Here is a 144,179-nt window from a genome sequence, read left to right on the forward strand (position 1 = left end):
GAGGCCCCGTCCTATTCTATTTTCCTAAACCTTGTCTGATCTGGCCCCACAGGGAGCTTGAGATGTATGTTGCTAGGGCCTGGAGAGGTTGTACTATCTGTCAGGCATAGTGCTCATGTTCTCCAATAGTTTTCACTACCCTTTATACATCAACATCCCCCCTCCTGCACCCTCTGAATCTGTGCTATTGACTAACTGGAAGGCTCCATATTTTCTCCAGCATCTGATTTTTTTTTTCATCTATTAGCTGATCTTTGGTGATACACTGATAGTTCTGGTGTGGAGTCCTCTCTAAGAAATGAAGTGGATAAAATTTCAGTCTAATCTGGGGTCATGCCTGTTGTTGTATTTCAAAGAGGGTCTCTTAGGAGATTTTTCTTTTTAACCACTTTCTCTGAGTAAATATGACAGAAAGAACAAGAGAGTAAGTAATTATTATAAAACTATGGTATTTTACAAAGTTAAGCAAAGCCTTTTCAAATTTCTAGAACCTTGTGGTCAATACCATCTGACACTAAATGGTTCAGGGAAGTTGCTGCAATTATATTTACATCTCAACTTTTAAGGCTAGATTAATCACTCATCTAATCTCAGAGCTTCAACATGAAGTAAAACCCTTGGGCAGTGTTCCGGTTTGCTAATGCTGCCAGAATGCAAAATACCAGAAATGGATTGGCTTTTATAAAGGGGGTTTATTTGGTTACAAAACTACAGTCTTAAGGCCTTGAAGTGTCCAAGGTAAGGCATCAACTATAGGGTACCTTCACTGGAGAAAGGCCATTGGAATCTGGAAAACCTCTGTTAGCTGGAAAGTCACGTGGGTGGCATCTGCTTGCTCCCAGGTTGCATTTCAATATGGCGTTCTCCAAAATGTCAGTGTCAGCTTCTGATGGCCGTCTTCAAAATGCCTCTCTCATTTGTTCTCCAAAATGTCACTCACAGCTGCTCTGAGTTCCTTCTGTTTGTCAGCTCTTTTGTATGGCTCCAGTGACTTAATTCAGACCTACCCTGAATGGGTGGGGTAACACCTCCATGGAAATTATCCAATCAAAGGTCTTGCCATTATTGATTGAGTCACATCTCCATGGAAACACTCAATCAGTAAGTTCCAACCTATTCAACACTAATATGTTTGCCCCCCACAAGATTGCATCAAAGAACATGGCATTTTGGGAGACACAATACATCCAAACCAGCACAGGCAGCATGGACTAATCAAAGAATAATAAAGGATCCTAAAATTTAATATGCATACTAATTACCTTTTGTGCTAGTTTGAAGCTGTTATGTACCCCAGAAAAGGCCATGTTCTTTTAATCCATTCTTATGGGTGCAGACTTGTTATGGGTGGGAACTGTTGGCTAGGTTATTTCAATTTGAGATGTAACCCATCCCATTCAAGATGGGTATTAATCCTTTTACTGGATTCCTTTATGAGAGGGTAAAGGACAGAAAAGGCTGAGAGAGCTTAGAGAGAAAAGGCCCCAGAGAAGCAAGCAAGGATCCACAGAAACTGAAAAAGTCGCTGAAGCCACAAGCTGAAAGCAATGGAACCTGGGGAGAAGGCTTAGCAGATGTTGTTCATGTGCCTTCCAGGTGACAGAGGTGTCCCAGATGCCTGCAGCCTTTCTTCAGAGATGGTATCGTCCTGTTGATGCCTTAATTTAGACATTTTCAATGCCTTAGAACTGTAATTTGTAAACTAATAAATCCCCATTGTAAAAGCCAATCCATTTCTGGTGTATTGCATTCCTACAGCTTTAGCAAAAGGAAAAACCTGGGGTACTTATCAATAAGACAGATTACAAGATCCAGCTCAGAGATTCTGATCCAGAAGATTGGGATGGGACCCAGGAGTCTGCCTATTTCATAAGCACCTCTAGAGATTTGATGTAGGAGGTTCTGGAACCTCACTTAGAGAAACTATGACCAATAGGATATGGATGGCTGATGAAGGAAGTAAGACAATCCTTGCTCTGGGACAGGGGATTTGGAAGGGAGTGGGGTGTTTGGAGGGGTTGACTTTCTGTCCAGCTCCCATGTTCTCTGGTCAAAGTCCTTGGGAAAGTGGAAATGCAAGATGAAACAGAAAGCGTCACTTCATATACACTATTTGGAGAGAATTTCCGTGAATCTTAATGTTTGGCATAACCATGACAGAATTAGGTACAGAGTCATTTAAAGGGTGAAGAGGAAGTGATTCTCCCCCTGTCAGTAGGTTATCTTCCATGCCTCATGGCACTGGCACAGTGTGATTTGGGCACTGATGAGGTGGCTGGACTGAGGCCACATTCCCTTATTTTGATGTTTGTTGGGATTGCAGGTGTCAGAGCAGAAAGAGGAGGAAAGGGTCAGATGCCAAGTGGATTAAATATTTTAATGACTTCTAGAAGTATTGTGTAGATTTCTTTGATGGGGAAACAGGGAGCATGAATTCAAGGTCCTGCAACTGTATGAGTTAAAGCTGGAAAAATATTATGCACATAATATTAAGCATTGTGTTTCCTAAGACTATGTCACTTGTACAAGGAGATATTTTTACACAAATTCAAACTAGGGCAGCATATATCTGAAGCTGTGAGAATGTAAGCATTTTTTAAACACATTGTGTGAAAATTTCTATATACAAGGTGATTTTCTCACCTAACTTAGGTGATTTCTACAGGTACATTAAAAGGATTTGATGTAACTGTTTGGGAAATTCAAATCACTTTACACCTTTACATAATTCATTCAGATATTTATATGTTTCTAATATTGAATGATCCTGAAGCTATCTATCTATTCTGCAAATCTGGTTGGAAGTTTGGTCTGTTACAAATAATTGGCACAGGTCTATGTGAGGACATTGTTTTATTGCCCTCCTTGCCATGTTCTCACCCTATGTTTCTTCTGTCAGAATGTGGTGGAAGGTGCTTTCCTAAAACTAAAGCTGTGTTTCTCAGAGTGCTCTGTAGATTACTTTTGTTACAATCCCCTGAGAAGCTTGTTAAGCATGTGAGTTCCTGGGCTCTACCCCAGCCTTTGGGAATCTGGGAGTAAGGGGTAGGTTTCTGATTTTTACTATGCTCCAATTTGGCTAATGCAGCCTACAAAGGAGTCACTGACTGGACTCCACAATGATCTCAATTGAAAATGAGATAGATTTGAAATAATAACAATCCTTCCCTAATGCTTTTATATTATCTTTCGTTTCCCAAACTACCTTCACATATATATATATATATATATATACACATTTAATATTCAGAGTATATCAGTGAGATAGGTAATACTATCGCCATTTTACTGATGATGAAATTTGGTTTCTGTTTGGGGGACTGCTTAGCCCAAGGTGGTAATCAAATTTTCTCTGATTAGGGGAAAACCACTTATTTATTTATTGCTTTTTTTATTTGTTTATTATTTATTCCTCCTTCCTTACATCTGTCCATCCATCCACTCTTCCATCCATCCATCCATCCATTCGACAAATATTCACTGAAGACATACAGTAGCCAGGTAATAAGTCAGGGTCTACAGATACAAGGATAGATAAGATCGAAGTCTCATTCTCAAGGGATTTATAGTCTAGTGAGTGGTAGAGTAACGTGAGAAAGGTAGAGTTGAAAACAACCAAACACTAAAAAGTCTCAAGTCTATTTTGCTTGCGATGTTGAGAGTGTCTTGCTTTGTTGAGAATGTACACTTTGTGGATAGTGTAATGGAGTTTGTTTTTCACCACTTACTCTCCCTGGCCCCCCCACCATGTATAAGTGGTAGCAACTTCCCCTTTCACTCCACCATCACCTCTTTTGTATCTGGAGCATATGCCCAACAGCAGAGGCCTTAGGAATATATCCTGGGCTTTGAATTATCAAATGTGGCTAAGCACAGAAGTGGGTTACTATTGCTGGATGATTATTAGGCAGTTTTGTGGTGGCTATCCTTTTGGATGACAGTGACAAGGTCAACAAACATTGCTTCTTAGCATAGATGACACACAGAAACTGCTTAAATGGCCACTGGGTGTTCTGTAGGTCTGGAATTAACTACCACATGGTTTACTTGGGCTGACAGCAGCGGGTGCTCACCAGGCAGAGGGTTGGCAGTCTCTCCATCACAACTCTTCTGCCTCCTTCATTCATTCTCTGTCTTTTGGACCCATTGCATCTCCTCTACAAGGAGGAAGTCCAAGTCCTCTTCTGTTTGTTCCCAGTCTATTAAAAGAGGCCAGATCATGGAGACCTGCTAATGTTTGAGGGTGGGTATTTTACCTTCCTAGTTTGTTCAAAGCAAATATCATGAAATGGGTTGGGTTAAACAATAGGGATTTATTCAGTCTTGGTTTTGAGGCCAGGAAAAAGTGCAAATCAAGGCATCGTTAAGGTGATACTTTCTTACCCACGAATGACTGCCGGCAAACCTTGGCTCCTCTGTCATATGGCAAGGCACACAGCAGTATCTGCTGGTCTGACTCTTTTCTGGGTTTTATTGATTTCAGCTTCTTGTTTCCATGGCTTTTTCTCTTTCTCTGTGAATTTTATTGTTTTATAAATGACTCCAGTAATAGGGTTAAGACCCACCCTGTTTGAGATGGGTCAAACCTTAACTGAAGTAGCCTCATCAAAAGGTCCTACTTACAATGGGGCCACAGGATGGATTAACTTTAAGGACATGTTTTTCTGGGGTACATAGAGTTTCAAACCACTGCAGTGGACAATAATATTGCCTACTTGGTATATTCTTGAAGTAGCAAATAAGTAAGCCAATTTTAAATTTATAAATCAACATTATTAGCTTAATTAGAAAAGTAAAATTCTGTACTATTTATTTATTTTAATTAATAATTTTTTGTTAAGAGAAGTGGTAGGTTTTAAGAAATATCATGCATAAAATATGTAAAATACAGCACTCCCATTTACCAACCTATTCATGAAGGAATAGGGTGATATAATTTATGAAAGAACATTTTTATAATTGTACTATTAACTGCAGTCCATTGTCCACAACAAGGTTCACTATGTTATACAGTTCCATGTTTAATCCTCTAGCTTTCCTTCTGGTGACATACATAACACTAAACTTCTCCTTTATATATTCATTGCCACGATCAATATTAGAACATTGTCATTACTCCAAAAAGAAAATCCCATACCCTTTATACTCCCTTATTATTGACACTTAGCATTGGTGTGGTACCTTTGTTACAACCTGTAGAAGAATATTAAAATATTGCTGTTAACTATAGTCCAGAGTTTGTGTTGGGTGTATTTTTCCCATATATACCTCCCTTTTGTTAACACCTTGTAATAGTGATGTACACTTGTTCTAATTCATGAAAGAACATTCTTATATCTGCACTATTAGCAATAGGCATCATCCACATCCAGGTTTACTATGTGATACAGTTCCATGTTTTATCCTCTAGCTTTCCTTCTAGTGACATACGTAACACTTAACTTCTTCTTTCAACCACATTCACATGCATAATTCAGCACTGTTAAATATACTCACAAGAAAGTGTTACCATCACCTCTAGCCATCTCCAAACATGTACAATCAACCTAATTAAAATTTCTGCACAAATTAAGCATCAGGTCCCCATTGTCCAAACTCATTCTATCTCCTGGTATCCTACATTCTAGATTTTAACTCTATGAGTCTGCTTATTAAAATTAGATCATATTAGTAAGACCGTACAACATTTATCCTTTTGTTTCTGGCTTATTTCACTCAACGTAATGTCCTCAAGGTTTATCCATGTTGTCGCATGCATCAGGCTTCATTTCTTCTTATAGCTGAATAACCTATCATACGTATATACCACATTTTGTTTATCTGTTCATTGGTTGATGGACACTTGGGTTGCTTCCATCCTTTGGTAATTGTGAATAGTGCTGCTAGGAACATCAGTGTGTAAATGTCAGTTCAAGTCCCTGCTTTCTGTTCTTCTGGGTATATGCCTAGTAGCAGGATTGCTGGATCGTATGGCTATTCTATAATTAGCTTCCTGAAAAACTGCCAAACTGTCTACTACAGCAGCTGCACTATTTGCATTCCCTCCAGCAATGAATGGATTTTCCTATTTCTCCACATTCTCTCCAACACTTTTAGTTTTCTGTTTTTGTAAAAATTACAGTCTAGTAGGTACGAAATAATATCTCATTGTGGTTTTGATTTGCATCTTTCTAAAAGCTGGTGATGTTATCGATATTTTCATGTGCTTTTTTAGCTATCTGTATTTCCTCTTTGGAAAAATGTCTTACCAAGCAGTTTGCCCATGTTTTTAATTGGGTTGTCTTTTAAGTATTGATTTGTAAGATTTCTTTATGTATTCTAGACAGTAAACTCTTACTGGATATGTGATTTCCAAATATTTCCTCCCATTGAGTAGGTTGTATTTTCACTCTTGTGATAACATTCTTTGATGCTCAAAATTTTTAATTTTGATGAAGTCTCATTTATCTATTTTTTTTCTTTTGTTGCTTGTGCTTTGTGTCAAGTCTATGAAACTATTGTGCAATATGAGATCCTGAAGATGCTTCCCTATGTTTTCTTCTAGGAGTTTTACCATCCTGGTTTATATTTAGGACTTCAATCCATTTTGAGTAAATTTGAATATATGGTATCAGCTAGGGGTCCTCCTTCGTTCTTTTGCTTATGGATATCCAGTTCTACCAGTACCATTTGTTGAAGAGATTGAGTGGGTTTAGCAGCCTTGTCAAAAATCAACTGGACATAAATGTGATGGTCTATTTTTGAACTCTCAATTCTATTCCATTAGTCCATATATCTTTCCTTGTGCCAGTACCATACTGTTGTTTCTCCCCCAGTGCTTGTAGTTTTCTGTTTATTTTTTAAACAGTTTTATTCACACTCTATACATCCATCCTGAGCATACAATCAATGGCTCCTGGTATAATCACACAGTTATGCATTCACCACCACAATCTATATGAGAACATTCCCATTTCTTCCAAAAATAAAGAACAAAACAAAACAAAACAACCCTCTCTTATATCCCCCTTTTATTGACATTTAGCTTTGGTTTATTGCCTTTGTTACAATTAATGAAAGAATATTACAATGTTGCTGTTCACTATAGACCTTAGTTTGCATTAATTGTATTTTTTCCATATATTACCCCATTTTAACACCTTGTAATAGTGACATATATTTGTTCTCGTTCATGTAAAATCTTTCTTATGTTTATACAATTAACCACCATCATTTCCACTCTAGGTTTTGCTAAGTTATACAATCCCAGTTTTTATGCTCTAGCTTACCTTCTGGTGACATACATGACTCTAGCCTTCTTTTCTCAACCATACTCACACCCAGCTTTGTTAATTACACTTACAGTATTGTGTTACAGTCACACAGTATTGTGCTAACAATTTCTGAACCTTTACTTTCAACCTTATTGAACGTTCTGTACTCCTTAAGCATCAATTTCCCAATCTCTGCCCTCTTTCTAACTCCTGATGACCTGTACTCTCAACTTTAACTCTCAGAGTTTGCTCATTATATTTACTTCATATTAGTGAGACCATACAGTATTTATCCTTTTGTTTCTGACTTATTTTGCTCGACATAATGTCGTCAAGGTTCATTCATATTATTGCATGCATCATGACTTTATTCTGTTTTACAGCTGAGTAATAATCCATGTTTATCCATTCATCAGTTGATTTACATTTGGACTGTTTCCTCTATTGGTAATCATGAATAATGCCTCTATAAACATCGGTGTGCAAGTGTCTATTCATGTCCCTGCTTTCAGTTCTGAGTGTATACCTATTAATGGGATTGCTGAGTCATATGGCAATTTTATACTTAGCTTCCCGAGGAACCACCAAACTGCCTTACAGAGTGGCTGCACCATTCTACATTCCCACCAATAGTAAATAAGTGCAACTATTTCTCCACAACATCTCTAGCATTTATAGTTTTCTGTTTTTTTTTTTTTTTTTATAATGGCCATTCTAGTAGGTGTGAGATCGTGTCTCGTGATTTTGATTTGAATTTCCCTAATGACTAGTGAAGTTGAGCACATTTTCATATGCTTTTGTGTCATTTGTATTTCCTCTTTGGAAAAGTGTTTATCCATGTCTTTTGCTCAGTTTTTGATTTGGTTGTTTGTCTTTTTGTTGTTGAGTTGTAGGTTCTCTTTACATATTCTGAATCCCTTATCAGATATGTGGTTTCCAAATACTGTCTCCCACTAAGTAGGCTGCCTTTTTATTTTCTTGACAAAGTCCTTTGATGCACAAAAGATGCCATTTATCTATTTCTTCTTTCATTGCTTGCACTTTGGGAGTAAGGTCTAGGAAACTACCTCCTATCACAAGAGCTTTAAGATATTTCCCTACATTTTCTGCTAAGAGTTTTATGGTCTTAGCTCTAATGTTTACGTCTTTGATCCATTCTGATGGATACACAGTTCTCTAAGAACCATTTGTTAAAGAGGCTGTTCTGATCCAGTTGAGTGGACTTTGCCGCCATATCGAAAACCAATTGTCTGTAGGTGAGAGGGTCTATTTTTGAAATCTAAATTTGATTCTATTGGTCAGTATATCTATCTGTATGCCAGAACCATGCTGTTTTGCCCACTGTAGCTTTGTAATATGCTTTAAAGTCTGGTAGTGTGAAACCTCTAGCTTCATTTTTCTTTCTCAAGATGCTTTTATATATTCAGGGCACCCTGCCCTTCCAAATAATTGATTATTTGTTTTTCTATTTCTGCAAAGTAAGTTGTTGGGATTTTGATTGTTATTGCATTGAACCTATAAATAATTTTAGGTAGAATTGACATCTTGACTATATTTAATCTTCCAATCCATGAACATGTTATGTCCTTCCATTTATTTAGATCTTCCTTGATTTCTTTTAGCAATGTTTTGCAGTTTTCAGTGTATAGGCCTTTTATGTCTTTGGTTAAATTTATTTCTAGATATTTGATTCTTTTGATTACTACTGTAAATGGAATTTTTAAAATTTCCTCCTCAGATTACTCATTACTAGTGTATAGAAACACTATTGATTTTTGTGTGTTGATCTTCTATCCTGTCACTTTGCTGAGCTCCTTTATTAGCTGAAGTAGCTTTATTGTAGATTTTTTGGGACTTTCTACATATAGGATCATATCATCTGCAAACAATGAAAATTTCACTTCTTCCTTTCCAATTTGGGTGGCTTTTATTTCTTTTCCTTGCTTAATTGCTCTAACTAGAACTTTCTGCACAGTGTTGAATAACTGGTGACAGTGGGCATCCTGTCTTGTTCCTGATCTTAGAGGGAAAACTTTCAGTCTTACACCATTGAGTATGATGTTAGCTGTGGGTTTTTCATATATGTCCTTTATCATGTTGAAGAAGTTTCCTTCTATTCCTGTCTTTTGAAGTGTTTTTATCAAGAAAGGATGCTGAATTTTGTCAGATGCCTTTTCTGCATCAATCAAGATGATCATGTGGTTTTTCCCCTTTGATTTGTAGGTATGATGCTACATTAATTTATTTTATTCTTTTGAGCCACCCATGCATCCCTGGAATTAAACCTCTTGGCCATGGTGTATAATTCTTTCAATATTTTGTTGGATTAGATTAACTAGTATTTTGTTGAGGATTTTTGCCTCTATATTAATTAGAGAGATTGGTCTATAATTTTCTTTTCTTGTAGCATCTTTGTCTGGCTTTAGTATTGGGGGATGTTGGCTTCATAGAAGGAGTTAGGTAGTTTTCCCTTCTTTTCAATTTTTTTGATGTGTTTGAGCAGGATGGGTAAATTCTTTCTTGAATGCTTAGTAGAATTCACATGTGAAGCCATCTGGTCCTGGACTTTTTCTTGGGAGGTGTTTGATGACTAATTCACTCTACTTGTAACTGGTTTGTTGAGGTCTTCTATTTCTTCTAGAGTCAATGTAGGTTGATCGTGTGTTTTTAGGAAGTTGTCCATTTTGTTAAAGTTGTCTAGTTTGTTGCCATACAGTTGCTCATAGTATCTTCTCATTATCATTTTTTTTTTTTTTTCTGCTGGGTCAGTCGTAATGCCCTCCCTCCCATTTCTTATTTTATTTGCACCCTCTTTTTTTCTTTGTCAATCTAGCTAAGGGTCCATCAATTTTACTGATTTTTTTAAAGAACCAACTTCTGGTTTGTTGATTCTATTGTTTTTATGTTCTCAATTTCATTTATTTTGACTCTAAGCTTTGTTATTTCTTTTCTTGTATTTGCTTTGCAGTTAGTTTGCTGTTATTTTTCTAGTTCCTCCATGTGTGCTTTTGAAGTCCTCAATTTTTGCTTTTTCATTTTTTTAATGTAAGCATTTAGGGCAATACATTTCCCTCTCAGCACTGCCTTCACTGCATCCCATAATTTTTGATTTGTTGTGTTCTCTTTTTCATTTGCCTGGAGATATTTACTGATTGCTTGTAATTTCTTTGTTAACCAACTTGTTGTTTAAGAATGTGCTGTTTAGTCTCCATATGTTTGTGAATTTTCCAGCCCTACACCTCTTATTGATTTCCACCTTCATCCCATTATATCCAAGAAAGTGCTTTATATAATTTCAATATTTTTGAATTTATTGAGCCCTGTATGTGACCCAACATGTGGTCTATTCTGAAGAATGATCCGTGAGCACTTGAAGAATGTATATTCTGCTGTTGTGGTTGCAATATTTTGTAAATGTCTGCTAGGTCGAGTTCATTTATCATATTATTCATGTTCACTGATTTGTTATTGATCCTCTGTCTAGATGTTCTATCTATTGATGAGAGTGGTATATTGATGTGTCCAAATATTATTATAGAGGTGTCTGTTTCTCCCTCCAGTGTTGCCAGTGTTTGCCTCATATATTTTGTTGTACTCTGGCTAAGTGTATAAATATTTATGATTGTTATTTCTTCTTGATGAATTGTCCCTTTTATTAATACATAGTGTCCTTCTTTGCCTCTTTTAACTGTTTTACATTTAAAGTCTAATTTGTCTGACATTAGTATAGCTACCTCTACTCTTTTCTGGTTGCTGTTTGTTTGGAATACCTTTTTCCATTCTTTCATATTCAACCTACTTCTTTCCTTGGGTCTAAAGTTAGTCAATTGTTGACATCATATAGATGGATCTTCTGTTTTTTTTAAAATCCATTCTGCTAGTCTATGTCTTTTGATTGGGGAGCTTAATCCATTAACATTCATTGTTATTACTGGAAAGGCAGTACTTTCTTAATTCATTTTGTCCTTTGGATTTCATATGTCATATCTTATTTTTTCTCTCTTTTTACCATTTTAATTATCCTGACTGATATTCTTTATTTTTACACTGTCCTCCAAACCTCTGTCTCCTGTCTTTTCATAACAGCCTGCAGCACTTCTTTTAGTTTTATTTTTTAATTTTTTTAATTTTTTATTTTTTAGAGAAGGTCTTTTATTCACAAACTCTTTCAGTGTGTTTATCTGGAAATATTTTAAACTCCCCCTCAGTTTTGAAGGATAGTTTTGCCAGATACATAATTCTTGGTTGGTAGCTTTTCTCTTTCAGTATCATAAATATATCATACCATTGCCTTCTAGCCTCCATGGATTCTGCTGAGAAATCTGCACTCAGTCTTATCAATCATCTCTTGATGGATTGTTTTCCTCTTGCTGCTTTCAGAATTCTCTCTTTGTTTTTAGCATTTAACAATCTGATTAGTACGTGTCTTGGAGTAGGTCTATTTGGCTGTATTCTGTTTGGGGTATGTTGGACCTGTAATTTCGTGGGAATTGGGAAGTTTTTGGTGATTATTTCCTCAGTTATTCTTTCTGTCCCCTTACCCTTCTCTTCTCCTTCTGGGATACCCATGACATGCATATTTGTGTGCTTCATGTTGTCATTCAGTTCCCTGAGATTCTGCTTCTATTTTTCCATTCTTTTCACAGTCTATTCTTTTGTGTGTAATATTTCAGGCAGTTTGTCCTCTAGTTCACTAATCCCTTTTTGCCTCTTCAAATTGGGTGTTTTATGTCTTCATTGTATTTTTCATCTCTTGTATTGTGCCTTTCATTTCCGTAAGTTCTCTTATTATTTTTGCAAGCTTTGGAATTCTCTTTATGGTCACCCACTGTGTTCTTTATATCCTTCGTCTCTTTTGCCACATTTTCCTTCCAACTTGTTGAATTGATTTAGAAGCTTTTTTGAACATCCTTAATTAGTTGTTTCAACTCCTGTATCTCATCTGAAGTTTTAGTTTGTTTCTATGACTAGGCCATATTTTCATGCTTCCTAGTGTGACTCATATTTTGCTTGTGTCTAGGCATCTGATTTTCTTGGTTAGTTTTTTCCAGAGGTCATATTCTCTCTTTTATCTAGGGTTTTCTTCTTTATTGTATTTGTGCTCTAATTGTTCTTTGGCAGTGGGTTCAACTTATTCTAGACCTCTAGCACAGCTTCTGTTTAACTGATGAGAATTTTTTCAGTTCTTATTTTTCTGATTCTTTTCTTGCATATATGGAATGATTTTTAAGATTGCCCTTTTTGTGCAGTTCTTTCACTTCTAGGAAAAATCTTTCTCCTCCCTCTTCCTCCTTAGGGAATGATGATCTGCTGGGTTTTTTCTTTTCCTTTTTTTAAAACTCTATATGTTTTTAATACTCCTTTCAATACCTCTAGCAACTTTTACATGAAGAGCTGATTCTGAGAAGAGGGTCCCCCCAGGGAGGATCTACCCCATCCCTTTTTTTCCCCAGACAAGGCAGTTCCAGGACTCATGAAAGGGGTGTAGTTCAGTAGCAACATTCCCTGGGGATGAGACCAGCAGGGTCCTGTGCTTTTCCTATCCTGCATAGTAGATGCTACCTGCAGGCCTAATTCTCAACTAACCGCACTCCTGCTGGGGGCATGGTTGGGACAAAGGCTGTGAGAGAAGCTATTTGAAACTGTTCCTGGTTTACTGGCTTCTGTGGTTTGAATTCTCTAAATTACAGCTGCTGCTTGTGCTGGGCCTTGACCCCCAACCCCTTATCTTGGATGGGAGCTGCTCTTTAGCCTCCTGTTCCCTACAGGCTAGAAAAGTTACAGTGACTCTCAAGCAGTCCCACTTCTGCCCCTGCCAGGGCATTTTATTTTTTTCTTGACGAAGGCTGGGCTCTGTTTTTAGTAGGCTGAAATTTTTGCTGCTATCTCAGTCCCTGGAATCTAAATTCTTTGAATGATAGCTGCCACTTGTGCTGGGCTCTGCCTTCCCCTTTTCTTGGGGAAGATTGCCCTTTAGGGAACTATCTCCACCACCTGATTAGTTACTTTGTCTCTTAGTCACCCCTACTTGTGCCTCTGACTGGAGCAGGGCTTTCTTTAAAGGGCTTTTTTTAAAAAAAAACAACAACAACTGTTTTCAGAACTGGTTCCCAGATCCCCAGGGTTGCTAATGAAGAACTGGAGTTTGTGCCTGGCTCTGTGGGCTCCTTTTCTTGGGACACAGTACTCTTCCAGCAATCTGAGCTCAGACAACCCCAGAAGCCTCTGCTTTTTATCTGTCAGCCCTGCTTCCTCTCTGGGAGCAGAGCTGGACCAGAAATCCCAATTTTTTTCTTGATTGTATTGTAAATTTATCTGTGCTCAGAGCTAGTATCCAGCAGTCCAAATTCATTAATCAGATTTGCAATTTGTGCCTGTTCGAGTTCCCCTTCTTTGCTACTGGGAGAAGGGGCTTCTGTTTTCCACCAGGGAGTAACTTCTGAGTCAGTCTGCCATTCCAATGGGGGAGGGGCACCAGCCTCCTCAGCATGGAAGGATTTATTTGCTACTCTTTACTGTAATTTATCAATCTTACACTTCCACTAGTTTCTGGCTGGTGTATGATGTGCATCTGTGCTCCAAAGTCTGCCAGACAATTGTTTCAGACAGTTCCTGAGTGTGTACTAGCTGCCCTGGAGGACAGACTAAATCCTATAACTCCCTACACTGCCATCTTCCTTCCTCTCTCCTACCATATTGTTTAGACCCTTGTAAATTTGCAATAAGTTCTAAAGTCAGGAATTGTGAGTCCTCCAACTTTGTTCTTTTTCAAAATAGTTCTGTTTTTTGGGGGGCTCCTTACCCTTCCAAATAAATTTGATAACTGACTCTGCCATTTATGCAAAGTAGGCTGTTGGGATTTTGATTTGGATTACCTTGTATCTGTAAATATTTTGGGTAAAATTAACAACTTGATGATATGTAGTCTTCAAATCCATGGGCATGGAATTTTGTCCCATTCATTTAGATCTTCTTTGATTTCTTTTACCAAAATTTCATAGTTTTCTGTGCATAAGTTCAATCTATCCTTGGCTGAATTTATTCCTAGTTATTTGATTCTTTTAGTTGTTATTGTACATGGATTTTTTTCTTTATTTCCTCCTCAGATTACTTATTATAGTGTATAGAAACACTGCAGATATTTGCCTGTTTATCTTGTACCCTTCCACTTTGCTGAATTCATTTATTAGTTCTAATAACTTTGCTGTAGATTTTTGAGAGCTCTCTTTATGAAGAATCATGTCATCTGCAAATAGTGAAAGGTGTACTTCTTCCATTCCAATTTTGGTTCCTTATATTTATTTTTCTTTCCTAACTGCTCTGGCTAGAAATTGCATTACAATGTTGAATAACAATGGTGACAGTGTGTGTGCTGGTTTGGATCTCTTACGTACCCCAGAAAAAGTCTATGTTCTTATAATCCAAACATGTGGGTACAGACTTCTTGTAGGTGTGATCTTTCGATTAGGTTCTTTCAATGAAGATGTGACCCTGCCAATTCAAGGTGGGTCTTAGTTTACTGACATCCTTTATGACATGGTAAAAGGCAAAGACATTTTTGAGGAGAGTCTCAGACACTTAGAGAGAAAACACCCAGAGACATTTTCTAGATAGCCATTGAAACCAGGACCATGAGAGAGCCAAGGGAAATTAAGAGATGAAATCCAGAGTTTGCTCTGGAGAAGTTGTGAGAACCTACAAATGCTTAAGGAGAAAGCAACTGGAATCAGAAGCTGAAAGCAATGCAACCTGGGAGCAAAGCACCAGGAGATGCCAGCCACGTGCCTTCACAGCTAACAGAAATGTTTTGGACACCACTGGCCTTTCTTCAGTGAAGGTTTCCTCTTGTTGATGCCTTAGTTTGGACACTTTTATGACCTTAGAACTGTAAATTTGCAACCTAATAAATCCCCTTTATAAAAGGCAATCCATTTCTGGTATTTTGCATTCTGGCAGCTTTAGCAAACCAGAACAGTGGGCATCCTTGTCTTTTCCCAGATCTTAGAGGGAAAGTTTCCAGTCTTTCACCATTAAGCAGGATGCTAGCATTGGGTTTTTTCATATATGTCCTTTATCATGTTGAGGGAGTATCCTTCTATTCCACTTTTACTAAGTGTTTTTTATCAAGAAAGGATGCTGGATTATGTAAAATGCCTTTCCTGCATCAATTGAGATAATCATGTGTTTTTTTCCCCATTATTTTAAAAATATGGCAAATTACATTAATTGATTTTCTTATATTGAACCACCTTGCATACCAGGGATGCATCCTACTTGATTATGGTGTATGATTCTTTCAATGTTTTGTTGAATTTGTTAGTATTTTGTTGAGGATTTTTGCATCTATGTTCATAATAGATATTGGTCAGTAATTTTCATTTCTTCTAGTGTCTTTATCTGGCTTTGGTATTAGGGTGATTTTGGTCTCATAGAATGAGTTAGTGTTTCCTCCTCTTCAATTTTTGGAATAGTTTATGCAGTATTAATTCTTCTTGCAATGTGTGGTAGAATTCTCCTGTGAAGCCATGTGGTCCTGGGCTTTCCTCTATTGGGAGGTTTTTGATAACTGGTTCAAACTATTTACTTGTAATTGGTGTATCGAGATCTATTATTTCTTCTAGAGTCAGTGTTCATTATTCCTATGTTTCTAGGGATTAGTCCATTTCCTCTAGTTTGTCTAACTTTTTACAGTTGTTCATAATATCCTCTTTATTTCTGTGGCATAAGTAGTAATGTCCCCTCTCTCATTTTTGATGTTTTTTATTTGCATCTTCTCTCTCTTTTGCTTTTTGCCCATTGAACTAAAGGTTTATTAATTTATTCATCTTTTGAAAGAACCTACTTTCGGTTTTGTTAATGTTCTCAATTGTTTTCAATTTTCAATTTTCATTTCAGCTCTAATATTTTGTTCTTTCTTTCTGTTTGATTTAAGTTTTGTTTGCTTTCATTTTTCTAGTTCCTCCTGGTGTGCAGTTATGTTTTTGATTTAAACTCTTTCTTCTTTTTTAATGTAACCATTTAGGGCTATAAATTTCTCTCTAAGGAATGCCTTCACTGCATCCCATAAGTGTTGGTATATTGTTTGTTCATTTTCATTCCTCTCAAGATATTTACTGAACTCACTTGTAATTTCTTCTTTGATGCACTGATTGTTTAAGAGTGTGTCAACCTCCATACATTTATGAATTTTCCAGCTCTCTACCTGTTATTGATTTCCAGCTTCAATCTATTATGGTCAAAGAATGTGCTTTTTCAATCTTTTTAAATTTATTGCAAACTTCTTTTTGTTTGTTTGTTTTTGATCCAATATGTGGTCTATCCACGTAACAGCAGAGTGTATATCCTGTTGTTTTTTGATGCAATGTTCTATATATGTCTATTAGGTACAGTTCATTTAACATATTTTTCAAGTTGTGTGTTTCCTTATTGATCTTCTGTCTAGATGTCTTATCTATTGCTGAGAAGCTCAACTATTATTGCAGAGGTGTTTATTTCTTCCTTCAGTTTTGTCAGTGTTGCATCATGTTTTCTGGGGTACCGTGGTTAGGTGAATACATATGTATAATTATGTTTTCTTCTTGGTGGATTAACCCTTTTATTAATATATAGTATCCTTCTTTGTCTCATATAATAGTTTTTGACTTACAGTTGATTTTTTCCAATATTTGTACAGCTACTTCTATTTGCATGGAATATATTTTTCCATCCTTTCACTTTCAACTTATTTGTGTCTTTTAGTATAAGGTGAGTCTCTTTTAAAGAACATAGAGTTGGATCATGCTTTCTTATCCATTCTGACAATCTGTATCTTTTGATTGGGGAGTTTAATCCATTAACAGTCAGTGTTATTACTCTGAAGGCAGTACTTACTTCAGCCATTTTGTCCTTTGGTTTTATATTTCATATCTTTTTTTTGTCTCTCTTTTCATTTTTTGTAGCCTCCTTTTCTGTATATTTCATCTTTTGTGATGTAGCCATCTGATTACTTTCTCATTTCCATTTCTGGATATTTTTATATTTCCTATGTGGTTGCTCTGGGGTTTGTGTTACACAGCCTAGGTCTGTAAATGGCTAATTTGAAAAGATATCAGTTAAGCTTCAATGGCATATATATTCTCTGCTGTCATATCCCTCCATTTTTCCCTCTTTATGTTATTTTTCTCCTACATTACCTCTTTATATTTTTTTAATCTTCATTTTATTGAGATATATTCACATACCACGCAGTCATACAAAACAAATTGTACTTTCGATTGTTTACAGTACCATTACATAGTTGTACATTCATCACCTAAATCAATCCCTGACACCTTCATTAGCATACACACAAAAATAACAAGAATAATAATTAGAGTGAAAAAGAGCAATTGGAGTAAAAAAGAACACTGGGTACCTTTGTCTGTTTGTTTCCTTCCCCTACTTTTCTACACATCCATCCATAAACTAGACAAAGTGGAGTTTGGTCCTTATGGCTTTCCCAATCCCATTGTCACCCCTCATAAGCTACATTTTTATACAACTGTCTTCGAGATTCATGGGTTCTGGGTTGTAGTTTGATGGTTTCAGGTATCTACCACCAGCTACCCCAATTCTTTAGAACCTAAAAAGGGTTGTCAAAGTGTGCGTAAGAGTGCCCACCAGAGTGATCTCTCGGCTCGTTTTGGAATCTCTCTGCCACTGAAGCTTATTTCATTTCCTTTCACATCCCCCTTTTGGTCAAGAAGATGTTCTCCGTCCCACGATGCCGGGTCTACATTCCTCCCCGGGAGTCATATTCCACGTTGCCAGGGAGATTCACTCCCCTGGGTGTCTGATCCCACATAGCGGGGAGGGCAGTGATTTCACCTTTCAAGTTGGCTTAGCCAGAGAGAGAGGGCCACATCTGAGCAACAAAGAGGCATTCAGGAGGAGACTCTTAGGCACAAATATAGGGAGGCCTAGCCTCTCCTTTGCAGCAACCGTCTTCCCAAGGGTAAAACTTATGGTAGAGGGCTCAACCCATCAAACCACCAGTCCCCTATGTCTGTGGTCATGTTAGCAACCATGGAGGTGGGGTAGGCGAATACCCCTGCATTCTCCACAGACTCCTCAAGGGGGCACCACATCTTTTTTTTTTCCTTGTTTTTCTTTTTTTTTTTTTAAATTTCCCTTCTTTTTTAAATCAACTGTATGAAAAAAAAAAGTTAAAAAGAAAACAAACATACAATAAAAGAACATTTCAAAGAGACCATATCAAGGGGGTAAGAAAAAGACAACTAACCTAAGATAACTGCTTAACTTCCAACATGTTCCTACTTTACCCCAAGAAAGTCACATAATGTAGCAACATTTCTGTGAACTTGTTCCTACTATATCCATCAGAAATTAACAGACCATAGTCATTTCTGGGCATCCCCATAACATTAAATAGCTTATCTGTTCTTCTTGGATTATTGTTCCCCCTTCCTTAATTGCTCTCTACTGCTAGTTCCCCTACATTCTACATTATAAACCATTTGTTTTACATTTTTCAAAGTTCACATTAGTGGTAGCATATAATATTTCTCTTTTTGTGCCTGGCTTATTTCGCTTAGCATTATGTCTTCAGGGTTCATCCATGTTGTCATATGTTTCACGAGATCGTTCCTTCTTACTGCCGCGTAGTATTCCATCGTGTGTATATACCACATTTTATTTATCCACTCATCTGTTGAAGGACATTTGGGTTGTTTCCATCTCTTGGCAATTGTGAATAATGCTGCTATGAACATTGGCGTGCAGATATCTGTTCATGTCTCTGCTTTCCGATCTTCCGGGTATATACCGAGAAGAGCAATCGCTGGATCGAATGGTAGCTCTATATCTAGTTTTCTAAGGAACTGCCAGACTGACTTCCAGAGTGGCTGAACCATTATACAGTCCCACCAACAATGAATAAGAGTTCCAATTTCTCCACATCCCCTCCAGCATTTGTAGTTTCCTGTTTGTTTAATGGCAGCCATTCTAACCGGTGTTAGATGGTATCTCATTGTGGTCTTAATTTGCATCTCTCTAATAGCTAGTGAAGCTGAACATTTTTTCATGTGTTTCTTGGCCATTTGTATTTCCTCTTCAGAGAACTGTCTTTTCATATCTTTTGCCCATTTTATAATTGGGCTGTCTGTACTATTGTCATTGAGTTGTAGGATTTCTTTGTATATGCAAGATATCAGTCTTTTGTCAGATACATGGTTTCCAAAAATTTTTTCCCATTGAGTTGGCTGCCTCTTTACCTTTTTGAGAAATTCCTTTGAGGTGCAGAAACTTCTAAGCTTGAGGAGTTCCCATTTATCTATTTTCTCTTTTGTTGCTTGTGCTTTGGGTGTAAAGTCTAGGAAGTGGCTGCCTAATACAAGGTCTTGAAGATGTTTTCCTACATTATCTTCTAGGAGTTTTATGGTACTTTCTTTTATATTGAGATCTTTGGTCCATTTTGAGTTAATTTTTGTGTAGGGGGTGAGGTAGGGGTCCTCTTTCATTCTTTTGGATATGGTATCCAACTCTCCCAGACCCATTTGTTGAAAAGACCATTATGACCCAGTTCAGTGACATTGGGGACCTTATCAAAGATCAGTCGGCCATAGATCTGGGGGTCTATCTCCGAATTATCAATCCGATTCCATTGATCTATATGTCTATCTTTGTGCCAGTACCATGCTATTTTGACAACTGCGGCTTTATAATAAGCTTCAAAGTCAGGGAGTGTAAGTCCTCCCACTTCATTTTTCTTTTTTAGAGTGTCTTTAGCAATTTGAGGCATCTTCCCTTTCCAAATAAATTTGATAACTAGCTTTTCCAAGTCTGCAAAGTAGGTTGTTGGAATTTTGATTGGGATTGCATTGAATCTGTAGATGAGTTTGGGTAGAATTGACATCTTAATGACATTTAGCCTTCCTATCCATGAACATGGAATATTTTTCCATCTTTTAAGGTCCCCTTCTATTTCTTTCAGTAGAGTTATGTAGTTTTCTTTGTATAGGTCTTTTACATCTTTGGTTAAGTTTATTCCTAGGTACTTGATTTTTTTAGTTGCTATTGAAAATGGTATCTTTTTCTTGAGTGTCTCTTCAGTTTGTTCATTTCTAGCATATAGAAACATTAGTGACTTATGTGCATTAATCTTATATCCTGCTACTTTGCTAAACTTGTTTACTAGCTCTAGTAGCTGTATTGTCGATTTCTCAGGGTTTTCCAGATATAAGATCATATCATCTGCAAACAATGACAGTTTTACTTCTTCTTTTCCAATTTGGATGCCTTTTATTTCTTTGTCTTGCCGGATTGCCCTGGCTAGCACTTCCAGCACAATGTTGAATAACAGTGGTGACAGCGGGCATCCTTGTCTTGTTCCTGATCTTAGAGGGAAGGCTTTCAGTCTCTCACCATTGAGTACTATGCTGGCTGTGGGTTTTTCATATATGCTCTTTATCATGTTGAGGAAGTTTCCTTCAATTCCTACCTTTTGAAGTGTTTTTATCAAAAAGGGATGTTGGATTTTGTCAAATGCTTTTTCAGCATCTATTGAGATGATCAATTGATTTTTCCCTTTTGACTTGTTAATGTGTTGTAATACATTGATTGATTTTCTTACGTTGAACCATCCTTGCATGCCTGGAATAAACCCCACTTGGTCATGGTGTATGATTTTTCTAATGTGTCTTTGGATTCGATTTGCAAGTATTTTGTTGAGGATTTTTGCATCTATATTCATTAGGGAGATTGGCCGGTAGTTTTCCTTTTTTGTAGCAACTTTGCCTGGTTTTGGTATTAGATTGATGTTAGCTTCATAAAATGAGTTAGGTAGTGTTCCATTTTTTTCAATGTTTTGAAAGAGTTTGAGTAAGATTGGTGTCAGTTCTTTCTGGAAAGTTTGGTAGAATTCCCCTGTGAAGCCATCTGGCCCTGGGCATTTATTTGTGGGAAGATTTTGATGACTGATTGGATCTCTTTGCTTGTGATGGGTTGGTTGAGGTCTTCTATTTCTTCTCTGGTCAGTCTAGGTTGTTCATATGTTTCCAGGAAATTGTCCATTTCTTCTACATTATCCAGTTTGTTGCCATACAGTTGTTCATAATATCCTCTTATAATTTTTTAAATTTCTTCAGGATCTGCAGTTATGTCACCTTTTTCATTCATTATTTTGTTTATATGGGTCTTCTCTCTTTTTGATTTTGTCAGTCTAGCTAGGGGCTTGTCAATCTTGTTGATCTTCTCAAAGAACCAACTTTTGGTGATATTTATCCTCTCTATTGTTTTTTTGTTCTCTATGTCATTTATTTCTGCTTTAATCCTTGTTATTTCTTTTCTTGTACTTGGTTTAGGATTGGTTTGCTGTTCATTTTCTAGCTTCTTCAGTTGATCCATTAGTTCTTTGATTTTGGCTCTTTCTTCCTTTTTAATATATGCGTTTAGTGCTATAAATTTCCCCCTTAGCACTGCTTTTGCTGCATCCCATAGGTTTTGGTATGTTGTGTTCTCATTTTCATTCGTCTCTATATATTTAGCAATTTCTCTTGCTATTTCTTCTTTGACCCACTGATTGTTTAGGAGTGTGTTGTTTAACCTCCAGGTATTTGTGAATTTTCTAAGTCTCTGATGGTTATTGACTTCTAATTGTATTCCATTGTGGTCAGAGAATGTGCTTTGAATAATTTCAATCTTTTTAAATTTATTGAGGCTTGTTTTATGTCCCAGCATATGATCTATTCTGGAGAAAGTTCCGTGAGCACTAGAAAAGTATGTGTATCCTGGTGATTTGGGATGTAATGTCCTGTATATGTCTGTTAAATCTAATTCATTTATCAGATGGTTTACATTTTCAATTTCCTTATTGGTCTTCTGTCTGGTTGATCTACCTGTAGGAGAGAGTGATGTGTTGAAGTCTCCCACAATTATTGTGGAAACATCAATTGCTTCCTTTAGTTTTGCCAGTGTTTCTCTCATGTATTTTGTGGCACCTTGATTGGGTGCATAGACATTACGATTGTTATTTCTTCTTGTTGAATTGCCCCTTTTATTAGTACGTAGTGGCCTTCTTTGTCTCTCAAAACATCCCTGCATTTGAAGTCTATTTTATCTGAGATTAATATTGCTACACCTGCTTTCTTTTGGCTGTAGCTTGCATGAAATATTTTTTTCCATCCTTTCACTTTCAGTTTCTTTGTGTCCCTGTGTCTAAGATGAGTCTCTTGTATGCAACATATTGATGGTTCATTTTTTTTGATCCATTCTGCGAATCTATATCTTTTAATTGGGGAGTTTAATCCATTTACATTCAACGTTAAAACCGTGAAGGCATTTCTTTAATCGGCCATCTTATCCTTTGGTTTATGTTTGCCATATTTTTCCCTCTCTCTATTAATATCCTTTATTGTACCCATACCGAATCTCTTTAGTACTGAACCTTTCTCCAAGTCTCTCTGTCCTGTCTTTGTTTCTCTGTCTGTAGGGCTCCCTTTAGTATCTCCAGTAGGGCAGGTCTCTTGTTAGCAAATTCTCTCAGCATTTGTTTGTCTGTGAAAAATTTAAGCTCTCCCTCAAATTTGAAGGAGAGCTTTGCTGGATAAAGTATTCTTGGCTGGAAATTTTTCTCACTTAGAATTTTAAATATATCGTGCCACTGCCTTCTCGCCTCCATGGTGGCTGCTGAGTAGTCACTACTTAGTTTTATGCTGTTTCCTTTGTATGTGGTGAATTGCTTTTCTCTTGCTGCTTTCAGAACTTGCTCCTTCTCTTCTGTGTTTGACAGTGTGATCAGTATATGTCTCGGAGTGGGTTTATTTGGATTTATTCTATTTGGAGTTCACTGAGCATTTATGATTTGTATATTTATGTTGTTTTGAAGATTTGGGAAGTTTTCCCCAACAATTTCTTTGAATACTCTTCCTAGACCTTTACCCTTTTCTTCCCCTTCTGGGACACCAATGAGTCTTATATTTGGACGTTTCATATTATCTATCATATCCCTGAGTTCCATTTCGATTTTTTCAATTTTTTTTCCCCATTCTTTTTTTTTTTTTTTTTTTTTTTTTTTTTTTTTTTTTTTTTCATTTTTATTGAGATTGTTCAGATACCATACAATTATCCAAAGATCCAAAGTGTACAATCACTTGCCCCTGGGTACCCTCATACAGCTGTGCATCCATCACACTTAATTTTTGCTCAACTTTTAGAAACTTTTCATTACTCCAGACAAGAAATAAAGTGAAAGATGGAAAAAAAAAAAAAAGAAAAGAAAAGGAAACTCTAATCCTCCCCTATCCCTAACCAACCCCCCTCAATTGTTGACTCCTAGTATTGATACAGTACATTTGCTACTGTTTATGAAAAAATGTTGAAATACTACTAACTGTAGTATATAGTTTGTAACAGGTATATAGTTCTTCCCTATATACCCCTCCATTATTAACTTCTAATTGTATTGTCATACATTTGTTCTGGTTCATGGAAGCGATTTCTAGTATTTGTACAGTTGATTATGGACATTGCCCACCATAGGATTCAGTTTTATACATTCCCATCTTTTGACCTCCAACTTTCCTTCTGGTAACATATATGACTCTGAGCTTCCCCTTTCCACCTCATTCACACACCATTCGGTGCTGTTAGTTATTCTCACATCTTGCTACCAACACCCCTGTTCATTTCCAAACATTTAAGTTCATCCTAATTGAACATTCTGCTCATACTAAGCAACCACTCCCCATTCTTAAGCCTCGTCCTGTATCTCGGTACCTTATATTTCATGTCTATGAGTTTACATATTATAATTAGTTCCTATCAGTGAGACCCTGCAATAATTGTCCTAATGTGTCTGGCTTATTTCACTCAGTATATTGCCCTCGAGGTTTTGTCATCAACCCATTTTTTTTTTAATATGGTTTTGTTCACTCACCATACATTCCATCCCAAGTAAATAATTGATGGTTTTCTGCATGGTCATACATTTATGTGTTCACCACCTTCACCATTATCTATATAAGAGCATCTACATTTCTTCCACAAGGCAGGAGGGAGAGTCAAAGAAGGTAGAGAGGCAAAAGAAAGAGGAAAAAAAATGACAGCTAGGAAGCAGCAAAAGGAAAGATAACCTTAAATCAAAGTAGAATAAAGAATCAGACAATACCACCAATGTCAAGTGTCTAACATGCCTCCCCTATCCCCCCCTCTTATCTGCATTCACCTTGGTATATCATCTTTGTTACATTAAAGAAAGCATAATACAATGATTCTATTAGTTACAATCTCTAGTTTATGCTGATTGCATCCCTCCCCCAGTGCCTCCCCATTTTTAACACCTTGCAAGGTAGACATTTGCTTGTTCTCCCTCGTAAAAGAACATATTTGTACATTTTATCACAATTGTTGAATACTCTAGATTTCACCAAGTTACACAGTCCCAGTCTTTATCTTTCCTCCTTTCTTGTGGTGCCTCACATGCTCCCCACCTTCCTCTCTCAACCATATTCCTAGTTACCTTTGTTCAGTGTACTTACATTGTTGTGCTACCATCTCCCAAAATTGTGTTCCAAGCCACGCACTCCTGTCTTCTATCACCCTGTAGTGCTCCCTTTAGTATTTCCTGTAGGACAGGTGTCTTGTTCACAAAGTCTCTCATTATCTGTTTGTCAGAAAATATTTTGAGCTCTCCCTCATATTTGAAGGACAGCTTTGCTGGATACAGGATTCTTGGTTGGCAGTTTTTCTCTTTCAGTATCTTAAATACATCACACAACTTCCTTCTTGCCTCCATGGTTTCTGCTGAGAGATCCACACATAGTCTTATTAAGCTTCCTTTGTATGTAATGGATCACTTTTCTCTTGCTGCTTTCAGGATTCTCTCTTTGTCTTTGACATTTGATAATCTGATTATTAAGTGTCTTGGCGTAGGCCTATTCATATCTCTTCTGTTTGGAGTATGCTGCGCTTCTTGGATCTGTAATTTTATGTCTTTCATAACAGATGGGAAATTTTCATTAATTATTTACTCTATTATAGCTTCTGCCCCCTTTCCCTTCTCTTCTCCTTCTGGGACACCAATGATACGTACATTATTGTACTTTGTTTCATCCTTGAGTTTCCGGAGACGTTGCTCATATTTTTTCATTCTTTTCTCCATCTGCTCCTTTGCGTGTAGGCTTTCAGGTGTTTTGTTCTCCAGTTCCTGAGTGTCTTCTTCTGCCTCTTGAGATCTGCTGTTGTATGTTTCCATTGTGTCTTTCATCTCTTGTGTTGTGCCTTTCATTTCCATAGATTCTACTAGTTGTTTTTTTGAACTTTTGATTTCTGCCGTATACATGTCCAGTGCTTCCTTTACAGCCTCTATCTCTTTTGCAATACTTCTCTAAACTTTTTGATTTGATTTAGCATTAGTTGTTTAAATTCCTGTATCTCAGTTGAAGGGTACATTTGTTCCTTTGACTGGGCCATAAGTGTTTTTCTTAGTGTAGGTTGTAATTTTCTGTTGTCTAGGCATGGTTTCCTTGGTTATCCAAATCAGGTTTTCCCAGACCAGAACAGGCTCAGGTCCCAGAGGGAAGAAATATTCAGTATCTGGTTTCCCTGCGGGTGTGTCTTAGAAAATTTCTCCACCCTTTGATGCCTCGGGTCACTGTGCTTTTCTGCCCAGCAGGTGATGCCTGTTAGCCTATAATTCTTGACTGGTGTGAGGAGGTATGGCCGTGTTCCCCCAGGCTATGGGGTCTGGTTCTGAATGGAAAGGGCCCCACCCCTTTCCTCCTAGAGAAGACAGACCCCCCAGGTGGAGGTCATTAGCATTTCAATGGTCTTGCTCTCTGCTTGTGCTGTCTCCACCCTTCTCCGCTTCACAGCCCTGGAAACTGAAAATGACTGGGGCTTTCTCCACTGAGCCAAAAAAGAAACAGATAGTCCCCTTCATACCCAGTCCAAGGCGACCCTCCGGCTCTCCCAGGTCAGTCGTCACCCAAAGCCTCTGTCTGTTTTTTGGGGATGCATACCAGTTGTGAGCAGTTCACACTCGCTACTTAAAACCCCAGTTGGAGCTCAGCTGAGCTATATTCGCTTGCTGGGAGATAGCTTCTCTCTGGCACCAAGAGGCTTTGCAGCTCGGGCTATGGGGGAGGGGGTCCCACGACTTGGTTCCGCAGGTTTTACTTACAGATTTTATGCTGTGTTCTTGGGCATTCCTCCCAATTCAGATTGGTGCATGATGAGTGGATGGTCTCGTTTGTCCCCTTGCAGTTATTCTGGATTATTTACTAGTTGTTTCTGGTTTTTTGTAGTTGTTCCAGGGGGACTACTTAGCTTCCACTCCTCTCTATGCCACCATCTTGCCCCTCCTCCTCCCATTCTTTCTTTTATGCTTTCATTTTCCATTCTGTCATCTTCCAGGTCACTGATTCGTTGTTCAGCTTCCTCTAGTCTTGTACTATTAGTGTCCAGAATCTTTTTAATTTGGTCAACAGTTTCTTTAATTTCCATAAGATCATCCATTTTTTTTATTTAGTCTTGCAATGTCTTCTTTATGCTCTTCTAGAGTCTTCTTGATTTCCTTCATATCCCGTACTATGGTCTCATTGTTCATCTTTAGTTCTTTGAGTAGCTGCTCTAGGTGCTGTGTCTCTTCTGGTCTTTTGATTTGGGTGCTCGGGCTTGGGTTATCCATATCATCTGGTTTTTTCATATGCTTTATAATTTTCTGTTGTTTTTGGCCTCGTGGCATTTGCTGAACTTGATAGGGTTCTTTTAGGGTTTGTAGAACTATTGAAGTCCTTATCTCTAATTTATCAGATCTACAGCTTCGTGGAGTACACTTTCTCTAACCAGCAGGTGGCGTCCACGAGCCACCTGTTCTCCACAAGCCAGTTCTCCCCTGCTTAGCCTTTTTGGTGAGTGGGGGAGTGAGTCTTGTGGGGCCCAATTGGTGTACCAAGCTTGCGTGTGTAGTTGGTGTTGCCTGCCCTGTATGTGGGGCGTGTTTCTGGGCAGTCGGGGAGGGGGGGGTGGCCCTAACAATCAAATGTCCCTGATGATCCTAGAGTTTTAAAGCTGCTGCAATAGTCTAATCCTTCAGTTCAGTCCTGCCACAGATTGTCTCTGCCACTGACCCACAAGTCCTTGGTATTGGCGTATGGCTCCTGAGACTTGCAAGTGGGCCTCTCTTCCAGGCTGTGAACCCTGGGTCCTCTGTTCAGGGATGACTTTGCTATGTCACAGGTGAGTGCCATCCCCCCAGGGCAGTTCTGGGCTGCTGGGCTGTGTAGGGAGGCTCCCAATCTGCTGAAATGATGGCTGAATGGGGCTTTGTTAATTCACACTGCTCCACCTTCCCAGCTCTGGGACAATCAGCTGAGGTTGCAGGGAAGGCTAATGTCCACACCCAGTTTTGTGGTGTGTGCCTGTTATTTGAAGCACTTCCGTCACACTGGGTTGTCTGGGGCAGCTCTGGGCTATTGGGCTGGCGATGGGCAGGAGTGTTTCCTGTCCACCAGGATGGTGGCTGTGAGCGGACACCCCCCTTCTCTTGGGAAGTTGTGGTGTTTAGTGAATTTTCTCAGCCACTGGATTATTGCCTTTTGTCTCAGAGCTCTCTTAGTTCTGCTCTTGACTTGACGTGCCCAAATCGCAATTGTTTGAAGCTTTCTGTATTGGGCTTCTTAGAGTAATTGTTTTAGAAAAGGAAAAAAGGATTAAAAAAAAAAAAAAAAAAAAAAGGGCCCTCCTCAGAGATCTAATGGGTTATTGAAATGCTACTAGACAAAGCAACCAGGGCCATTAAGGAAAGGTCCACAGGGCAGAGAGATCAGCTTTTCTTCAGGATTTGCATATGCGCCTCAAGGCCTGAGCTCCGCCCTTCCCCTTTCTGTGTTCACCAGAACTCCAGAAATCCTCTGCTTTTATTTGGAGTTTTTCGTGTTATTTTTTTTTTTCTATGCCTGTCTCCTCTCTGCTGGGCTGGCAGCTCTCAGATTCTCTGGTGTCTGGTCTCAGTCTATCTATGGTTGGAGTCTGGATCAGTAGAATGAGTTTCCGAGAAGGGCTACCACTGCAGTTCTCCCTTCTCCTTCCCGGAGCTGGCAGCCCCTCCTCCCACGGGACTGAGCCTGGCAGGGAGGGGCACGGGTCCCCTGGCCGCAAAAACTTACAGATTTCGCTGATCTCACCAGTTTGACATTTTCATGAGTGTTGTATGAAGTATGCCCAAAGACAGATTGCTCTGTGGTGTCCAGTCCACTCAGTTCCTGGCTTTTTACCTACTTTCCTGGAGGAGTAACTAAAACTTACAGCTCACCAGTCTGCCATCTTGCCCCGCCTCTCAGCTCCTTTTGGAATCTTTCTGCCACTGAAACTTATTTCATTTCCTTTCACATCCCCCTTTTGGTCAAGAAGATGTTCTCCGTCCCACGATGCCGGGCCTACATTCCTCCCCGGGAGTCATATTCCACGTTGCCAGGGAGATTCACTCCCCTGGGTGTCTGATCCCACGTAGGGGGGAGGGCAGTGATTTCACCTTTCAAGTTGGCTTAGCCAGAGAGAGAGGCCCACATCTGAGCAACAAAGAGGCATTCGGGAGGAGGCTCTTAGGCACAACCATAGGGAGGCCTAGCCTCTCCTTTGCAGCAACCATCTTCCCAAGGGTACAACCTATGGTAGAGGGCTCCACCCACCAAACCACCAGTCCCCTATGTCTGTGGTCATGTTAGCAACCATGGAGGTGGGGTAGGCGAATACCCCTGCATTCTCCAGAGGCTCCTCAAGGGGGCACTACATCTTTTCTTTTCCTTGTTTTCCTTTTTTTTTTTTAACTTTACCTTCTTTTTTAAATCAACTGTATGAAAAAAAAAGTTAAAAAGAAAACAAACATACAATAAAAGAACATTTCAAAGAGACCATAACAAGGGAGTAAGAAAAAGACAACTAACCTAAGATAACTGCTTAACTTTCAACATGTTCCTACTTTACCCCAAAAAAGTTACATAATATAGCGACATTTCTGTGAACTTGTTCCTACTATATCCATCAGAAATTAACAGACCATAGTCATTCCTGGGCATCCCCAGAACGTTAAATAGCTTATCTGTTCTTCTTGGATTATTGTTCCCCCTTCCTTAATTGTTCTCTACTGCTAGTTCCCCTACATTCTACATTATAAACCATTTGTTTTACATTTTTCAAAGTTCACATTAGTGGTAGCATATAATATTTCTCTTTTTGTGCCTGGCTTATTTCGCTCAGCATTATGTCTTCAAGGTTCATCCATGTTGTCATATGTTTCACCAGATCGTTCCTTCTTACTGCCGCGTAGTATTCCATCGTGTGTATATACCACATTTTATTTATCCACTCATCTGTTGAAGGACATTTCGGTTGTTTCCATCTCTTGGCAATTGTGAATAATGCTGCTATGAACATTGGCGTGCAGATATCTGTTCGTGTCACTGCTTTCCGACCTTCCGGGTATATACCGAGAAGTGCAATCGCTGGATCGAATGGTAACTCTATATCTAGTTTTCTAAGGAACTGCCAGACTGACTTCCAGAGTGGCTGAACCATTATACAGTCCCACCAACAATGAATAAGAGTTCCAATTTCTCCACATCCCCTCCAGCATTTGTAGTTTCCTGTTTGTTTAATGGCAGCCATTCTAACCGGTGTTAGATGGTATCTCATTGTGGTCTTAATTTGCATCTCTCTAATAGCTAGTGAAGCTGAACATTTTTTCATGTGTTTCTTGGCCATTTGTATTTCCTCTTCAGAGAACTGTCTTTTCATATCTTTTGCCCATTTTATAATTGGGCCGACTGTACTATTGTCATTGAGTTGTAGGATTTCTTTGTATATGCAAGATATCAGTCTTTTGTCAGATACATGGTTTCCAAAAATTTTTTCCCATTGAGTTGGCTGCCTCTTTACCTTTTTGAGAAATTCCTTTGAGGTGCAGAAACTTCTAAGCTTGAGGAGTTCCCATTTATCTATTATCTCTTTTGTTGCTTGTGCTTTGGGTGTAAAGTCTAGGAAGTGGCCGCCTAATACAAGGTCTTGAAGATGTTTTCCTACATTATCTTCTAGGAGTTTTATGGTACTTTCTTTTATATTGAGATCTTTGGTGCATTTTGAGTTAATTTTTGTGTAGGGGGTGAGGTAGGGGTCCTCTTTCATTCTTTTGGATATGGATATCCAACTCTCCCAGCCCCATTTGTTGAAAAGAGCATTATGACTCAGTTCAGTGACTTTGGGGGCCTTATCTAAGATCAGTCGGCCATAGATCTGAGGGTCTATCTCTGAATTCTCAGTTCGATTCCATTGATCTATATGTCTATCTTTGTGCCAGTACCATGCTGTTTTGGCAACTGTGGCTTTATAGTAAGCCTCAAAGTCAGGGAGTGTAAGTCCTCCCACTTCGTTTTTCTTTTTTAGAGTGTCTTTAGCAATTTGAGGCATCTTCCCTTTCCAAATAAATTTGATAACTAGTTTTTCCAAGTCTTCAAAGTAGGTTGTTGGAATTTTGATTGGGATTGCATTGAATCTGTAGATGAGTTTGGGTAGAATTGACATCTTAATGACATTTAGCCTTCCTATCCATGAACATGGAATATTTTTCCATCTTTTAAGGTCCCCTTCTATTTCTTTTAGTAGAGTTATGTAGTTTTCTTTGTATAGGTCTTTTACATCTTTGGTTAAGTTTATTCCTAGGTACTTGATTTTTTTAGTTGCTATTGAAAATGGTATCTTTTTCTTTAGCGTCTCTTCAGTTTGTTCATTTCTAGCATATAGAAACATTACTGACTTATGTGCATTAATCTTGTATCCCGCTACTTTGCGAAATTTGTTTATTAGCTCTAGTAGCTGTATCATCGATTTCTCAGGGTTTTCTAGATATAAGATCATATCATCTGCAAACAATGACAGTTTTACTTCTTCTTTTCCAATTTGGATGCCTTTTATTTCTTTGTCTTGCCGGATTGCCCTGGCTAGCACTTCCAGCACAATGTTGAATAACAGTGGTGACAGCGGGCATCCTTGTCTTGTTCCTGATCTTAGAGGGAAGGCTTTTAGTCTCTCACCATTGAGTACTATGCTGGCTGTGGGTTTTTCATATATGCTCTTTATCATGTTGAGGAAGTTTCCTTCAATTCCTACCTTTTGAAGTGTTTTTATCAAAAAGGGATGTTGGATTTTGTCAAATGCTTTTTCAGCATCTATTGAGATGATCAATTGATTTTTCCCTTTCGAGTTTTTAATGTGTTGTAATACATTGATTGTTTTTCTTATGTTGAACCATCCTTGCATGCCTGGAATGAACCCCACTTGGTCATGGTGTATGATTTTTTTAATGTGTCTTTGGGTTCGATTTGCAAGTATTTTGTTGAGGATTTTTGCATCTATATTCATTAGGGAGATTGGCCGGTAGTTTTCCTTTTTTGTAGCATCTTTGCCTGGTTTTGGTATTAGATTGATGTTAGCTTCATAAAATGAGTTAGGTAGTGTTCCATTTTCTTCAATGTTTTGAAAGAGTTTGAGTAAGATTGGTGTCAGTTCTTTCTGGAAAGTTTGGTAGAATTCCCCTGTGAAGCCATCTGGCCCTGGGCATTTATTTGTGGGAAGATTTTTGATGACTGATTGGATCTCTTTGCTTGTGATGGGTTGGTTGAGGTCTTCTATTTCTTCTCTGGTCAGTCTAGGTTGTTCATATGTTTCCAGGAAATTGTCCATTTCTTCTACATTATCCAGTTTGTTGCCATACAGTTGTTCATAATATCCTCTTATAATTTTTTAAATTTCTTCAGGATCTGCAGTTATGTCACCTTTTTCATTCATTATTTTGTTTATATGGGTCTTCTCTCTTTTTGATTTTGTCAGTCTAGCTAGGGGCTTGTCAATCTTGTTGATCTTCTCAAAGAACCAACTTTTGGTGATATTTATCCTCTCTATTGTTTTTTTGTTCTCTATGTCATTTATTTCTGCTTTAATCCTTGTTATTTCTTTTCTTGTACTTGGTTTAGGATTGGTTTGCTGTTCATTTTCTAGCTTCTTCAGTTGATCCATTAGTTCTTTGATTTTGGCTCTTTCTTCCTTTTTAATATATGCGTTTAGTGCTATAAATTTCCCCCTTAGCACTGCTTTTGCTGCATCCCATAGGTTTTGGTATGTTGTGTTCTCATTTTCATTCGTCTCTATATATTTAGCAATTTCTCTTGCTATTTCTTCTTTGACCCACTGATTGTTTAGGAGTGTGTTGTTTAACCTCCAGGTATTTGTGAATTTTCTAAGTCTCTGATGGTTATTGACTTCTAATTGTATTCCATTGTGGTCAGAGAATGTGCTTTGAATAATTTCAATCTTTTTAAATTTATTGAGGCTTGTTTTATGTCCCAGCATATGATCTATTCTGGAGAAAGTTCCGTGAGCACTAGAAAAGTATGTGTATCCTGGTGATTTGGGATGTAATGTCCTGTATATGTCTGTTAAATCTAATTCATTTATCAGATGGTTTACATTTTCAATTTCCTTATTGGTCTTCTGTCTGGTTGATCTACCTGTAGGAGAGAGTGATGTGTTGAAGTCTCCCACAATTATTGTGGAAACATCAATTGCTTCCTTTAGTTTTGCCAGTGTTTCTCTCATGTATTTTGTGGCACCTTGATTGGGTGCATAGACATTACGATTGTTATTTCTTCTTGTTGAATTGCCCCTTTTATTAGTACGTAGTGGCCTTCTTTGTCTCTCAAAACATCCCTGCATTTGAAGTCTATTTTATCTGAGATTAATATTGCTACACCTGCTTTCTTTTGGCTGTAGCTTGCATGAAATATTTTTTTCCATCCTTTCACTTTCAGTTTCTTTGTGTCCCTGTGTCTAAGATGAGTCTCTTGTATGCAACATATTGATGGTTCATTTTTTTTGATCCATTCTGCGAATCTATATCTTTTAATTGGGGAGTTTAATCCATTTACATTCAATGTTATAACCGTGAAGGCATTTCTTGAATCAGCCATCTTATCCTTTGGTTTATGTTTGTCATATTTTTCCCCTCTCTCTATTAATATCCTTTATTGTACCCATACCGAATCTCTTTAGTACTGAACCTTTCTCCAAGTCTCTCTGTCCTGTCTTTGTTTCTCTGTCTGTAGGGCTCCCTTTAGTATCTCCAGTAGGGAGGTCTCTTGTTAGCAAATTCTCTCAGCATTTGTTTGTCTGTGAAAAATTTAAGCTCTCCCTCAAATTTGAAGGAGAGCTTTGCTGGATAAAGTATTCTTGGCTGGAAATTTTTCTCACTCAAAATTTTAAATATATCGTGCCACTGCATTCTTGCCTCCATGGTGGCTGCTGAGTAGTCACTACTTAGTCTCATGCTGTTTCCTTTGTATATGGTGAATTGCTTTTCTCTTGCTGCTTTCAGAACTTTCTCCTTCTCTTCTGTGTTTGACAGTGTGATCAGTATATGTCTCGGAGTGGGTTTATTTGGATTTATTCTATTTGGAGTTCGCTGAGCATTTATGATTTGTGTATTTTGTTGTTTAGAAGATTTGGGAAGTTTTCCCCAACAATTTCTTTGAATACTCTTCCTAGACCTTTACCCTTTTCTTCCCCTTCTGGGACACCAATGAGTCTTATATTTGGACGTTTCATATTATCTATCATATCCCTTAGTTCCATTTCGATTTTTTCAATTTTTTTCCCCATTCTTTCTTTTCTGCTTTCATTTTCCATTCTGTCATCTTCCAGGTCACTGATTCGTTGTTCAACTTCCTGTAGTCTTGTACTATGAGTGTCCAGAATCTTTTTAATTTGGTCAGCAGTTTCTTTAATTTCCATAAGATCATCCATTTTTTTATTTAGTCTTGCAATGTCTTCTTTATGCTCTTCTAGGGTCTTCTTGATTTCCTTTGTCTCCCGTACTATGGTCTCATTGTTCATCTTTAGTTCTTTGAGTAGCTGCTTTGGGTGATGTGTCTCTTCTGATCTTTTGATTTGGGTGCTTGGGCTTGGATTATCCATATCGTCTTTTTTTTTTTCATATGCTTTACAATTTTCTAGTTGTTTTTGGCCTCGTGGCATTTGCTGAACTTGATAGGGTTCTTTTAGGATTTGTAGACCAATTGAAGTCCTTGTCTCTAATTTATCAGATGTAGAGCTTCGTGGAGTACACTTTCTCTAACTAACCAGCAGGTGGCGTCCACGAGCCACCTGTTCTCCACAAGCCAGTTCTCCCCTGCTTAGCCTTTTTGGTGAGTGGGGGAGTGAGTCTTGTGGGGTCCAATTGGTGTACCAAGCTTGCGTGTGTACTTGGTGTTGCTCGCCCTGTATATGAGGCGTGTTTCTGGGCAGTTAGGGAGGGAGGTGGCCCTAACAATCAAATCTCCCTGGTGATCCTAGAGTTTTAAAGCTGCTGCAATAGTCTAATCCTTCAGTTCAGTCCTGCCACAGTTTGTCTCTGCCACTGCCCCACAAGTCCTTGGTATTGGTGTATGGCTCCTGAGACTTGCAAGTGGGCCCCTCTTCCAGGCTGTGCACCCTGGGTCCTCTGTTGAGGGATGACTGTGCTATGTCACAGGTGAGTGCCATCCCCCCAGGGCAGTTCTGGGCTTCTGGGCTGTGTAGGGAGGCTCCCAGTCTGCCGAAATGATGGCTGAATGGGGCTTTGTTAATTCACACTGCTCCACCTTCCCAACTCTGGGACAATCAGCTGAGGTTGCAGGGAAGGCTAATGTCCACGCCCTGTTTTGTGGTGTGTGCCTGTTATTTGAAGCACTTCCGTCACACTGGGTTGTCTGGGGCAGCTCTGGGCTATGGGGCTGGCAATGGGCAGGAGTGTTTCCTGTCCACCAGGATGATGGCTGTGAGCGGACCCCCCCCCTTTTTTGTGAAGTTGTGGTGTTTAGTGAATTTTCTCAGCCACTGGATTATTGCCTTTTGTCTCAGAGCTCTCTTAGTTCTGCTCTTGACTTGACCTGCCCAAATTGCAAGTCTTTGAAGCTTTCTGTATTGGGCTTCTTAGAGTAATTGTTTTAGAGAAAGAAAAAAGGATTAAAAAAAAAAAAAAAGGGCCCTCCTCACAGATCTAATGGGTTATTGAAATGTTAAGAGACAAAGCAACCAGGGCCATTAAGGAAAGGTCCACAGGGCAGAGAGATCAGCTTTTCTTCGGGATTTGCATATGCGCCTCAGGGCCTGAGCTCTGCCCTTCCCCTTTCTGTGTTCACCAGAACTCTAAAAATCCTCCGCTTTTATTTTGGAGTTTTTCGTGTTGTTTTTTTTCTATGCCTGTCTCCTCTCTGCTGGGCTGGCTGCTCTTAGATTCTCTGTTGTCTGGTCTCAGTCTATCTATGGTTGGAGTTTGGATCAGTAGAATGAGTTTCCAATAAGGGCTGCCACTGCAGTTCTCCCTTCTCCTTCCCGGATCTGACAGCCCCTCCTCCCATGGGACTGAGCCTGGCAGGGAGGGGCGCGGGTCCCCTGGCCGCAGAAACTTACAGATTTCGCTGATCTCAGCAGTTCCACGTTTTCATGAGTGTTGTATAAAGTATGCCCAAAATGAGATTGCTCTGCGGTGTCCAGTTCACGCAGTTCCTGGCTTTCTACCTACTTTCCTGGAGGAGTAACTACAAGCTACAGCTCACCAGTCTGCCATCTTGCCCCGCCTCCCTCTTTATATTTTTTATGCCCATTATCCAAAAACATGACTTCTTCCTGTTCAATTATATTCTGACTCTTATAGGTATTAAAGCATAGAGTTATATTTGAAGATACAGTACTATTGTATTTGGCATTTCACCTTTACCTACCTTTACTGAAAATATTCACTTGTTTACACTGCTCCAAGCCGCTGTGTTCTCTCTTTTCCTTTCAATCTGCAGAACTGCCTTTAGTAATTCTTGTAGGGCAGGTCTTTTGTTAATGAGCTCTCAGTTTCTGTTCATCTGTGATATTTTAAAACTGTTCCTCATTTTTTGAAGGGTAGTTTTGTTGGATAAAGAGTTTTTGACTTGTAATTTTTTTTCAGTACCTTAAATATATCACGCCAGTGCCTTATTGCTTCCATGGTATCTAATCAGAAATCAGCCCTTAATCTTATTGAGGATTCCTTGTATGTAATGAATAGCTTTTCTCTTACAGCTTTCAGAATTCTCTCTTTTTTTCTTTGGCATTTAACATTCTGATCAATGTTTCAGAGTAGGTCTATTAAGGTTCATGTTATTTGGAATATGTTGCACTTCTTGGATATTGCATGCTTATGTTTTCATGAAAGTTGGGAAATTTTTGGCCATTATTTCCTCAAATATGGTTTTTGCTTCTTTTCTCTTCTCTTCTCTTGGGACACCCATGATGTGTATGTTTGTATGCTTCATGCTGACACTTGAGTCCCTGAGACCCTGATCAATTTGTTCTATTCTTTTCTCTATCTTGACTGTATTATTTTGATTGTCCAATCTTCTAGTTTACTGATTGTTTCTTCTGCTTGTTCATATCTACTGTTGTTTGCCTCTAATGTATTTTAATCCCCATTATTGTGCCTTTCATCCTTATAATTTCTGTCATGCTTCTTTTTTAAGCCTTTGAATTCTTCCTTATGCTCACACATTGTCTTTTTTTAAACATTGTATTCTTAATATCCTTTAGCTGTATATCTACCATTAGTTTATTTCCCTCCATATTTTCCTTCATCTCCTTGAATTGATTTGAGAGATCTGTTTGAACTACTTTGATTAGTTGTTACAATTTCTCAGTCTCTTCTGAAGTTTTCATTTGTTCCCTTGACTGAGCTATATCTTCCTGTTTCTTGTATAGTTTGTAATTTTTTGCTTTTGTCTGGCATCTGATTATGTTGATGTGTTAACTCTGAAGTTCAGTTTCTCCCTCTTGCCTAGGATTTTATTGTTGGTTTCTTCTTGTTAAGGCTATTCGTTGACACTTTCTCCAACTTTTTCTAGACTTTTAGAGTTGCCTGAATTTAACTATTTAGATTTTCTCAACTTTACTGCGCATGATTCTTGCTCTGGATAGGCAGTTCAGTTTTTAACATTGCCCTTTTTGCATGCAATTGTATTACCTCCAGCAGAATGCTCCCTTTCCTCTGTTCTTTCTCCAGGACTCTTGTTCTGTTCTCTTTGTTTTTGTACAAAATCACCCTTCATCCCCCACCCAGTTCCTATGATTTATTTAAATTCTCTCCCTCCCTCAAATTTCCCTTTTCATTACATTTTTCAATTCTGGAACCCATCTTGTCTTACAGCAGTTCATTCTTCCCTCCCTGTTTTTTTCCTGTGAAGCATTTCTGCCTTCAGTTTCTTCCCTGTTGGTATATCCAGACCTAGGGATCCAGATTGGGTCATTCCAGAAAGGCCTGGTTTGTGTTTAGGTGGTGCATCAGAGACTGGATTGAGTATGTACACCTGTTGCCAACAGTTCTACCACATTCCCTTTTTGCCCTGGGTGTTCTTTTGTAGGTGGCACTCCACAGCCATTTGTGTTCTTCCCTGAGTCTCTGTGGACTTGGGTCACTGTCTGTTGGTATGCACTGTGTTCTGAATTGCTGCTGTGATTGGCTCTATGTTCTACATCCACAACAGGAGAGACCTGGGCTGTGCTGCCTCTGTGTTACTCCCAAGGTGCGCAGAACCAAGTGAGGGAGAGGAGTCCACACTGCTGGGACCAGAATGTAAATCTCCTACCTGATTTTGGTATTTTGTTTTCTTTTTCTTCTTTCCTTCCATTCAGCATTTGTGGGGTCCTTCTACTGTCTCTATTGTCCTCCAGAGATCCAAGCAAGTATGTTTTGTCCTTTCATTTGTTGATTCTAAGGAGAAACTTTGCTAGAGGTTGTCTTATGTTTTCATGATGATAGCATCACTTGTACTATTTATTTTTAACCATTATTTACCTGTAGTCAAAGAAGTGCCTCTAGATGTCTTTTTCAGCAAAGATTAACTTTTTCTGAATTGTGGTACATGTATTCAACCAAATTATGATGATGGAAGTAATTTCAAAGAAATAAAGCCCACAAGAATTTTATACTATTTTTGTGTGGGAGTATGACCTCATATTGAGTTTACCTTTGTAACTAAATTTAATGGTGAAGTGCTAAAACACTGTGTGTTATATGTAGAGTTGTACTGGCTACTGAAGCAATGAAACTTCTGGCATTAAGTGGCATTTACATATAAAACAGAGAAATAAGTTGAAAACCAAAGTAATTCTGTGAAAGAAAAAGAGAATTAAAAAGTCAACAGAAGCATGTTCTGTATCTCACATGTCTACATTAGTGATTTGTGGGCTTCTTATAAAGTAGCACTTTGTATTTATTATGTAAGTCATCTATACATTAGTGAAAGATGTTTGTTTGAAAATGTTGTTGAATTTGCGTCAGAGAAGGAAGCTCTAGTACTACTTTACAATGATATCATAGTTTTATGCTGTCAAGAATTGGCTAATGCTATGGAAGACCAAGTCATAGAATAATTACAACTAACAACATGTGTTTATCATCACTTGACAATTGCATGTAATATTAATATGGTAATTCTTTTTCCATATGTGTAAATTAAGATTATGTTGATATGAAGGAAGAATTCTTTTTTTCTGCTCTATTGCTGATAACACAGCCAATTCTGAAATATATAAAAAAGTTGAATTGTCAATAAATGTATTTTGATGTTTAAATTTTGTATGGGAATGTGTTCTGATGGCACACACGAAATTGCAAGTGAACATACTGGAGTAGTTTTACCAAGACTCTTGTGCTAGAATATAAATCAACACCATGCTTCCTTCATCAAGAACGTCATGCTATGAAATAGAAATGACAGCCTATCTAAACAATGCATTTAGTGATATAATAAAAATTGTGGATTTATAATAGCTAATGCATTAAATTTAAGATTATTGCCTTTATTATGTCTTATAAGTGTTGTCCATAACCAACCACTATTTCATGCTGAAGTATAATGGTAATTGAGGGGAAAGTTATTTCAAGAATGTGTAACTATAGAATCAACTCTTTGTGATTCTACAAGATAAGAAAACAGTTTGGTCTCAATGCTTTAAAGATTTGAATTGAACAAATGGGCTTGCTTATTTGTCTGATATATTTGGTAATTTTAATCATCTTAATATTTCCTTCCAAGGAAAAAATACATCTTTTTAATGTCAGATAAGGCAAAATATTTAATTTATAAGCTTAGAAGAACATAGTTTCTAGAGATTGTTATACATATACCATAATAAAAGACAATTTTCAGCGAAGTGGGTAATGATTTTGGTATTGCACATCTACTAACGGTTATCACTGAAAACCTTACAAATTTGATAGAACATCTTAAACTTCATTTTCCATAAAACAAAGAGCCACATATAGAAAATTATGGACCTGGAATCCAATTCTTCCACTGAAGAATAATTTATAGTTTAACAGGATAAATAGTTGGAATTGGCTACTGTTGCAAGACTGGTGATGAATTTTGTAAATATAACACTATTTTGTTCTGAGTAAAAGTCAAAGATCATCTGATTTTCAAAATTGCTTTAAAATCTCTTCTTTCATTCTCTCAACATACTTCTGTGGAATCCAATTCTTTCACTGAAGAATAACTTATAATTTAACAGGATAAATAGTTGGAATTGCCTACTTGGTTATAAATTTTATAAACATAACATTATATTATTCTGAGTAAAAGTTAAAGATCATCTGATTTTCAGAACTGTTTTAAAATCTCTTCTTCTAGTCTCTCAACATACCTCAATGATGCTGGGTTCTTTACTATGGGAGTTAGTAAAACAAATCATAGAAACCATTTAGAAATACATTATTCTCTACAATAGCATCGACATTAGTCCAATTTGTATAAGATAAATTAACATACAAGAATAAAGAAACTCTGAAGATTTATATGCAATGCGTTTGCCCAAATTATGCACATAGGCATTTAATGTTGGAGATTGCTGTTTCACACTTGTCTTCATATAGTTACATTGTGAGATGCAGAATTGCCAAGTGTAATAGCAATCCTCTACATTTGCCTAAATACACACCTCCAGTCAATACCTACATTTTTATATTCCCTGTGTTGTTTGTTCTGATTATACTGATTGGTATTTAATATATCAGTTGATTTTAATAATAAAGAAAATACAATAGTTTTTTTGAATGTCTTTTTAATTTTATTTTTATAATTTATTGATATTTTGTTTTATAAATTTATTGGTATGTGACTGATTGGAAGTTAAAAAGAAAATACCACATCAGATAGTTTGAAAAGCAGTGATCTAGAATAAAAGGAAGCAAGGAAAACTAGCACAAAAAAGGACGACTGTCCCATTAGAAAATCAGGCAAAAGTTACAAGTGGCAATTTACAGAAGAAACCCCAGATTCTAACATGCATGTGAATAAATGTTCCATCTCACTGATAATCAGAGAAATACAAATTAATGTAGTGATGGAATATATGCTTTCTATCTATTAAGCAGTTAAAAAGTCAAAACTTAGATCATATCAATCGTTGGCAAGGATGCTTCTGGTGGGGGTGTGGCTTGGTATAACTTTTCTGGACAGTAATTGGTACCACTTAGTGAAATGGAATATTTACACACCCTATGACCCAGCAATTCTGTTCCCAGGTATTTGTCTCAAAGAAATTGATGTACAGATTCATAAGGAGGTGTATCAGACACCTCCTATGTGCTGTATTTTTAAAATGCAATTTTATTGAGATATTCACATACCATATAATACATCCAAAGTATACAATCAGTGGCTCACAGTATCATCATATAGTTGTACATTCATTGACACAATCAATCTTAGGACATTTTCACTACTCCAAAATAAAGAAAAAAATAAAAATCAAAAAGAACACCCAAAGCATCCCATACCCCATATCCCTTCCCCATTATTTATATGTATTTTTGTCTTTATTTTATTACTCATCTGCCCATACACTGGATAAAGGGAGTGTCAGTCACAGGGTTTTCACAATCACATGGTCACATGATAACAGCTATATAGTTATACAATCATCAGGAATCAAGTCTACTGTATTACAGTTCAACGGATTTAGATGTTTCCTTCTAGCTATTTTAATACATTAGAAGCTAAAAAGGAATATCTGTATAATGCACAATAATAACCTCCAGAATGACCTCTCAACTCTATTTGAAATCTCTCAGCTACTAAAACTTTATTTTATTTCATTTATTTTCTCCCTTTTTGTCAAGAAGGTTTTCTCAATCTCATGATGCCAGAGCCAGGCTCATCACTGGGAGTCATGCCCCACATTGCCAGGGAGACTTACACCCCTGGGAATCATGTCCCATGTAGGGGGGTGGGAGGGTACTGAGTTTACCTGCAGAGTTGGTGGAGAGAGAGGCCGCATCTGAGCAACAAAAGAGGTTCTCTGGGGGTGACTCTTAGGCATAGTTACAAGTAGGCTTAGCTTCTCCTTTGCAGGAATAAATTTCATAAGGGCAAGCCCCGAGACTGCGGGCTTGACTTATTAAATTGGGAGTCCCTGATGCTTGTGAGAATATCAGGAATTCCCCAGGTGGGGAAGTTTAATATTTCCACATTTTTCCTCAATCCCGGAAGTGGACTTTGCATGTATATATTTTTTTATTTTCTGCCTCAAATACTCTGGGATGTATTGGGCTATTACATTAACATGTACAGAATTACAAGATCTTATTCCCTATTCTAGGTTACCTGTGATTATGTTGTTTAAATAAACTGACCTTACAGGTTAAATTAAATAGTGTGCTGCCAAGAATATAAACTTTGTACCAAACAAACGTCTCAAATAACAGTTAAAACTCAGAAATAGTTGTGACTGCTATAAGAGCTTACAATCTAGTAACCTTTACAATAAGCCTCATTAAGCATTCTGTACACCTGCATCATCGATTGCCTAATATCTGCCCACGTTCTATCCCTTGATAACTTATGCCCTCAAATTCAATTCTTAGCATTTGCTCATTATAGTTACTTTATATTAGTGAGACCTTACAATAATTGTCCTTTCATTTCTGGCTTATTTCATTCAACATAATGTCCTCAAGTTTCATTCACCCAGTCACCTGACTCACAACTTCATTCCTTCTTGCAGTCACTCAAGATTCCATTGTATGTATACACCACAGTTCCTCTTCCATTCACCCTTCGATGTACCCTTAGGCCACCTGTGCCGGTTTGAGTGTATTGTGTCCCCCAAATGCCATTATCTTTGTGGTCTTGTGTGGGGCAGAAGTTTTGGTGCTGGTTGGATTTGCTTGGAATGTGCCCCACCCAGCTGTGGGAGATGATTCTGATGAGATGTTCCCATGGAGGTGTGGCCCCGCCCATTTGGGGTGGGCCTTGATCGGTGGAGCCATATAAATGAGCTGACTCGGGGGGAGAAAACGGAGTGCAGCTGGGAGTGATGTTTTGAAGAGAAGCAAGCTTGCTAGAGAGGAACGTCCTGGGAGAAAGCCGTTTTGAGGCTGGAGCTTTGGAGCAGATGCCAGCTGCCTTCCTAGCTAGCAGAGGTTTTCCAGACGCCATTGGCCATCCTCCGGTGAAGGTACCCGATTGCTGAGGTGTTACCTTGGACGTTTTGTGGCCTTAAGACTGTAACTGTGTAGTGAAATAAACCCCCATTTTATAAAAGCCTATCCATCTCTGGTGTCTTGCATTCCGCAGCATTAGCAAACTAGAACAGATTTTGGTACCAGGAGTGGGGTGCTTTTGCTGCTGAGTTTGCAAATACCAAACATGTTGGAACAGCTTTTTAAATGGATAATGGGGAGTTTCTGGAAGAATTGTGAGGAGCTTGATAGAAAAGGCCAAAACTGCTTTACAGAGACTGTTTGTGGAAATATGGACTCTAAAGATACTTCTGACGAGGTCTTGAACAGAGATGATCAATGTGTTGTTGTGAACTGGAAGAAAGGCGATCCTTGTTTTAAAGTGGCAGAGAATTTGGCAAAATTGAGTCCTGGTGTCATATGGAAGGAAGAATCTGGAAGCAACAACCTGGAATACTTAGCTGAGGAGATCTCCAGACTACATGTGGAGGATGTATCCTGGCTTCTCCTTGCAGCTTATAGTAAAATGCGAGCAGAGAGAGATAAACTTAGAACTGAACTCTTGGGTTCCAAGAAACCAGAAGCTGATGGCTTGGAAAATTACAAGCTTCCAGGGGGCGGAATCCCAGAAGCTACAGCCCAACGTGAGGATGTAACCAAACATGGAACCCAGCCGCCATTTCAGTACAAGCCAAGATTGGAGATGGAATTATCCAGAAAGGATTTGTGGAAACTCCTATTGTCTGATGGCTTTGACCCCTGTATGCTTCATGCGAAGCCAACAGAATTTTTGCGAGATCTTTACAGACAGAGCCGCTGCCAGTCGGGACTGGAGGAGAAAGACAAGGAACAAATTGAAGGAAAAGTTTCTTCAAAGACAGAGCCATGGAGGTTGAGGTCTGGAGTCAAGAGGCCTTGGGCTGGGAGAGTGGAGCAGGCCACATGCATGGAAAGGGTGAGTTTGCCCCGGAGGTCGAGGGTGGGCATTCCACCTCGATGCTCTGGAAGAGTTTTGCCACCCGAGGTCCCAAAGAGGGTGGAGCACATTCCCAGGGAATTGGGGAGAGCCTGGCTGCCACCACACTGTTCTGAAGGGGTTGAGCGTGTGCCCCGGAGATGGAAGGGAATCCGGGAGCAGCCCAGATGTTTGAGGAGGGTGGGGCCGAGAAGGTGGTCTCCCCAATGTGTGGGTATGTTGGAGCACTCACCTAAGCGTTTGGAGAGGAAAGGGCTGCTGAAAAGGCCCTTAGGAAGGGTTAGGCTTCCACTCTCTCAAGCCCCAAGGATGCAACGTCGTTCTGTAAATGACTCTCAGACTTTGAAATCTAATGGAGTTTGTCCTGCAGGTTTTAGGAACTGTTTTGCTCCTGTTAACCCTGTTTTCCTTACTATTTATCCTTATGGCAATGGAAATGTTTATCCTATGAATGTCTCTCCTTTGTATATTGGGAGCACATAACTTGTTCTAAGTCCATAGATCCAAGGCTAAAGGAGAATTGTGCCTTAGGACCCACCATGCCTAAATTGATTTTGATGGGATTTTGTGCTTAACTTTTGTTACTGAAATGATTTGAGTTTTTGTGGTATTGTGATGGAATGAATGTATTTTGTATTTGGAAAGATAATGTCATTTTGGGTTCCAGGGGGTGGAATGTGCCGGTTTGAGTGTATTGTGTCCCCCAAATGCCATTATCTTTGTGGTCTTGTGTGGGGCAGAAGTTTTGGTGCTGGTTGGATTTGCTTGGAATGTGCCCCACCCAGCTGTGGGAGATGATTCTGATGAGATGTTCCCATGGAGGTGTGGCCCCGCCCATTTGGGGTGGGCCTTGATCGGTGGAGCCATATAAATGAGCTGACTCGGGGGGAGAAAACGGAGTGCAGCTGGGAGTGATGTTTTGAAGAGAAGCAAGCTTGCTAGAGAGGAACGTCCTGGGAGAAAGCCGTTTTGAGGCTGGAGCTTTGGAGCAGATGCCAGCTGCCTTCCTAGCTAGCAGAGGTTTTCCAGACGCCATTGGCCATCCTCCGGTGAAGGTACCCGATTGCTGAGGTGTTACCTTGGACGTTTTGTGGCCTTAAGACTGTAACTGTGTAGTGAAATAAACCCCCATTTTATAAAAGCCTATCCATCTCTGGTGTTTTGCATTCTGCAGCATTAGCAAACTAAAACACCACCTCTATCCATTGCAAATCATGAATACTGCTACAACAGTGTGCAAATACCTATTCATGTCCCTGTTTTCAGTTCTTCCAAGTATATGGCAAATAACAGGTTGCAGGATCATATGGCAACACTATACTCAGCCTCCTGTGGAACCACCACATGCCCTCCAGAAGGGCTGCACCTTTCTTCTTCCCCACCAATAGTGAATAGATGTATCTCTCTATATCTTCTCCAGCACTTGTAGTTTTTTATTTTTAAACAGATTAGTTCACACACCATACAATCCATCCTAAGTTAACAATCAATAACTCTTGGTGTAGTCACATAGTTATGCATTCACCAGTCTATGAGAACATTTCTGTTTCTTCTGCAAAGAAAGAAGAGGAAAAAAATAAAAGAATAAACAATAAAGAAATAAAAAGGAGAAACAAGAACAACAAGAACCCCATACCCCTCTCTCCCCCCTTATATCCCCCTTTATTGAAATTTAGCTCCTATGTGCTGTCTTAAATACTCTTGTCCTCTTTGGTCTCCAGGGCCCAAGAAGCCCCTGGAAACCCACACTATGTGAAATCTGTAGCTGCTACAGTAGCACGGGATTCTGTAGGCCTGCTGAGGTTACCCAGATTTCTGAGTCTCCCAGCACTGCAGGGCTCAGAGGGATGCCCCTTTTCAGTGAATTTTATCCCCAATGCCCATTTTCTTTCCCCTTTTCCCCATAGAAACCATTCCCATTGGTTTAATACACATCCATTATTGATGTCTATTTATGTTCCTGCTTGTGGTAGATTGAATTAGGTATCCCAACAAAGCAAATTCTTAATCTTAATCCTGAGGTGTGAAGTCTTGTATATAGGACCTTTTGAAGATGTTATTTTTAGTTAAGGTATTGTTCAACTGGACCAGGGTGGGTCTTGACCCTAGATTATGGGAGGCCTTATAAAGAGAAGTCAGAGAAAGCCACATGGGAGGAGGCAAAAGTCAGATAATTGTTAGAGTAGACTCCAAGGAGAGAGAGATCACCATGTGATGGGACCCAGAGATGCTACCCAAGGAGTCCCAAGGATTATGGCTAACCAAGCCAATCCAATGCAGTACAAGCCAATACAATTCAAGGATTGTGGCCAAGCCACTGCTACACACTTTAGGGAGAGAACATGCCTTATTGACACCTTGATTTTTGGCTTCTAGCTTCTGAAACCATGGGCTAATAAATGCTTGTTGTTTAAGCCAACCCATTGTGTGGCATTTGTTAAAGCAGTCTGGCAGACTAAGACACTGTAACATCTATTCTTCTACATAACTTAAATTAAATAGCAAATTACAAATCCAGGGGTTCTCAAAGCATTTCTCTGAGTCTCAGGCAGCTCTCAGGCTGTAACGAGTACCCTTGGTTTCTCAATCTTGCCAAGTTATTTCCTATACTTGGCTTCCAATATTGGTTTCCAATCTCCGATCTTAATTAAGTAATTCACTACTTGGTAATTTAATCCGTGATTTTCTCTCATTTGTTCACATACCTCTGCTACTTAATTTTTCCTTTCATGTTTATACCAATTTCTATAAACTGGTGTCCATTCTGACAAATACTACCATTTTCAAGTATCTATGCTACATTAACATGTATCAAATAGCAATTGTCCTTTGCCAAAAGTAGCATAGTTAATGCATGCATAACTAGAGTGAGAGCTATGTCATAATATCTTGTAATCTGTATAGAGGTGGGAAATACATGGAACAAGAAGGTGGATTGGAAAACCAAAATTTAGCTTTACTATGCCTTTTATCTAATGTATCTTAGCTGCTCCTTGTTCCTATGAAGTCATTTGTGCTCTGTGCTACTCATCCTATGGTGTTTTTATTTCTCAGTGATATTTCCTCTTATTTTGGTGGAATATGGTTTAGAACACACAAAAGAGGATTAGAGGCGTTTTAAATCCCTCTCTACCCCAAGATTCTATGAGTCTGTGATTTCCACGGATCAGTGAGAAACCACTGGAATAAAGCTGGGCTACAAGAAAAACAACTTGGAGTACTTAGCAGATAAAGAAAGCTCTTTCATGCACAGCTGACTGTTCTCTAAGTCACCAGAAACTGTAGCAAACCATTTTGGGGAAAAGGGAAAAAGCAGAAAAGATAGGAGAATTTTTCAGTTTTCAATAAAAAAGTATTCAGTTTTTAAGTGTTTAGTTAATAAAATTAGTGCAGGAGCTCACATCTGAATAAATAATAAAATGTCTCATCTACCTCTTCTTTTCTATACTTCCTTCCATTTCTTTGTTTCACTGTGAAATTATCTTTTTCATTAAATGAGTCTGTGAAATGGGGTTGCTAAATTTTCTGAGTAGATCTCATTATACCTAATGTATCTCATGAAAAAGAATATAATTCTCTGTACAAGCATGTACCATCACAGAAAAATCACTTGCATTCATATTAAGTACTTTTCATTTGGTGATAAATTCTTAAAATGGAAGTAATTTCCTTTCTCCTATACTTTGTTTCTCTGCCACTCTTTCCTTTTTTTTCTCTTTGAAAAGTGAGTATCTTTTCCCTAAATGGACTCCAATAACATGTCAGTGTGGAGCAGTCTATATCCTGGTGATGGAAAGTTTATTCTTATCCAAGTCCACTGGGAAATACCCTCTGACCTGTCACTGTTCTCTGTAAAACTGAGACTAATTTAAAGATAAATTGTCCAGAGCTACTGTGAAGCAGAAGCAAAGATAAAGTTAATGGGATTGTGATTCAATTTATAAAAATCTGATTTAAGCACAACTTTTCAGTGGCACATTTATAACATCAAATGAGAAGCATCTGTAGTAAAGGAAACAACAGATTCCTTGAGCTCTCATTATGAAAAGAAATCAGATTGTGAGGAAATACAAGATATATAGGCAATTACTCAATATCAACATTCAACATGGCTGACAAGTTCAGCTATAGCTAGTTAGAAAGAAATAACTAAACTCTGTGAACCATGTTCTCTTTTTTATCTCAAGTCTGACTGGGAGAGGTGGGGGAGAAAATAGTGATTGGTGTATTGTGCAGCCAAGACAGTCTTTTGTTGCTAGTAACTTCATACCTTTTAGAAAAGCTGTGATGATGAGAATTACACTTGACTATGTGATGAAAGCAGCCCTTTAGGAGAGACATTGACTGTTCAAAAACTATGCTGTCCTCACTCACATTTTCTGGCCCCCTTCCAGTGACATGCAAGCGTGTGGTTTTCTGGCCAACAGGTTGGGATGGAAGTGACCTTGAGCCTTCTGCCCTGAGGCATTTAAGAACAGGTGTAAGCTCTCCACTCTTTTTCTCTATCATGGTGAACTCCAACGTGTAATCTCCATCTGCTTGGATACCTGAATGAGTATAGGGTAGAGAATCTTTTTCTGACCTGTGTTGGCCATGCAGCATGAATCAGAAATAAACCTTTGTTGTATTGAGTTGTTTTTATTTGGGGGTTAATTTGTTACAGTGGCATAGCTCAGTGTATCTTGACTAATACAATTCCATAAATGTTGCTAATCCAGTCTTTGGACTAATTTTATTTCTCTGTATCATCTTTTCAAGTATTTCATTTTACTTTTTAAAAACAAATATTTGAACAAAGTAAGGGGAACAGAAGACAAATTATCAAAGTTTTTAAACTTTTCAACAAACTTCACTTTAAAGCTTTTGTTTTGTGTTTAATAGGATGTTATTTGATGCATCTAGATACATGTAAAATGTGAACTCTTCTGCCAAGGTATTACTTTTACCAGTAATTTCATCAACTGAGTAGTTTATTTCTTTAGGTAGAAGTACCTTTCAATCAAATCAGTGCATATGTCCCAGGGTTGATGTTAAACTTTTGTGGAAAAGTTATGAACAAAAATTTTTTAAAAGAGCTGACATATTATAAACACTAGATTGCCATCTTCAAGCCAAGTGAAAGAATAATAGTCCTCCTAAATTTATATTTCAAATGTTCTAGTAAACATACATACTGTTCAGATGTGAATTTTTATTCTGATTGTGATAGAACCTAGAATTTAGGAGATGAATTTTAACACAAAATTCAAATAAACAGCAGAATTTTTATGCAATAATTTCAAATAGGAATGCAATGTACAGCATTTATAATGTTAGATTGCAAACTGTGCAAGCAATTAATTAGTTAACAAGTATTTATTGATATCCTGAAAGGCAGTAGTTGTTTGGATTAATCATCATCATATTATCATCAGGGTTTTATGTGCAGTGATTCTTTCAATTCCACAACAACCCTTTGAGTGATTTACTGTTGTTATCCCTATTTTCAAATGAAGAACTTGAACAGTGAAAGGTATAGTAACTTACCCAAGTTTACACTGCTAGTAAGTAATGTAGTCAGGCTTTGAATCTAGGATACCTTGTTCTAGAGCCTTCACTCTTAATCACTGCACTTTACAAAATCTATTGCTACTTGTCAGGCAATGTGCTAACCATGTCATAGATAATAATTCATTTATTTCACCATATTTAGGTTGAATGTATCAATCTCTAGTTTTTACTATCAAGAAGACTGAGGGATAGAAATATTAAATAACTGGACCAAAATCACATAGCAAGCAAGTATGGTGCTAAGAGTGGACTCCAAACCATGCTCAAAGAGGAATCACTTTGATTTCCAAATGTTGGAATATACAAAAGATATACACTTAAATATATACACATGATACCTTGCAAGGTGCTGTGCAAATGGTAGATGTGGCAGTTGTGGTGGCTCTCTAAGACATGACAATGTAGTTCTCATTTAGTTTTCAAATAAGGTTTTCAGATTTAGCAAAAAGCAAACACAAGACTCCCATTCAAATTTGAATTTAGGATAAACAAGTTTTTAGCATAAATATGCTCCATGAAATATTTGAGACATACTTATACTAAAATTTTTTTTTTTCAAATCTGAAGCCTCTTGTGTTCAGGGCACAACTCTCTTTAATTATATCTTTTTCATAAACAACCTATAGTCCATTGTCGCTATTTATTTACCTTGAACCAGGAAGGAAGATGGGATGAGAAAGTTTCTAATACTTCTTCTGGTGTCTGGGATACATACACATGGACATAAATACAATTTTTTTTCTGCATCATTCTCTAGCAATAGCATCAGCACCTCCTCCTCTTTTTACTCATAAAATGTAGACATATATGCTCATAGAGTGAAAAACCACATACTTATTAATATTTCACACACATGAACTTGAAAGATAATACAAACCTCCTTGAAGTCAGACTTATAATAGCAATATATATTATTGGATTAAGCTCTTGATAGACTCAGTGTGGTTTTGTGAACATCACTCAAATTTTGTTCATAAATCAGATTTTGAGACCATCTCTTAGTTTGAATATAAATTTCCTCTGTAAATCTTAACTGTCATCATTGTATGCTCTTCCTTCATCTACAGCAAATCATAAAATAGTTTGAATATGAAAATGCTTCAAAACAAAGGTTTGATTGCAAGTGGTAAATTATCATTGTTTTGACATTTTTCTTCATTTCAAAATCTATTTATGATTCCTTTTTTTTCTTCGGTTGGGTTCTGTGGAAAGCATTAACTGCTGTGTTACAGCACAAAAGGCCAATATGTCTGTCAAAGGAACCCTAAGTAAGATTGGAGATTTGCAGTTTGTTCAAAATTTTTTTTCTAAGATTTGCTCCATCCACCCTTCTCTGTTAATTATTAAAATCAGTGGACTGACCACATGATGAGAGTGACTCATTTCCAATTTTCATTTGTTCTGCCTCATATTTTTGTCTGAAGTTCCATGTTAACATGTGAAAAATAACTTGCAACATTTTTCACCTTCAGGGGAATGATTAAACTCACTGTTTGTACCGATGCAACATTTGTAAAAAAGAACACATTGTGCTATACAAATGTGAATTTTATGATCAAAAGTATATAGGGGAAATAGAAAACCCCTAAACCTTTCATTGTAGAAATAAGAAGCGGAGAGAGTGGAGTAATAATATTAAATCTCAATGAGTCACATCTTAATCCTTTCATCCTCTTGCCTCCATTCACGAGGTCTTGGGGCTGGGAGAAACTAATAGAGTTGTTCTTGCTTTTTTACATAGTATCAAGAATTTGTAAGTTTTGATTGTGGTAATTCCCCTTCACCTCCTTTTTTTTTTTTCCTGGAGTTTTCATGATGAACTTTGAGATGACTGAACTGAAATCAGAACCAAGGAACACTGATTAAGGAAAACATCTGCAAAGAAGATTCCTTTTCTTACAAAGTTCCATATGAAGTGTATTAACTATATATATTTTTCTATAACTTGAACATTACAACATTGCAATTTTTCTCTACATTGTATCCCTCTAACAATGACTGCCTTTGTTAAGAAAAGTTTCATGATGATGTCTGTCCTGCTTAATTCAGAGAAAGAGGCCCCAGACAGTGTTGAGAGCATTTCTGTACAAAATGGGAGAAATTCTTGTTAGATGCAATGTTTAGTTATCTTCTGTGGAGAGGTGTGTCCATGGTTATTCTCTTCACTGATTCTAGGGAAATGGTTCTGAAAGGAGGTTAAATTGCATGGCTATGTATCTATACAGCTATATTATCTGTATCTATATTTCACAGTAACTCAGTGTAGGTTTGCACAAACATTTTAAGCTCTGAAAAATTCTTAACATAAAGAGGGGAGTTCAATAAGTCATTCTCATTATTGCTTAGGGGAGCTTCTTTTGCATGACAATGACCCAGTTAGTGGGTTTCATCATAGCACACTAGACAATGACAGGATTCAGGAAATTCACTTCCAGATGCAGGGACTCAGAGTAATCGTTTCATGTCAGGGTTCACTGGTACCTGGGGAAACATCACATGAAATCATGTGCACTGGATAGCTGTTACAGAGCTCATTACCAAATGGGAACATTAGGCAGGAATCTGGCACAGAAAATGTAATCAGGATTTATAATTGAGAACAGAATTTATAAACTTGATTATAATTGTAGGGTTTCTAGGCCCCTTTCCAAATATCAACCAACGGCATTGCAAATATAAAATAAGAATATGTATAGTAAGAATTCTTTATTATGATTTCAGTGGCAGTTCTAAGACCTTTGATACTTTTAATCTCAAACTGATGAAGTTGCAATCTTTTCCACGAATGTTTGGTCAATGGATATTTCTGGTAGATTCAGACTAGAAGTATTTAAAATAATCGACGTAACTCAAAATAACTACTCAAACTAAATTTCATTGCTGTTCTTAAGAATGTTAGTACTCCCTTCTTTAGACGAAAAGGTAAAAGTGCATATTTTACAGGTCCCACTTGGTAGAACTGAAGGCAGCGCCTCCCCTTTCTTTCATCTGTTTTATTGCTAGTCCTCCTAGGAGTTTGGAAATAACAATGCAGTTTTCTGGAACTGGCTGTCAGGAGGACAGGGGCCATGAGAACAACAGAGAAGCATTAGAGTGTCTAGTAGCTATAGCAGCAAGGGCTTCGAATTAGGGTGACTCATTACTCAATTACAGAAACTCAATACTGAGAGCATATAATGTATACAGCATCTAGCCCTCAAGATGAAAGAAAAGTGTGTTGGTTTGGATGTCTTGTGTCCCCAAAACTCCATGTTCTTTGATGCAATCTTGTAGGGGCAGACGTATTAGTGTTGATTAGGTTGGAATCTTTGGATTAGGTTGTTTCCATGGAGATGTGACCCACCCAACTGTGAGTAATATCTTTGATTAAATTATTTCTGTGGAGGTATGGCCCCACCCATTCAGTGTGGGTCTTGATTTACTGGAGCCCTATTAAAGCACAAAAACAGAAGGACCTCAGGGCTGCTGCAGCTGAGAGACACATTTTGAAGACAGCCATTGAAAGCTGACACTGACATTTTGGAGAATGCCATTTTGAAACACAACCTGGGAGCAAGCACCCCAGCAGCTTGCTAACAGAGGTTTTCTGGATGCCATTGGTCATCTTTCAGTGAAGGTACCCTATTGTTTATGACTTACCTTGGACACTTTATGGCCTTAAGACTGTAACCAAATAAACCCCCTTTATAAAAGCCAATTCATTTCTGGTATTTTGCATAATGGCAGCATCAGCAAACTGGAACAGAAAGCATAATGGTTCAGAGTTGATTTTTATAACCCGACTGACCTGCTTATAAAACCTGACCGTGTTACTCACTGGAACATGAATGTTGTTAAACCTAAGACACAGTTCACTCATCTATAAAATGGAACTAATAAAGTCAATTTTTTATGATTTTTGCAAAGTTTAAAATTAATAATATACATAAAAATATATGCCTGATACATAGTAAATGCTCAACTAATGGTACCTATTTTCATTTATATTATTTCACTAAAAAGTTCTTAGCTGAGTTTTCAGTCAACTAGATGCATTTATTCTTTCGAAGGATATAGCATGTATGTGTGCTTACTTGTTTAGCTTACAATAAGAACTAGTGTTTTATAATGGGGGCAGACCAATAGGTACAGATGTTACTTATGGCCTTATCTTTAGTTTGAATATAGGAAACACCTTGTAAACTTAAGATTCCTGATTTTGATTGCAAATAATATCAAAGTTATCAATCACCACAAAGTACTCTGACTTCAAGGGCCTTAAAATCTGTTTGGTGAGGCAGAAGGTCTGAACTCATGAAAAGGTAAATAAGAGACAGGAAAAGACTGTTTATTACTGATAGCCAAAGGACTGGTGTGGAAAGAGGAGGTAGCATGGCTGAAGAGGAAACCTGTGTTGAGCATCCTTATACTCAGATCTGCTGGGGAGTGTGTGTGAGCATGTGGACATCAGGCATGGGGGAGCTTGCACGGAGAGGCAGTTGCCCATGACAGTGAAATCAGTGGGGCATTCATTGTATAAACCAATAATGTGACTGATAGGGGAAATCTAAATATATGTAACTGCAAATTATCTAAAATTACACCAGGCCTCCCTCTAAAAAGGAATGTGGATTCATGCATTAAAAAACATAATAAAGCTTCCTTTGAAAATTTGATACTAAAATAGAATAACTATAGAGGGAGAGGTGGTAGGCTGAATTATTGTACTCTAATTTTGACATGCTCTTAATCCACATTCCTGTGGGTTTTCACCCACTGTAAATAGGGCCTCTTGAAGATGTTATTTTTAGTTAAGGTGTAGTCAACTGAATCTAGGTGGGCTTTAATCCGGATTACTGGAGGCCTCATAAAGAGAAGAAACCTTAACCATCGTCAGAGAAGCCAGAGGGAAAAGGAGGAAGTCAGTGGGAACCTGGAAGTGAGAGGAAAGACATGGCCATGTGATTGATGGGACCAGAGATACAAGCCAAGGAACCCCAAGGATTGTCTGCAGCCAGCACAAGAACACTACATTCTTCCTGGAGAAAGCAAGTCTTGCTGATACCTAGATTTTGGACATCTCCTGCCTTCAAAACCGTAAACCAATAAATTCCCATTGTTTTAGCCAAAGCATTGTGTGGCATTTGTGATGGAAGTTCTGGCAAACTAAGAGAGGAGAGTACTGGCTGCTCCTTCTGCAGCTGAAGCATACCGTAATTGTGATTCCTGGGTGTGGCCGCCAGAGTTGTGATGGCAGCAGGGAGACTCTCGCAGGCATAGAACTGTGGGGTTTGCTCTTTGCTGTCTGTCACACTTCACCGATGTGATTCTTTTTACTAAACAGAGAAATTTTCACAGCCCATGTCTTTTTTGTTTGTTTAGTTTGACTATCAGGAATTTAATGTTAAGTTATATTAAGCACGTCGACTGTGGTTGTTGTCTTCCCTTCCTATACCTTTAGGGTTGTAATGATCTTTCCATTATAATAGTCTCTCTGTCACTCACATGTATCATATATATTTTAAAATAAAAAGTTAGATATGTGAATGTGAGGTTGGCAGGCATAATAAAGAAGTGTCCTCATTTTGGTTGGTCTGTGTCTGAGTCTGTGGGAATCTGTCCTGTCAGTTTTTTCAAGCAAGTTCTGGGTCCCATTCAACATTGTATCCCAGCACTTAGCACAGGGTTTCACATGGCCAGTACCCAATTTGTAGTAACAATGATAGAGATACATTTTACCATAGTGAATGTTCTAGTTTGCTAATGCCGCTGGAATGCAAAACACCAGAGATGGATTGGCTTTTATAAAAGGGGGTTTATTTGGTTACACAGTTACAGTCTTAAGGCCATAAAGTGTCCAAGGTAACACATCAGTAATTGGGTACCTTTACTGGAGGATGGCCAACGGTGTCTGGAAAACCTCTGTTGGCTGGGAAGACATGTGGCCGGCATCTGCTTTCAAGTTCTGGTTTCAAAATGGCTTTCTCCCAGGATGTTCCTCTCTAGGCTGCAGTTCCTCAAAAATGCACTCTTAGTTGTACTTGGGGTATTTGTCCTCTCTTAGCTTCTCTGGAGCAAGAGTCTGCTTTCAAGGCCATCTTCAAACTGTCTCTCATCTGCAGCTCCTGTGCTTTCTTCAAAGTGTCCCTCTTGGCTGTAGCTCCTCTTCAAAACATCACTCAGAGCTGCACTGAGTTCCTTCCGTTTGTCAGCCCATTTATATGGCTCCACTGATCAAGGCCCACCCTGAATGAGTGGGGCCACACCTCCATGGGACTATCTCATCAGAGTTATCACCCACAGTTGGGTGGGGCGCAGTCCATGGAAACACTCAAAGAATTACAATCTAATTAACACTGATAGGTCTGCCCACACAAGATTACATCAAAGATAATGGCTTTTGGGGGACATAATACATTCAAACTGGCACAGTGAACTACCAGTGAGTAAACAATAAAATAATAATAATTAACATTTACCAAATAGTTACTATGTGTTGCCTACTATATAAAATAACAGACATATGCTATTTCATTTAATCAAAAAAAAAAAAAAATTCTATGAGGTGCTCAGTTGTTCTGACCAAACTTTAATGATTAAACAATTGGGGCACAGAGCAGTTAATTAACTTGTCTATGGAAACATAATTAGGAAGTGCCAGAGGAAGGCTGAGGCTCAGCCAGACCCATTAGCAAGGCCTGGGCATGTAGAGATTGCATTAGCCAATCTATGGAAACAGAGGAAGGGTCTGTTCTTACAGCTGCAGCGTCTCTGAATTAAAACCAGATAAGAATCCAAATATAAAAATGACAATTTCTTTTTAGCACATATCTTTCTTTTATGAAACAGAGTTATGTTTGCCGTTGTTACTTAAAAGTCAAGTTTTAAGCACTTTGCTTAAATAAACTCTTTTATGTTGGCTAGTTATTCTTTAAACTAAAATGACTTTTGCTTAAATCTGACCTGAAATTTATGTATGCATGTTAGCACTAATTTTTCCTGCTTTTACATACAGATATACATATGTATATTAGTTTCCCAGGGCTGATGTAACAAATCATCACAGGATGATCTCATCTTGAGATCATTAAATAATTACATCTGTGAAGATCCTGTTTCCCAATATGGTCATATTCTGAGGTCTGGGTTGACATGAATTTTGGGGGAAACACTATTCAACCTCTACAACACATAAACACATATTTGCAAGTGTGTATAATATATGTGTGCAGGCAGGTGAGTGTAAGTTGATGTGTGTATAAATGTACGTCTATTTGTGTGAATGTTCTCCCTAAAAGATACTAACCATTTCCTCTTTAGGTGACATTAAATTTAGAGGAACAATGAGACAAGAAATTTGTAGATAAGAATTTTTGCCTGTTTTCCCTCTTTGGTTGCTGTCTCTTTGGTTAAATCTTTGGAGATACAGATAGATACAGTACGTATGCATATAATTACTCTTTTCCCTGTGAACTGTGTCAACAGTGGTGAAATTGTGAGGTTTATTGTGGTCTCCAAACAGAGGAACCTGAATATGATCTAGGAGGGATTACATAATTCTTCCATTGATTAGATGATTGTTCATAACATTTTTCCTGTCATATAGTCTCACACCTAAACTGGCCCCATGCCAGTTTACTGATGGCTCACTCTGCTTGGCACAATGACTTGAAATTGATGCCAGACTTTCTCTCTCTACTCATTTCACATGGCTTCATGTTAACATTTCTTATATGGCATGAACAATTCCACATTGTATTATGTGTGCATCTTGCTCATTCCCTCTGGCCTGCCATTTGAAAACTTTCTTTTCTGTAGTGATTGGCTAATATTAGATTAGCACTTCAAGGAATAAATGTATTTTTTTTAACTGGGAAAATAAGAGAACTGCAATACTGTACAGCACAGGGTTTTCAATTCTCCTATGAAGATTACTTTTGCCTGTAGCTTCAAAGTCAAATATTGCCTACTTGGAAAGTTTCGTCCATTTCTCTTTTTCAATGGGATGGATCTTTGCCAAAGTATCTAAAAGGAAATTCTCCCATTCTGGCTTTTTCTCTAGCTACTAACCCATTTATTTGCTTCCCTTCGCAGTGCAACTTTGGGAAATACCTGTTTGTGTTCCCTGACTCTACTTCCTCACCTCACATTCTCTCCCCCAACCACTCCAAGTGGGTTTTTACCCCTGCACTCCACTGATTCTGCCCTGCTCAATGATACCCCTGACTTCTCAGCAACCTCCCACATAATCAACTGCTCACCCCTTCTTAGAACATTTTCTTTTCTTGGATTCTGGACCACTCTGTTCTCTGTGTTGTTTTTTGTCTCATTAGACACTTATGTAAGTTGCCTTTGCTGGCTCAGCCTCCTGAGCTTGTTCTCTCAGATCGGTGCAGGAATCTGTGCTCAACCCCATCCTCCCCCTTTATCTTCTGTATCTGTGCTCTCCTCTGGGTGGGCTTAGGAATCCTGTAGCTTTAAATGTCATCTACATCCTTAAAATCAGAATCTCCAGTTTTTGCCCCTCACACCTCTACTTTAAAAAATATTTTCAGTTGTATTTGATATTCATAGATACATTTATAGTAAAGCTGTCAATCAGAACTTTTGATTTTCTTCCAGACCTGCTCTTCTCTCAGTCTTTTCCTTCTCTGTTATCAGCACCACAATGTACTCAGATAGTTGCTCAAAGCACAAACCTAAGAATTGTTATTAATTATTCTAAGGTTCCTCCCCTTTCATTCCAACCCAACAGCACATCCTCAGTAAATCCCATTTTCTTTCTCTCAAAAAGTATCATTAATCGTCCTTTGATTTCTACCACTGCATCCTTAATCCAACCAACATCACCTCTTTTCTGGGTTACTACAATACACTTCTAATTGCTTTCTCTGCCTCCATTTTTCCTCACTATCATTCATTAAGCATCAGATGTAATCCTTAAATTTTTTTTTTTAAATATTTCTATTTCAAAATAATTTCAAACTTGCAGGTCATTTGCAAAAATAATACAAATCCCCATACAGAGAATTCCAACATGCCCCCACATCCCCCTGATACACATATTCACCAGTTTTAACATTTTGCCACTTTTGCCATGTCATTCTATTTTTCATCTGTCTGTCTATCTATCTATCTATCCATCTATCTACTTACTGATTTTATGAACATTTGAGAACAGGATACACACATCACACTTCTTAAACATGTAATACTTCCATGTACACTTCCTATGAGCAAGTATATTCACTTTTGTAATCACCTTAAGTGCAGTTATCAAATTCAAGAAATTTAACATTGATATAAAGCTTACAATCCAAAGGAGTAATCTTTTAAAATGAGCAATCTTCTCACATCACTCCCCTATCCAAAACATACCAAAAGTTTCTCATCAATCAGAATAAACTCCAAACGCATTTCCTGCCATGGTTTACTATACCCTATAAGACCTGACTCCTGTCTTCCTTGCTCACCCCCCAGCCCATTATGCTCTTGCCACACTGGTCTTTCCGTTCTTCGAACATGCCAGGTCTCTGCCTGCCTTTGGGCATTTAAACCAACTATTCTTTATGTCTGGAATGCTCTTTCACCTGACCTTTGCTTGCCCTGCTTCTTCTTGTCATTTAGATGTCATCTCAAATGTCATTGATTTTGAGAGGCCTTCCATGACCACCCAAACTAAGATATGCACTCTGTAACTCTCTCTTACATAACCCTTTTAAAATTCTCTCCATAATACTTAGCACATTCTGATATCTTTTATATATATATATATATATATATATAATACTTAGCACATTCTGATATCTTTTATATATATATGTATATATATATATATATATTTTTTTTTTTTTTTTCTTTGCTAGAGAAGTTGTGTGTTTATAGAACAATCATGCACAGAATACAGGATTCCCTATACACCAACCCACTGACAACATCTTGCATGGTATAGAGCATTTGTTTCAATTTATGATGGCACATTTTTATAATTGTACTATTAAAGTCCATGGTTTAACTTAGGGTTCACTATTTACATAGTGTAGTTCCATGGATTTTTAAAAAATTTAATTCTATTGCCACATACACAATCTAACATTTTCCCTTTTAGTCCCATTCACATGTAGATTTCCATGCTGCTAATTGCATTCACAGTGTTTTACTACCATTACCACCACCCCTTCCAAAACATTTCCATCATTCCAAATAGGAACTCTCTATATTTTAAGCCTTAACTTCCCATTCCCATTCCCTATCCCTACCTCCTCCCCTGGTAACCTATATTCCAGGTTGACTCTATGAGTTTGCATATGTTAATTGTTTCAAATCAGTGAGATCATACAGTATTTGTCCTTTTGTGTCTGTCTTACATCACACAACATGATGTCTTCTAAGTTCATCCATGTTGTTGCATGTTTCAGGACTTCATTCCTTCTTACCACTGAATAATATTCCATTGTATGTATATACCACATTTTGTTTATCCATCATCGGTTGAAGGACACTGGGTTGCTTCCATCTTTTGACAATTGTGAGTAATGCTGCTATGAACATTGGTATGCAAATATCTGTTTGAGCCCCTGATTTCAATTCTTCCAGGCATATACCTAGTAAAGGGATTGCTGTCTCATATGGTAGTACTATACTTAGCTTCCTGAGGAACCGCCAAACTGTCTTTCACAGCAGCTGCACCATTTTACATTCCCACCAGCAATGAATAAGTGTTCCTATTTCTCTGAGTCCTGTCCAACTCTTGTTATTTTCCTTTTTTTTTTTTTTTAAAAATAGCAGCCATTCTAATGGATGTGAAATAGTATCTCGTGGTTTTTGTTTACATTTCTCTGATGGCTAAATGATGTTAAGCATCTTTTCATGGGCCTTCTGGCCATTTGTATATCTTCTTTGGAGGGATGTCTATTCAATTCGTTTGTCCATAATTTAATTTGGGTTGTTTGTCTTTTTGTTAAGTTGAAGGATTTCTTTATATATTCTGGATATTAATCCTTTATTGGATTCATGGTTTCCAAATATAGTCTTCAATTATTTATATAATTTATATGTGTATTAGTTTGTTTATCCTTTGCTTCCTCTACTAAAATGCAAACTTCTTAAGATACAGACCTTATCTATCTTTTTCACCACAGTACCCAAAAGTCATACATGTCACAGAGTAGGCCCTTAATAAGTATTTATTGCTGGTTAATAGAATAAATGAATGCTTGGGTGTTGAATTCAAGATAATTTTGAATGCATCCTCTGTAAGCCTTAGCTGGCTCCAACCCTATAAACCATGGATCTTGGTTTGTAAAGAACCATGTGGAGAACAGTGCTTTCCCTGGCCCACACTAATCATCCTACTGAGAAATGCCGCAGCCTGGGATGCCACCAATTAGTCTGGCTTATGCCAGCTTGAAAGGCCACATAAAATTCTGGACAAATCCACCTTTTATTCTTGGCATCTGGAGTGCAAAGTAAGAAAGTAACAATAACAGAATAGATATTCTCCTACTATTATATGCTAGCATAATTTCCCAGGGAAATTAGACAGAAAACACTTTTATTCAAAATACTCATAATCCATTTTTCCAGAATTTAAAAGCAAATTAAACGTAAACTTCATTAACCTCAAAGTGATATCGAAGAGTCTGAAGTCGCAATTTTCTAGTTGTAAGAGCTATTTAATTAAAAATGTGATCTAAATGGCATCGTCAATGAGAATAGGTTAAAATGAAGCTTGGTGTCAGGTAGAATTTGATATGGCCATTGCACTCTGGTGTTACTCTTGTGATGATGTTTTCCTACATGGCAAGAGGGATTTTGCAGATGTAATTAAGGTTACTAATCAGTGGACCTTCAAATAGTGAGATTATCTGTGTGGGCCTAATCTAATCACATGATTCCTTTAATAGCAGAGAGTGGTGGCAAAATGGGGAAGTCAGAGAGATTCAAAGTGAAAGAAGGATTCAATGTGCCATTGTTGTTCCATGAAACGATTATTATTAGTTTTAAAGATTAAAGGAACCACATGTAAAGGAATGTGGCCAGCCTCTAGGAACAGAGAACAGTCTGTCCTCGGCTTACAGCCTACAAGGAAATGGAGACCTCATTCCTACAGCCACAAGGAGCTGGTTGCTGATCACCTGCTCCCTGACTGTAGTGTAGAGGCTGGTGTATTGCTTGCTCAACTCCAGGCCAGCTCTGACCTGGCCAAACCAATGATTCTCTCTGCTATCTAGTGGGGCGTACCTACCTTCTCCACCAGCCACTTCCAAACCTTTGCAATCAACCTAAATAGAAATTCTGTATAACTTAAGCATTAACTCCCCATTCTCTACTCCCAACCCAGCCCCTGGTAACCTATATTCTAGATTCTAACCCCATTAGTTTGCTTATTCTAATCCTTTCATATCAGTGAGATAACATAATATTTCTCCTTTTGTGTCTTGCTTATTTCATTCAGTACAATGTCTTCAGGGTTCACTCATGTTGTCACATGTATGAGGACTTCATTCCTTCTCATGGCTGGATAATATTCCACTGTATGTATATACCAAATTTATTTATCCATTCATTGGTTGATGGACACTTGGGTTGCTTTCATCTTTTGGCAATTGTGAATAATTCTGCTATGAATATCCCTGAACAGATATGTGCTTGAGTTCCTACTTTCAATTATTTTGGGTATATATCAAGTAGAGGGATTGTCTGGAGGTATGGTAATTCCATACTTAGCTTTCTGAGGAACTGCCAAACTGTCTTCCACAGCAGCTGTACTATTTTATATTCCCACCAGCAATGAATGAGTGTTTCTGTTTCTCCACATCCTGTCCAATACTTGTAACTTTATGTTTTTTTTTTTAATAGTAGCCATTCTAATGGGTGTGAAATGATATCTCACTATAGTTTTGATTTGCATTTCCTTTACAGCCAATAATGTTGAGCATCTTTCCAAGTACTTTCTGGACATTTGTATATCTTCTTTGAGGAGGTGTCTTTTTGTCCATTAAAGTCTTTTGTCCATTAAAATTTTTTTTTAAATTTTTGAATGGTAGGATTTCTTTATATATTCTGGATATTAAACCCTTATGGAATGTGTGGCTTCCAAATATTTTCTGTCACTGAATAGATTGTCTTCTCACTTTTGTGATAAAGTCCTTATTTCACAAAGGTTTTTAATTTTGATGAGATCCCATTTATCTATTGTTTCTTTTGTTGCTTGTGCTTTGGGTGTAAAGTCTAAGAAACCATTGCCTAACAAGAGGTCTTGAAAATACTTCTGTACAGTTTCTCAAAGGAGTTTTATAATCCTGGTTTTTATCTTTAGGTCTTTGATCCATTTTGACTTAATTTTTGTATATAGTGTGAGATAGGGGTCCTTTGTCATTCTTTTGCATATGGATATCTAGTTCTCCTAGCAACATTTGTTGAAGAGACAATTTTTTCCCAATTGGGTGGACTTGGCAGTCTTGTCAAAAATCATTTTGCTGTACGACACATCCCAAAGTAATTTGAGCAGAGAATAAAAATATGTATTTTTTGTCCTCCCCCCCCACCCCCCCCCCGAGGAGCCAGGGGAAGATGGGGAAGTGTTTAACTTCCTTACCTGGATTGTTGCTGATGTTCTCACAAACATTGAGGACTGGCAGTTTGGTATACCGAGCCCTCTATCTTGGGGTTTGCTCTTATGAAGCTCATTACTACAAAGGAGAGGGTAAAACTGCTTATAAGAGTCTCCCCCTGAATACCTCTTTGTTGCTCAGGTGCGGCCCTCTCTCCAGCTAACCTAACTCGGTAGGTGAACTCACTGTCCTCCCCGCTATGTGGGACCTGACTCCCAGGGGTGTAAATCTCCCTGGCAACACAGAACATGACTCCCAAGGATGAATCTGGACCCAACATCATGGGATTGAGAACATCTTCTTGACCAGAAGGGGGATGTGAAATGAACCAAAATAGAGTTTCAGTGGCTGAGAGATTTCAAATGTAGTTAAGACGTCACTCTGGTGGGCACTCTTATGCACTATATACATAATCTTTTTTAGGTTTTAAGGTGTTGAATAGCTAGAAGTAAATACCTGAAACTATCAAACTGCAACCCTTGACTCTTGAAGACAATTGTATAACAATGTAGCCTACAAGGGGTGACAGTGTGATTGTGAAATCCTTGTGGATCACACTCCCTTTATCCAGTGTATGGATGGATATGTAGAAAAATGGGGACAAAAACTAAATGAAAAATAGGGTGGGAGGGGGGATGATTTGCGTGTTCTTTTTTACTTTTATTTTTTATCCTTATTTTTATTTTTTCTGGTATATGGAAAATGTTGAAAAAATAGATTGGGGTGATGACTGCATAACTATATGATGGTACTGTGAATTTGATTGTACACCATGGATGATTGTATGATATGTGAATAAATCTCAATAAAACTGATTTTTTAAAAAAATGACCTGTTCCAAGTAAATAACATGGTAATATTATTTTGATTTGATTTTTTTGTGTTTGTTTTTGTTTAAAACTATTATTGCTGCTAAAGAAAATATAGCTTGGATTAATTAAAAAAATCAATTTGCTATAGATTCATGGGTCTAATTCTGAACTCTCAATTCAACTCCATTTGTCTATATATCTATCCTTGTGCCAGTGCCACGCTGTTTTGACCACTGTTTCTTTGTAAGATCATTTAAAGCCAGGAAGTGTGAGTCCTTCATCTTTGTTTTTCTTTTTCAAAGGCTTTTGGCTATTTGGAGACTTTTATCCTTCCACATAAACTTGATAATTGGCTTTTCAGTTTCTACAAAGTAGGCGGTTGGAATTTCGATGGAGATCACATTGAATCTGTAAATCTTTTTGGGTAGAATTGACATCTTAATGATATTTAGTCTTCCAATCCATGAGCATGGAATATCTTTCCATTTATTTAATTCTTTAGTTTCTTTTAGCAATGTTTTGTAGTTTTCCATGTATAAGTTCTTTACATTCTTGGTTAAATTTAATTTGAGATATTTGATTATTTTAGTTGCAATTGTAAATGGAATTATTTTCTTGATTTCTTTCTCACATTGCTCATTACTAGTGTATAGAATCACTACTGATATTTGCCTTTGGTCTTGTACCCTGTCACTGTGCTGAATTAATTTACTAGCTCTAGTAGCTTTGTGGTATATTTTTTCAGGACTTTCTATATATAAGATTATGTCCTCTGCAAAGAGTGAAAGTTTTACTTCTTCCTCCCCAATTTGGATGCCTTTTACTTCTTTTTCTTTCCTAACTGCTCTGACTAGAACCTCCATCACCATGTTGAACAATAGTGATGCTAGGCATCTTTGTCTTGTTCCAGAGCTTAGAAGGAAAGCTTTCAGTCTTTCACCATTGAGAGTATGGTGTTAGCTGTGGGTATTTCATATATGCCCTTTATCATGCTGAGGAAGTTTTCCTCAATTCCTCTTTTTCTGAGTGTTTTATCAAGAAAGGAGGCTGGATTTTGTCAAATGCCTTTTCCTGCTTCAGTTGAGATGATCATGTATTCTTTTTTCCCTTCATTTTGTTTATATGATGTATTAAATTAATTGATCTTCTTATGTTGAACCACTCTTGCATATCTGGGATAAAACCCACTTGATCATGGTTCTTTTACTGTGCTGTCAGATTTGATTTACTAGTATTTTGTTGAGGATTTTTGCATCTATATTCATAAGATAAATTGGTCTGTAATTTTTTTTCTTGTGGTATCTTTGTCTAACTTTGGTACTAGGGTAATCTTTGCCTCATAGAATGAGTTAGGTTGTGTTCCCTCCTGTTCAATTTTTGGAAAAGTTTGAGAATTGGTAATTCTTTTTGGACTGATTGGTAAAATTCTCCTATGAAGCTAACTGATCCTGAGCTTTTCTTTGTTGGGAGGTTTTTGATGACTGATGCAATCTCTTCACTTGTAATTGGGTTGTTGAGATCTTCCATTTCTTCTAGAGTCAGTGTAGAAGAAATAGAAAGCCAGTTGTTCATGGGTTTCTAGGAATTCATTCATTTCATCTAGGTTGTCTAATTTGTTGACATAGAGTTGTTCACAGTATCCCCTTATGATCCCTTTTATTTCTGTGGGGTCAGTAGTATTGTCCCCCCTCTCATTTCTGCTTTTACTTATTTGCTTCTCTCTTTTTTTCCTTTCTCAGTCTAGCTCAGGATTTGCCAGTTTTATTGATCTTTCTGTGTAGCCAAGTTTGGTTTTGTTAATTCCCTCTATTGTTTTTGTTATTCTCTATTTCATTTATTTCTGGCTTAGTTTTTGTTATTTCTTTCCTTCAGCTTGCTTTGGGTTAAGTTTGCTGCTTTTTTTTTTAATTTATTAACTTTATCAAAAAAATTTCCAAATAAAACATAACAAAGGAATAAGAAAAACAAATATCCTGAAATAACCTCATTACTGTTTGCTGTTCTTTTCCTACTTCCTCCAGGTGTGCAGTTAGGTGTTTGATTTTAGCTCTTTTTCCTTTTTCAATGTAAGTGTTTAGGGCTATAAATTTCCCTTTAAGCACTGCCTTTACTGCATCTCATAAGTTTGATATGTTGTGTTGTCATTTTTATTTGTCTCAAACTATTTACTGATTTCCCTTGCAATTTCTTCTTTGACACACTGATTGTTTAAGACTGCATTATTTAAATCCCATATATTTGTGGATTTTCAGCCCTCCACCTATTTTTGATTTCCAGCTTCATTCCATTATGATCTGAGAAAGTGTTTTTTATAATTTCAATCTTTTTAAATTTATTAAGTCTTGTTTTGTGACCCAACTTGTGGTCTATTCTGGAGAATAATCCATGTCCACTTGAGAAGAAGGTATATCCTGCTGTTCTGTGGTGCAAAGTTCTGTATATGTCTTTTAGGTCCAGTCATTTATTATATTTCCTAGTTGATCTTCTGTCTAGATGTTCTATCTATTGATGAGAAACTCAAATATTATTGTAGAAGTGTCTATTTCTCCCTTTAGTTTTGCCAGTGTTTGCCTCATGTATTCTGGGACAATGTGGTTAGGTGAAAAAATATTTATGATTGCATTTTCTTCTTGGTGGATTGACCCTTTTATTAATATGTAGCATCCTTTTTTTGTCTTTTATAATAGATTTTGACTTGCAGTTGATTTTTTCCAATATTAGCACAGCTACCCCAGCTCTTTATAGGTTACTATTTGCAGGGAATATCTTTTTCCATCCTTTCACTTTCAGACTATTTTTGTCTTTCAGTCTAAGGTGAGTAAATAACATATAATTCAATCATGCTTTTTTACCCATTCTGCCAATCTGTGCCTTTTGATTGGGGAGTTTAATCCATTATCATTCAGTGTTATTACTGTAAAGGCAGTACTTACTTCAGCCATTTTTGTCCTTTGTTTTTTGTAGATCTTTTTTGTTTGTTTCTCTTTTCCTTTATTGCAATCTCCTTTTGTGTATAGTTGATCTTTTGTGAATGTATCTGACAGATGCCTTTCTCATTTCTGTTTCCGTATACTTTTACATGCTTTCCTGCATCTATAACCTACTAATTTGAGAAGATACCAACTTAGCTTAAATAACATACACATTCTCTGCTCCCATATCCTTCTATTTCCCGTCTTTATATTGTTTTTAGTCCCACTTTACCTTTTGATATTTAGTGTGCCCATTATCAGGAATTGTGCCTTTTTCTTATTCTATTGTGTCCTAACTCTTACAGGAATAAACAGTAGGACTGTATATTGATGATACAGTACTATTGGGTTTTGCATTTACCCTTTTAGTTACCCTTATTGAAGATCTTCATTTCTTCACACTACTCCAAGCTAGTCTCTCCTGTCTTCTTTTCAACCTGCAGAACTCACTGTAGTAATTCATGTAGGGCAGACCTTTGTTGATGAACTCTCTCAGTTTCTGTTTTTCTATGAATGTTTTAAACTGTCATTTTTGAAGGACAGTTTTACTGGATAAAGAATTTTTAGTTGGCAGTTTTTCACTTTTGGTATGTGAGGTATATCATACCACTGCCTTCTCACCTCCATGGTCTTATACTTTCCACTTACTCTTATACTTTCCAGTTCTGGGACTTATCGTGTCACAGCAGTTCAGTCCTCCACACCCTTCTTTTTTCTGTGAGGCTTTGTGTCTCTGATTTCATCTCTGTTATTGTATCCCACCCTGACAAGCCAGATGGGGTCACTCCAGCAAATCGGTCTATCCAGAAAAACCTGTTTTGCATTTATGTGGTCTGGCCAACAGAAACTGGATTGAGTGTGTGCAGCTTTTGCCAACAGTTTTGCCACAGTCTCTCTCTCTTCCTTATTTATTTCTTCCCCCTAGTTGCCCTTTTATATGCAGCAGGCAGAATGACCAGCAGCTTGTATTTCACCTTGAATCTCTGTGGACTTTGTTCCCTGTGCCTGGATATATGTGGGATTCTAACTCGCTGCTGTGAGTGGCTCTGTAGTCTGCATCTGCGATTGGAGATCCTGCTGCCTCTGCACAACTCCCAGACTGTGCAAGACCAAATAAGGGGGAAAGTTATGGACTGGTGTGTCGCAGGACAGAAATTTCCTATCTGTTCTTAGAGATTCTTTTTTCTTTTATTTCGGTTCAGCATTTGTGGAGTCCTTCTCCAGTCTCTATCACCCTCCAGAGTTCTAAGCAACTGGGATTTGTCCTTTTTCAGCTGATGCTGAGGGGAGACTTTTCCAGGGGATGTCTTATGTCGCCATGCTGGTGATGGCACTCCCCAGAGTTTTCTTGAGTAGAAGTGAGGGAGTCAGGTCTTTGTATTCTCGTGGATGTGAGCTAGCCCTGGAAGGAGGTATGATTTTGAGCAAGGCAGTTTTCTTCCACTAGAGCAATCCTCAAAGAGGGCTAAATGATTCCAAATCATCTTTTGTCTTCATTTCTAGCAGCTAGGGGAACACATTCTTCATTTCTTAAGAGGGATCTAGGAAGCACATCAGAACATCCATCACACGTGATGTCATTTGTTTGCTAGGAGTGTGCTTTGTCAAACATGGTAACAGCCACTTATAGGAAATCTCAATACAGTTTTATCATGGAATTGTCTAGAGAGCTTAGACTTTATTTCTAACTGTTGAGGAAAATTATAGATCAGCTTATCACTACTGACACATTCGTAGAGTAAGAGAGGCTACCTGAAGCTCATAAAGGTGAAATTAGAAAGGTAGAGATATAAGACAGCATAGATTCTATCTGAAGTCCATGGATTCACAGGCCATGGGAAACACTGCTTGTGTCACTGGGAAGGAGACAGGGAATGGAAGACAATGGTCCCAACTTTATTTTGGAGACATTTTTTTCTTTCATGGTTTCTCAGATTCCACAGGTATCTCCTTATCACAAATAAGCAAGGATCTCTGGATCCCATCACCATTAGCTGGAGAAGTTGGCCTTCTGGCAAGTCTGAATAATAAATATCTACCTTTCTCTATCCCTACCCCACATCCCAGAAAGGTCTGTTCTGTATTTTGAGTGACTTTCATATATTTGAAAATGTTGTACTCTAGAATTATCAGTGAAAAATGACTAAATCTTTCTCACAGAATTATTAGAATACATGTCCTAATCAGTGGCTCTGATGACTGACTTCCTTATTCAATTACAAGCTTTACGAGGGTTAGACCATGTCTCTTATCATTCTCTAACCCTGCTGACCAACATATCAAGCAGAGATCAGATTCTTACCAAAAGTTTTTCAGTGAATGGATGAGTATATGAATGAACTAATAGTTGTTTAGTTATTCTCTTATGTTGTCATGGTCTTCCCAGTCAGTGATATTTTTTCCCAGAGAATTTAGTTATTTTACTAATGGGCTCCCATCCTCCTACTTGACAGACACTTACACTGAAGCTTAATATTAAAACAGATGAGATCTATTGTGTACCTAATTTAATTGGAAGCAGAGCATCTTTCCTTAAACACTGCCTGCCATAATTGTAAGAGCAGAAGGGCTCATGTAGTTGAAGCCTCCAATTCTAATTCAATTAGGTACCAGACTGAAGGGAGTAGTAGTTGGAAGCTAATCAAGCCATCAATATTGGTAAGATTAATAATGACAGAGAGCAGCTATGTCAGCCAGAGGAACAGAAAGTGCCTGGGTTTGATCTTGAGTTAATGGGAAGGTGATCAGGTTGCAGCCGTTCATGAGTGAAGTTGCTCTGTGTGCCTCTGGTAGAAAGTGGAGAACACAGTAGAAATTTCCAATGTGAATGTGAAAATGGAAAGACCAAACTCTGCAGGCAAGGACTGGCAGTGAATATAAAGTAGGTTAAAATGAATAACCACATGAGATAGGCTTAGGAACTCCTGAAGCTAGAGTGAGAAAGTCATGCCTCTGTAACTTCGTGAAGGATGACTGATAGCTCCTTAGATGAGGCTGAAGAAACACGACCATAGCATATAGAGAAGTTCCCTTTGCTAAGAAGGTGGTTCATCCTTTATAAGAGATTTTCCAGGGAAAGTAAACTATATTAAGGTCTTCTTCCATCTTGCCCTCCCACTTCATACTATACCAATGAGATCCTGTTGGTATTTCCCCCTTATGTCTAAATAACATGCCATATTGCCACTTTTTAACAGCAAGTTTTAGTTGCTATTGACTGACTTTCAGCTATTGAAAATGAAGATCTGGTCCTCTTTCTTTGCTTTGCCTGATCACACACACACATACCTGTACACAAATATATTGTAATATTTGGTTAAATCAATTCACAATGCTTATATCATTATGGATATATAATGAGATTCACAATTAAGTCAGGTATTACAGTATAACTTTTCCTTTTTTATGTATATTCTGTTTTTCTCCCCCATTGATAATATTTGTCAGGTTTTTCTTTTAACTGGCAAATTTTTTTTTTTTCTTTTTTTTTTTTTGCAAAAAGCTGTTAAAATCTTCCCTCAACATGTTCAAGCATATTAACTATCCTATTAATTTCATTTCCTTGAAGAAATCTCAACTGGATCTTTTGATGGACTCCAGACTGCCCTGTTGCTTTATGGATCTGCTGCACAGGGCCATGTTCTGTTCTTTCTGTATTTTGCCTCTTTTGTGTTGGCTCCCTAATTTAGTTGGACCCCCTGTCTTTCTCTTTCTAAGTTTACTTCCTCATTTAAGTAGATATTTTCCAGTAGCTTCCTGAGAGTGGACACATGGGAGGAGAATTTTTTTGAGAACTTGAGTGCTTAAAAATGTCTTTTATCTTACCCTACCCTAAATTGGTGGTTTGGATGGATTTTTATATTGGAACATATGTTTCTTTCAGATTGCTGTTGAGAACTCTCATGATTCTTGATTCTTTGTATACAATCTGATTTATTTTCTCTGGAAATGTCTACCATCTTCTCTTTTTCCTGCAGTTAGGAAATTCCACAATGATGTGCATTAGTGAAAGTCCATTTTTGTCCATGGTGTTCAGCTCTTGGCAGAGTGTTGTAATAAGGCAACTCAGGTCCTCATTTCTGGAGACATTTCTTGAAATAGTTATTTGAAGATTTCCTCACCTTCATTTTCTCTCTTTATTCTTTTTGGACCTTTTTTTTTGTATTTGGATGTTGGTTTAGGTAGACTGGCCCACTAATTTTATCTTTTCTCTATTTCCATGTTTTTGCCTTTTTGTTCCATATTTTTTATCTTCCAAACATTGTATTGAATTTTTCATTTCTGCTATCATAGTTTGAATTTCTAAGAGCTCTTTTTTTTGTTTGCCTTTTTAGTAGCATTCTCTTCTTTCTTCATAAATGTAATGCCTTTTCTTATCTCTTTCTGGATAATGATGGAGGAATTTTTTTGAAGTTTTCTTTTCTCTGCATAATCTCTTTTCCTCCAGGTTGCTGTTTCTGTTTTATTTTATTTTATTTTTTTCCTTTTGGTTACTTTCTTTCATGTCTAATATGACGGTCTTTTGCTCATATTTAAGGATAAGACATAACAAGCTGATTAGAGCTCCACGCAAGTGGATAGGGATCCTCACCTGAGATCCTCACTCTGTCATGATCAGGCTGGCCCTTGCCTTGGGTAACCCCAGATGCCTGTCTCTTTAAGTATTTTTTCTTGGTCTGGTTGGATTTTGTCACAGGATAATATCTCTACTGAGGAATCTAACAGTAAGGATGCTGACTCCTTCTCTCTATGCTGCTCTCATATTTTCTGTTCTAATAGCAAAGGACCAGTTATTCCTTCTAATATAGAAGCATATTTAACAGCACTTTTACCTAAAACACTCAAGTACAATTTTCAAATGATAAAACATGGAAAGGCCTTACTGTGATAACTGGGACAGATGTCTCATCCCCTTCAAGTCCCATATTAGAAAATTATACTGAAGGAGAAGCTAAACAGTTAAAAGAACTGTGAATATGTTCAAGAAAGCAGAAAGGCCCTCTCAGCCTTCTTAGATATAGATAACATGTAATCACTTAGGCCTCTATGAAAACAAGATGGGATGTAGCTGTTACTTTAATCACGGAGAAGTTGTAAATAATGTAGCAAGGTTGAATACAGTCCAAATCAAATGTATGTTTATCAATATGATGTAATGGCTAAACTAATCAATAGAATAGAATAAAAAATTATGTTAACAAGTTAGAGACAAGTAATAGTAATTTCTTTTCTAATTTAATACAGCAAAAGTATGTTACATTACTCTTACAGAAATCATAGCTTAATTAGTAAAAATATTATCAGTAGGGTTTTACAAGCATTCAAGGCTAAGTCTGTGATAATGTGGATACCTTCTTTTGATCTTGAACAACTCATAGATTGAGATGCTTCACTTCATGAGACATTCGTGTTCATGAAGCATCATTTAATGTAAAAATAGAACATGACTTAATTAAAGTTACTCTAAATCAAGGGCTATAAATTTTCTGTAACTGAGACAAGGGGGGAGATCTCTGATCTCATGTCCAGCTGCATCTGGAGGAGTGGGGGCTCCTGGCTTGGTAATATATCAATTAATTTTTACATTGTAAACTTGTTCCTTTTACCTTAAGTGCTCCTTTTAGTAAAAATGTGTTAAAGGTGAAATCTTGTCTTGAGTACTCTTTACTTTTAACGTATTGTGTGTCCCTATACTCTTAATTGAGTGGGAGGTTGCTTGAAAGAAGCCCAAACCCATTGAATCACGACCTGATTAGGCTTAGGCCTTTTCTAATGGAGATCATAGTTTTAAGGTATGAAGAGATGAATCGGTGACAATTTCCCAGAGAAGTCCCTTTGATTTCTTGACTGGAGGGTACATCCCTGGTTGACAACATTCTGGGAGCCTAGGGTCACAGAGGACTGGGGCTCTGGACATGAGTGTGTCAACTTTGTAAATTCTGCTTTAAGCAGAGCCTCAGACCCCCACCTCTGCCCTGACTGAACTGTGGCTGTGGTGGTTGTTCTGCTGCCCTGAGACCTTCTGTTACCTCTCCAGAAAATTAACCTCCAGTCTCCTGCCAGGGTGTGGGAGGGGCACTGGTTTGTGTGTGGACACTTGTTTCTTGGACTTTTAACCAAACCTTGCTTTTGTGCCATCTTTATCCCGGCTTCCCCAGATACCTATAGCCACCAACTCCAGCGATTTTGTGGGTTCTAGGATTTAAATCATTTTCCTCCTCAGCTTTTCCCACTAGTTATTTGTATATTTTTTCTGGGACATGCTATTGCTATTTCAGTTACCACTCATCCATCTGCTTTCTGGTTAACTTTTTTTTCTTTTGCTGTTATATCCTCTCCCTTTCTTTGAATCCTTTTAGTTTTATGTCTTTTTAAATATTCACTTACAGTCATTTCAGAGCTAAATCCCTGTGCTCAATACAAATATTTAGCCAGAAGTTCTCAACTCTGTTACTTTTCAGCTTCTTGTGATAAGCTATTTCTGTAATTACAGCTAAGCCAACTTGCGTACAAAATTTATAATCCAATATTATTTTGGACATCACTGAAGAAAATGAATGAATTCTTCTTTGGTTTATTACTTTACAATCAAGGGGAAGAGAATAAAAATGTCTTTGTACTACTCCTCTGAGACACCATTTTTGTATTTCTGTTACTGATATATTGATTCTTTTGTAGTGTAATAAAATATCTGAATCTCAACCTCTGTTGTAATTTCCTTCACTGCTCAAGCAAATACTATGCAATGAGTGGACTAAAAAAATAGGAATTGATTAGCTCACTGTTTTGAGGCTAAGAGAAAGTCCAAATCAAGGTGTCGTCAAGGCAATGCTTCCTTTTCAGACTGGCATTCTGGGGCTGGCTGCTGGTGATTCTTGATCCTTGGCTCATGCACATGATAAGCTCTCTGTTCTCTTCTGGGTTCCACTGAATTTCAGCTTCTTGCTTCCTGTGGCTTTCTCTCTGTCTGAGTTTCATTCTACTTATAAAGGACTCCAGTAATAACATTAAGACCCATCCTAGGCCACATCTTAACTGAAGTAACCAGATCAAAAGGTCCTACTTACAATGGATTCACACACACAGAAATTAAGTTTAATAACATGATTTTTCTGGGGTACATACAACTCCAAACCACCACAACCTCATCCACATAAGGACCAAGACAGCCCTGGTCAGGATGAGGAGAGCTGGTGTTAGGGAATGAGTCCAAAGGGCTGTAAATTAAGGTAAAGCATTAGAGTATTTTATTTGGGAAGATGGAGTAAAAGGGAGGGAAATGAACATGAATATGGTATGTGTGTGAACAAAGTTCTTATTAAACATTAAGGGTCAAAGTCAGGTAAACCAAAAGCAAACTTTAGGTCCATGGGTAGAAAATACATCTGGAACTAGATTTAAAAGGCTTTCAGCCATACTAAGGGGTTTAACTTTTAAGTATAGATAAAGGGTATATTCTTTTCATGGGGTCAACTTTTAGTGAGATTTAAAATCTGGAACTAAATCTCCATGGGTTGTCCAGAAACCCCAGGTCAAAAATGAGGGACAAGGAGCCAAGCAAATCTAAATCCTTAAGGAGAGAGGAGTCTACAGAGGAGATTGCAGGGTCCAAGACTCACAGATATTGGCCATTGGGTTCTTTAGGGAAACAGAATCAATGAGAGGTGTCTATGACTATAAAATTTATAAAAGTGACTCACGCAACTGTGGGTATGCACGAGTCCAAATTCTGTAGAGCAGTCAGCAAACTGTCAACTCCAAGGAAGATATCCGATGAACTCCTCAGGAAATGCTTCGCTGGGCAGCTGAAGAAGAAGTGAAGGTCTTCTATCTGTCTGGCTTACAAATCTTCAACTGATTAATTGGATTAAATCCAGCCAATTGCATTCTCTCATTGTGGAAGACACGCCCTTTGGTGAGTCATCAGTCACAGCTGCAGTCAATTGACTGATGATTTAATAAACCAGCCTGTTGGTTTATTAATCAGCCACAAACATCCTTGCAGCAATTGTTAGGCCAGTGTTTGCTTGACCAGACAGCTGGGTACTATCACCTGGCCAAGTTGACACATGAACCTAACCATCACACTAGGCTAGGAAGATTTTTCTGCTTTCAAGGCCCAAAGGTAGACTATCACATGGCCCTCTACATGAATCTGAATGGGAGCAGGTTCATGATGCTACCCTAGGACACTTGTGGATATAAGGTGTGTTTGGACCTTAGCATCATGAAGACCAGTGGAGAGAGAGAAGGAACCCAAGACTGGTGGGTCAAGGGCACAAGTAACCTGTTCTCGAGAGTTCTGAAATCTGGCCTTTGAGGGACTGTTGGGCTGTTCGATGTATCCTTTGTTAATTTACTTCTCTTTCATTCTTTCAACAAATTCTTCCGTAGGTTCTGGGGATGCAGTAGTGAACAAGATGTATTCTCTGCCCTCAAAGAGCTTTTAACTATTCTGAGAGTTTAGATGTGGATCAAGTGAGGACTACAATGCAGATTCAATCCAGCAGACAGGAAAGTAACAAAGAGGATCTAGGGAGAAAGTGACATCCCAAGGGATGTTGTCAGGCTAGTGGCAGGGGACTGGACCAGGAGAGCATTCTATTCACATCAGAATTCGGTGCAGAGAGCAGTGTTCACTTACTCATTCCTTCACAATACTTACTTACTGAACATCTTACAGTGTACCCAGCATGGTGCTGGTGGTCAGTATGTAACAGATAGAGTACACAGTTAGATATAAATGATATTATATGATTCTTGCCCCTAGAGAGCCTGCAGGCTAGGAGAAGAAGGCATATAACAAGCAATTATAACATGGAGCGAGAAGTGCTCTGATGGGGTAGTACAGACTGCATGTGATTCTCAGGAATGACACCTATCCTAAACCTGAGGAATCAGGGAAGTCTTCCTGGAGGAAAAACAGCATTCCTGCTATGATTTGTGAAAATGAGACAGAGCTGAAGTAAGCATGCAAAGTTCTGAAGGAAGTTTCTAGCTGCTCAGGATAAGGAGCCACCAGAATCAGAAGGGAACATAGCTTCCAGCCAGGGAAAATGCAGGTGGTCATAGCACAGTTCTAATCCAGAGAGAAAACTGGTAGAATTGTGTGCCCTCAGGCAAGCCACTTACTTTTTTCTTTCCCTTCCTGTGCCTCAGTTTCCTGATTTGTAAAATGAGAAATATAATGGAACTTATTTCATGGGGTTGTCTTAGGATCAAAGTAATGATATAAATATATATATTTAGAAGAGTACCTGGTACTTAATAAGCCCTTAATAAATTTTAGCAAAAAATAAATACTATTATTATTGTCATTAACAGCAACTGACTCCAGAACATGTGGGGTGAGGAGAAGCTGCACCCCTGAGATTTCGCGGATGCCGAAAGCTTGTTCTTGGCATGCTGGATGTCAGAGCCAGGGGAGTAAGATTAATATTAGATTGTCTCAGCTTGTGAGCTGACAAGGCTCATAATCTTCTGGCTTTCTTCAGGGCTCAGAAAAGCCAGTGGAGGGTCAGTGGGTCAGTGTCAGTCAACAAAATATACTGAATGCTACCGTGGGCCAGGCACCATTTGGGATATAGTATTATTTTTAAAAAAGGTACACCCATGTGCCTGTACTAAGGAGCAAAATCATATTACCAGGTAGGGAGATGGAGCTGATGAAAAACTCACTGACAAATAAACAAACTTAAAGAACGTAAAATAGGGTGCTTTAATAGAGAGTAATCGGAGAGGGGTGTCAGCTTCACTGGGCGTGGTAATCAGAGTCTCTATGACAAGGTTACATATATGCTGAATCCTGCATGATGAGAAGGAAGCAGCCACTAATTGCAGACAGAAGAAAGAACGACCAGTGCAGAGGCCCTGGGATTGTTAGAAGTTGCTCCTTCTGAGGGGTGGAGGAAGACACGGACCTTGGGTGTTTAGTTCTGCAAGCATTTAAAAGTTTAACTTCTTAGAGATATCCCTTTCACCAAGTAGATAAGTTAAAAGGCTTTGCAGACTACCTCCCCAAGCCACACCACACACCTTCTGCCCAGCTCACCTGCTGGGAATCCATGGGCTGCACCTGCAACATGGCTGTGTGCCTTGATGGGCACTGCCCTCTGAAATATTCCTTTCTTGCCTACCTGGTAAATTTTGATATCTTATCTAGCACTTAACTCATGTTTTTGTTTATTGACATGTTTGTTTGCCAACATCTATGCTAGAAATTTGAGGATTATAAAAATAAATCTAAGAGAAACCCTCTGCTTCAAGAAGTAATAGAATCTAGCTAAAGAGACCCAAAACACACACAGAACTGTTGGAGAACAACAAAGGATGTGCTACTGTTATACTGAGAATGCCATGGACATTGAAGTTTCTTTCTTCCTGTTCCTGTTCTAATGGTGATGCAGCCATTCTGGCTAATGTAGCCAAAAAAGAATGTGATATAATCCAAGATGTACTTAAATTTATACCTTTCACACTTTTTCCCACAGAACGTGGGGCTTTTGCAGATTTTTGGGAAGTGCCGTGAAAATAACCTGTTATATGCTCCACCACTTTAATATACGTCTAGAAGACCAGGCTCAGAAAAGGGTGGCATTATGCAGTTATACTTTGTTTAAACAGGCATATGATGAGACTTTTGGAAAACAACTATAACAAAAGGAGAATGAGTATATAAATGGTGTTAAATCGCAAGACAGGTTTGCAAACTATAAAAAGAAGCATGGTCTATACCATAGAGATGTCAAGGGGGTTGCTTGGAAGACTTTGACAACCCCCACTCTGTCCCTCATCAATTCCCAAATAAACACATAGAGCAATGTGCTCACTATAGTGAGTTCTACTTCAAGTCAAATCCCCATCTTCCAGCTAGATAGCTGCCCATAAGCTCTTTTTATATAGAAATTCTGGAGCTGCCACTAAGTTGCATAACATAAAACTTATGAAATAATTGTCTCAGCAGAAAACTCTGCAGCATTTCCTGATGGAGAGGATGAAAAAAAAAAAATGACAGCTACCAACGCAGGTTTTAATGGACAAATCTGATTTGGTTTGGAAACAGATGCCTTCTAGGAAGTGTGTTTATTGCTTTAAAGTTGTATTTATTGCCATTTTGTTGTTTTCCCCTTAATTCTATATTTTACGTCAGACCTTTATCTTGCCAAACAAGTTTTACCTACTATAGTACTTTTAGTAATACGACTTTTCCAACAGGGGAACTAAATTCCCTATCTTGTTCAGAGGATCTTAGAAAAGAGTTATAACTGATACGGCAGCTGAACTCAGCCTCTTCCTTGTGTCTCCCTAAGCAATTATATCCCTTTGTCAAAGCATCAGCAAACAATGTAGGTAATTTAAAATGAAGGACACATGAAGGAGAGAGTTTACCTGTTACCCAACACAGCAAGTAACATGAATAGTTTCTTAAGACATTTGGGTTCTCCCAAGGAACTTCTGAGGCTGCCTCACTCCCTGGGGACCCTCTTTCTCCTTGCAGAGTTTAGCACAGTTCTTCCTCCTTCTCCCTTTATTATGAATAGCCTTCTTCTATCCTAGGAAACACTGGACAGCCTGGAGAGGTATGCTCGTATCTCATCTGGAGTGCAGCAGACTCTTTTCTATAAAGCTCTTCTCTGTGCAAAAGAATTAAGTCAAAACACATTAGGACAGATTTTGAGGAGTTGTCATATGTAGAAATGGACTAGGAAGATATTTGGAGAGAAATTGAAGTTTTCATCAGACAAACAAGAAGTGTGATTTCAATTCTTGAGTAGAAGTTTTATATCTTCATGGAACATCCAGTCTAATAGAGAACCTCATCTTAGCAAAAGAGTCCCTGTTTATTTCTGCATACAATCTTCATGCAATCCTTTTTTTTGTATACTTTTTGCTTTGCATTTTAATTTAATATGACCTGAATGCATATTTCCTAAGGGAAGGAGTCACTATTTCTGCACCTCCATAATTGGGGGAAGACGATCAGGTTTGGTGGTAGCTGGGAGTGAATCCACTCCGGAGCATCAGGAAATTGGAGAAGTTGGAACAGGGAGCAGAGCGGTGCCCAATTAACACAATGAATGTTGTACCCTTTCCACTCATGATCTAACCTCCCAGAACCAATAAAGAGTGTAGGCTTGTTAAATACCATTTCAGGAAAAAAATTAGAACACTTGGCTTAAAAGGATTCAAAATTTGGAGTTCTCTTGTGAGTTTTCTTTTTGATTGTTCTGTTTGGATTATTATTTATTGAGTTACTTTTAGCAATTTCCATTTATCTACTCTCTGTGCTTTTTAATGAATTACTTAAATAGCTCTGAAATTATAACATATTGTGCTGTAAGAAAATGGCAACTTAAATTTGCCTATGTAATGAACATAAATTAGAAGGGCAATAAATTGCCTTAATCATTTGAAAACTCAAGAAAATGGAAACTCAACAACAGGAACAGTTTCAGTGACATAGAGAGTTTCATATTATACAGGCATCTTTAATGCAAGCATTAATTTGGAGATGAAGCCATGTATGAGAATATAGCATTTCCATGCTTTTACTGTCTTAAACATAGACACTGATTTATAGGATAAAAAAGAAATAGTTCCACCTGCTTAAGTAATAGGCAAGGAAGGAAGTACTAGTAAGTAACATGAGTCATTTACAAATTCCATGTTATCTTCATTAGTGGCTTGTGCTCGAGAAGGTTTACTTAATAGCCTCTTAGAATTAAAAAAAATTATTAAAGAGACTATCTGACTTTTCTTTTTTAGTGTCAGCATTAACAATCTAGTGAAGGAAATCAACACATGCTGGATTAGGGCAATATTGCCATATTCCTAATTTATTATTTGTTTTATCTGAAAATCTTGATTATTATAAATAAATGTTTAACAACTTCATATTACTTTTATCCTTGAAATCAGTTTTAAGTGTCAGATCTTTAGGATTCACAGTTTTCTGGTTAAAATCCATGGGAATGTATTTCTTCATTGCTTGTTCAATTTCCACATCTTCTATAGAAGGGACATGGTTATCTATGTGTGAACTTTGCTAAAGGACAAGTAGCGATTTCATCTCTGGAAGTGTATTCATTTCCCAAATGTTCACTGAGGGTGTGAATTAATGGGATACCATGAGTAAAATGACCAAATGATGGCTCAGGGGTGATATGTGAAACAAATCCTCATTACTTTGCATATTTGACCTTGATAGGATATTCTTAATCTATGATCAATGATTATGAAAAATGGTATTTCACTTACATGGTTCAGTAGATGTCCACAGTGTGGTTTAGTGGAAATACCAATTGACTGGAAGTTAATATCTCTCAACTAGTATCCTGACACCAACTCTTTTCACAATTAATTAGTTTTGCCTATTGTTGACACACAAATAAATTGAATCATACAATGTGCCCTATTTTGTGTCTGGCTTTTTTCACTCGTCATTATTCAGTGATATTTATTCATCTGGCATTTTCAACATTAGTGCATGTTTTTATAAAGCTACATAGTATTCCATTGTATAAATACGTCATGATTTATATTTCTTCTCTCTAAATGATGGAAATTTAGGTTGTTTCAAGGTATTGACTAATATGAAAAAAGCTGCTATAAACATTCTGGTACTTGTTTTAATTAATTAGTGATTAACTAAAAAATAGGTTTACAAAAAATCATTCAGAAGATACAGAGGTCCAATACACCCCCTCACTCACACAGTTTTCCTTGTTAACATTTTACATTAATGTGGTAATTTTGTTACAATTGTTGAAACTATACTACTGTAAATATATTATTAACTATAGTCTATAATTTACATTAGCATTCACTGTATTGCATGGTCTTGGTTTTTTTAAAATTTTTATTCTAGTAATAAATGAATAAACAACCTAAATTTTCCCCTTTTAACTATATTCAAATATATGATTCAGTAGTGGTAATTGCATTCACAACATTGTGCTATCATCCTGCCCATCTATTACCAAAATTTTTCCGTCACCCCAGACAGAAACTCTGTACAAATTAAGCATATCCTCCATTCCCAACAACCACCCCAGTCCCTGATAATGTGTATTCTAGTTTCTGACTCTATGAACTTACTTATTCCAATTATTTCATATCAGGGACATTGTACAATATTTGTTCTTTTGTATCTGGCTTATTTTACTCATCGTGATGCTTTTGGTGTTCATTCATGTTGTCTCATGTATCAAAACTTCATTCCTTTTTATGGCTGAATAATATCCCAATGTATGTATAGACCACATTTTTTTTTCATCCATTCATCTGATGATGGACACACAGGTTGTTTTCATCTTTTGGCAATTCTGAATGATGCAACTGTTTGCGATATCTGTTTGAGTCGCAGCTTTCAATTCTTTTGAAACTCTCTGAGGAACTTCTGGAATCTTTTCCACAGTGGCTGCATTATTTTACAATCCCACCAACAATGAACAAGTGTTCTTATTTCTCATCATCCTCTTAACACTAGTTAAGTGTTTTTTTCTGATAGTAACCTCTCTAGTGGGTGTGAAATGATATCTCACTGTGGTTTTGATTTGAATTTCCCTAATAGCTAATGATGTTGAGCACCTTTTCATGTACTTTTTTGGCCATTTGTGTTATCTTCTTTGGAGAAATATTTGTTCATGTATCCTGCCCATTTTGAAATTGGGCTGTTTGAATTGTTGAGTTGTAGGATTTCTTTGTATCTTCTGGATATTATTATTGGATATGTGATTTCCAAATATTTTCTTCCAGTCTCTAGGTTGTCTTCTTACTTTCATGATGAAGTCTTTTGATGCAAAAAAGATTTTAATTTTGATGACATCCCATTTATTTGTTTTCTTTTGTTGCTCATGTTTTTGGTGTAAAGTCTAAGAAACCCTTGCCTAACACAAGAGCCTAAGGATGAATTCCTATGTTTTTGCCTAGCAATTTTATTGTTTTGGTTCTTATATGTATGTATTTGATCCATTTTTAGTTAATTTTTGTATATGGCATGAGATAGGGGCCCACCTTCATTCTTTTGTATATGGATATCTAGTTTTCCCAGGACTATTTGTTGAAGAGAATATTCTTTCCCCATCTTTTTCTAGACCCTCCAGGTGTAAGGTTAAATCTCTGATTTGATATCTTTCTTCTTTTATAATGTTTGCATTTAGAGCTATAAATTTTCCTGTCAGCACTGCCTTTACTGCATCCCATATTTCTTCATCTGTTGTGTTTTCATTTTCATTTGCCTCAAGTTATTTCCTCATTTTCCCTGTGATTTCTTCTTTGACCAGTTGGTTGTTTATTGGTGTGTTTTTAGCATCCATATATTCATGAATTTTCCATTTCTTCCTATGTTATCAATTTCTATCTTTATTCCATTGTGGTTTGAGAGGATACATTGTATGATTTAAATATTTTTCATACAGGATAGACCTAGCACATGGTCTATCCTGGAGAATGATACATGGGAACAAGGGAAGAATATGTATTCTACTGCTGTTGGGTGAAGTGTTCTATATATGTGTTTGGTCTAACTGATTTAGAGTATCATTCAAGTCTTCTATTTCCTTATTGATTCCATGTCTAGATTTTCTATCCATTACTGAAAGTGACATATTGAAGTCTTCTATTATTAATGTAGACTTGCCTATGTCTCCCTGCAAATCCTTCAATATTTGTTTTGCATATTTGAGGGATCTGCCATTAGGTGCATATACATTTATAATTTTCATATCTTCTTGTTGAATTTACACCTTTATCAGTGTCTAGCATACTTCTTTGTCCTCACAGTCTATTTTATCTGATATTAGTATAGCTAACCAAGCTCTCTTTTGGTTATTATTTGTAGCATATCTTTTTCCATTCTTTCATTTTCAATCCACTTGTGTCTTTGAATTCAAGGTGAGTCTCTCATAAACAGCCTATGTTTGGGTCATGCTCTTTTATCAATTCTGCCAATATCTGTCTTTGACTGGGGAGTTTAAGCCAGTTACATTTAAAGTAATTACTGATAATGCAGGACTTTCTTCTGCTATTTTGCTATTTGTTCTTTGGTGTCTTATACTTTTTACCCCTCAATTGTTCCATTAATTTCTACTTTCTTATTTATTTGATCTTTTGCACTGTATTATTTTAACTCCTTCTCATTTCCCTCTGTATATGATTTTCAGATACATACTTTTCATTTGTATAAATGTGGTTTCCAAACATTTTCTTTTATTGCATAGGTTGTTTTGTTTTCAACAATGTCCTTTGATGTGTAAATTTAAAAATTTTGATGAGTTTCATTTTATCCTTTTTTTTTCCTAGTTGTTTGTACTCTGGGTATAAAGTCTAAGTTACCATTGCCTAATACAAGCAGCTTGAAGATGTTTCCCTATGTTTTCTTCCAGGAGTTTTATAGTTCTATTTTTTAGGTTTATTTCTTTGATCCATTTTGAGTTGATTTTTCTGTGTGGTGTGAAATAGGACCATCTTCATTCTTTTCCTTATGAACATCCAGTTTCCAGCACCATTTGTTCAAGGGACTTCTTTCCTAGTTGAATGGACTTGACACACTTGTCAAAAATCATTTGGTTGTAAAAATGAGGGTTGATTTCTAAACTCTCAATGCAATACCACTGGTTTATATCTGTCCTTGTGTCAGTACCATGCTGTTTTGATTACTGTGGCTTTGTAATACATTTTAGTGTTGGGAAGGATGAATCTTCCAGCTTCATTCTTCTTTAACAAGATGGCATTGACTATTCAGGATGACTTTCATTCTATATAAATTTGATGATTGGCTTTTCTATTTCTGCAAGGAGGGCTATTGGAATTTGATTGGGATGGTGTTGAATCTATAAATTGCTTTGGGTAGAATTCACATTCTTATGTTGAAGCATCTTTGCATACCTGGGATAAATTCCACTTGATCCTGGTTATAATTCTTTTAATGTTCTATTGAGTTCAATTTGTTAGTATTTTGCTGAGGATTTTTTCATCTATATTCATCAGAGATATTGGTCTGTAATTTTCTTTTCTTGTGTTGTCTTTATCTGCCTTTGGAAAAGGGTGATGTTGGCCTCATTGGATGAGTGTGAGAGTGTTCTCTCCCCTTCAATTTTTTTGGAAGTCTATGAGCAGAATTGATGTTAATTTTTGGAATGTTTTGTAAAATTTGTTTGTGAAGCTATTTAACCCTGGGCTTGTTTAATGGAAGTTTTTGATTACTAATTCAATTCTCTTTAGAAGTTACTGGCTTGTTGAGATTTCTGTTTCTTCTTGAATTAGTTTAGGGAGAGTGTGTTTTAGGAATTTATCATTTCTAATTTGTTGGTGTGTATTTGTTCATATTGTCCTCTTATAATCCTTTTCATTTCTGTGTGATTGGTAGTAATGTCCCACTTTTTCCTTCTGATTTTAGTTATTTGTGTTCTCTCTCTTTTTACTTTGTCTGTGTAACTAAATGGTTTTGGTTTTGTTTATTCTCTATTGTTCTTTATTCTCCATTTCATTTATTAGCACTCTAATCTTTGTTGTTTCCTTCCTTCTGCTTGAGTTGGATTTAGTTTGTTACTCTTTTTCTGGTCAGCCATTTTCAAGGTTCAGTGTCTTACTTAATATATTTAAAGTATAAATTTCCTTCTGACTACTTCATTTTCATAAGTTTTGGTATGTTGTGTTTTAGTTTGCATTTACCTCAAGATATTTCCTAATTTCCCTCATGATTTTATCTTTGACCCATTGGTTGTTCAAGAATGTGTTTTTTAATCTCTACATATTTGTGAATTTTTCAATTCTCCCTCTGTCACTGATTTCTGTCTTTATTCTTTTGTGGTTGCAGAAGATACATTGTGTGATTTCAGTATTTTTGAATTTATTGAGACTTGTTTTGTGACCTACTGTATGGACTACCTGGAGAATGATCCCCGTGTACTAAAGAAGAAAGTGCATTCTGCGCTGTTGCATGTTCTATGTATGTCTGTTAGGTCTAGTTGATCTAGAGTTTTGTTCAAGTCTTCTATTTCCTTATTGACCTTACATCTACATGTTCTATCCATTATTGAAAGTAGTTTATTAAAGACTCTTACTATTAATGTAGGAACATCTATTTCTCCCTTCAAATTTGTCATTACTTGCTTCATATTTTTTTAGGCTCTGCTCTTAAGTGCATTTGTGTTATGATTGCTTCATCTTTTTTTGAATTGATAACTTTATCAGTATATACTGCTCTTCTTTTCCCCTTGTAACAGTTTTTGACTTAAGGTCCATTTTATCTAGTATTAGCACAGCTACCACAGCTCCATTTTCGTTACTATTTACATTGTATAATTTTTTCAATCCTTTCACTCTCAACCTACTTGTGTCTTTAAATTCAAGGAAAGTGTCTTGTAAACAAAATATAACTATGCGCTTTTTATCCATTCTACCAATCTATGCCTTTTGCCTGGAGAGTTTAACTCATTCACACTAAAAGTAAATACTGATAATGCAGTAATTTCTTATACCTTTTTTGACCCTCAGCACTTCCAATATTGTCTGTTTTTTAAATTAATTAATTAATTAATGTATTTATTTATATTTATTAAAGAAGTAATGCATTTTCAGAAAAATCATGCATAATATACAGGATTCCCTTTTATGACCCCATTATTAACATTTTGCTTTGGTGTGGAACATTTGTTACAATTGATGATATCATATTTTTATAATTTACTATTAAGCATAGTACATGGTTTAACTTATGGTTCATTGTAGTTCCATGGATAGTTTTTTAAAAATCATTCTGTTACCATATATACAATCTAACATTTAACCGTTTTATGACATTCAGATATATATTTCAGTGCTGTTAATTATGTTCACAATATTGTGCTGCAAGATTATTTTTATATTTATTTGATTTTTTCTCATGTACCATATTGAGTCTTTTAATTTCTTTCTGGATATGTTTTTCATATATTTACTTTGTGATTACCAGGGGTTAAAATTTAACATCCTAATATATAACAATAATTTTTTAATCAATATCAACTTCACTAGAATATACATATACTTTCCTGTATTCCTCCATCCCCCCAACTTTTTTTGTACTAGTTATATTTATGTCTTTGTACATTTTATGTCCAAAATCATAGATTTGTTATTATTTTATGCATTTCTAATTTAGTACCTGTAAGAAGTATGAAGCAAAGTTACCTACCAAAAAATACAGTACAATGGTACTGGAATTTATAATTATCCATATGGTTATCTTTACTAGAAGCCTTTATTTCTTTACACTGCTTTGATCCATTGCTTACTGTTCTTTCCTTTCAGTCTGAAGAACTCTCTTTACCATTGCTTTTAGGTCAGCTCTAGTGGTAATGAACTCCCTTGGCTTTTGTTTTTGTAGGAATATCTTAATCTCACCTTCATTTTTGAAAGAAAATCTTGCTGGATATAAAGTTCTTGGTTGGCACTTGTTTTCTCTCTGCACTTTAAGTATTTCATTCTGTTGCCATCTTGTCTCCGTGGTGTCTCATGGGATATTGCCCTCAATCTAATTGGGACTCCCTTGTACATAGCATGTTGCTTTTCTCTTGCAGCTTTCAGAACACTCTTCTTGTCCTTTCCATTCTACAGTTTGACTACTATGTGCCAGGGCATATTCCTCTTCAGGTTTATCTTGTTTGCTATTTATTGGGATTCTTGGATGTGTTTATCCATGTTTTTTCCTAAGTTTGGGAAACTGTCCAAGATTATTTCTTTAAATATTGCTCTTCTTTTTCTCTTTCTTCTTCTTCTTCTTGGACACCTATAACATGAATATTGGTATGCTTGATGGTGTCCCACAGTTGTCCTGTCTTTGAGTTCATTGATTTTTTCTTCTGACAGCTCCCATTTGCTTTTTGTTTTTTTTGTTTTTTTAAATTAAATTCAGTTTTATTGAGTTATATTCACATACCATACAATCATCCATGGTACAAGTGCCAGTTTGGGTGTATTATGTACCCCAAAACTACATGTTCTTTGATGCAATCTGGTGGGGGCAGAAGTATTAGTGTTGTTTAGATTGGAATTTTTTGATTGAGTGTTTCCATGGAAATGTGACTCAATCAACTGTGAGTGAAATAGTTATTGGATAATTTCCATGGAGGTGTTACCCCATCCATTAAGGGTGGGTGTTAATTGGATCACTGGAGTCCTATAAAGGAGTTCACAGACAGAGGACCTCAGAGCAACTGAAAGTGATATTTTGGAGGAGCTGCAGCTTACGGAGACATTTTGGAGAACATAATCCAGGTGCAGGCAGACACCTAGAGAGGAATGTTATGGGAGAAAGCCATTTTGAAACCAGAGCTCCAGAGCAGAGGCCAGCCACATGCCTTCCCAGCTAACAGAGGTTTTCTGGACACCATTGGCCTTCCTTCAGTGAAAGTATACTTGTTGATGCCTTAGCTTGGACATTTTTATGGCCTTAAAACTATAACTTTGTAACAAAATAAACTCCCTTTATAAAAGCCAATCCATTTCTGGCATTTTGCATAATGGGCAGCATTAGCAAACTGGAGCAGTGTTCAATCAACTGGTGATAGTGCCATCATATAGTTATGCATTCATCACCCCAATCTATTTTTGAACATTTTCCTTACACATGAAAGAAAAGGAGTAAGAATAAAAAATAAAAGTAAAAAAGAACACCCAAATTATCCCACCATATAATCCTATTTTTCTTTTAGTTTTTATCCCCATTTTTCTACTCATCCATCTATATACTGGATAAAGGGACTGTGAACCACAAAGTTTTCACAACACACTGTCACCCCTTGTAAACTACATTTTTATACAATCATCTTCAAGAGTCAAGGCTACTGGATTGCAGTTTGAGTTTCAGGCATTTACTTCTAGCTATTCCAATGCATTAAAACCTAAAAAGTATTATATATATAGTGCATAAGAATGTCCACCAGAGTGACCTGTTGACTCCATTTGAAAGCTCTCAGCCAGTGAAACTTTATTTTGTTTCATTTTGCATACCCTTTTTGGTCATGAAGATGTTCTCAATTCCATGATGCTGGGTTCATATTGATCCCTAGGAGTCATATTCTGTGTTGATAGGGAGATTTACACCCCTGGGAGTCAGGTCCCAATAGGGGGGAGGGCAGTGAGTTCTCCTGCCATGTTGGCTTAGCTGGAGAGAGAGGGCCACATCTGAGCAACAAAGAGGTACTCAGGGGAAGACTCTTAGGCATAATTATAAACAGGTTTACTCTCTTCTTTGCAGTAATGAGCTTTATAATGGCAAGCCCCAAGGTAGAGGGCTCCATATACCAAATCGTCAGTCCTCAATGTTTGTGAGAACATCAGCAAAACTCCAGGTGAGAGGATGGGGCAAGATGGTGGAGTGGTGAGGTACAGAATTTAGTCTCTCCTCTAGAGCAGCTGGTAATTACTCAAGAACTATAGGAAACAGTGTTTTGGGGGTCTCCAGTAACCAGTCACACATCAGACACAAGTTTGGAATAGGAGGAAAAGCTGAGATCACAGCAAACATTGTAAGTTCTCCCAACCAGTGGTCCGGGACCCCTCCTCACCCAGACCCCATGACTGTCTTGCTGCTGACTCCTGGAAAGGGGGAAAAAACACAAAAAACAGCAACCTGTTGAGGGCAAGAAGGGGGTCCAACCCAACCTCAACTGCAGAATTAATTAACAAATTAATTAACTAATTTTTGGAGCTGGGGGTGCTAAAGAAGGACTGGGCTATGAGAAGGGGGCCACATAAAAGTTGGCACCCATTCCCAGGCTCCAAAAAACCTTCATTTCCCCCCCTACATTTTGTCCCTTCTCCCTTCTCACTGGCTCCTTAACTTTTTGCATTTCAGTAGCCCATGGCAGGGGTGGAATTGAAGCCCTTGAAGAGTGATTATCAGACAATAGCCCAAAGTATGTCTTTATATTCTCTATTCTGACACTGACAAAAGTCCAGGCTGGGGAAAGGCTTTTAAAAGGGACTCCTTTTTTTTCTTTTTTCTTTTCTATTTTTTTTAATCTAAAAGTAACATATGTGGTTATTTTCTATCAGAAAGCCCAAGCTGAAGGACTAGGCTGGTCTTGAGGGGAGACAGAGTACACAGAACTTCTTTAAATTCCAGATTCACTTCCAAAGAAGGTCTCTGCCCCATTCTTTAATTGGCAACTCAGGCTGACAAAGGAATTAAGCTGGAGTTACCCCAAAGAGGAGAGGGGAGAAGGGAATAGCACCCCTAGGAGACAGCTGGAATTCCTAGGATTGGGAGAGTGGAGGGAGGTCTAGCTCAACTGGCAGCCCTCATTCTGGGAACTCAGACCCCAGGGGCTGGAATTGGATTCCAGTTTCAGTCAGCCACACCCCTGACAGGATCACAGTAACCGGGAGAACTAAAGGATCCATACTTCCTTACACTGGTGGGGGATTTGTGGGCTGGCAAGCACCACCTGCTGGACAGGAGAGGAAAAGCACTGATTCTAGAGGCCTCATAGGACAGTCTCATTCTCAGGGAAATTCCATATCCTCCTCATGAGACCTGGGCCTCTCTAGACTGGGAAAATCTGACTGGGGTTGACCATGTCTGAGGAGACCCTCTCACAAAAAGGCTGCATAGAGGCAGGGCAAGAAACAGAAAAACAAGAGATGAAAAATTCTGATCAACTAAATACAACCTAAGTTAGAGATCAAGAATAAGTTGAACTGAACAACAGAGGTCAGAGAACAAAGCCAACCAACAAGAAACCCCTAGGTAAAAGAGTGTAAATGAGGTCATGAATAAATTAATCAAGAAAATCAGATGCTTAGACAACTTAAGATAACAAGCCGTATGAGGAAACATGAAAATATGGATCAGCCACAGGAACAAACTAATAGTTCAACCAAGATACAAGAGTTGAGGCAACTAATGCTAAATTAATTCAATAAACTGAAGGAAGGTACAGCAAAAGAGATGAAGGATATAAAGAAGACACTGGATGACCGTAAAGAAGAATTCATAAACTTAAAAAACAAATGGCAGAACTTATGGGAATGAAGGCCACAATGGAGGAGATGAAAAACAGGCAGTAGATTTGAACAGGCAGAAGAAGGGATCAGTGAACTGGAAGACAAGACATTTGAACTCATGTACACAAAAGAACAGACGGTGAAAAGAATGGAAAAATATGAGCAGGGTCTTAGGGAGCTGAGTGACAACATGAAATGCATGAATATACATGTTATTGGTATCCCAGAAGGAGAAGAGAGGGGAAAAGGGGCAGAAAGAATAATAGAAGGAATATGCACTGAAAATTTCCCAACTCTTATGAAAGACAAAAAATTATAGATTCAAGAAGTACAGTGTACCCCAAACAGAATAGATCCTAAAAGACCTACTCCAAGACATTTCCTGATCAGATTGTCCAATGTCAAGGAAAAAGAGAGAATTCTGAAATCAGCAAGAGAAAAGCAATCCATCCCATATAAGGGAAGCTCCATAAGACTATGTACAGATTTCTCTGCAGAAACCATGGAGGTGAGAAGACAATGGCATGATATATTTAAGATACTGAAAGAGAAAAACTGCCAACCAAGAATTCTATATTCAGCAAAACTGTCCTTCAAAAATGAGGGAGAATTTAAAACATTTTCAGACAAAAATACACTGAGAGAGTTTGTGAATAAGAGACCGGTGCTACCAGAAACATTAAAGGGAGTGCTACAGGCTGATAGGAAAAGACAGAAGAGAGTGAGTTGGAGATGAGTGCAGAAATGAAGATTATTAGGAAAGGTAAAAGGAGAGAGAAGAAAAAATAAGATATTACACACAAAATCCAAAAGACAAAATAGTAGAAGAAAGTACTACCCTTATGGTAATAACACTAAATGTAAATGGATTAAACTCCCCAATAAAAAGACACAGACTGGCAGAATGGATTAAAAAACTGGACCCATCTGTATGCTGTCTACAAGAAACTCACTTTAGACACAAGGGCAAAAATAGACTGAAAATGAAAGATTGGAAAAGATATTTCACACAAACGACAACCAGAAAAAAGTGGGAATAGCTATATTAATATCAGACAAAGTAGACTTCAAAAGTAAAACAATTAAAAGAGACAAAGAAGGACATTATTTATTAATAAAAGGGTCAATTCATCAAGAAAACATAACAATCATAAATATTTATGCACCAAGCCAGAATGCCCAAAAATTCATGAGGCAAACACTGAGATCACTGAAAGGAGTAGACGCCTCTACAATAATAGTTGGAGAATTCAATACACCACTCTCATCAGTGGATAGAACATCTAGACAGAGGATCAAGAAAGAAACAGAGATGTTGAGTTGTACAATAAATGAACTAGACTTGACAGATATTTATAGAACACTACACCCAACAACAGCAGGATATAATTTTTTCCCAAGTGCTCATGGAACATTCTCTAGGATAGATCACATATTGGGTCACAAAGCAAGTCTCAACAAATTTAAAAATATTGATATTATACAAAACAATTTCTCCAACCATAATGGAATGAAGTTGGAAATAAATAACAGTCAGAAGGTCATAATATTCACAAATGTCTGGAGTCTAAACAACACCCTCTTAGAAAACCAGTGGGTAAAGGAAGAAATTACAAGTGAAATTAGTAAATACCTCAAGGCAAATGACAATGAAAACACAACATATCAGAACTTATCAGATGCAGCAAAGGTGGTGCTGAGAGGGAAATTTATTGCCCCAAATGCCTATATTAAAAGAGAAGAGAGAGCAAAAATTGAAGAATTAACTGTTCACCTGGAGGAATTAGAGAAAGAACAGCAAACTAATCCCAAAGCAAACAGAAGGGAATAAATAGCAAAGATTACAGCAGAAATAAATGAAATTGAGTACAGGAAAACAATAGGGAGAATCAACGAAACCAGAAGTTGGTTCTTTGATAAAATCAATGAAACTGATGGACTGCTAGCTAGGCTAACAACAACAACAACAACAGAAAAAAAAAGAGAGAGAGAGAGAGAGAGAGAGAGAGAGAGAGAGAGAGAGAGAGAGAGAGAGAGAGAGAGAGAGAGGAGAGAGAGAGCAGATGCAAACAAATACAATCAGAAATGGGAAAGGAGACATAACTACTGACTCTGCAGAAATTAAGGAGATAATGAGAAGATACTATGAACAACTATATGCTAATACACTAGACAACTTAGATGAAATGGGGGAACTTCCTAGAAAAGTGTAAACAACCAACATTAACTCAAGAAGAAGTAGATGACCTCAGCAAACCAATCACAAGTAAAATGATTGAGTCAGTCATCAAGAAGCTCCCAAAAAGGAAAAGCCCAGGACCAGATGGATTCACAGGTGAATTTAACCAAGCATTCAAGAAAGAATTAGTACCAATCCTGTTCAAACTCTTCAAAAAATATGAAGAAGAAGGAAAGCTACCTAACTCATTCTATGAAGCTAACACCACCCTAATACCAAAAGCAGACAAAGATACTACCAAAAAAGAAAATTATAGACCAATCTCTTTAATGAATGCAGATGCAAAAAACCTCAACAAAATACTTGCAAATTGAATCCACCACCACATTAAAAGAATTATACACCACAACCAGGTAGAATTTATTCCAGGTATGCAAGGCTGGTTCAACACAAGAATATCAATTAATGTAATACACCACATTAATAAATCAAAGCAGAAGAAACAGATGATCACCTTGATCAATGAAAAGTGAATTTCACATAATCCAACATCCTTTCCTGATGAAAACATTTCAAAGGATAGGAATGGAAGTGAACTTTTTTAATAGGGTAAAGGCAATATATGAAAAACCCACAGCTAACATCATACTCAGTGGGGAGAGACTGAAAGCTTTCCCTCTAATATCAGAAACAAGACAGGGGTGCCCACCTGTTGTTCAGCATTGTGTGCAAAGTACTAGCTAGAGCAATTAAGCAAGAAAAAGAAATAAAAGCATCCAGCCAGATTGGAGAGGAAGAAGTAAAACTTTCACTATTTGCAGATAACATGATTCTGTATGTAGAAAATCCAGAAAAATCTACAGCAAAGCTACTAGAAGTAGTCAATGAATACAGCAAAGTGGCAGGCTACAAGATCAACACACAAAAATCTGTAATGTTCCTATACACAAGGAATGTGCAACATGAGGAAATCAAGAAAAAAATTCCATTTACAATAGCAACCAAAAGAATCAAGTATTTAGGAATAAACTTAACCAAGGACACGGAAGACCTTTACACAGAAAACTATAAGAAAATGCTAAAAGAAATCAAACAGTACTTAAAAAAATGGAAGAACATACCATGTTCATGGATTGGAAGACTAAATATAGTTAAGGTGACAATTTTACCTAAACTGATTTACAGATTCAATACAACACCAATTAAAACCCCAACAACTTACTTTACAGAAATAGAAAAACCAATAACCAAATTTATTTGGAAGGGCAAGGTGCCCCAAATAGCCAAAAATATCTTGAGAAAGAGGAATGAAGTAGGAGGTCTCACATTACCTGACTTTGAAACATATTACAAAGCTTCAGTGCTCAAAACATCATGGTACTGGCATAAGGATAGATATACTGACCAACGGAAAAAAATTTAGTGTTCAGAAGTAGACCCTTACATCTACAGACAATTGATCTTTGATAAGGCAGTCAAGCCAAAGCAACTGGGACAGAGCAGCCTCTTCAATAAATGCTATTTGGAGAACTGGATATCCATTTACAAAAGAATGAAAGAGGATTCCTATCTCACACCTTATACAAAAATTAACTCAAAATGGATCAAAGACCTAAACATTAGCACCAAGATCATAAGACTCTTAGAAGAAAATGTAGGGCAATATCTTAAAGATCTTGTAATAGGAGGTAGTTTCCTAGACCTCACACCCAAGATGTGAGCAACAAAAGAACAAATAGATAAATGGGATCTCCTCAAAATTAAACACTTTTTACATCAAAGGACATTGTCAGAAAACTAAAAGGCAACCTACACAATGGGAAATGATATTTAGAAACCACGTATCAGATAAGGGCTTAATATCCCAAATATATAAAGGGATCCTACAACTCAACAATAGAAAGACAAACAATCCAGTCAAAAAATGGGCAAAGTACATGAACAGAAAGTTTTCTGAAGAGGAAATACAAATGGCTCAAAAGACATACAAAAAAAAAAAAAAAAAAAAAACCGCCTCCACTTCACTGGCTATTAAGGAAATGCAAATCAAAACCACAATGAGATTCATCTCACACCTACCAGAATGGCTATTATCCAAAAAATAGAAAATTACAAGTGCTGGAGAGGATGTGGAGAAAGAGGCACATATATTCATTGTTGGTGGGAATGTAGAATGGTACAACCTCTTTGGAAGACAGTGTGGAGGTTCCTCAGGAAGGTAAGTATAGATTTGCCATATGACCCAGCTATTCCATTGCTAGATATATAATCAGAGGAACTGAAACTTAAGACTCAAATGGACATTTGTAAACCAATGTTTATTGCAGCATTATTCACAATTGCCAAGAGATGGAAACAGCCCAGATGTCCATCAACAGATGAGTGGATAACAAACTGTGATATATACACATGATGGAATATTATGCAGCTGTAAGACAGAACAAAGATATGGAACATATAATAAGGTGGATGAACCTTGAGGACATTATATTGAGTGAAGTTAGCCAGAAACAAAAGGACAGATACTGTATGGTCTCACTAATATGAACAAACATTAATGAACAAACTTTGAGAGTTAAGAGCTGAGGACACAGGCCATCAGGAGATAGAAAGAGGGTAGAGATTGGGCATTTGATGCTGAAAGACTAAAAAATATTTAACAGGATTGATTTTATAAATCCAAAAACAAATAGAATAATACTGTGATGGTAGCATAATATTGTAAGTACACTTAACAAAGATGTCTGTGAGTAAAGCTGAAAGAGTTGGGATAGGAGAATATATGACACCAGAGGTATAGATAAATGATAAAGACTGGGACTGTATAACTTGGCAAAAACTGGAGTGGCCAATGACTGTTACTAAATGTACAAATGTAAAAATGTTTTTACATGTGGGAGAACAAATGAATGTTAACCATGCAGAGTGTTGGAAAAGGGATGGTATTTGGAAAAAAAAAACAATCAAAGCAAATTGGATTCTATGGTCAACAGTAACATTGTAATATCCTTCCATTAAATGTAACAAAGGCAATACACCAAAGCTAAGTGTGTATGAGAGGGGGATGTAAGGCAGGGATATGAGATTCTTGATAGTGGTGTTGTTTTCTGTCCTTACTATTATATTGTATTATATGACATGTTATTTTTTGTTTTATCATCTTTTTTATTATTCACTAAACAAAACAAAACAAAACAAAACTTTTTTTGCCATAATCAATATATCCAAGTGCTGATTGTGGTGATAAATGTACAACTTTATGATGATACCATGAACAACTGACTGTACACTGTGAATAAATATATGGTATGTGAATATACCTCTATAAAATTGTGGGAAAAATATTAATAGGAGTAAAAGTATTGGAGAAAACATGGAGAGAGTGATGTACCTATCTACTGTTGATGAGCAGGCAGAATGGTGTAACCTTTCTGGAGGTCTGTGTGGTGGTTGCACAAAAAGCTAAGTATCTGGGGGACATAAGGTCCTGCAACCTCATTATGGGGTATGGACTTGGAAGATCTGAGAGCAGACACATGAATGGACATTTGCACACTGGTGTTCATGGAGGCAGTATTCATGATTTGCAATGGATGGAGGTGGCCTAAGGGTACATAGACTGAGAAACAGAATGGTTAAGTGTGGTGTATGCATACAATGGAATATTGAGCAACTATGAGAAGGAGTGAAGCTGTGAGATAAACAAGGCAAATGGATCTGGTACACAGCATTCTGAGTAATGTAGGTCAGAAATAAATGCAAACACTATAATGCCTCACCAATATGGACTAACTACAATGTGTAAACTCAGAACTGAATTTTAGAACACAGCCTAAGAGGGGAACGATTATTGTAATGGTCCCGAGATTGTAAGCTCTTACAGCAGTCGAATCTATTCCTGGAAAAAAAAAAAAAGCTGAAAAAGAGTCCAGACTTCAATTAGTGATATAAATTAAGCAGATCTGGCTAAGACTAGGGCAAACCAGGCTAAAGGTAAAGGTCAAAACAGACTGTGTTTTAAAACTTCAACTTCCATGTGAGACCAAGGGAAGAGATGTCTATTTGGTGCGGGATCTATATTTTCTAGACTATAACTCTACAGCTTGTTCAAACACCACAATTACATGGAAATTTGAATAGGAAGTGAGATATGGTAGGTTTGTATAGGTTAGAATGAAACAGTGACACATCCCAAAGTAATTTGGGCAGAGAATAAAAATATATTTGCAGGGCGACCCTGAGGAACTAGGGGAAAATGTGGAAGAGTTGGACTTCCTCACCTGGACTGATGCTGATGTTGTCACAGATATTGAGGACTGGCGTTTTGATGTGCTGAGCCCTCTATCATGGGACTTGCCCTTATGAATTTCATTACTGAAAGAGAGAGGCCAGACTTGGATATAATTGTGCCTAAGAGTCTCCCCGAGTACCTCGTTGTCGCTCAGATGTGGCCCTCTCTCTCTCTAACTAAGCCACCTCAGCAGGTAAACTCACTGCCCTCCCCCCGCACATGAGACCTGACTCCCAGGGTTGTAAATCTCCCTGGCAATGAAGGATATGACTCCTGGGATGAATCTGGACCTGGCGTCATGTGATTAAGAATATCTTCTTGACCAAAAGGGATGCAAAATGAAATGAAATAAATTTTCAGTGGCTGAGAGATTTCAAATGGAGTCTAGAGGTCACTCTGGTGGACACTCTTGTGCACTATATAGACAACGTCTCTTAGGTTTTAATGTATTGGAATAGCTAGAAGTAAATACCTGAAGCTATCAAACTCCAACCCAGTATTCTGGACTCTTGAAGAAGATTTTATCAGTGTAGCTTAAAAGGAGTGACAGTGTGATTGTGAAAACCTTGTGGATTGCACTCCCTTTATCTAGTGTATGGATGGATGAGCAGAAAACTGAATGAAAAATAGGGTGAGATAGGGGATGATTTGGGTATTCTTTTTTACTTTCATTTTTTATTCTTACTCTGATTCTTTCTGATGTAAGAAAAATGTTCAAAAATAGATTGGGGTGATGAATGCATGACTATAGGATGGTGCTGTGAACAGTTGATTTTACACCATGGATGATTGTATGCTATGTGAATATATTTCAATAAAATTGAGTTTAGTTAAAAAACAAAAAACAAAAAACTCCAGGTGAGCAAGTCCAACACTTCTGCATTTCCCCCCAGCTCCTCAGGGATGTGTCACTATTTCACTCTAACCTATACAAACTTACCACATCTCGCTTCCTGTTTAAAGTTCCATGTAACTACGGTGTTTGAACAAACTTACTGTAGAAGTTATATGGTTTAGAAAATATAGATCCTCCACCAAATAAAAATCTCTTCCTTTGGTTTCACATGGAAGTTGAATTTTTAAAACACAATCAATTTTGACCTTTATTGTTTGGCCCAATTTGCTTTAGTCTTAACCGGATCTGCTTCATTAATGTCTCTAATTGAAGTCTGGGCTCTTTTTCAGCCATTTTTTTTAAACAGTTGCTGTATGCACTAATACTGACATTCATATCTGCCAAGCTCTAGCTCTGAGTTTCAAGTGTCACACAGATACCCAATGTTCCAGAGACCGATCAGGTTATACACAAAGGGATCAACATCTCAGAGTTTGGAGACAGCCATTACAATTCAGGAATAGATTTGATTGCTGAAAGAGCATTACAATAATCTTTCCCCGATAGGCTGTGTTCTAAGATTCAATTCAGAGTTTATACATAGTTGTTAGTACATGTTGGTGATGCATTATAGTATTTGCCTTTGTTTCTGGCCTACTTCACTCCAAATGCTGTCTACAAGATCCATTCACCTTGTTGCATGTTTCACAGCTTCACTTCTTCTTGTAGTTGCTCAATATTCCATTATATGCATACACCACATTTCACCTTTCTGTTCCTCATTTGATGTACCTTTAGGCCACCTCTCCCCATTGCAAATCATGAATACTGCCTCCATAAACACCAGTGTGCAAAAGTGTCTTCATGTGTCTGCTCTCAGATCTTCCAAGTACATAATGAGGTTGCAGGACCTTATGGCCCCCACATACTTAGCTAAGTATGGCCCCACACATACTTAGCTTCTTGTGGAAACACCACACTGTCCTCCAGGAAGGCTACAGCATTCTGCCTCATCAACAGTAAATAGGTACATCCCTCTCTCCATGTTTTCTACAGCACTTTTATCCCTATTTATATTTTTTCCTACAATTTTATAGAGTTATATTCATATACCATACAATTATACACAATGTACACCAGTTGTTCATGGTATCATCATATAGTTGTACATTTATCACCACAGACAGCACTTGAACATATTGATTACTATAAAAAAAGTTTTTTGTTTTTGTGAGTAATAAAAAAGATAATGAAAAGAAAAATAAAATGTCATACAATTCAATATAATAGTAAGGACAGAAAACAACACCACTACAAAGAATCCCATTTCCCTCCCTTATATCCCCCTCTCATACACATTTAGCTTTGGTATATTAACTTTGTTACATTTAATGGAAGCATATTACAATGTTACTGTTGACCATAGACTCCAGTTTGCTTTAATTATATTATTTTCCCCAATATCACCCCCTTTCCAACACTCTGTGTGGTTGACATTCATTTGTTCTCCCACATGCCATAGCAGTTTTCCATTTGTATATTTAGTCACAATCCTTGACCACTCCAGTTTTTGCTAAGTTATACAGTCCCAGTCTTTGCCTTTTATCTTTACCTTAGGTGTCATACATGCCCCTAGCCCACCTCTTTCAGCTTTACTCACAGACATCTTTGTTCAGTGTACTTACAATATTGTGCTACCATCACACAGTATTATGCTATCTATTTCTGGATCTATACAATCAATCCTGCTGAACATTTTGTAGTTATCCAGCATCAAATGTGCAATCTCTACTCTCTTTCCATCTCCTGATAGACAGCATTATCAGCTTTTCATATCTTATTTTTTCCTCTCTCTCCTTCTACCTTTCCTGATAATCTTCATTTCTAGACTCTTCTGCAAACCTCTTTTTCCTGTCTCTTTCTATCAGCCTGTAGCACTCCCTTTAGTAATTCTTGTAGTGCTGGTCTCTTATTCACAAACTCTCTCAGTGTCTGTTTGTCTGAAAATATTTTAATCTCTCCCTCATTTTTGAAGGACAGTTTTGCCAGAGATAGAATTATTCGTTGGCTGTTTTTCTCTTTCAGTATCTTAAATATATCATACCCCTGTCTTCTCACCTCCATGGTTTCTGCAGAGAAATCTGTACACAGTCTTATCAAGGTTCCCTTGTATGTGATGGATTTCTTTTCTCTTGCTGCTTTCATAATTCTCTCTGTCTTTGACATTGGACAAACTTATCAGTAAGTGTAGATCTATTGGGATCTATTCTGTTTGGGGTACACTGTACTTCTTGAATCTATAATTTTTTGTCTTTTATAAGAGTTGGAAATTTTCAATGATTATTTCTTCTGTTATTCTTTCTGCTCCCTTTCCCCTCTCTTCTTCTTCTGGGATAGCCATAACACATACATTCATGCACTTCATGTTGTCACTCAGCTACTAAGACCCTGCTTGTATTTTTCCATTCTTTTCACCACCTATTCTTTTGTATGAATGAATTCAGATGTCTTGTCTACCAGTTCACTGATCCTTTCTTTTACTTGTTCAAATGTACTGTTGTGTTTTTCATCTCCATTGTGTTTTTCATCTCTTCCATTGTACCCTTCATTCCCATAAGTTTTGCCATTTGTTTTTTCAAGTTTACAAATTCTTCTTTATGGTCATCCAGTGCCTTCTTTATATCCTTCATCTCTTTTGCCATATCTTCCCTCGGCTCATTGAATTGATTTAGGAGATTTGTTTGAATCCGTTTAATTGGTTCTTCCCTCAGTTCATTGAATTGATTTATCATTAGTTGCCTCAACTCCTGTATCTTAGTTGAACTATTAGTTTGTTCCTTTGGCTGGTCCATATTTTCATGTTTCCTAGTATGGCTCATTATCTTAAGTTGTCTAGGCATCTGATTTTCTTGATTAGTTTATTCTTGAGCTCATTTTCACTCTTTTACCTAGGGTCATCTTGTTGTTTGTCTTTGCTGTCTAACCTTTGGTGGTCAGTTCAACTTATTCTAGGCCTTCAACTTAGGTTCTATTTAGTTGATCAGAGTTTTTCACCTCTTGTTTTCCTGTTTTTTTTTTTCCCTACCTCTATGTATCCTTTTTGTAAGAGGGTCTCCTCAGATATGGTTGACCCCAGTCAGGTGTTTCCCAGTCTAGAGAGGCTCAAGTCTCAGGAGGAGGATATGGAGTTTCCCTCAGAATGAGACCCTCCTGTAAGGCCTCTAGACTCAGTGCTTTTCCTATCCTGTCCAGCAGGTGGCACTTGCCAGCCCACAGCTCCCCCTCCAGTGTAAGGAGGTGTGGTGCCTTTAATTCTCCTGATGACTCTGATCCTGTCATGGTCATGACTGACTGAAGCTGGAATCTGAATTCCAGCCCCTGGGGTCTGAGTTCCCAGAATGAGAGCTGCCAGTTGATCTGGTCCTCCCCCCACTCTCCCAATCCTAGGAACTCCAGCTGTGTCCCAGGGGCACTGTTCCCTTCTCCCCTCTCCTCTTTGGGGTAACTCCAGGTTAATTCCTTGGTCAGCCTAAGTTGCCAATTAAAGAATGGGGTGGAGACTTTCTTCAGAATTGAATCTGGAATTCAAAGAAGTTCTGGGTACTCTGTCTTCCCCCTAGAGTAGCTTATACCTTCAACTTGGGCTGTCTGATAGAAAATAACTGCATATGTTACTTTAAATTTTTGAGCCACATGTGTTACTTTTGTAAGAAAGGGTTAAGTTTAGCTTTCACATAAAGGCAACATGGAATAGGGAAAATGGAGACTTGGCATCAGAACTGGCTTAAACTGGCCCCATGGTAAAGGGAAGGAGAGAGAGACAGCTGTGATGGAAGCCTAGAACCAATGCCAGCTCCTTTTATGGGAAAAATAACCAGGGTTACTGGAATGTAAAAGGATGTGGGGGTATAATTGGAGACAGGAACTCTTGGCAAGAAATTTAAATGAGTTAACTCTTTCTGATAGGCTGTACAATTTAAAATCCCAAAGGTGGGCTACTTAGCTCTCTTGGATGGGCTATACAATTTAAAATCCCAAAGGCAGGCTAGTTATCTCTCTTGGATAGACTGTACCCCCTGGAGTATCCAGCCAATGTAGAAACAGGGAAGGGACTTGTGTTTAGGCCTAGGATATAAATTTTTGCTGTGTTCTATTGTTTGGCGTGCCTGCCATGTTTCTGGCTGTGCATCCGCTTTTACAAGATTTTGAATAAATTTTTTTCTCCTCCATAACTGGGTGAGCATTTATTCCTTTTTGTTTTTTTTCTCAAACTTTTAAATTAAAAAAAAAAAAAAGAAGTCCTTTTTTAAAGCCTTTCCCCAGCCTGGAAGTTTTGTCAGTGTCAGAATGGAGTATTTAAAGATTCACTTAGGGCTATTATCTAGATAAGTACTCTCCAACAGCTTTAATTCCACCCTTGCCAGGGGCTAATTTAAGTGTAAAAAGATAAGGAGTCAGTGAGGAAGGAGAAGGGACATAATGTAGGAAAACAAAAACAAAAACAAAAACAAAATCCAGCATTTTTGGAGCCAGGGAATGGGTGCCCACTTTTATGCATGCCCCCTTCCCAGAGCCCAACCTTCTCTAGCACCCCTAGCTCCAAATGTTAATTAATTAATTTGTTAATTAATTCTGCAGTTGAGGCTGGGTTGCGCTCCCCTTCTTGCTCCCAGCAGATTGTTGTTGTTGTTTTTTCCTTTCAGGAAGCCAGCTGCAAGACAGTCCCCAGTGTCTGGGTGGGGAGGGACACCAAACCCCTGGTTGGGGGAACTTACAAATTTCACAGTGATCTCAGCTTTTCCACATGTTCCAAACCTGTACATGATGTGTGACTGGTCACTGGACACCCTGAAAACCCTGTTTCATGTAGTTCCTGGGTAATTACCAGCTGCCCTAGAAGAGAGACTAAATTCCACACCTCACCACTCTGCTATCTTTCCCTGCCCCTCCTATTTGCTTTTGAAGCCATCAGGGGAATTTTCCATTTCAGTTATTGTGGTCTTCAACTCTAATATTTCTGTATGGTTCCTTTTAAAAATTTCTCTCTCTTTATTGAGATCTCATTTTGTTCCTTCATTGTTTTCCAGATATCATTTAGTTCTTTCTTTATATTTTCTTTCATCTTCTGGAGCATATTGAAGATCATTTTTAAAGTCTACATTCATTATATTCAGTCTTATTTTCATTCACATTTTATGGATTTTTGTTCACTTCTTTTGTATTGTGCATCACTTCCTGTGTCTTTGTCTTATAATCTTTTGTTGTTCACTATGCATTTTGTTATTTTAAAGTGTTAACTCTGGGATTTAGTCCCCGAGCTATTTGTTTTTTGAGTATATGTCCAGGTAGTGATATTATAGTCATTTTCTTGAGAGCCAGCAACTAACAAAACCAAAAAGCTGTGTTTTCTGATTTGGTACTCACCCAGTTACTGTATCCCTCTAACTGTTTCCATGAGTTTTGAAGAAGATAGCTCTGGCAGCTTTTGCTTGTTGATCAAAGAATCTGGGGGAATGGCACTCTTTTTCATTTTATTCCACATTTTTGTTGCCCAGAATTCTTGTACATGTTTTTGATGGACTTATGTAGGCATTTCTCTTGAAATATGTTTTTAGCAATTTCATCTTGAATTCCATTTAACATTGTTACTTCTGCCTAGTTCATATTTTACTGGGTTTTTTCCTCAGAACTTTCTATTACAATGATGTTGGAATACTGCTTTTACTGCTGCATATTTTTTCTATTATGCTTTTCATTAATTTATACATTTTAACTACCTGCTGCAAAAATATTTGGACTTAATTTTTCATCTCTCTAATTAAATCTTGAACTTTTAAAAAACCTTTTCTTTAACCTCTATTAAATCAATTTTTCAGTAATTATATACTTTTCAAGTACTCAACTATTCCTTTTTAAGTGCAGCTGTAAATTTTTTTAATTAATTTCAGTATCCTCTTAAATATCTTTGAAATTATTAGTTTTCCTGTTTCTATGGAACTTTTCTTTCCTCTCTTAAAATTTTACTTATAGTTTCAGTTTTTATAGTTAAGATTTGTTTCATGTTATTGTCTTCAAATGTTATATAACCTTTTTATTCATATTTGTAGATGAGGAATTTGGCTGATCAAAATTATTGGCCAGAATGTATTTTTTCTGTCCAAGTAAGATTTTTTTCTCCTGGAAGTGAATATAGAATTGGATTGCAGTGTAGCCCTAGCTAAGAGGTTGAGTGTGTTTATGTGTGTTGGGTGATAATGGAGAATACATGATTGGAGTAAAAAACTACCTTGACTTCTGCATAGGGACTCCTAGTTACAAGATAGCACTTTGTTCTTTTCTGGTTTCACTGCCTACTTTACAAGTATCTAATGTAAGAATTTCCATTTTGGAAGCTATTCTCATGATTATATACCAAGGGTAGAACCAAGAGTCACCTGCTCTGTTCTTCAAATAACACCTGGCCAACTGCCCATTGACCATTATTTTCACAGCCTCTGTGCTTTAACCCTGTGTGAGACTATTCTGGGTTCTGCTGCCAGCCTTCAGTTTTAGGTGGTCCACTTATTTTCCTGTATGGCTTTACTGTTTACTCAGGTCTCTTAGGTTTTCTTGTCCTACTGTCATCTCCCTTGTATTTCCCAGAAAATTGACAATTCTGATCAACTGGCAATGTCCTCTCAAATTTTCAGCATTCCTACAGACTTATTTTCATTTGTGTTGTACCATTTTATTGAAACTTGGGGTTGAGTAGAGATAAATGCTTGAACCTAGTTAGCCTTCTTGAACCAGGTATCTCTGTGTGTTATTTCTAATATTTCTATTCATCATATAAGCTACAAAAGGTTGAATAATATACCAAAGTTTAGACATCTGGGATGTGACAGAACTTGAGTGATTTCAATACCCAAGTTCTTTTCTGTACCTAATCTTATTTTAAAATAGTAAAGAACCAAATGCCCAAAGGATCAGGTCATCATGATGTTTTAGTTAGGATTTTAAAACATTATCTTCTCATTTCAGTAGTTTTGTGGTTAATGATGGACTTACACTTGAATAAAAAATAATTACAAATAAAGAATCTGACAGCAGGAGTGGATAAGTGTATTCAACAGTGGATTGATCATTAGAGGGAAAATTCTAATCTAAAACTCCACATCCTGTTCTTTTAGCCCATTCTAATTATTGAAATAACATATACAATTCATTGCCCATGAAATATTTAAAAATATAACTGCATCTTTGGGTAGAGGAAGGAAGAGAAGAGGGTTTTATGTTCATTTTTTTCCCCCCAGTGAGTTTTGAATTTAGAATTGTAAGGTTAGGATATTAGAAATAGGGCTTATAATAAGATTTAAGTATTGGAAGTAGATAGACAACTGTTATGCATAACACTGACTAAGAATGATTTTTTTCTTTTTTTGGAATTATGGTAATTGAAATGCTAACTGGTAGTTTTGGTTCTTTAAGCTTCGAATATTCCTCACATTTTAATTTGAGCACAAAGGTCTATAGGTAAATGACCTAGTCATATTAAATATAATTATGTTTTAATATAATTATTCAAATAATAAAACTTTGATTTTGTATGTTAGAATACTGAAATTATGTTAGACATCCATTGCCTGGTGCACGGATATTGTAATTAAAAAAAAATCAACATTGGTTAATTTCACTTGAGCAAAGAATAGAGCAGCAAATAGATTTCTCATAAGGAAGCTGAAATCTGCCTTTTCAAATAACATGTATTACAAGAGGGTAATGCCTCTGTAGCAAACTGGAGCTTTGTTAAGTAATATTTTTCTTGATGTCTGTTTCAGGTATTATTGATGGTGGTGGAATTACAGCAGTGGTACTATTTGACATTGAGTCATGGAAGGCTAAATACTCAGTCTCTTTTCCTTATGCTAAAGGAGTCAAGTCTTTTATTTTGTCCTCCTGAATTTGATGCGACAGCATTATTGAACAGGATATTTCCCAGGATAATTTGCACAGTTATTAATAAAACATATACTATTACACAATAATTGAGTAGATTTAATTAAAGTTGATGCAATGACAATAATAGAAATAGGCAGGACTTTCCCTGTGATGAGTCAGAAATGAGTGATGGTAATTAGTCTGGATTGTGCCAAAGAACAAATAATTCTAGGAGATGAGCCTGATGGCCCTTCATCAGTAACTCTTGGTCTCCTTATAATGAAATTTTAGTAGAAGTTGCTAAATTATGCACCCTTCTCTTAAGGAGCAGTGACATCAACTCAATATGTCATAATCTTTTTCATAGTCTGATACATCTTGGTGCAGATCAGCAAATCCCTGACTTGCTTTCATTTTTGCATCAGTACTTTTAGAAAACTCAGGAAGCATGCTTCTCTCCATCTCAAACAACTGACTCGGTACTCTTCAGTCTTCTATCTTTTTTCTCTACAATCAATATATCTAGAAGAGATCATTTTCACTCAAAGGTCAAGAAAGTGTATCTGGAAATAGTTAATGGGTGCACATTATTAAATTATCTCTTCCTAATGATTATTCTATTAGCTGGAAAATGATTGTAGTAATTATAAGCAGAGCAGATATATGAGCTCATAACAATTGTGCAGCTCTAAATTTCCACTCATGGTCTTTCTCATAAAAAATTCCAAAGAATGATTGAGTATGTTTCATTTTCTATATCATTAGCAGTTAGCAACTGTTTTGCATAGATATTGAAGAATCAAAATTGACTCACAGTTCAGGAAGGTTGAATTCTCCAAAGCACACAATGATGACCCATATAATGAGTTCTTAGAGATTTGTTGTTAAACGGACATTGCTAATAACTCTGAAGCAAAGAAGTAGAACTTACAAATGAAGGAAAATCCTGTATTGGGAAAAAGATAAAAGGCAAGAAATGAGTAGACACATAAAAAGATATTTTTTAATACTGTAAAATTATTCACATTTAACCTTGTTCCTTATTCCTTCACAGCATACGCACTCATGACAACCTACACAAATCAATGAACTCCAGTGGATGTAAACAGCACTAAGAGTGTCACATTGTTACTCCTTGTCATACACTCCCAAGGGACATAATCATTTAAATAATAAGGAAGTACCATTTTATGAGACTATGAATGTGTCATATTAGTGGGCGAAAAAAATCTGTCTCTTCTCTCAATTATGTTAGCTAGAGAAGAATTACTGTTTCTTTCATTTCATGGCTTTTATGAGTTTTTAGGAGGCATGGTCTTCAAATATAGTAAACAATACCAATTGGATAGGAAATGCTGCTACGGATTTTGCAGTTCATGAAAATATTTTTTATTATTTCATGGCAATACTGTACCTGTCCCTATGTACCTGGAACTCTCATGGCCCAGATCTCAATTATGCCATTGCAGCAGCTCAACATTGGCCCATCAGCACAGGTTCTAGCAAAGGGGACTGTTGTATAAATGGGTGAAGGTCACCATGGGTACATTAATATCCACAATATATTTGGGTTGTCTTTGTTGAGTGTGCATGAAGACATTATGTTGGCCCATTATAAATTCAGCAGGATTGATTCCAATTGTTATATATTAAAAGATACACCAAAGATCAATCCGGTTGAATGTAAAAAGCACTGGGCTAAAATATCTGGGTTTGCCATTTTGTTCAGAACCACCCCAACCTGATACCACAGTGTGCTCCCTGTGCTCCCTGTTTCATCATCTGTCAATTCATCACAGGTATTTTTGAGGGTAGACTGCAATATGGCAGGGGTATGATACTAAGAGTGGGAACCACTTTTGCATGTAACTTAGGACCTTCAAAACCCGCTCAGGTCTATCCTGCGTTTACCTGGACCTGCCCTACTTAATGAGGAAGTAGACTAGATGGCACTTAATTCCTGGACAACTTGGACACATGATCACCTGGTGACCCTTGCAAGGTCTGTGTTCAGTATCCATGAGACCTTAGGAGGATTTCAGAGACTATTTCCAAAAAGGAAAATAGGTACCTGCCAAAAGGGGTATTGTTTCACCCTAAAACTCTAGAAACTTAGGCTGTGATTCTTTTTTCAGAGCTTAATTTAAGCCCATATATAATTCCAATCCACACAGATATTTTGAATGCCATCATGTTAGCTATGTCAAAAAAGGTGGAAGCATGGACTAGCAGGCAGTGTTTCCACACAAAATCCTGAACTGGGCTTCTGATTCTTTTCTTATAGATTTAGGAGGTGAAAAGTGCTGTGATTTGCCTTTTATTGTGGAGATGTTCTCCTAAAGCTGATTATATTGGCTTTCTATTGTTACTGTAACTAATTTTCACAAACTTTATGACTTAAAACAATATAAATTTATCTTCTTACATTCTGTAGATCAGAAATCCATACTGGTCTTACTGGGCTAAAACCAAGGTGTTAGCAGGACTGTGTTCTTTTCAGGGGCACTAGAAGAGAATCTGTTCCCTTGTCTTTTCCAACTTCTAGAGGCCGCTGTACTCCTTGGCTCCTCGTCCCCTTCCTCCATTTTCAAAGCTACCATGGTCATACCTTCTGGTCCTTCTTCCATCATCACATCTTGCTATCTAACCCAGTCAGAAAAGGTTCTCCACTTTTAAGGACTCATGTAATTATATCACCCAGACATCAAAATAGACTCCCCATCTGAAGATTTGTATACTTAATCACTTCTAAAAAGTCCCTTTTGCCATATAAGATAACATTTTCATGGGTTCTAGGAATTAGGGCATAGATATCTTTCAGGGGGAACATTATTCTCCCCTCAAGAGAGGACTGATCAATCCTGATAGTCGTGCCTTGAAGACATACCCCATTCAACCCAAATGCCAAATGCAAGAAGCTTTCCAGCTTCTGTTCATTCTGAAATCTGTTGCTTAGCCATTCCTTCATTTTTGTGAATCCCCATCCACCATCCAATAATTTTCATTTTCTTTCTTTCTTTTCTTTTTTTTTTTTTTCTTAAACTAACCAGACTTAGTTTTACTTGTTTACCTGAGAGACTTATATCATGGGTTGGGAAAGGATGCTAGATTTGAAGTAAAGAAATGGAAGCTTTCCATTAAGATGGATTGGCAAGGTTTATAAGGCAGGCCAAAACAGATGAGGAACTGGGTTTCACTATTGCTAGACACCTGGTAATAAAAAGAGCAGACTGAGTTAAGGGCAAATAGGAATGAATACCCTTTGACTTAGTAAGGCATGTGATAATTATCAAGGACTTAACCAAAGCTGGGGTACAACACATTCAGTCTGGTCCATGCAGGGAACTGAGAATTACAGGGCATCTGTTGCAACTGTAGGCCCCACACCAGCTTTGAAGATGCAAACACAGAGGTTGTAGATTTGTTTGGTGCAAAATCAGGTTGTTCCAGAAATTTCTGCCAAAGCCATGGGATGGAAGACCTCTAGTTACAGAAGAGCTAAGAGAAACCAAATAAGGAATAGATTCTTGACACATGGCTAGGGCATAGGGTCCAATAACTTCCTGGGCTTTGACTACAGAGGATGGCTGAGTGGTAACATGTAGGAGGCCTGGTTGTCCTATAGTATACACAGAAGTCCTGATATAGCCCCTGAAATATGAGGCTTTGAATTTTGATGGAAAAAAATAGATATTTCAAATTATGCTGTATCTGGGGTGAGGTTTCTTCTTATTGATCTGATATTTTCTAATGTGCTCCAGGAAGGGGTTGGTGTGGATGGCTTGCAAATAACTGGTCCTCTACTTGAGATAAATTACAGATAAATGAGCTAGACTACAGCAGAGACAAGGGCCAACTTTTTGAAGGCCTTGTTTTCCTCCAACCCTCTGAGAGGTGCTTTTATTAATCATAGTAGCTAACAAGAATGATATTCATAAGTATCTGTTTTATTTTAGTAATATTATTTTTTACTATGTAGACACAGGATTTTGGGTGCCAGAACAATTCATTCTGTGTTTTCAAATGATGTATTGTGAACTTTTCTTTTCCTAGTTTGGTAATCCCATCTTGTTTGGCCTGCTTGTCTATCCCAGCTTTGCTATTACCTATCTGTTTGACCTGGGATATATCCCTTAACTGTTTTCAGATTTCATTTCTCACATTTATAAACATAAGATGCTACTGGCAAGAGGGGCAAGATGGTGGCATAGAGAGGTGTGGAATTTAGTTAGTTCCCTGGAGCAACTAATAAACAACCAGGAACAACTAGTAAATAATCTGAACAACTGCTGTGGGACAACTGTGACTGTCCACACATCATACACCAACCTGGATTGGGTGGAATGACTGGGATTCCAGCATAAAATCTGTAAGTAAAAACTATAGACCCATGCCATGAGCCCCCTCCCCCCATGGCAAGCTGAGCTGCAGGAACTCACTGTGGGAGAAAGCAGCATTCTTGGAGCAAACAAATGTAGCTCAGCCCAGCTCCAACTGGGGTTTTAATTAACAAAAGTGGACTGCTGAATATAAGCTACAAACACAAAACCCTAACAAGCAGCAAAGTACCTTGAGGTCACTCCCAGTGGAGAGGACATGGGGCTGATGGGAAAAAAAATTAATTAAAAAAAAAGGAAAAATATGGAGGCTTTAAGAGACTGACCTTAGAGAGCTGGAGGACACTGGTGCCCCAGGAGAGGAAGCTCAGAGGACTGGGTGCTCTATCCGGCTGAAGGGTGAAACCAGGGTTGGGGGAAGGGGGCTGTGGACTGGCTCTGAAAGGAGGCTTTCTTTCCCTTTTTCTCTCTCTCAACCTGAGTGGCATTTTCAGTTCCCAGTACTCTGACCCACCAAGGGTGGAGTTACAGAGTTAGAGAGGCAAAAGATCTATTCAAGTGCAGAAGATAACTCACTAGGGGGTGTATCTTCCCTAAGAGAAAGGAGGTGGGCCTCAGCTCTAGGGCCGGCCTGCCCTTCAGAACTCAGACCCCAGGGCCTGGGGGAAAACAGTCAAAACAGAAACAGACTAAGCTAAGAATTAAAGGGGCCACACCTTCCTACACCAGTTGGGAGCAACAGGCTAACAGGCCCCACCTGCTGGGCAGGTTAGGAAAAGCACAGTGGCTAGAGGTCTCACAGAAAAGTCTGTCAGTCTTCTAAGACACACCCTCAGGGAAACTTGACCCTGAATATAGCCCCACACTGAGACCAGAATCCAGGCTGGTCTGGGAAAATCTGATTGGGGCAACCAAGGAAACCAGATGCCTAGACAACAAAAAACTACAAATTACATTAGGAAAAATGAAGATATGGCCCAGTCAAAGGAACAAACTTACACCTCAATTAAGATAGAGTTGAGATATTGTTTCACTTTAATGAAACAATCAATTAAAGATTTTCAAAGAAATATGCCAAATCATATCAAAAAACTAAGTCAACAACTTCAGGGAAGATATGGTAAAACAGATAAAGGATATAAAGTAAACACTGGGTGAGCATAAGGTAGAAATCAAAAGTTTGAAAAAATTACTGGCAGAATCTATGGAAATGAAAGGCACAACACAAGAGATGAAAAACACAATGGAGACACAACAGCAGAGTTAAAGAGGCAGAAGAAAACACTCAACTCAAGTACTGGAGAACAAGACACCTGAAATTCTACATGCATAAGAACAAATAGGAAAAAGAATGGAAAAATATGAGCAACATCTCAGGGAATGGAATGGAAACATGAAGCACATGAATATACATGTCATGGGTGTCCCAGAAGGTGAAGAGAAGGGAAAAGGAGCAGAAGCAATAATAAAGGAAATAATCAATAAAAATTTTCTGTCTGTTATGAAAGACATAAAATTACAAATCCAAGAAGTGCAGCATACCCCAAACAAAATAGATCTGAATAGACCTAAACCAAGACACTAATAATCAGATTATTAAACATCAAAGACAAAGAAAATCCTGAAAGAAGCAAGAGAAAAGTGATCCATCACATAAAAAGGAAGCTTGGGAAGACTATGTGCAGATTTCTCAGCAGAAACCATGGAGGCAAGAAGGAAGTTGTGTGATATATTTAAGATACTGAAAGAGAAAAACTGCCAAACAAGAATCCTGTATCTGGCAAAACTGCCCTTCAAATATGAGGGAGAGTTTAAAATATTCTCTGACAAATAGACAATGAGAGAGTTTGTGAACAATATACCTGCTCTACAGGAAATACTAAGGGGAGCATTACAGACAGATAGGAAAAGATAGGAGTGAGAGGTTTGGAACACAATTTGGGCTGATGGTAGCACAGCAATGTAAGTACATGAACAAAGATGACTGTGAGCATGTTGAAAGAGGAAGGTTAGGAGCATGTGGGACACCAGAAAGAAAGAGGAAAGATAAAGACTGGGACTGTGTAACTCAGTGAAACCTAGAGTGCACAAAAATTGTGATAAAATGAACAAATATCTTTTTACATGAGGGAGAACAATGAATGTCAACCTTGCAAGGTGTTAAAAGTAGGGTGGTATTGGGGAAAAAATTACAATCAATGCAAACTAGAAACTATAATCAACAGAAACTTTGTATTATGCTTCCTTTAATGTAACAAAGGCAATATACCAAAGGTAAATGTCTATAAGAGGGGGACATAAGGGAGGGGTATGGGACTCTTGGCATTGGTGATGTTGTGTTGTCTGACTCTTTTATTCTACTTTAGTTTAATTCTATTTTTCCTTTCATTACTTTTTATCTGTCATGTTTTTTTCTTTCTTTTTCTTTTTGTTTTGTCTCTCTACCTTCTTTGACTCTTCCTCCTTCCTTGTGGAAGAAATGAGATGTTCTTATATAGATAGTGGGGATGGTGATGAATACATAAATACATAAATACATGATTATACAGGGAACCATTGATTGTTTTCTTAGGACAGAAAGTATGGTGGGTGAACAAAACCATGTTAAAAAACAAACAAACAAACAAAAAATGGGTTGATGGAGAAACGTTGAGGGCACTTGTGCTAGTTTGAATGTATTATGTTCCTCCAAATGCCATTATCTTTGATGTAATCTTGTGTGGACAGACTTATCAGTGTTGATTAGACTGTAATTCTCTGAGTGTTTCCATAGAGATGTGCCCCACCCAACTGTGGGTGATGACTCTGATTGGATAATTTCCATGGAGGTGTTACGCCACCCATTCAGGGTGGGTCCAAATTAAATCACTGGAGCCATAAAAATGAGCTGACAAACAGAAGGAACTCAGTGCAGCTCAGAGTCACATTTGAATAGGAGCCACAGCCAAAAGGGATACTTTGAAGAACACACTGGAACTGAGAGAGGAGCTTCAGCTTACAGAGACATTTTGGAGATGGCCTTTGAAGCAGACTTTTGCTCCAGAGAAGCTAAGAGAGGACAAATGCCTCAAGAGCAACTAAGAGTGACATTTTGAGGAGCTGAAGCCTAGAGAGGAACATCCTGGGAGAAAGCCATTTTGAAACCAGAATTTGGAGCAGATGCCAGCCACATGCCTTCCCAGCTACCAGAGGTTTTCTGGACACCATTGGCCATCCTCCAGTGAAGGTACCCAGTTGTTGATACGTTACCTTGGACATTTTATGGCCTTAAGACTGTAACTTGTGTAACCAAATAAACACCCTTTATAAAGGTCAGTCCATTTCTGGTGTTTTGCATTCCGGCAGCATTAGCAAACTAGAACAGCACTATATTGAGTGAAATAAGTCAGAAACAAAAGGACAAGTATTGTATGGTCTTACTGCGATGAACTAATTATAATATGTAAACTCATAGACATGAAATATAAGTTGCCAGGATATAGAAGAAAGTTAAGAATGGGGAGTGGTTGCTTATTATGAACAGAATGTTTAATTAGATTGAACTTAAGTGTTTGGAAATGGACAGAGGTGACAGTAGCAAGTTATTGTGAGAATAGCAATGCTGAATGGTGTGTGAATGTGGTGAAAAGGGGAAGCTCAGAGTCATGTATGTCACCAGAAGGAAAGTTGGAGGTTAAAATATGGGAGTGTATAAAGCAGTGAATCTTGGGGTGGACAATGTCCGTGATTGACTGTACAAATATTAGAAATCTCTTTTATGAACTAGAACAAATGTATGACACTATAACTAGATGTTAATAATAGAGAGGTATATAGGGAAAAAATACACCTTTTGCAAACTATGTACTACAGTTAGTAGTATTTTAACATTCTTTCATCAATAGTGACAAATGTACTACACCAATACTATCAGTCAATAATGGAGGGGGTATGTTAGGGGTAAGGGAGGATTTGAGTTTTCGTTTTTGTTTTTATTTCTTTTCTGGAATAATGGATGCACAGCTGTATGATGGTACCATGGGCAATTGATTGTGCACTTTGCATGATTGTATGGTATGTGAACAATCTCAACAAAATTGAATTAAAAAGCAAAAGGAGGCTATTGGATGGTCTTTGAGATTTATTTCCTCAATAAATAATTATTGAGCATCATGGCTGGGTGTTCTGGTTTGTTAATTCTGCCCTTTTGCAAAACATGAGAAATGGATTGGCTTTTATAAAGGGTTTTTTTTTTTTTTTTGCTACACAGTTACAGTCTTAAAGCCATAAAATGTCCAAGGTAATGGATCAAAAATTGGGTACCTTCACTGGAGGATGGCCAATGGTGTCTGGAAAACCTCTGTTAGCTGGGAAGACATGTGGCTGGTGTCTGCTCCGAGTTCTGGTTTCAAAATGACTTTCTCTCAGGATGTTCCTCTCCAGGCTACAGCTCCTCTTCAAAATGTCACTCTCAGTTGCTCTTGGGGCATTTGTCCTCTCAACTTCTCCAGAGCAAGAGTCTGCTTTCAATGGCCATCTTCAAACTGTCTCTCATCTGCAGCTCCTCTCTCAGCTCCTGTGCATTCTTCAAAGTGTCCCTCTTGGCTGTAGCAAGCTCGCTCTTTCTATCTGAACTTACATAGTGCCCCAGGAAACTAATCAAGGCCCATGTGAATGGGCGGGGCCACACCATCATGGGAATTATCCAGTCAGAGTTATCACCCACAGTTGGGTGGGGCGCATCTCCATGGAAACAGCCTAATCCAAATGTTCCAACTTAATCAATACTAATACGTCTGCCCCCACAAGATTGCATCAAAGAACATAGCTTTTTCTGGGAGACATAATATATACAAATCTATACACTGGGAAGGCAATGATAAAAACAAATTCTTCACTCCCATGACCAGAAAAATCAAAATTTTATTTAAAAAGTATGATTAATTTCTACATAAAGTTGTACAAATGTAGCTAAGGAGGTATGGGGGTCACTCACTCAGCCTGAGGAGTGGGAGGATGGGAGAACAGGGACCGTCCCCAAAGTCTTCAGTAGGTATTGCACAGTATCTGGGTCCAAAGGACTCAGGAGTGAATTGGGCAAAGGTGACTTCATAATAGAAATCTTAGGGGTCAGAGAGGACTTGGTTCCATCCTGGAAGAGAAATTCTTCCTGTGTGATTACAACGTAATGGTGAGAAATTAGGTGTTACTTTTATTTGAGATCTTGAAAACTTGTCTAGAAAAGCTGCTCGGATAGCCTCCTCTCCAGAAAAGCACACCACAAGCATTCCTAAGTTCTATCTTCAGGAAGGCAACAGAACCCACATATCTATAACCAGATGTCTCTCTGGCCTCACCTCTTTTAGCACTTGTTCTAAGCTGACACTTCATTCAGGCCTACATCCCTGATGTAATACCCATTAATTTAATTCAATTACTTAATTACAAATTAAAACTGGCATCCTGCCTTCCTAACATTTCCAATCCCCCCTTAGTCTGCTTCACTTTTTCTTTTTTCATAGTACTTAATCCTATTCTACAAATGTTATATAATTTAATTCTTTATCATGTTCATTTTTTGTTAAATGTCACCTCTGCTAGAATGCAAAGCCTCCATAAAGGCAGGAATATCTGGTTTTCTCTTTTTCTGGTTTTGCAACTACAGCAGTACCTGGCACATAGCAGATGCTCAATAAATATTTATTAAATGAAAGAACCATAGGATCAGACTTAAAGGCCACACAATATTTAAAGAAATGGGATTTACAGGTAGAATACACTTGGAGGCAGTGAGGTGGATAAACACTCAGTGAATTTTGGACTGTGATTGACCAGGACACTGTGGAAGAGCAGTGGGAGATAAAAAGGAATGCTAATTGTCTTGAATGCCTGACTAAGAATTTTGATCTTTATCTTAAGGCATGTTGTTATTGGTAAGAAAGCATCCAAATAAAAGTTTAAAATCAGGCTCCTTCTACTTTGATTAAGAAATCACAGAACTGTGTATTTAATCTGAACCCTCAGGTATTGGTGCCAATAGTGAGATCCTTCCAGAATACGTGAATATATTATAACCTTCTTGTACTGTTAGATCAAAAGGAAAGGCAAGTAAATGAAAAGATGAAAATGTAACCCAGGTGAAGCTACAAAAACACAATGGAGTATTAAGGAACAAAGGAAAGGATATTTAGACATATACTATCATCTCAGAGAAAAATTAAAGTAGAGAAAATGAAAAAAAAAAGCATCACTGGGCAAGGAAAAGAAGAAAAGTTTTTAAATAATGCAGATTTTGATGGATGGTATAACAGGAAATGGGAAATCAAGTGAAAGGGTTGGAAGATGTTTGACATTAACACTACAACAGAACCCATAAGACAAATTTGATTAAAACTATTTTGAAGAACATTTTTATTCTGTTTTGTCTATTTTTCTACTATAGCAACTGGAAAAATGTCATTTTTCCTTGTAATCTATGTTACTGGAATTATAAAGCCCTTGGGTGAAAAAATCATTCTTCTCCCCTTCCCCCTTATTTATTCAGCACAATGCACATTGTGTGTTGGCAACAAGCACAGAAGTTCCTCTCACTAATTATAGATGTCAGCTGGAAAGCACTGGAAAGACTGGCTAGTATATGGATTATTAGCCTAAGCTCCATAGGCAGGTCAAGGACTTTCTGAAATTTTATGCAAAATGTTGTGAGTGTGTGTGTACAGTTTTCTGAAGAGTTCATGCTTTCCATTACAGTTTTGCAAGAATTTATAACCCACATAAATTTATGACTACTAGGATGACCAACCATCTCTGTTTGTCTGGGACTGAAGGTTTTCCAGGGATGCAAGACTGTTTTAAAATTGGTAGGCAAACGGGGTTGAATTGGTCTCCCTAATGACTATTATAACCATTTTATGCATAAGGAAACTTAAGCCCAGAAGAGTGACATGGATTTCCAAGGATTCTAAAGTCACTGGAAGAGCTGAGACCAGACTTCAGGGTTCCTGCTATTTCCATGTGAAGATAATTCACATGTTACAGTGTTTACTTTTCTGTAGTCATGCCATTTCCTCCTCTAAACTATTGAACGTGAAACAGTTACCATAGGCAAAAATATATGCTCTATATAATTTCTCTATTCAAGAATATATAATACATGCTTTATTTGTTCTCTATATAAGTACAGAACTAAAAGCATTTAGGAGGAAACCTGGTGTAAATGAATGGAGAAATACAGTTGGAAAATAAAGTTTGGACAAGGTTCTGATCCTGCTTACTTTTTCAAATCCCGCCACTTTATTACTGATTTACTGCAAGGTTAATTACAGATGAACTAGAAAATGCATCCTCTGCTTTGCTTTTAATAGAGAGCTAAATACCTATTTTGACTGGATTTCATTGCAAAAACTAATTTTAAACTAAAATGTGAGTTATAGAGCAAGTTTGAGAACTGTGTAATTTATTGCTGTTGATGGACTTATCTACAATGGAATCCTCTAAATCATATTTAATGAGATATAGTCTAACGTTTTTCACCACATTTTTTTTTTATTCTTAGAGAGGGTATATCATGATAAATATTATCTTAGAGTAGTAGTTTGGTTGTTAGACTGACATGCTTGTGACAGTACTGAGGTTTCAATTATCCACTTGCATCAATCAATCTTTTACTTTTCAACACTGTTGCCTGCAGTAATGTCACAGCTTTTCTGTCAGACAGAAGAACTTTGCGGGAAATGTTATTCATTACAGCTGCAAATCTGTCACTGTGCCTGGCATGGCTTGTTAATGACAACATTTATTTCAAGGAGCCATGTTTCGCTTTGTTGCAGGAGAGTTGACTTTGTGATCGTAAAGTATAATGAAACGCCAGGAAGATGAAGTGAACAAAGTTTTCCAAAAATATGCTAAAGTGATCTAAATCTGTTTAAAAAAAGAAGAATGCATTTGCATTCATAGTTTTATGCCTGTAGTTGCAATTGCAAATGAGCACCATTGGAAAACCGTAGGAGGGCTGTGTTGGGTGGTTAGAGATATAAATATTGTTGTTTTATGTAGAGATAAGATTTCCAGTGTACCCAAGTAGATTAGTCAGGCTTGGACAAAACAGAAAATGTTCAGCAACATTGCATTTCCTTCTGAAAACTTCTCAGGGAACTTGTGCAATGATTAATAAAAGCACATAATGATTCATGAAAACTAGTATTCTTACTAATGTAAGTGTGATATTTTTAAAAATGTGCAAGAAAAAGGGATATGGTTAACAAAGTTAGGACTAGAAAAGATGGAGGAATGTAACTCAATTTAAACTGAAAAAGTTAGTTTCTGGTACTATCAATGGATAGACTGATCTATGAGTTACCTGGAAGTAAAAGTAGCACTGCTGGCCATAAAGTTTATGTTTGTCAGATAGATTGCAAAAATGGTCTTGGTGCTTGCACATTTTCTCTCATTCAGAGATGGGAGGTGGACCCCATTTCTCCACCCCTTGATTCTGAGTTGCTCTTGTCACTTGTTTGGCAATAGAATGTGAGAAGCGTGGTTGAATTGGATTCGAGTCTGAGCCTCAGGAGGCTTTACACGCTTCCTTCCTTGGAGCCCATCACCATGAGATCAAACCTGGGCTGACCTGATGGAGAGACCATGTAGATTAGAGATGAGCCATATTACTTGCTGAATGATCTGAGGTCAGCTGTCCCTCATCCAACCTGACAGCTGATCACAGAAGCATGAGTGAATCCAGCCTTGATCAGCCAATTCTGGCCCAGAGCAGCACAATTGCTAACTCATAGATTCATGAGTTTAAAAAATGGTTGTTGTTTTAAGCCACTAAGTTTTGTGGTGGTTTATTATGCCACTTTTTCATCTGGAAGGTGAGGGTATTGAGCCAAAAGATCTTTCATGTGAATCAGAGTGGGAAGACTGTACAAGGGGATCAAGACTGTAGGAATAACATAGAAATTCAAAATAACTTTGTTATTTAAAAATGTTAAATATCTATATGTGTACATGTGCTATTATCTATTGCATTCACTTTTCTCTCGATTTCTGTTTCTGTATATACCTCACCATGCCACCTATTTTACCAACCTTTATTGGCTCCCTTCTGCTAATAGAATAAATTCTAAGCTCTTTAGCAGGACATATAGACCCACAAGAATACTTGTTCCTTTCTTACTGTGCTTAGATTTGTCATCCCTTTTTGGCTTTGTTTATGCTCCTTTCCCACTTGACCTGGTGATCGACTACTTATTCTACTGAGCTCACTTGAAATATCATATCCTTTTTGAAGTCTCTTCTAATTCTCTCAGTGGGAGATAATTGTTAAATTGGCATTTTAAAATTATGCCTCTTATTTAATTAATAATATTGGACAATATCTTGAAGGAATATTCAAATACTAGAGAAAACAAATAATTACCACCTACACTATCCCAGAATCTTAACAATCACATGGAAGAAAAAAGAATGAAAGATTGATTTGCTTTTTAGATACTTTCCACAGAGCTTTCTAAGTACACTCAGTATAGACACAATTCATATACCACTGTTTTTCAGTGACCTCACTGGTTTGCCTTAGAATAAATCCATTACTGAAATTAAGTGTGTTCTAGTTTGCTAATGCTGCAGAATGCAAAACACCAGAGATGGACTGGCTTTTATAAAAAGGGGGTTTATTTGGCTACACAGTTACAGTCTTAAGGCCATAAAGTGTCCAAGGTAACACATCAGTAATCAGGTACCTTCACTGGAGGATGGCAAATGGCGTCCAGAAAACCTCTGTTAGCTGGGAAGGCACGTGGCTGGCGTCTGCTCCAAAGTTCTGGTTTCAAAATGGCTTTCTCCCAGGACGTTCCTCTCTAGCAAGCTTGCTCTTCTTCAAAACGTCACTCACAGCTGCACTCCGCCCAGTCTCTTTGAGTCAGCATGTTTTATATGGCTCCACTGATCAAGGCCTACCCTGAATGGATGGGGTCACACCTCCATGGGAGTATCCCACCAAAGTCACCACCCACAGCTGGGTGGGGCACATTCCAAGCAAATCTAACCAGCACCAAAATGTCTGTCCCATAAGACCACAAAGATAATGGCATTTGGGGGACACAATACATTCAAACTGGCACATTCCACCCCCTGGACCCCAAAATGACATTATCTTTCCAAATACCATTCTTTTCATCACAATATCACAAAAACAAACCATTTCAGTAACAAAAGTTAAGTACAAGATCCCATCAAAATCAATTACAGGCCTGGTGGGTCCTAAGGCACAATTCTCCTTTAGCTTTGGATCTGTGGACTTAGAACAAGTTATATGCTTCCAATATACAAAGGAGGGACATTCATAGGATGAACATTTCCATTGCCATAAGGAGAAACAGTAAGGAAAACAGGGTTAACAGGACCAAAACAGTTCCTAAAACCTGCAGGACAAACTCCATTAGATTTCAAAGTCTGAGAGTCATTTACAGAACAACGTTGCATCCTTGGGGCTTGAGAGAGCGGGAGCCTAACCCTTCCCAAGGACCTTTTTGGCAGCTGTTTCCTCTCCAAATGCTTGGGTGAGTGCTCCAACATATCCACACATTGGGGAGACCACCTTCTCGGCCCCACCCTCCTCAAACATCGGGGCAGCTCCCGGATTCCCTTCCATCTCCGGGGCACACGCTCAACCCCTTCAGAATAGTGTGGTGGCAGCCAGGCTCTCCCCAATTCCCTGGAAATGTGCTCCAACCTCTTTGGGACCTGAGGTGGCAAAACTCTTCCAGAGCATCGAGGCGGAAAGCCCGCCCTCGACCTCCAGGGCAAACTCACCCTTTCCATGCATGTGGGCTGCTCCATTCTCCCAGCCCAAGGCCTCTTGACTCCAGACCTCAACCTCCATGGCTCTGTCTTTGAAGAAATTTTTCCTTCAATTTGTTCCTTGTCTGTCTCCTCCAGTCCAGACCGGCAATGGCTCCGTCTATAAAGATCTCGCAAAAATTCTGTTGGCTTTGCATGAAGCATGCAGGGGTCAAAGCCATCAGACAATAGGAGTTTCCATAAATCCTTTCTGCTTAACTCCTTATCCAATCTTGGCTTGTCCTCAGGTTGGGCTGTAGCTTCTGGGATTCTACCCACTGGAAGCCCGTAATTTTCCAAGCCATCAACTTCTGGTTTCTTTGAACCCAAGAGTTCAGTTCTAAGTTTATCTCTCTCTGCTCGCATTTTACTATAAGCTGCAAGGAGAAGCCAGGATATGTCCTCCACACGTAGTCTGGAGATCTCCTCAGCTAAGTATTCCAAGTTGTTGCTTCCAGATTCTTCCTTCCATCTGACACCAGGACTCCATTTTGCCAAATTCTCTGCCACTTTAAAACAAGGATCGCCTTTCTTCCAGTTTACAACACATTCATCATTTCTGTTCAAGTCCTCATCAGAAGTATCTTTAGAGTCCATATTTCCACAAACAGTCTCTTTAAAGCACTTTTGGCCTTTTCTATCAAGCTCCTCACAATTCTTCCAGAATCTTCCCCTTATCCACTTACAAAGCCGTTCCAACATGTTTGGTATTTGCAGACTCAGCAGCAAAAGCACCCCACTTCTCTGGTACCAAAATCTGTTCTAGTTTGCTAATGCTGCAGAATGCAAAACACCAGAGATGGACTGGCTTTTATAAAAAGGGGGTTTATTTGGCTACACAGTTACAGTCTTAAGGCCATAAAGTGTCCAAGGTAACACATCAGTAATCAGGTACCTTCACTGGAGGATGGCAAATGGCCTTCCTAGCTAACAGAGGTTTTCCGGACACCAATGGCCGTCCTCCGGTGAAGGTACCCAATTGCTGAGGTGTTACCTTGGATGCTTTGTGGCCTTAAGACTGTAATTGTGTAGTGAAATAAACCCCCGTTTTATAAAACCCTGTCCATCTCTGGTGTTTTGCATTCTGCAGCATTAGCAAACTAGAACAAAGTGCTAGGAAAGAAACAATGGTATATTGAAAGGCACAGTTCATTCAGCATAATCCTTAAAATCCAATATCCTTTCTATCAGTAGAAAAATATGAAAGTTTAAAGGGAATCTAAGGGAGCACTCTCACTGGAGTGGTAGCTATGTACGTGCATGTTGGACACCTTGAAGCCATTTAAAGCTTGAAGATTATAGTCGACTTCCAAGAGCTCTCAAACTTTCCTTTCAAAAAAGTGGACAAGCTGCATGATTGTTGCTTGCTAATTTTCCTGGGAGAAAAACATGAACTCACTTTTTCTAGATGTGTTGATTGTAATCCATCAAGCAATGATTAAAGAGTAATACTCTTCTTCATTATGGAGAAAGAATGTTAAAGAGACCCTTGAATAACAATTGGAATTTTTGAAATACAGAACCTAAAGGGTCCTACCCCATAGTATATTCTCTGTGAAACAAAGATTTATAAAAGCTCATATGTGAAAGAAGTGATGATAAATCCTTTATCCTTAAGAAAAATATAATGAAGCAACAATCATGTTATAAGAACTTGGTTCCAAGGAATTTAAAATTAAGTATCACGTAATATAATCTTGTTAACAATTTAAATATAGATATTGCAAAGTAAAACCTTAATGCTTTCCACATACAAATATTTCTTTATATACAAATATTCTCAAGGTATATATATCTTGTTTAACATTGATATTATAGGTTCCATAATGACACACTGATTTTCTGTAATTATTTTCTCATCTCTGATTTTATTTGTACGTGTTTTTCATAGGCATTTCTTTGGTTTCTTCTACTGGATTTTAATTTAAGAGATAGAATACTTTTTCTAGGCCTTTGCCTTTTGTTGTCACCACAGCTGAGCGAATGTCTGCTTAAGTGAAATCAATAGTTTATTGATTGAAGAAAGAATCTTAGAGAATGTAAATTATCAGTTTCTATTATTCCTCATTCATATAATTTATCATTTTATGAAGTTAAGCTTTCTCCACAAAGTCTTGCTCAAAAGTGCCTCCCCCATAAAAATCTTCTCATCCATTCTTCCAGTGCTGATCAACCTCAGGCCTCTCAGCTCATAACATTAACCCTCTGTGAATCTCCTCTGGACATTAATTTTGTGCCAAAGGCTATGTATTGCTATATTTATTGCATATTGTTTTATCTATCATTAACTTGCCAATGTTTATTTCTTCCTTTTCTCAGTAGATTGGAACCCCTTGAGTGCAGGGAATGCATTTTATTTATGTGTCTTCCACAGAGACTTCCTCAGTTATTTCATATCTCATAATAGGTGCTCAATAAACAGTTCGGTTCTGAAAACAAATAATAAAAGCAGGTGAATCAATTTTCCACTAAAATTTTCATAACTCTGACCATTTTTACCTTTGCAAACTGTTTTTAATTGTCTCCACATCCCCTTCATAGGAGTAAGCTTAATATTACTAGTTTAGGATGAAAAATGCTTCCATCGTCCCAAAATGATCAGGTACCTGTTTAGGGGGAAAAATATCACAATAATGAACATTAGGATTAGATCATTAATGGAAAGGTAGATTTTAAAAAAAAATCTAACCTATTTTAGTGAGTGCCACATTGAACTGGTGTTTTCAGTGATGTCAGGAATTTATTCGGGTATCCCTGGATATATCCAATAGTCTGTTGGTCAATTCCATTGCCTCATCTCTGAGCATCCACGCTGTAAGGCAGGGATGCACTCCAGATCTGACTGAAGGACAGTTATCAACGGTCACCCAACCATTTGTAAACAAAGTACACTTACTGCCAACTGTCCATGCTAGATGCAATGGCAAATCACTTTACAGATTGCTGATAAATTGCATTGGTATAACTACAGAAAAGCCTCAATAATGTATGCTAATTGGGAGTGAAAGTCTGAAAAGTGAGATATCTTTAAAAGAAAAGCAGTTCCTTAATTTTCAGTTTCACAGAGTTGCGCAAACATGGTTGAAGAAGGGGTTCAGAGGGAACCTGCACTGATGAGCAGATTTATTAGCATATTCATTGTGTGTTTATAAACAAATGGAGAAATGAAACTGGAGGAATGACAGAAATGACAGAATCAGAAACTTAAGTGACCTTAATAGACAAAACTATTGGGTTGCTATGGTGAAATGAAATTCTTTAGGGATAAATCTGTAGTTTTTTACATTGTTTGCCTTTCTGTAGGCATGCCATTTCCTCCTCTAAACTCTTGAATGTGAAGCAGTTATCTTAGGCAAAATTATATGTTCTATATAACTTCTCTATGTAAGAATATATAATACATGTTCTTTTTGTTCTCTATATAAGTACAGAACTAAAGCATTTGGGAGGAAGCCTGCTGTCAACGAATAGAGAAATACAGTTTGAATTCTTTTGGAGCAGGCCTTACTGGCAGCATGTCTCTCCCTGTAGCTGGTGTGGGTTAAATCAGGAAAGAGTAGGAAGTTCATTTCAGACTCCAGGACCAAGCTGGTTTTCAATTCACTGCTACTCTTAATGTACCTGTTATTTTATTAATAAAGCTGCTACTGAATTGGAGAATAGTATCGTAGTTGGGAGTGTGGACTTTTGAGTTAGACTGGCTGGATTTAAATCACTGTGACCTTCTGCTTTTTTTTTTGTTGTTGTTCATTTGTTTTTAACAGTAAAAATGCAAATACTTGTTTCATGGGTTGTTGTGATTATGAAATGAGTTCATTCATGTAAAGTGTTACACGCGAGTGTTTGCTATTGTTAATATTATTTGGACTCAAAGAATTCAAAGTTGAATAGGAACACAGTTATAAGAAGAAATAAAATAACTGTTTTTCCATTTTGAGTGTGGTGTGGAAGATCCAGGTTACATTCATAGAGAAGGTGATACTTGAGTTCAAATCCTAAATTTTAATAGTAGTTTCTCAGGCAAAGTGGGGTTGGGGAATGTGCATTACAGCCAGACAGGGTGGAGAACATGGACAGAAACACAGGAATGCAAAAAGAGAGGGAAGTTTCGAGGTGAGAACACAGGGCAGGAGGTTGGCAGGTGCAGGAGATGATGCTGGAGGGCCATTCCCAGAGGCCTTGTTGTACTTTGTTTTTTGGGGACTTGGTTCATAACTGTCTAAGCAGCTACTTCTAAAGGAAGTAGCATAAGATCTTTGGGTTCTACAGTTGGAATGCTTTCTCTGTGAAAAGCCAGTTAGTAATTACTTCTGGCTGTGCAGGCCACAGTTTCTGTTGTATGTAATTCTTTGTTTTAAGTTTTCTTTTTTTTCAACCATTAAAACATAAAAAAATCATTCTTAGCTTGAGAGACACAAATAAACAGGCAGGAGGCTGGATTAGCTGAGCCCTGGTCTAGATCTTTGATTTGGCACCATTTCTCTATCCTTAGAAACCTTGGCCCAAGGTAGATACATGTGTCATAAAATGTCTCACTCTTGATCACAGGTCACACAAAACTGATGCTGGCAATGGAGAGTCACTGAAGGATTTTTTGTATAGAGGAATCACTCAGGTGTTTCCACAAACTTCTTAAATGCAAAAACTTTATTTGGCTAACTTTTAGTTAGGAAACTGAGGAGTTGCTGGGGATGCTGTATAGTTGAGAGGAAAGGAGATAGTGAGTCAAGAAGCCCATCTGTCCATGCATTATTTTGCAGGCTTTGCAATTAAAATCTCTGTTAAGCATTGGTGAACTCCATCTCAGCTTTAGGTGTCAGGTTGACAGTTATAGTTATATAAGATGATATAGTTCTATTTGAGAAATATCACTCTGTTTGAGGCACCAGTGATTGACTAGGAGAAGAAGGACTAAATCGAGGTATTGAAGGGATTAGAAGATGTCACCAGCCAGTTCAAGAGATTCAATGCTCCTGGGAGTGGACTTTGTACTTTGGGGAGCAGGAGGTGTGAGGGAGCTCAGCAAATCAATTCTTTTCCTTTTTCTCTCTTATGTGCTACTCTGAGGTCAATTTCTTTTGTCACCCTTCCAGAGGAGTCCTGCTAGTTAAGTCAATGCATCTGTTGAGCAAAATGCTTTTTTTCTTCACTGTTCATGAGGCTTTCCTTTTTTTCTCACCCTCCTAGACTAAATTTGCACCACCCAAATAAAGTAATAGCACTTTAATCCTTGCCTTAGCTCCTTTTTTTAGAAGACCTGGACTAAGGCGTAGGTGTACAAAGAAAGAGGATCCTGCAAAGAAATCTGCAAGTCAGCAAGAAAGGGAGAGGGGGATAGGAGAACACACATGGGAATCTAGGAGACAATTTCAACCAGGGAGTGACTGGTGGTGACAAAAGCCACAGAGAGGTTAAGAAAATGCCAGACAGCTGAGCAATTGGGCTCGCTGATGGTCTCGCTGGGCACTTTCCTTGGGGAGGGGCACAGTCACATGGCAGAGTTTTTAAGAGTGAATGAGAAGTGAGGAAATGGGCATGACTTTATGTGTACTTACCTTTATAAAACCTGGCTATGAAGGAAAGGAGGCACAATGGGCAGTAGGTTCTAGGAAATGGAGTTGAGAGATATATTTTTGTTTGAGGTTTTTAATGGAGAGGACTAGAGGTGTTTATACATAAGGAGCAAACTAACTAGGGAAATCATCCAACCACTTTTCAACCTATCAGTGATCATCTTATCTAAAGTAGGAACCACCCTGCCCTCCCTCTTCCACTCCTGAACTTTGCCATTTCTTGCTGCCTTTACCTGGCTTTATCTTCCCCATTTCACTTCTCTCTTTACACACTGTATATTTACAAGCAGATTTATTTACTTTATTTATCTCTCTCCACTCAATGTAAGTTCCATTGGTCAGGGACTCTGCTTATTTGTCTATTTTTTTTTTTATTCTCAACATTTCAAAGAGTGCCCGGCCCATAGGAGGTACACAATAATATTATTTTTGTTGGATGAATGAATTTGATACATGTAAGATGCCCTATTCTAGCACTTTTACTGACCTTTGAAAGAGGTAAACATATTAAAAAGAAGTAGGTGAATTGATTCTGTTTTTTTAGGAAGAAAGAATTGGAACAAAATGCTGGAATATCAGATGGGTGTAAGATTTGTTGAGCAAACTATGATCCCCAGGATTACAAAAATGAAGGCCAGTTGCCTAAGGAGATTCTTGTCACCAACTATCAGTGACAATGAATGTCACCTATCTGTAGTGTTTATAATCTGGCTTAATTTATTGCCCAAATGCTATTGCCACTTGGGTGTTTTTCTATAAAACTCCTAAAATGCAAAAAGCCTTTGTGCATAAAGTTTAGCTAAGAAATTAAGGAATTGCTGGGAAAGCTATATAGTTGAGAGTAAAGGAGAAGATGGGTCAGAAAGCATATGTGCTTATGCATTCTTGTTTTCAAAATTATTTTGTAGGCTTTTCAATTATAATCTCTGTTAACCCTTGGTGAACTCCAAATCAACTGAAGGTATTAGGTGGCAGTTATGGTTCTTGTGAAATAAAGAGTTAAGATTAAAAGAACTGAAGGGGGAAAACGGGTGCAGAAAATAAAGGACGAATGTACAAGCCCTGACTCACACAACTTCAAATTAAATGAGCAGGCAAACATTAGTTAATGAGGACAGAAAAATCAATGAGGTACAAACAGTCTTCCTGGGAAAGTGAATGAGGCAAAAATGGACTGTTTTTCCTTTATTGAGTTTTGGTGCTGCTGTAATGCTGTTGATCTGTTGTTGATGGTAATTTTATTAGCTTTCAACATTGATTAATTTATTTATTTAATCAGCAAATGTGTTTCCCACACACCAGGGAAAGTTTCTCTTGTAACTCATGACCCAGGCATCGCAGTGTGTGAGCCTGTTAGCAGTAACCTGAAATATGAGTCATGAAAATAGGGTGGGGGGCAGAGCACCAATTACCTCTAATCTTTTTCAGAAATTAATTTATTTAGAAGTGAAAATGACTTTTTCTCCCTTTATATATTTTTATTTTAACAAAAAGGAAAGCTATAAAAATTAGATTATAATTTATATTCCCCACCTAGAAGTAACTACTGATCATGACTTGGTGCATTGGTGCATATTGTTATGAAATTTTGTGAACACATCCACACCTATGTGTATGCATGTAACACACACACATGCACACACACACACTTAGATAATAGAATCACACAAAAAATTGCTGTTGGTAAATCCCCTTGCTACTTTGATGTTGGTCAGTTACAAAGAACGTGGGGAAAAGCAGGTTTTTATTGGGAACTAGACCTAGGAAGACACCCAACATGTGAGAAGCATAGATGGTCCTGAGCAGGGGGAGAAATTATATTAAAATAGGGAGTTATTAATAGATTGATTAATATTTTGGTAAGTGCACTTTCTAGGTGGTTCTGTTGGCCATTCCACATGTTAGGGAATATATTGTTTTATTTTTATATTTTGTTGTGAGAAATAGAAGGTGTTGAATCAGTAGAGTATAAGCAACTTGCCTTGGTCATTAAGAAAAGTTGCTTTGGTCCAAAAGCTCTTTGGATACATAGGTGTCTTAGTTTGCTAGTGCCACCATGACAAAAACCACACAGTGGGCTGGCTTCACCACAAGCATTTATTGTCTCATGGTTTTGAAGGCTGGGAGTCCAAAATCAAGATGATGGCAAGGCCATGCTTTCTCCCGGAGTCAGTAGCTTTCTGGTGCTGGCCATCCTCTGTCACATGGTGATCGGCTTCATTCTCTCCTCCTATGACTTTCTCTGACTTCTGGCTTCCACATCTTCTGGCTTCTCCTGGTTTCTGCTTTCTGCTGACTGACTGCATCTGAATTTCTTCTCTTTATAAGGCCTCCAGTAATAAGGGTTAAGAACCACTCTTGATTCCATTTGGCAACATCTTAATTAACAATGATATCTTCAAAAGATCCTGTTTATAAATGAGTTCACATACACCGGCATGTGGATTCAGATTAAGATGTCTTTTGTGGGTTCTTGACTCAATCTGCGAAAACAGGTATGATAAAGGAGATGCTGGGCAGGCTTGAAGTTCTTGAAACTATCAGAGATGGGAGAACTAGTGTGGAGTTGTGGGAGGAATCTGTGTAGAGGGTAATGATCAGGGTTCTGTGGGGAAGGATCTGGTTCAGGGTGGCAGTTTGATGACATCCTGAGCACACCACATGCCTGTTTTTCCACCGAACACTTTCACAATTGGCATAAATAAAGCAAACATTTCTTCACCTGTTCTTCCTATTGACCTAACTACCTGGAGGAAATGAGATGGAGGATGCAGTTTACATCATATAGCAATTTATCACATACATCTTTCCATGCCATCTTTCTATGTCATAAACATTTTTGTTTTTAGTGGTTTCAAGAAATTCGTTGTAAGTTTATAACATACTTTTTTTTTTTTAAATGGCTTTATGGAGATAGAAAATTCACATCCATACAATTCACCCATTTAAAATGTACAGCTCAGTGGATTTTAGTGTATTCAGTTAAGTGCAATCATCACCACAATTTTACAACATTTTATCACCTCAAAAAGAAATCCTGTACTGTTTAACCACCACCACCCCATTTCTCCCCCCACCTCCCAGCCCTAAATTATCACTAAACCACTTTATGTCTCTCCAGCTTTGTATATTCTGGACATTTCTATAAGTGGAATCATATAATATGTGGTCTTTTGTGACTGGCTTCTTTAACTTAGCAAAATGTTTTCAAAGTTCATCCATGCCGTTGCATGTATCAGTCCTTCATTTCTTTTCTTTTCTTTTTTTTTTTTTTTTTTGCCTTAAATGCATTTATTAGAAATCAAAATTGAAAGCAAAGAAACCAATCTTTCAAGAATCTAGGTGAAAGCACACAAAATAAGCTCAAATAAAAGTAAAAGGAAGTAATTAATAAAGTCCGATATCAATGAAAGAAAATACAAAAAATAGAGTTGAGAAATACACACAAAAAACTGCTTCTTTGCAATGACCAACAAGTTAGACAAATGTTCTTTCTGATAAAGAAAAAGAGAGGGGAGACATAAATAGTGATAGGAATAAGCTTCGGCTCCAGTTTAGATTTTTTAACAAACAAATTTTCAAAACAGAAACATAGTTATTTGGTAGGCAATCATAAATTACAAAAATTGTGTAAGAAAAGGTATAGGACTAGTGTGGACCAATAGCCATAGAAGAAAGGTAGTCAAAGATCTGCCTTTAAAATTTGTTGCAGATAACCTCTAAAATGGCCCATAATAGCACCTACTGGTATTCACACCCTTGTGTAATCTCCTCCCTTTGAGGGTGGCTGGAATAGCAACTCACTTCTTCTAGCCAATAGACTGCAGCAAAAGTGATGGGATATTACTTTCGAGGTTAGGTTACAAAACAGTCACTCCTATTTTGCTACATGCCTCTCTCCCTTAGTGAAGCCGGTTGTCAAGTTGTGACCTGCCCTGGGGAGAGTTCCATGTGTCAAGGAACTGAGGGGGCCTCTGGCCAGCAGCCCATGAAGAACTGAGGTCTTGAGTCAGACAACCCACAGGAAACTGCATCTTGTCAACAGTCAAGTGAGTGAGGTTGGAAATGCATCCTCCCCCTACGTAGCTCTAAGATGACTTAAATCCCAGCCAACACCTTGATTGCAGCCTGTGAGAGATCCATGCTTAGTTTCTTGACCTACAGAAATTATGAGGTAATAAATGTTTGTTGTTTTAAACCATTAAGTTTTGGGGGTAATTTGTTACACAGCAATATATAACTAATACAAAAATAGGCCACAGGCCCAGATGATTTTCTATACTATGTGAACACTTTCTAAGCATAGAAAAAGATGGACAGCTGTTCACCTTGCTTTTGGAAGTTAGCCGAACCCTGATACCAAAGGTGGACAAGAACAGGATATATAAAGAAGATGTTAAGCGAATCACTTTACAAACACCAAAGAAAAAGTTGTAAACAAACATTTAACAAGTGAAATCTAACAACATGGTAATTGAATACTGAATTATAACCATGTAGAATTTACTTTCAAGGAAGCAATACTTTAAAAAATATATGTTTAGTACTTATTATGTACTAGACTCTGTCGTAGGTACTTTACATATATTTAGTGGTTTAACCTGCATAATAACCTAATGAGGTAGCACCTATTGTTTAAACCCAATTATATATTTGGTGAGACTGAAGGGGAGAAGTTACACAAGTCCCAGCATTATCCAGATGATAAAACCAGATAAAGACATTACAAGAAAGGAAAACTACAAACAAATATCTCTTATGCATATAGATGCTAAAATTCTCAACAAAATATTAGCAAATTGAATCCAACAATGTATTACTGAACCTTTCTCCAAATCTCTCTCTCCTTTCTGTTTCTATGTCAGTAGGGCTCTCTTTAGTATCTGAAGTAGGGAAGGTCTTTTGTTAGCAAAATCTCTCAGCATTTGTTTGTCTGTGAAAAATTTAAGCTCTCCCTCAAATTTGAAGGAGAGCTTTGCTGGATAAAGAATTCTTGGTTGGAAATTTTTCTCTCAGAATTTTAAATATGTCATGCCACTGCCTTCTCGCCTCCATGGTGGCTGCTGAGTAGTCACTACTTAGTCTTATGTTTCCCTTATATGTGGTGAATTGCTTTTCTCTTGTTGCTTTCAGAACTTGCTCCTTCTCTTCAGTATTTGAGAGTCTGATTAGAATGTGTCTTGAAGTGGGTTTATTTGGATTTATTCTATTTGGAGTTCTCTGGGCATTTATGCTTTGTGTATTTATATTGTGTAGAAGGTTTGGGAAGTTTTCCTCAAAAATTTCTTTGAATACTCTTTCTAGACCTTTACCCTTCTCTTCCCCTTCTGGGACACCAATGAGTCTTATGTTTGGATGTTTTATTTTATCTATCATATCCCTGAGATCCATTTTGATTTTTTCAATTTTTTTCCCCATTCTTTCTTTTGTTCTTTCATTTTCCATTCTGTGGTCTTCAAGGATGCTGAGTCATTGTTCAGCTTCCTCTAGTCTTGTACTATGAGTATCCACAATCTTTTTAATTTGGTCAACAGTTTCTTTTATTTCCTTTAGCTCATCTATTTTTTTATTTACTCTTGCAATTTCTTCTTTATGCTCTTCTAGGGTCTTTTTCATGTCCTTTATATCCTGTGCCATGCTCTCATTGTTTGTCTTTAGTTCTTTGAGTAATTGCTCCAAGTACTGCGTCTCCTCTGATCTTTTGATTTGGTTGTTTGGGTTTGGGTTATCCATATCGTCTGGTTTTTTCATATGCTTTAAAAATTTTCTGTTGTTTTTGGCCTCTTGGCATTTGCTTAACTTGATAGGGTTCTTTTAAGATCTGTAGGCCAATTCAAAGACCAATCTCTAATTTGTCAGATCTACAGCTTGGTGGCATACTCTTTATCTAAACAGCAGGTGGCATCTGCGAGCCACCTATTCCCCTCAAGCCAGTTCTCCCCAACTTTGTGGTGTGTGGGGGTCTGATTCTTGTGGGGTCCAATTGGTGCACCAAGTTTGGGTGTGTTGTTGGTACTGTCTGCCCTGAATGTGGGGCGTGTGTCTGAGCGGTTAGGGATGGAGGGCAGCTTTAATAATCAAACCTCCCAGGTGTTCCTGGAGATTTAAGGCTGTTTCAAGAGTCTAAACCTTCAGCTCAGTCTCACCACAGATTATCTCTGCTGCTGACCCACAAGTTCTTGGTATTGGCGTATGAGCCCTGGGATTTCTGAGTGGGTCCCTCTTCCAAGCTGTGCCCTTCTAGGGCCTCTACTATGTCACAGGTAAGTGCCATCCCCAAGGGAAGTTCTGGGCTGCCGGCCGTGTAGGGCGTACCCTGCCTGCTGTAAGGATGGCTGTATGGGGCATGTTAATTTCCTCCTTTACACACAGCTCCACCTTCCCAGCTCCGGGACAATTAGCTGTGGGTGCACAAAAGGCTATTGTCCACACCCAATATTGTGGCATGTGTGTGTTGCTGGAAACACTTCCTGTCACACTGAGTTTTTTGGCGCAGCTCTGGGCTGTGGTGCCAGCACTGGGAAGGAGCGTTCTCAGCCCACTGGGAAGATGGCTGTAAGGGGCATGGTTATTTTCCCCTTTTGGCTTCCCTCTGCCTTCCTCACTGTGAGACAATTAGCAGCAGGTGTGCGAAAGGCTATCATTCCATGCCGGATATTGAGGTGTTGGCACAGCCCGTTCCTGCCGTGTTTCACTGTGCGGTTCTCATTGCCATATCCACAGCAGCTTTTGGGTTTTTTACAAAAGAACTAGTCTGACTCCAAACACCAACCCATGGTTTCCCCACACCACAGTGTGGCTGCCGGATATTTAGCAGGCTTACTCACTCGTTTCAGAATGCAGACACCTGGTTTCACCAAGTGCACGGTCCCTGTGGATTTAGCACACCTTGTCCAGCCGGTGCATTGCTAGAACTGGTGTTCTGGGTCACTTTCCGGCTTTTATCTAGTATTTTTCACAGAGGTGTTTTTTTTGCCCTGTCTCTCCTAGCTGCCATATTCTGGAAGTCCTATAACATACTTTTTAAAGTCAATCCACCCTTGATAGTCTTTAAGGCCTGTGGTAAGTAGAATAATGACCCTTCAAAACTATCTACTATCTAATCCAAGGAACCTGTGGATATATTAAGTTACATGGCAAAAGGGAATTTAGGTTGTAGATTGAATCAAATTTACTAGCCAACTGACCTTAAAATAGGGAGATAATTCTGGATTACCTGGGTGGGCCCAATGCAATCACAATGGTCATGAAGAGTGGGAGAGAATCAGAAGAGAGAGAGAGAGAGAGAGAGACGTGGCAGCATGAGAAAGTCTTGGCCTGACAGTACTGGATTTGAAGATAGAGGAAGGGTCCACAAACCAAGGAATGGAGGCGGTCCCTAGAAATTGGAAAAGGCAAGGAAACTAATTCTCTCCTGAAGCCTCCAGAAAGGAGCCTACACCTTGATTTTAGCCCACTGATATCTGCATTGAACCTCTGACCCACAAAACCATAAAATAATAAATCTGCATTGTTTAAGCTACTAAATCTGTGGTAATTTGTCACAACAACAATAGAAAACTAATACGAGGTTTACTTTTAGCTCTCAAGCGGAATCTGACTCCCCAGAGAAATTCTCACCCTATATATTGTTCTCATTTCAGAACACCTGGACTCACAGGGCCTGGACCCACCAGCCTTGGGGACACAGAGAACAGAAAACTAGTGGATACAGTTTTCAGAGGAATAAGCAAGTTATTTCTAGCTTACGTATTTCCCCGAGGGGAATTTGTTTGTCTCTTTGGGTTTTCCTTGCAAGATATTTTCTGAAATGTTGACTTTTCCTACATTGCTGTCCAACATTGTTGGCAGAATTAGTCAATACTCAACAATAGTTAGAAATTGTAGGGCCTTTTGCTGACCTGATCAACATTCAGTTTGATCAGGCTAAGACCTGATAAACCAACCAAATTGAGGTTCACTCACTTGGGAATGAAAAGCAGGAAACATAAATTCACTGTAGAAAGGGTAGGAACATATACTTCCAGGACACAAGTTGCTTCTGTGTTCCACATTTAAACATTAAACTGCTTGTTTGACATTTCCACATTAATGCATTGCAAAGGACTCCAAATCTATACTCCTGATTCCTCCTTAACCTGTTCCTTCCCCAGTATTCTCCACTTCAGTGAGAAGCAACACAAATACCCAAAAGCAGAACCCTGGGACCCACCTGTCACACTGGAGTCCTCCCTTTCCCTTCTTCCTTCTACCTCCCACATAATCTATTAGTTTTATCTATTCTGCCCTAAAATATATCTCTGATTCATTCACCTCCCTGGAGCTCCACTGCCATCGAACATCTCTTGTCTGGAATACTGCGATCATCTCTTAACTGGCTTCCAGGATTTCAATCTAGATCCATTCCAGTTCTCAGAGTGGTCTTTTAAAATGTAAATCATTTCACATCACATGTCTTCTTAAAGCCCTTAAGTGGCTTCAAATTGCCCTGAAAAATAAAATTTAAACTCTTTGCAAAGACCTATAAGGCCCTGCATGATCTAGTCTCTTATCTGCTTATCCACTCTCTAATCCTCCTCAATCCATTATTCTCTTGACCCTTTTGTCCCCCTATCCTTCTTTAAGTTCCATAAATTAGCCAAGTTCTTCATATTCTTAGTGGTTGCGCACACAGACTCTAAAGCCAAATGTTTGAGTTTGAATTCCAATACCCCTGCTTACCAGCTATGTGTTCTTGAGAAAGTTACTTAATCTCTCTGGTTTATTTGTTTCCGCATCTATAAAATGGGATTAAATATATTTCTGTATTTAGAGAAGGTTAAATAGCTCCTGGTATAGTAAGCACTATGCAAATGCTTTACATTATTAATATGAAAACATCTGTGCTTGGAGTGCTCTTCCCCATATTCCTTGCATGGCTGGATCTTCCTCATACATCATGTCTCATCTTGACTGTTGCATACTCAAAGTGGTCTCCCAGATAACCGTATCTGTAGTCTGGGTCTGCTCCTCTGTTACTCATTGTTGGAGTGTGTTGTTACTTTCTTTCAAGGCACTTATCACCATTTGAATTATGTCTGCATTTGATTTTCATGTGTAGACTGTGCTTCCCCCATTGCATTGTAATTTCCATAAGTGCGAAGGCCATGTCTGAGTTTTTAAGTTTGTGTGCCCAGCACCTAGCATGTATTTGGTACAGTGGATATTAACTTTTGCCCTTTTTGGATATAGGATTCTAATCTTTATCACTTCTTTGCACTTGGATAGGTGCATGCTCTAGTCAATGGCAGAAATTGCATTTAATTGCCAGCTTGAGACCCTCCCAGGCCCCCTTCATGTTGTAGAAAATCTTAAAGTAGTGTGTGGGGGTGAAGGTGCCACAAAACCTAATGCTAAGCCACTGCTTAGATGACAGCTGCCCTGAAGAGTTTCAAGGATTTTGAGAAAGAAGTGAACTTGTGTTGGATTAAGCCCCTGTGATTTTGGTGTCACTTTTTATCACAGTATTACCTGACTGATACAGTTGGTGATGATTATATATGCACATTGAGTGGATGAATACATAAATAAATTAATAATAATAAAAAAGCATCTCCGTAACTCTCTACCTGGTAACTTTTTACTGATATTCCCACATACTCTCATATTCTCCCTCTTAACTGAAATTTCCATAGAACAGAAATATGCCTCTTCAGGTATCAAAAACTATCCAAAAATTACCATTTATGAGAGAAGCCTCTCCACAAGATAGCATACATCCAAGTCTCCTTGTGTCTAAATAAAGCCTTTTTTTTTAACCATTTACATGTAATGACATCCTCATCTCCACTATCATGTCCAAATTGCCTCTTTTTCCTCCACTCTTAATTCCTGTTAATATACTTATTCTGAGTCAAGAAGTGGGGCTGCTGGATTTAACAGTTACTTAATGTATGACTTTGAGCATATTATTTCTCTTTCTGGATTTCAGGATTTACACTGGTAATATGAAGATAATAACACACATCATAGGATTCCAACTAACATTAAGATTGATAATACATCTAAAGTGTCTAGCATAGAGGCAGACACAGGCTGAATGCCTGACTGTTGTCGATTGAAAATAGCTAATAATAATGATGGCAATAATAATATAATTGCTAAAATTTACTGGGTACTTAACTATGTTTTATAAATACTAGCTGATGTAATCATCACAATTAGCCTATTGGTGTAGGCACCATTATTTCTTCTAATTTTTAGATGAAACTAAGGCATAGAGAGTTTAAGTAACCTGCCCGAGGACATATAGCTAGTAAGTGGCAGAGCCAGCATTTGAACTCATATTGTCTAGCTCTGAAGAAATGAAATAAGCATGCTTATTAAAAATTGCATGAAAAAAAATGACAGAAACAGAAAAACCTAAACGAAAGAACTCTTGAGGCCTCTGCAGCAGCTCTGGGAGGTGAAACACTTTTTAGACTGATAAGGTTTTGTTCTCAAAGGAACATTTTGCTTTAATCCAAGTGTGGGTCTATGTTTGGAAGTTAGAGATACCGAGCGCTCTGACTTCAAGAAACATGGAATGTTACTCTATGCCCTTAAGAGCAAATCCAGGTTCCATCTTTTAGGTAGCTTCAGAAAGGAAGAGCTATGTATGGCAGGGCCAGCCTGAAGCAAAAGCTCAAGGCATTGATGCCTAAAGGAGGGCCACGTATGGTTTGAGTTGTGCTGGTTTCCTCTGACAGCCCCAGGTGTAGCTAAGAATCTAGTCGGTACTTGGTGAACATTTGTTGAACTAAGTTTGTTTTTGCAGACTCTGGTTAGTCCTGCCTCACCTGGCATTTCTCTCCTCAAAACTAACCTAGGTTCAATCCTTCTTTGTGATCTGGGTTTAACTGTCACTTAATCCCTAATAGTGCATGAAATTTATCACCTTCCAAGGGACATGAATATTTTTACAAAACACTTTACATCAGTGATTCTTAATATGGGATGATTTTGTCTCCCAGGGGACATGTGGCAATGTCTGGAGACATTTTTGGTTGTCACTTCTGGGTGTGTGCATTTGGGGGAGGGGGTTGCTATTGGTATCTCATGGGTAGAGGCTTGGGTTGCAGCTAAATACCCAACAATGCACAGCACAGCCCTCCACAGCAAAGCTAAGAGTTGAATGCCAGGAAAGAAGACTGATATTTTGGGGGATGTGAAGTAACTCTGAAAGCATTGCACAGTGATATCTGTAGTTTCTCCCTTGTTGGATTCAGTTTGGGGTGAGAGAAAAAATATGAGGTCTTTTAAGACCCATCCTTTTGATCCATGTGTTAGCCGGTGGTCCAGTTGGAAAACTGACTCCTCGGATTGTAATGGAATAGTTAAGAATTTAGCTTTTTAGGCAAAATGACTGTGTTCAAATCCCTTCTCAACACTCATTAATTTGTGCAACTGTGGGAAATCTATTTAGCTGCTCTGGGCTTTTGTCATTTCATAACTAAAATGAAGATAAGAATGTCTACTTCATGTGATAGAGGCAAGGATTAAACGTGCTAACATATATGAAAGGCTTAGCACTGTGCTTGCTTGAGACGTGAGCACTGAATAAATGCTAACTGTATAGTAGCATTTGGTGTCATTAAGATGGTATAGTGTATCTGCAAGAATGCAAAATCTGCAGTTGGAAGAGTTCAATTTTCTCATATGTGACATCAGGATGATAAAGTTGTAGGTGAGCATAAAAACAACTAACAGTGATAGCAATATTAACATACATAATACATACTCAATAATAGTGTATGTACTAGGCACTGTTCCAGATTCCTTACAGGTTTTAACTCATTTAATTCTCGTGACTCTATGAGACGGGTAATATTATCATCATTAGTTTGCAGAAGAGGAAGGTAAAAGTGCATTGTAAAATGTTAATTCCACAGAAGTTGATTGCTATTATTATCCATATGTTTCTAAGATTTCCCCTTACATGAGCTCATTAGCTCCATGTGACATCCCACCCTTTGGTCTTATTTGTTGCCCTTTCTTCAAAGGTATTTTCACAGGTCCTGTTGCCCATTTAAAGATACAAATACTAATTCTTTGTTGGGAGTAGAGATGCTGCCATAAATCCACAATTAGCTTTCTTCTTCCTAATGTCAGAACCAATGCTATCTCTTTGCTCTCTTTCCCACAGTCTAGCCATGGCCCAGCCTGATACTTCAGACCCAATGGGGCCTTCCTGGTGGAAAACACACATGGGCCTCAGCTGCTCATTGCCACATCTGGACCAAAATATGATGTAGAGAAAGGAAAGTGAACATAAGGGGTTTGTGATGCTTTTGTTATTCCAATCAGAAGAGCCCGCACCCACCAAAGAGTTTCAGCCCCAACTCTACTCTGGTTCTAAGATTTTTGGAGGAGGAGGAGAGGAAAATTCATCAACACCACTCTGCTCAGATGGGGTTTTCCAAGGTACTCCGTTATACCATGGGTGTTAACTGACTTAGCTAAGTCAGACTAGAACCCTGATTACTTGGGTTCTAAGCTGGTGACATATTCCTATCACACAGTTGTCAACACCACCAATTCCAATTTGACACAATGATGGAATACTTTTCTGGAAATTGTTTTGCAAGAAATTATCAGCCTAATCTGGGCAAACCCAGTTTAGATTCTGGTTGGGGGTTTTCCTGAGGAAAGTGTTGTTTACACCGTCTCTGAAAGCTTAGAAGAAAATTACACTGATAATATTTTTAAAAGTATTGTGACTTAATGATTGATGCATGACCCAAGACAGGGAGATGAATTTATTATGCCATTTTTAATGTTTTTTTTTTTTTTTTGCATACTCTAATTTGAGAATATTTCCTTAATTGCTTAATGTTGTAATGATATATTCCCCTTTTCATTTTCTTATTCAAGTAGCAGCCATAGGTTCAAAAACATTTCTGGGGATCTATATGCAATTTCATATATTATCTCTGATGTAGTTAATGTTTTCAGCAGTATTTCTATTGGGAAAGAAAACATACTGAGATGAAAAGAAAATATATGGCCATAGTAATTCTAATTCTAGAAAGGTAGGTGTTTTATTCATTTAGTAACATTAAAGTTTCTGCTCTTCCTCTGACATAGATTATTGCATGTTTCTCTGATATATTTTCAAATTCTTAGTCTCCTCTGTTTTATCTAGAGTGTTGCTCCCATTGACAGGGAAAAGCTGAGACTTGCCATGGGGAGTATACATAATTTTAAAGTAAATAATTAAAAAGTCCTTGTGAGGATTTTCTTTCTTATTGGCTTTTCTTAATCCAAAAACAATATTCATTTTCCAAATGTAGCTTACACTTTTGTAAGTTTAGGTAAGATACTTGATGATTTTTGCCTTTTAATTAAGTGTCGATTGTGATTTTATGGTCTGTTGGTTTAATTGTGATCTCCTAAATTCTATTTTTGGCATAAGGAAAATGTACAAATGATTTTTGACTCTGATTTGTTCCAGATAGTAATCCCTGATATCACACCAGGAAACTTCTATGTAATGTAAATTTTAATGTTAAATTATTTAATGCATATAAATTTTCTATCAGAAGAGGATCAACACACTGAATCCACTAATGCTGGTCTAATAGAAAGTTAATGGCTTATACCAACTGATTTTGCAAGAACAAAAGGACATGCTAACCTCGATGACAATGTGCAATTAGCCAGATGCCTTGGGAATAGATTTGCTATAGTCCACATTAAGTCTGCAGAATTACATATTCCTTATTGGATTACCACCATTAAACTTGCAGAGAAATGAAACTGGAAAATCGGTAACACTCTTGCGTTGACAGAGGGATTCTGGGGTTGTCTATACACAGCGAATACCTAACAGTTGGATGTTGTTCAGGCCTAGGAAGTGTATGCACTATGATTCCTTTTCTATTTTGAAAATTAGATCTGAGAAGAAAGCATGATGACTAGTGATGTAGATTCAAAGTATAGGCTCTTGGACACAGATTTCAGCTATGATTCCACTTCCTTTTGGTTAATCAAAAAGCAGACAGCTATCCAGCTAGGCAGGTTTCTCTAAAACCTGTATGGTATTTAAGCCACATCTATAATTATTATGGTGGTTGTTTTCCTTTAGCATTCATTTTTCCTTCAACAGGAATGTATTGCTAGAAGAAAAATTGGAGTAACCATTTATTGATTGAAGTCATATTGACTGTAAATTTCTGTTTTGAGCTAGTAAATTGAAAGTATTGTTTGTAAGGGAATGATTATGATGTTTTGATTTTTGAAAGCTTGGGTCTTAGGTCTTCATATAACAGAAGGTAGAGTTTTCATGTAAGGGAAATAAACTTTTTTTACAATATAAATTCATATTCAAACTAATGTTAATTGAAACCAAAGATAATGGAAAATAAATTAATCTATAGTGATAAATCTGGAAGGTATTTTTTGACACCATAGTATACAGTATTTCTTTCTTTAGCATTAATTATTTTTGTTGAAAAATTTAATGTTTAGTCAGTCATTAGGAGATCAGTAAATATTTAGATTTTTAAAACATCTGAATGAGTTATAGAGCTTTACAATCTTACATCTACTTTTCTAGTATCTATTTATCAAGACAAAAATGTTTAAGCACTTCAAAAGTATATTTCAGAGACATCACAGCATTACCAAAACAAAAATTATGTTTGAATTTTGGAAACGAATTTCACTTCTGGTCAATATGAAATAATAGAAACCAGGTTTATCTTCCTTCGTGAATCAAGTTAAAAATGGACAAAATATATAAAACAATTGTTCTTACATTGGATATAGGCAATAAAGAGCAGTGATACTTGCTACATGGGACATAATAATGTGAGCCCAATGAGTGCCTCAGATCACTGCTTGGAGAAATTTTCCAAGCTGTGGTGCAGGAAGGGGTAGCTCTGGCAGGGCTGGGTGGTGGTGGTGGTGGTGGTGGTGGGGTCTCTCTCAGCAAAGGAGATAGAGCTGGAAGTACAGGGAAGCCAAGGCAGCTAGTGACTGTAGTCCAGTGGGGAGGAGAGCTGCACAAAGGAAAAATACTGGGGATATTCAGAGGGTCCCTCAAGAGTATTAAGTTAAGTACTTATTAGCACAGGAATGGAAGGAAACTTCCCTAAGGCTTCACTTGAGATCAGGAATAGTTTCTGTTTACAACAGCTAGAATGGAAGTCCTCATAATTCATGATGCTTGTTAGAGTACTTAGAAGAGTCTTGCCTCAGTAGCAGGGAAGAATCAACCTTAGACTAAATGCTGCTCTGGTCCTGCCTAATGAACCTAAATATGTATACACATCTAATAAATGAGCTTCAAATTAAGTGAAGCAAAAACTTACAGAACTGCAAGGAAAAAACAGACAAACCCACAACTGTCAAAAGAAACACCCCTCCCTCAGTAGTTGATAGAACAAGCAGATAGAATATCAGTAACAATACAGAAGATTTGAGTAACACTATTAGTCAGCTTGACCTAATGACATTTAATGATCACTGCACCCCATAGGAGCAGGATACATGTGGTTCTCAAGTGTACATGGAGCATTTACCAAAAGGATCATATTTTGGTCCTTGAAACAAGAATAAATGCATTTCAAAATGATTCAACCATACAAAGTATGTTCTGTGAACACAATAAATTACATTAGAACTCAATAATGTAAAGCTCTTGGGAAATTCCATATATATTTGGAAACTAAATAATACACTTCTGAATAACCTATGGGTCAATGAAAAAATTAGAATGGAAATTAGTACCTTGAATTGAATGAATATAAATATAGTATATCAAATTTTGGGGATGTAGCTAAATGAATTTGTGGAGGAAAATTTAGAGCACTTCATGTTTGTATTAGAAGGGAAGAAAGGTCTCAGATAAATGTCTTTAGCTTCCACCTTGAGAACTAAAATAAGAACAATTTAAACCCACAATAAACAGAAGAAAGGAGAAAACAAAGATCAGGGAAGACATCAGTGGTATAGATTAAAAAAATAAACTCAAAAAAAACCCCAGTACATAAAACTGATGAAACTAAAAGCTTGTTCTTTGAGAACTATAAAGTTGATAAACTTGTATCTAGATTGATTAGGAAAAAAAGTATGAAGGCATAAGTTACCAATATCAGAAGTGAGAGAGGTGACATCACTGCAGTATCTACAGGTCTTAAAAGGTTAATAAGGCAAACTCATGAGCAGCTTCATATCAATAAATGCAACTTTAATTATCAATTCATAGTAGTGAAGACAGGGCATTATAGCCATCAAAATAGACAAATATGTCAGGGAAATAGAGTCTAGATAGACACATGCATGTTTGGTCAATTGATTTGTAGTGCTAGAATAATTGGATCTCCATATAAAATAAAATAAAATCTATGTCTATAACTCATACCATACACAAAAATTAACTCAAAATAGATCATAGACTTAACTATAACTGTGTAACTATAAAATTTCTTGGATAAAACATAGGAAAAATATTTGTATGTTTTTTAGATATGACAAAAGCATGGTTCATAATGGAAAAACTGATAAATTGGACATCAAAATTAAGAACTTCTGCTCTTCAATAGACATTGTTAAGAGAATGAATGGCAGAAAACAGACTGTAGAAAGAACTTTTTGCAAATCACATAAAGTACTTGTACTGAGAATATATAAAGAGTTCTCAAATTCCAATAATAGGAAAAGAAAACAAACCAAAAAAGGAGACACTTCACCAAAGAAGATTTATGGATGGCAAATAAGCACATGGAAATATACTCAATATTATTAGTCAGCAGAGAAAAGCAAATTAAAACCACAATGAGATACTACTACATACCTGTTATAAAGTTTACAATTTTATGAGGATGCGAGGAAACTGGAACTATCATAAACTGCTATCGGAAGTGTAAAATGATACAACCACTTCTGTAAACAGTTTATTAAACACACACCATATGATCTGTCCATTCTACTTCTAGGTCTTTAATGCAAGAAAAATGAAAGCATATTATGTCCCCACACTATTTTATATATGAATGTTCAAAGAAACTTTAATAGGTAATTCCAAAAACTGGAAACAACCCAAATATTCCTTCAATAAGTGAATGGATAAATAAAGTGTGACATATACATAGAATGTAAGACTACTCAGCAATAAAAAGAAATGAATTACTAATACAGGCAACACTATGGGTGAATTAAAAATAATTAGGCTGAGTGAAAGAAGTAAGACAAATACTAGCACATACTACATGAGTCCATTGACATAACATTCCAGAAAATGCAAACTAATGCATAATGACAGAAAGGAGATCAGTGGTTGCCTGGAGACTGGGGTTCAGGGAGGGACAAAAGGGAGAGATTATGAAGGGCTATGGGGCTACTTATTTAGGAGTATTATCTTTGTTGTGGTAAAGATCTCATGGGTATGCACATATGTCAAAATTATTAAATTGTACACTTTGAACATGTGCAATCTATTGTATGTCAATAAAGCTATCACAAACAATAAAGAAAGCTCATGCCCCCCTTGAAGAAACAATTCACCAATCGGTGATTTTGAAAAAGTCTTCCATTATCTTACCAATTACACACATAGCCATGTTTCTCTTTTCTCACACAATCTCTTACAATATTTTAGTTATTGATGTTCATTTGTTTGGTCATTTTGTAAATATTAAGCATCTTCTCTGTGCCAGGCACTGTGCTAGCTTCTGGGGGTACACTGGTGAACAAAATACAGTGGCTTCCCTCATGTAACTATGTTCTAATGAGGAAGACAGCCATTGTTTCATTACAAAACAAATTATTTGGAGACAATTGTGGAAAGTGAAGTGCAGGGTGCTATGAGGGGATGTCACAGAGACCTGACGAGGTCTGCAGCAGGTTGGAAGTTTTAACTGAGGACATGACATTTGATGTGAACTCCTTGCAAAAAGGTTTGGACTCCACTATGGACTCTGGCCTATTGTTCTACTACAGATGGATGGTCATAAACATTTTGAATTAAATGGAGTATTTCCTTGTATTAAGTGAGTTAGATCCATTAATTTTAGTTTGTTCCTCCCTCTTTCAAAACAATCTCGGAAGTACTATTTAGCAAATAAAACCAGTCTAATCAGATTAATGTTACATTTTTATACTGCCTTTTAAAAAAATCATCATAATTAATGACAAAATTGTACTAATGGAAAACAGATAATTGAGTTGAAAATGTTCAGACATTATTGCCTGGGTGGTATGTTCACTTTCCATTATTCTATTGATTGATTTTTATTTTCTCCATGGCAATGAGAATATTGTTCACATAATATACTTTCTCCTAGAGATTAAGAAAGTCTGGACAGGAGAACCAAACTGAGCATAGAAGCTTAGTCTCCCTGGACACTGCTATTCTTCCCAAACTCACTCTTCTAAGACTGGTTGAGAGCTTCCTCCAACCAATAAGTCTGCATTAGCGCGTTCAATGTAATAGGTCTTTTAATTTTTTTTTTTTCTGACTTCTCTGCCTAGATCCACATCATGTTTTTCAAAGAAATTTTAACTAAT

This window comes from Choloepus didactylus, chromosome 7 (assembly GCF_015220235.1).
Source record: "Choloepus didactylus isolate mChoDid1 chromosome 7, mChoDid1.pri, whole genome shotgun sequence".
NCBI lineage: Eukaryota > Metazoa > Chordata > Mammalia > Pilosa > Megalonychidae > Choloepus > Choloepus didactylus.